At 38.7% G+C, this 144,179-nt stretch overlaps 5 protein-coding genes, 1 long non-coding RNA gene and 1 other non-coding gene across 8 annotated transcripts; 3 read left to right on the forward strand and 4 right to left on the reverse strand.

The window, feature by feature from the left end:
* Positions 1-28,570: 28,570 nt before the first annotated feature.
* Positions 28,571-28,782, reverse strand: LOC132616241 (small nucleolar RNA U3). Its single transcript, XR_009573058.1, has one exon. It is a non-coding gene; the product is annotated as a small nucleolar RNA U3 (small nucleolar RNA).
* A 10,951-nt stretch (positions 28,783-39,733) lies between these two features.
* On the forward strand, positions 39,734-44,263 carry LOC132614515 (transcription factor BHLH089-like). Its single transcript, XM_060328982.1, has 6 exons — positions 39,734-40,227; positions 41,326-41,514; positions 41,682-41,747; positions 42,824-42,892; positions 42,967-43,035; positions 43,806-44,263. The coding sequence occupies exons 1-6, from the start codon at positions 40,009-40,011 to the stop codon at positions 43,932-43,934; spliced, it is 741 nt and encodes a 246-aa protein (XP_060184965.1). The 5' UTR covers positions 39,734-40,008; the 3' UTR covers positions 43,935-44,263.
* An 800-nt stretch (positions 44,264-45,063) lies between these two features.
* LOC132614516 (protein SHORT HYPOCOTYL IN WHITE LIGHT 1) lies at positions 45,064-51,820 on the reverse strand. Its single transcript, XM_060328983.1, has 4 exons — positions 51,576-51,820; positions 50,805-51,029; positions 47,072-47,137; positions 45,064-45,540 (listed from the first exon to the last, which is right to left on the reverse strand). The coding sequence occupies exons 1-4, from the start codon at positions 51,717-51,719 to the stop codon at positions 45,397-45,399; spliced, it is 579 nt and encodes a 192-aa protein (XP_060184966.1). The 5' UTR covers positions 51,720-51,820; the 3' UTR covers positions 45,064-45,396.
* Positions 51,821-58,618: 6,798 nt separating this feature from the next.
* Positions 58,619-74,568, reverse strand: LOC132613151 (uncharacterized). The gene is made up of 8 exons (XM_060327197.1): positions 74,368-74,568; positions 74,038-74,283; positions 73,267-73,924; positions 60,063-60,244; positions 59,688-59,952; positions 59,515-59,604; positions 59,394-59,466; positions 58,619-59,063 (listed from the first exon to the last, which is right to left on the reverse strand). The coding sequence occupies exons 1-8, from the start codon at positions 74,566-74,568 to the stop codon at positions 58,619-58,621; spliced, it is 2,160 nt and encodes a 719-aa protein (XP_060183180.1).
* A 1,220-nt stretch (positions 74,569-75,788) lies between these two features.
* LOC132615476 ((-)-germacrene D synthase-like) lies at positions 75,789-79,022 on the forward strand. Of its 2 annotated transcripts, XR_009572706.1 has the most exons (5): positions 75,789-75,920; positions 76,244-76,496; positions 76,867-77,239; positions 77,336-77,790; positions 78,484-79,022. XR_009572706.1 is itself a non-coding variant. In XM_060330085.1 (4 exons), the coding sequence occupies exons 1-4, from the start codon at positions 75,819-75,821 to the stop codon at positions 77,571-77,573; spliced, it is 966 nt and encodes a 321-aa protein (XP_060186068.1). In that variant the 5' UTR covers positions 75,789-75,818; the 3' UTR covers positions 77,574-77,945. The 2 variants fall into 2 exon arrangements, 1 of the variants encoding a protein (XP_060186068.1); XM_060330085.1 differs by lacking the exon at positions 78,484-79,022 and having other exon boundaries at positions 77,336-77,945.
* LOC132613152 ((-)-germacrene D synthase-like) lies at positions 77,731-80,144 on the forward strand. Its single transcript, XM_060327200.1, has 3 exons — positions 77,731-77,790; positions 78,484-78,678; positions 79,857-80,144. Exons 1-3 carry the CDS (start codon positions 77,731-77,733, stop codon positions 80,142-80,144), a joined length of 543 nt encoding a protein of 180 aa, XP_060183183.1.
* A 39,836-nt stretch (positions 80,145-119,980) lies between these two features.
* On the reverse strand, positions 119,981-123,637 carry LOC132614084 (uncharacterized). Its single transcript, XR_009572168.1, has 2 exons — positions 122,986-123,637; positions 119,981-120,415 (listed from the first exon to the last, which is right to left on the reverse strand). It is a non-coding gene; the product is annotated as an uncharacterized LOC132614084 (long non-coding RNA).
* Positions 123,638-144,179: the final 20,542 nt, after the last annotated feature.

Here is a 144,179-nt window from a genome sequence, read left to right on the forward strand (position 1 = left end):
TGGAGAGTTTGCATGGATTATCACAAGCTCAATACAGCCACTTGCAAGGACCATTTTCCTATGCCCTTCATTGATCAGATGCTTGACAGGTTAGCAGGGCGATCCTACTATTGTTTCCTTGATGGTTATTCGGGCTACAACCAGATCAACATCGCTTTGGAGGATCAGGAGAAGACCACCTTTACTTGTCCTTATGGGACATTTGCATTCAGCCGGATGCCGTTTGGTTTGTGTAATGCACCAGCCACTTTTCAGAGGTGCATGATGTCAATCTTCTCTGACATGGTAGAGGACTTCTTGGAGGTATTCATGGATGATTTTTCGGTAGTGGGTGATTCATTTGAAGACTGTCTTGGCCATCTGGGTCAAGTGCTCAAAAGGTGTGAGGAGACCAATCTGGTGCTAACTGGGAGAAATGCCATTTTATGGTGAGGGAAGGAATCGTCCTCGGTCACAAAATCTCTGAAAAGGAAATCGAGGTCGATCAAGCAAAAATTGATGTGATCTCCAAACTTCCTCCACCTATCTCAGTCAAAGGTGTCCGAAGTTTCTTGGGGCATGATGGGTTCTACAGTCGATTCATCAAAGATTTCTCTAAAGTTGCCACTCCCTTGTGCAAGCTTCTTGAAAAAGAGGCTAAATTTGTGTTTGATGAGAAGTGCCAGAAGGTGTTTGAGGAATTAAAAGAGCGTCTCACTACTACTCCTATTATTGTTGCTCTCGACTGGTCCCTAGCATTTGAACTGATGTGTGATGCTAGTGGTTTCGCAATAGGTGTTGTGCTTGGGCAGAGGCACAATAAAATTATGCACCCGATCTATTATGCTAGCAGAACGCTGAATGCTGCACAGATGAATTACACAGTGACGGAGCAAGAGCTACTTGCCATTGTGTTTGCCTTCGAGAAATTTCGGGCCTACTTGTTGGGGTCCAAAGTTGTGGTTTATACTGATCATGCAGCCTTGAGATACCTCATGGCAAAGAAGGAAGCAAAGCCGTGACTGATTAGATGGGTACTATTGCTGCAAGAGTTTGATTTCGAGGTGAAAGACAGAAAGGGTACTGAAAACCAGGTAGCTGACCATCTCTCTCGGCTTGAAGAAGCTGGGAGACCTTCTGATGAGCTTGATATCGATGATGCTTTTTTAGATGAAAGGGTGTTGGCTGTGTCAATGGAGGTAGCACCGTGGTATGCTGACATTGCCAATTATTTGGTAACAGGTCTAGTTCCCGATGATGTCAAAACTTACCAAAAGAAGAAATTCTTGCGGGATGCTCGGCAGTACTATTGGGACGAGCCTTATTTGTCCCGAACATGCGCTGATAACATCATTTGGTGCTGTGTTCCGGAAAGTGAAGTGATGGCAATTCTAAAAGCATGCCATGACTCTCCTATTGGGGGTCATCATAGCGGAAACCGGACTGCAGCCAAAGTACTTGAGTGCGGCTATTACTGGCCGACTATTTTTCATGATGCTAATCTTTTGGTGCGGTCCTGTGATTAATGTCAAAGGCAAGGGAATATAGGCAGAAGGCAAGAGATGCCTATGAATTTTGTTATGAAGGTGGAAGTGTTTGATGTCTGGGGGATTGACTTTATGAGACCTTTTGTGAGTTCAGGTGGAATGAAATACATCTTGGTAGCTGTGGATTATGTGTCAAAATGGGTAGAAGCGGTGACTTTACCCAATAATGAGGCCAAGAGTGTTATGGGGTTCCTTAAGAAGAACATATTTACTTGTTTTGGTACTCCGAGGGTGATAATCAGCGATGGTGGATCCCACTTTTGCAATAAAGCGTTCGCGGGACTGATGGAGAAATATGGTGTAAAGCATAGGGTGGCAACGCCTTATCACCCTCATACAAGTGGACAAGTTGAAGTGTCCAATAGGGAGATCAAAAGTATTCTAGCAAAGACAGTGAATGCCAATAGAACTGATTGGGCCCGGAAGCTCGATGATGCTCTATGGGCATACCAGACTGCTTTCAAGACTCCAATTGGGACTTCACCCTTCAAGCTTGTATTTGGGAAAGCTTGTCACTTGCCGGTTGAACTTGAACACAAAGCTATGTGGGCGCTGAAGAAGCTGAACATGGATTGGGAGGAAGCAACCAAGCTGCGGTTGTTCCAATTAAATGAGATGGATGAATTTCGGTACCAGGCGTATGAGAGTGCAGCCCTCTATAAAGAAAGGATGAAGCAATACCATGACAAGAAGATTCTGAAGCGAGAGTTCTACAAGGGCGACTCTGTATTACTGTTTAAATCTCGGCTGAAGTTGCTACCGGGTAAGCTTAAATCCAGGTGGTCTGGTCTATTTGAGGTGGTAGGTGCCTCACCCCATGGCGCGGTTGAATTGAAGTCCGGAGATGGTACTCAGACATTTAAGGTGAATAGGCAGAGATTGAAGCACTACCACGGAATGGTTTCGGAGGAGAGGGTTGTTGATCGCTACAGATTGAAACACCTCGGAACGAACAATGATCTGGTGTACCAAGATAAGGAGTGATTGGTTACCACCGTCGTGTCGCGACGTTAAATAAAGCGCTTCTTGGGAGGCAACCCAAGTGTAATGTTTATTTTTCTTTGTTGTTCTTCGTACATATAGGGTAATGGTTGTTTTGGTGCAGAGAAGTATGACAGAAACATTCTGCTGAGATGCAGGTAAGTTCAGTTGTCAAACACTGTTCTGCAACATTGCAAAAGAAGCCTGAAGTTTACGGACCGTATTTCACAATACGGCTCGTAACACAGGGCGTATTTAACAATGCTGCAAAACAACGAGCACTGTAATGTAACATGCTGGTTTACGACCACGTAGGACGGACCGTGGTCCGTAAACCTGAACGTAAACTAACATGGGACAATACAGTGTACTGCCCGCTATAACATCTCTAAATACGGGTCATAAATCAATTTACGGACCGTATTTAGAACAAAAATAAATACATATAACGCAACAACTTAAATATAACGAGCGATTGAAACAAAAGGGCAGAGACCAGTCAAGATAATTCCCTCCATTAAAACAGCACCCCCACGATTTCCCTCCATTAATTCCCCCTCCATCTTCACGTTTTCCTCTTCACCTCTCTACACCCCACGATCTCCAATCCAAAACCCTTCATCTTCCATCGTCCTAAACCACCATAAATACTCAACTCACACCCACCAACTTACTCATCTCACCAAAAATCTCTGTCTTAGGGTTGAAATTGTTTGTGCTTCAAGCTGTGTTTCTCTTCAATTCCCTGTTGCCTGTGATCAGTTAGTTCTTCATCAAAAAGGTATGATTGGTTTTCCTTATTCTTCTACATCTGTGAGTTTAAATTTAGTGGTAAGTGTAATTAGGCTGGGTCTGTGAAATTAAGTGCTGATACCATGGTTAATGATCTTGTGGGGGATAAATATGTTTAATTCTTTCAAATTCTGGTGGGTCATTGTTAATTAAACCCAAATGGGTTGGAGGGCATTCCATACTTCAAAATTCAAAATTTGAAGTTTTGGTCTGCCCACCAATGGCTTGACTCTGCGGGAATTATGAAAATTGGTAGAAGATGGGTGAAGTCTGAGTAACCTAAGCCCCGAACACAATGTGAAACCACGATGTGCAATGAAATTTTGAAATCAAAAAAATGTGTCTGTCTGTGGTGCGTAACACGACTTCACTTTACGGACCGTATTTCAATTTGTGGTCCGTATTTAAGCATGTATGAGTGAACAGATTGTTATCCAAAAGGAATCCCAGTTTACGTGCTGAGTTTACGGACCGTATTTCAGTTTACGGTCAGTATTTAAGCTTATAGAATGGGACAGAATGTTATCCACTACAAGAGCTCAGTTTACGATCGTACTTTACGGATCGTAAACCAGTTTACGGTCCGTATTTTGTGTTTACAACCACACACAGGACATGTATTCTCTGCACAGCCATATATTCTTATCTTTGGTTGATTGTCCATGGTAACTAATATATGGTGTCTTTTGCAGGAATGAGTCAGAAAAGAAAAGCAACGAGAGCGGGGGCCCACAGCACGGGCAAGAAAAAGTGAGCGCGCTCGGATTCAAGGTTGATAGATGAACCTTCCACTTCGGAAGGGGAACAATCAGGATCCGAGTACGCTGAGGTTATACCGCCACCAAAAGTCCGGGAGGCCCCCACCCAAGACACAATGGCAACCACATCATCCCTGCACTCACCCATGACTCCATCAAAGTCTGCGTCGGAAGCCTCCCAGTATAAAGAGGGGGATTCTGACGCGGAAGCATCAAGCAGGGGGGATGCCACCAAGACTCCACCAGAGAGTGACTCAGCAGGGCCTAGTGAGGGTAGTGATCCGGTTGATGGTACGCCGCCTAAGGGTCGTAAGCTGGTCGTCAGGACCAAACAATTGGATGAAGAAAAGCTGCGGTTCTCGGTAAAGGGGTCAAAGGAATTGTATGACCAAGGGATGGCCGGGTCTGAGACTGGTGGGCAGCCGTCGAGGAAAATATTTGAAGAACGGCGGCTGATTTTCGATGGTATTTCAGCTCACCCACAGCTGAATGATACCATCAAAGGATACAAATTAGATGCATTCACTCATGAGACGGGAGAGTATGCTCCGCATATTGTGCGGGAGTTCTATGCATCCTATGGGGCCGTCTTGAGGTCGATGAAAAAGCCGAGTCTTGCCTGGCATCAGATCCCAATGCTGGAAAATGTGACGGTCCGGAACTCCCTGGTTGATATCTCCTCCAAAGCCATCAACAGGGTCCTGTTTGGTGATGATTTTATGGCTCCTACTGATCTGAGCCTATTCTTGGACAAACGAGACAGGAAGGACAACAAATCCGTCAGGTAATGGACTGCAGCACTTATCACATCTGAGCCACATGAGCAGAAATGGACTAACGATGGAAAGGTCAAGATCACTAAAAGTTGTTTGTCCACAGAGGCCAAATTTTGGTGGACCTTTCTGCGGTACAGGATCACTCCAACACAGGCAGATAATACCCTTTCCACCAATCAGGCAGTCACTATTGCCTCCTTCATGTCAAGGTACCCGATGGATATTGGGGAACTGATAGCTGAGGAGCTGCATGTCCGGGCACACAAGCCCAACCAGAACATGGTATTTCCGTACCTTATCACGGCATTGTGTCGACGGGCAAGGATAATTCCGCTTCCAGATTGGGACGGTACCATTACAGCTGCACATGTAGGGGATTGGAGGAAAAACAAGCCGGTAAACAAAAAGGACCGGGAGGCAGATCAGTCTGGTGATGACGACGACACTCAGCTAGAGTTGAGTCCGAGCCGTGCTTATGGGATTGATCCAGTAGGGTCCGAGTTTGCTGCTGCTACTACTGGGCCTGAGGTTCCCACGATAGGTGTTTCGGATACTGTCCATGCACAGGATGCCACAGCCACACTTGGTATTTCTGAGGCAAGACCTCCACCACCACTTCCGGCCACACAGGATCCTCCTTTGGGGTCCGCCACTGTTGCTGCGACAGCCGAGCCTGCTGATCCAGATCTGGGGTTGCTGCACTTCAGCCCGGCTAACTATAGCCAGATTGCAATCAAAGCGGTGCGGACCGAAAGGTAAGTCGCCAAAATCTTGCAAACATTCAGGCCGAAGGTGGTGAAAATAGTGCAGCAGCTGGTTACTGAGGCAACCACAGAGATCCGTGCAGATTTTGAGAAAACGCACGAGGTGTATCAAGTTAGACTTGACATCTTTGAGGCAAGATTGTTGACTCGCGAGCAGACCGCACCCGGTGGGGAGTTTGGTTCTCTGAGGAGTGAGTTGGAGAAGCTGAAAAAGGAGCTTGAAACACTCAAGGGGCACGGGATGATAGCCGCACCAGCCCCATCACCACGGCCCATTCTGCCTACTACGTTTAAGGTGCTAGATTTGCTTGATTCTGAGGAGGAGACGGAGGATGCCGAACCCTCTGTCCGCGGTACTGGAAAGAGGGTCCTTGAGTCATCTGAGGACCCGGATGAGTTGGCCATGAGATTAAGGAAGACTGAAAAGATGGACTTGCAGCAGGCAATTTTTCAGTCATTAGTTGAGCCGCAGCGCCAACCAGGAGAGTCCTCGAGTCACCCACCGGATGCGGCGAGTCAGCCATGCGATGTTCACAGCATCCAGGTACCATTTACTTGCTCCCTTGTTCTTATACTTGAAGCACTGAGACAGTGCTTGATTTTTTAGTTGGGGGTGGGACCAATTGATAGTATAGTAGTGTAAATATGTGTTTAGGAACCCCCTCGGATTTTCTTTGCCAGAGTTCTTTTCCTGAGGGGGGTTTTTATTATGTTGAAACTGGCATGTTTAGGATGTTGCTTAGGTTGAATAGAATAATTTTGACTTACTTGGTGTTACTTTGTAACTGATGGCATGTGTTGTGGTTTGTTGAGAATTTTTGGACCCCTCAGAAGTTTTGGAAAAATGCATACTTAGAACAGTTATTGTCTGACATGATTGATTCTTTATATGACATTGTGATTATTGGGGTGTTGTGTGTGATGAATGACTACTTAGGAGGTCACAAGTGTAAAAATGATTGTCCTTATGCCGATGTGTGTGTGAGTTGTTAGTTTAATTCTGTTTACGCATGTATAATCTAGAACTTGCCTGGTTGGTCTTGTTTGAAATCCGAAAGTTAGTTTGGTTGTGAAATGATCTTAGGCTTTCTTTGTGTTAATAAGTCACTTTACCTAAATAAGCCTCACCAAAAGCAGAAAATATCACTAGTTTTCCCTTTTTTGAGCCTTTTGACCTTTTTCTTGGCTAGCCAATTATGAAACCTTACCCTTTGTGCAAATAATCCATCTTCGCACCCGTTCCCTCCTTGATGCTACTAGTTAGAAGAGGCAAAATGCCTAAGTTGGGGGTGAATTAAATGTGGAGTAGATGTTAAAAACATGAGTTGGGGGTGGTGGAGTTTGCTAGTGGAGATTCGATGTGGTAATTGCATGTATATAAAAAAAAATGAAAAAAAAAGAGAGAGATTTGTAAGTTGGTTAGGAGTAAAACCACATCGAGGTCGAAAACTTTAAAGGAAATAAAGGGGTTGGTAAGAAAAGAGGCGAATAAAGGTGAAGAGATGTTGTAGTATCAAGGAGGGTGAGTCACTAATATCCGAAAAAGTATCCTACCCGCCCCTAAGACTACATTTCAAGCCGAAACAAGTCCTAATATGATCACAACCGAACGAGCCTAGGATGAGAACATAGAAAATAAGGGCAAGCCTATGGTATTTGCATGTGTAAATATGAATTCTTTGTGAGTGTTGAGTGTTTTTCTCTTCTCTTTCATCTTCGTCCCATTCTTGTCATATATATGTGTGTTGGGACATTCTTTGGTCTATGTGAGGGCATAAGGATGAGAATTAAACAAAATAACGTGACCGCCGAAAGTAGCGTTTGTGTGCATGATAATATGTTCGATAATATAATGTCATGTATTGAAGCTTCATGGTTAGTCATAACGTTCTTAAGTTGTGTAATATTGCTTTACAATAGACAGTTGGGGTGGTCATTTGAAGGGAAACATGTATGCCAGAAGTTCCGAGTCAAAACCGATGTAGACATTGTTATTCTGTGATATCTAGGTGTTAGATTGAGTCGTTGCGTGGTATGGCCTGCTTGAGGACAAGCAAATACTTTAAGTTGGGGGTATTGATGTGGCGTGATTTTACGCCACAATCGACGCTTTTTGACTCTAAGTTTTACTTGTTTATAAGCAAGCCTATGTGATTTTACGTGGTTTTTAGTGTTTTTTAGGTAAAGGAACAGATTCGGCACAATCACAGTTGAAGGCAGAACCAGGTCGTAAATTGAAGTTTACGGCCCGTATTCTACAATACGGGCCGTATTCCATGGTCGTGTTAAAGGATCCTAGAAACAGAAAGTCTAGCTTAGAAGATGGTGATTTACGAGCTGAGTTTACGGACCGTATTTCAGTTTACGGTCCGTATTCCATCTCGTATTTAGTCATTCAAGCATCTGGCAGGAAGTCTAAGATTAGCAAAGTGAAAGACGACCAAGCAGTTTACGGACCGTAAACCACTTTACGGTCCGTATTTTGGAAGGTTAAGTTGCACACAACTGAGAGAACGACGTGGTGCAAAATCTGTAACTTATGTATTTTCAAAACTTATAAATAGTCATTGTAGGGTTTTAATAGATATCATTCATTATATTTTTGTCTCTTGACTTAGAATATAAAATTCTCTCTAGTTTTTGAAGATTCAAACATCAATTCAAGTATTACCAATTCCTTTTTCATTCCAAAGTAAGCAATTATGAATTCTTCAACTTCTTATTGTTTGTTCTTTGTCATGAGTAGCTAAATTCCCTTACTAGGGTTGTGAACCCAATGATGGGTGTTTGGTGATTGGGTTTGTGATTGATATACAAATAATGGATTATTAGGGTTTAATTATTCTTCATTCATAATTAATGGTTGCAAACATTGGTTAAAGCCATAAACCCTAATTTATTTGGGAAAATAACTAGGGTTGGTAAGAATAATTAACAAGAACTCAAAGCTTTAAACTTTGTTTAATAAATTCACTTAGGAATAAGAAGAATTTACTTGGCATGATTAATCGTTCGTCATTATCACTTTCTTATATTTGGGAAAATCATAGAAAGATATAATCTTTATTTATTGGGAAATAGTAGAGATTCACATAGAGATTAAGTGCATTCAGATAATGATCCATTATAAGTATATCAAGACCAACACCCATGATCATACACCCTATCTAGCGGGGACACAACCTTAGTTTCTTTTACCATAAATTTCCACCAAAGCAATATTTTAGCAATTAGTCATAGAAACAACCAACTTTTACACAAATTATCGGATTAAGACATTAGACCTAGAACCTAGCATATACGATTTTAGTAACCTTTTCACACCATATTCCCTGTGGGATTCGACCCCGACCTCGTTGGGTTACTATATTTGACAACGTCCGCGTTATACCATTGATAGGTGTAATTTGAGCGTATCACTCAGGAGCAAGTTAATTGAATTTATTCGAGCTAACGCCTATTGCTTCGCATGGTCGCATATAGATATGACAGGTATATCACCGGAGGTAGCAACTCACAAGCTCAGCTTGGACGGGAAGTTTTCCCCGGTGAAGCAAAAAATAAGGCCCATGGCGGAAGCAAAACACACCATCGTAAAAGACGAGGTAACAAGCTTTTAAAAATAGGTTCTATCCGGGAGGTAAAATACCCGGATTGGCTAGCTAATGTGGTAGTGGTGCCCAAAAAAGGTAATAAATTTCGAATGTGTGTCGATTATAAGGATTTAAACAAAGCATGCCCGAATGACTCATTTTCGTTGCCTTACATTGATAGAATGATCGATGCGACGGCCGGACATGAGATGTTAAGTTTTCTCGATGCTTACTCCGGGTATAACCAAATTCGGATGCACCCGGGGGATCAAGAGAAAACGTCCTTCATCACCCGGCACGGGACTTATTGCTATAATGTGATGCCTTTTGGCCTGAAAAATGCCGGTGCAACTTACCAACGCCTAGTTAATGAGATGTTCGAAGAACAAATAGGAAAAACAATAGAAGTTTACATTGACGATATGGTTGTTAAGTCCCTGGAAACAGAGGACCATTTGAAGCATTTGCAGGAAACCTTCGACGTGCTCCGCAAGTATAACATGAAGCTTAACCCGGAAAAATGCGCCTTCGGTGTCCGATCCGGTAAATTTTTGGGTTTCATGGTGTCAAACCGGGGGATTGAAATCAACCCGGACAAAATCAAGGCCATCGAGGATATCGAGGTGGTGAATAACATCAAAGGAGTACAGAGGCTCCCCGAAAGGATAGCAGCATTGAGTCGCTTCATATCGAGGTCTTCGGACAAGAGTCATCGTTTCTTCTCCTTACGAAGGAAGAAGAATGACTTCGTTTGGACACCGGAGTGCCAAGAAGCTCTACAAGAATTAAAGAGGTACTTGTTTAGCCCCCCGTTGCTGCACACACCGAAGGCGGACGAGCCGCTTTTTCTCTACCTTGCCGTCTCCGAGATAGCAGTAAGTGGCGTTTTGGTCCGAGAAGAATCAAGTGCACAATTCTCTATCTATTACGTGAGTAGAACTTTGGGGGATGCGGAGACCCGTTATCCCCATTTGGAAAAATTGGCATTAGCATTGGTAAGCGCTTCTAGAAAGCTCAAGCCCTATTTTCAATGCCATCCAATATGTGTAGTAACTACTTATCCTCTGAAAAACATCATGCATAAGCCGGAATTATCAGGTAGGTTAACCAAATGGGCTGTAGAAATTAGCGGTTATGATATCAAGTACAAACCTCGAACGACCATCAAATCCCAGATCTTGGCCGACTTCGTGGCAGAATTTACCCCGGCAATGGTCCCCGAGGTCGAGAGAGAGCTTCTGCTGACCTCGGGAAAGGCCTCGGGCATTTGGTCTCTACACACGGACGGAGCCTCGAACCTTAGAGGTTCCGGGCTAGGGATCGTCCTTAGGACCCCGGCCAGGGATGCCATTCGACAGTCCATTAGAACTGCTAAATTGACTAACAATGAAGCCGAGTACGAGACTATGATTGCAGGTTTGGAATTGGCTCGAAGTATGGGGGCCGAAATAATCGAAGCAAAGTGCGATTCGCTTTTGGTCGTGAACCAGGTGAACGGCGTCTTCAAGGTCAAGGACGAACGGATGCAGAGGTACCTCGAAAATACCCAAGTGGTACTTCATTGATTTAAAGAATGGACCATGCAGCACATACCGAGGGAGTAGAACAGCGAGGCCGATGCATTGGCAAATTTGGGATCCTCGGTCGAAGGGGAGGAAATCAACCTCGGGGCGACGGTGCACTTGTCAAACACAGCCATAGAAAACGGACATGCTGAAATAAACACTATGGGTTTAACTTGGGATTGGCGCAACAAATACATCGACTACTTGTGTGATGGTAAGCTCCCAAACGACCCAAAGGAATCACGGTCACTAAGGACCAAGGCTGCCCGTTTTTGCTTGGTAGACGGCCAATTGTATCGGCGGTCTTTCTTTGGACCACTGGCCAAGTGTTTGGGCCCCGGGGAGACGGAGTGCGTGATGAGAGAGGTGCACGAAGGGACATGCGGCAATCACTCCGGTGCTGATGCTCTGGTCCGAAAGATTATCCGGACTAGTTACTATTGGAACCGAATGGACGAAGACTCAAAAAAATTTGTTTCGTAAATGCGATGGGTATCAAAGGCATGCTCTGATGATTCATCAGCCCGGAGAGCTGTTGCATTCGGTGGTGTCACCCTGTCCTTTCATGAAGTGGGGAATGAACATCGTCGGCCCGTTACCATGGGCACCAGGTAAAGCCCGTTTCATTTTGTTTATGACTGATTATTTCTCCAAATGGGTTGAAGCGCAGGCCTTTGAAAAAATCAGACAAAAGGAGGTCATCGACTTCATATGGGATCACATCATCTGTCGCTTTGGCATCCCCGCCGAGATAACTTGTGACAACGGGCCCCAGTTCGTAGGCGGCAAAGTCAACAAATTTCTCGAAGGGTTGAAGATCAAGAAAATTGTATCAACTCCGTATCACCCATGTGCAAACGGACAAGCGGAATCCACGAACAAGACAATAATCCAAAACCTGAGGAAAAGACTCGAAGCATCGAAACATCATTGGAGAGAAATATTACCGGAGATATTATGGGCTTACAGAACTACATCGAAATCGAGCACGGGGGAGACTCCCTTCTCGTTGGTTTACGGGGCAGAAACTCTTATCCCCGTAGAAGTTGGTGAACTGACCCTCCGGTTCCGATATGCAACCAAGGAATCAAACGAGGAGGCCATGGCCGTAAGACTCGACCTCACGGATGAGCTTCGCGAAAACGAGTTGGTCCGTATTGCCGCTCAAAAACAAAGGGTGGAAAGATACTACAATCGGAGAGCCAATTTTCGTCATTTCCAAGTTGGGGACTTGGTACTCCAAAAAGTTACCTTGAACACTAAGAATCCCAACGAAGGAAAACTGGGCCCGAACTGGGAAGGACCCTACAAGATAACCGAAGTAACGGGCAAAGGTTCATACCAGCTGGAGTTCATGGACGGGCAGCGGTTGCGCAATAACTAGAATGTGGCTCATCTAAAGAGATACTACTGCTAAGGTAAGAATACCCCATGTTTTCTCTATTTGTGACCTTTTCTTTTTTGCAGAAAGCCAAGTACCGGGCAGAGCAGAGAACCCAAATCTGAAAACACGTGTTGCACTCTTTTCCTTAGTACGGTTTTGTCCCAAAATGGGTTTTCCGACAAGGTTTTTAATGAGGCAACAAGTACAACGTGTTACTTGAAAAAAATAAAGGATGAACGCCCAGACCATCGAGGTCATGCCCTCCGAGTGGGGACTTAATAGCACTCACCCGACCTTGCAGCTCGGGTAAATGCTAGGGGAATACTATGCCCGCATCGAAGATTACCCCGGTTAAAGAAGACGGAGAAACTCAACACTTGCTACGGCAAAATTATCCCGGCCACCGGCCATAGCCTTCGATGTAAGGACCAAACGATCAAAATGAATCGTGTCCCATTTAGTATTTGCTACGGCAAAGGCAAAAGGAATGAAAATTCTCATGTGAACAAACATTTTGCAAGCACAAAACTATCGAAAGTTCGGATAACAATATCTCGGGTGTCTTTCTGATAAATGGACTTTACCCCGGTGATAACCGCTGTATTTCGACACTGCTTCATTCACACACCCTATACCGGGCACAATGGTCGAAATTCGACAAAGGTAACGAGGTCATAGCGAACCGAGCCAAAATAGTTAAAAAAAATTCGACTAAGGCAACGAGGTCACAATGATCCGAGCAAAAATTTGATAAACTTCCCTAAACGGGGACCGTTACGTCAAAACTTAGACAAGCCCGAAGAAATACCGACCCTAAAATATTGCCGAAACAATACCGGCCCTAAGGAAACGCCTATCGTGTTTCGGAGACATCTGAATTCACAACGCATCGGGTAAGTCCTATGGACAAGGTGAACTAACGACCACGAGCCAGCTCGCCCTCAAAACGGACCAACACTTCTGGCAAAAGTAATAGCAAACATTCAAACAAGGAAACCAGAAAGATGCATTTTTCATTTATACAAAGGGATGTTTTTTACATCGGAAAACTAAAGTCCTGCAGAGGCAAAAAATAAAATAAAGATAAAATCCAAGTACAGGCCCTAATCTACTCGGAATGGCTGGAACCGGACCGCTCAGACTCTGTCCGCTCAGAGTCATCGGAGTCGGAACCGAAAGCATCCTTAGCCTCTCCTTCGACCCTTTTAGCCTTGGCAATAAGGGCCGGAAGATCGGTAAAGCCATGCTCGGCTTGCTCGAGAGTAATCCTTCGGGACTTCCACTTCTCGTACTCAGCAACAATAGTAGCTTGAGCCTCGGCGGCCTCGACGCTCTTCAGAGCCTCGTCCAAATCAGCCTCGGCCTGGGCTAACTTCGCTGCTAGGGCATCCCGAGCCTCCCCAAGAACATTCTGCATCTAGATGGCCGATTGAAGCTCGGCCTGGAGGGTGTCATTTGCATCGGCCATTTCCTTAAGTTCATTCTTCAGATCATCGCACATCCGGGCCCTGCTCTCCGCTTTCTCTTCGAACACCCTAACATGCTCTTGATACCGGGCACTCTCAGATTCGAGCAGCCGGTTCCTCTCAGCCAAGCTCGTAGCATCCGACTTCACCAAATCTAGATCCTCCCGGAGTTGGGAGAAAGTGGTCTCAAGCTCACCGAGCCTCGAGAAAATTTGAGCGTTATCCCGGCTAAGGACGATATTCTCAGCTTCGAGGCTCCGATTGTATTCGGTCATGGCGACCAGTTCACACCTCAGCTGACTGTTCTCGGCCTTCGCTGCGTCAAGCTCGGGCTAAAGATTGGAAAGAGCGACCGCTCGGCTCAACTCCTCCTCCTTCTCCCGAAGAAGGTGCAGATACTTATCCGTTTCCCGACCCTGGGCATCCAATTGGCCCTTAAGATCATCCATCTCTTGCTGGGCGCGGACGAAGGCCTCGTTGACAAGCACCACACTCTGCAAAAGAAAGCAAGTTAAAAACTTGAACGGGACAGGGTTAAAATCCTCAGTAAAGGTGTGCAGAAACGGCTTAAAATCCTACCCGGTTGCCCGCATGCATACCCTCGTTGATGAGGCATTGCCAGGTGACCCCGCTCATCTTCCGCTTGTCCGAATCCGAGATAAGAGGCCTCAGATAGCTCGCTACGCCCACCGGGCGAGAAAGAAAGCTGCAGTCCTCGGGGACGGTGACCACGACCGATTTTGTTCTCCTCGGTTCTACGCTTGGCGCCGGGAAAATACGCACCAAGCTATCCCTGGCCCCAGATTCGGAGGATCGGCTGGCCGACCTCGTGGCCCGAGGGATAGGGAGATACCCGAATCTCGCAGCTTCGCCGGTAGCGGGAGGGGTGCCCAAGAACATATCGTCAAACTCGTCAGGCCTCGGAGCCTGAGTAGAGGAACTTGGAGCAGCCTCAATATCTTCGGCAAAGCTCGGGGGTTCCGTAGTTGCAGCAGGCTCATGCTCGGGCGTCAGATCAACGTCAACGGGGACTTCGATCTCCGGGACCGGCCCAGTCCTTTGACCGACTTCAGCAGCGGCCGCCTCCCCGGACCTCCTTATCCTTTGCAGGGGAGCTTCTTCAGAAGAAGTTTCACCTGTAATGTCGACAAAGTCAATCGACCTTAGAGGAGTCGGGGAAAGAATTTCTTCCGCACCTGTTTGTGAGACCGGAACCAGAAGTCCTTCAGCAGCAGAAGGAAGAGGTGAAACGGCAACAGCCTCCTCAGGGATCGGAGCCACGGGAGAATCGGCATCAACTCTACGAATAATGATATCGGGCTCTGCTTCATCCCGTGAGGACCGGGCGACGCTCCTCGCCCTCTTCTTCGACTTTTTCCATCTCTGAGGGCCTCTTTTTTTTAGCAGCGACAGCAACAGTAAGGGCACGAGACGCACCCGCTGAATCGAACTCAGGTGCCGACGCTGTGGGTTCGGCACCCGACTCCGGCCTTGGATCCACCGAGCCCTTGGGAAAACCTGAAAGCCGAAGAGACAATGAGTGCGGATAGTGAAAAATGCAGTGAACACGGGTAAAAGCAAAGTACTACCGTGGTTTTGGGCGACCCATCGGCCGCGTGACAGGTGGGCCCATGTCCGGTTGTCGTGGTCATACTGGCTGAGGAGTGCCGTGACCCATTCATTCAGGTTACGGACGACCGGAGGAATGTATCCGTTGGCTAATAAAAATAAGAAAAGCAGTGAGAAAATAAGACCGAAGAATGACAAAACATACAAAGGCAATAACTCGAAGTTCAGGCTTACGCTTGTTGTTCCACTCTTCCGGGAAGGGTATGAAATCATTCGGAATGATGTCCGAGGTCCGCACCCAGACGAACCGCTCCAACCAACCTCGGTCTCTGTCTTTATCTATCTTTGAGAAAAAGGGATTTCGGCTGCGTTTTGCTAGTTTTATTACGCCGCCCCGGAATAGCCTCGGAGAATATAGGCGTATCAAGTGGGCCAACGTGAGCTCTTTCTCGGCGTTATTGGCCAGTAGCCGGAGGCACGCCACGACCCTTCAAACAATCGAACCGATTTGGGCCAAGGTCACGCCGTAAGTCCGACACATGTCTAAGATGACCGGGTCGATCGGAGGGTCGAGTTTGAGAGTGAAGGGGTAAGTGTAAACGTACAAAAAGCCTTTCCGGTGGTCGGTGACTGATTCGTCCGGCCCGGGGGCGAAGACTTGAACCGAGTGCGTATGCCACCCACAGTCAGCCCGGACCAGGTCGAGCTTATCCTCGGTAATGGAGGAGGGGTATCGCCTCACATCGAATCCTCTGTCGGACACCGACGAAGGTTTTTCAACCTCGAGGTCTTTGTTGAAGTTGGGTTTGGCCGGTATAATATCCGAATGAGTTCTTTGCTTTAGCCGGAGATACGGCCTCGGTTCCTGGGGATGAAACCGAGGGAATGTCATGGGAAGTGGTTTCAGACATTGGGAAATATGAAAGGAAGAAGTTGAATGGATTCGAAAGAGGAGATAAAGAAGGCAAAAGAGCAAAGGGAACAGTCAAAAGGTTTAAAAAATGGCAAAAGCTACAGAAGGAAGCAACAGCAGGCGAGAATAACAAGTAGAAAAGGTGACGAAATCGATCATTTTCACGTAATGCAAGCAGCAGATCAACAAGAATCAAGTTTTTCAGATGATTATGAGCAAAGATATTGAATGTGTAAGAGGCGGAACGTTTGAAGCAGAAAGGATTAATCGAAGAACTAAATGTTCAAATGATGAAATGGAAGGGCCTTATATAGGCAAGGGACTGTGGCGGTTACGATTCCCCGGCCAATCCGGGAGCGCCACATGCCCCCATAATTAATGACAAGTGACTCGAAACGACATGCATGCGGCGGTTGTCAGAGCGGACCATCCGGGATAGGGCACGTGGCCGCTGAAAAGGGAGACGTGACGCAACCGTTCCCGCCAAAATGAGAAGATAACAACGAGCTAACGGAGTCACCAATTTCGTGATTCATCCACTTCCCGTTGCTCCGATAGATCGGTGATCCGGGAAGTGTGGGGACTATCTGTATACGGTAAAAACCGGATATGAGTCAAACCGGAGAGACGAGGGACCGAAGGAAGAAGGTTACAAGAACATGGGTGAAGACTTTCATTCTGAACCGGAGGATCGCTCGGACCGGAGCTGAGCAGGGGCACCGTTTGGTCCGGTTTCTTCATCATCGGGTCGGTCGGGGCCGTTAGTCCGAATATCCGTGGCTATTGGTCCGGTAGAGCCGTTGCGCGTGAGCCACGCGTCGGTAGCGTCCTGTCATGGTCAATCACCAACCATGTGTGTGTCAGACCGTACGATCAACCTAACCCGCTCAGAGTTGTCCTTCCTCTTATTTTTTAAGGATTTGTCTTGTATGAGGCCTATAGAGGCAACACTATAAATAGAGCTCATCCCTCTCCTTTGTGGGGTTGGTTTTTTCACACATCAAGAACACTCTGTATTAGCAATATATATATAAAATCTCTCTCTCAAGTACCCGATTTCGGTCACATTTGTTGTGTTTATTTCTTGCATTTCTTCAATCGAATAGCACTCATACATTAGTGTGCATACGAGTATATAGAAAAACCACAGATTATCATCGCTCTCGTCATACCATATCTATATTTATATCTTTCTTTCATCAAGTAGATTGAGACTTAACCACATATCTTATACCCACTCACAAATTTAATTGATTATCCAAATTCGGGGTAAACAAATAGGTTCTTTTACCGTATATGTTTCTAGCTTGATCCCATATTTTATTAACCCTTGAACCGTAACTTGGGAGTATATAATAACTAGATATGAAAAACATAAAGTAGTGGCAGATCCAGGATTTTCATTCAGGGAGTTCGAAAAATTAACAAAAGCTAAATATAAAAAATAATGTTTATGGAATCGAACCTAGGATGCTAGAGGCAAACACCCTGGACCGCTTGAGCTAACTTTTTACATATGTTCAATGTGTTCAAAAGTTAATATATGTACATAACCACAGAAAATATACCCTATATATACACTGTACTTTTTTGCCGAGGGTGTTCGGCACCTCCACTTAAATCCGCCCTAACATGAAGTATGAAGATGACAAGTCTTATCTCCTCATAATTAATCCCTGGTGGATGGGTCATGTAAATAATGGGTTCAACTGAACTTAATATTTTTAGATAGATTTTATATGTATATAATATATAACATTTCGGGAAAAAAAGTACACCGGAGCTGTTTTTCCTCACGTGACAAACGTCTGCGCTCTCATTTGATACGAAGGTATGGATCTTATAAAGGATGATTTATTAATGCCTTAACTAAAACTTAGATGATGGTCAAAAGGACAATTAGTTAGGGAGTCCGGAGCCTAAAGGGTATAAAAATACACGGTATTTACCAAAACGGAATGACCAAAAATTTATATACCAAAAGGGGTATATCGTGGGCTGATCCACGATATACCCCAATTTTTTTTTTCATCTGACAACCAAGTCAACGAAAAATAAAAAAAAAATAAAAAATTATTAGTATAACGTGGACTGATCCACGTTATACAATATAAATTGTATAACGTGGATCAGTCCACGTTATACAATTATAACTTGTATAACGTGGACTGATCCACGTTATACAATTTATATTGTATAACGTGGATCAGTCCACGTTATACAATTAAAATCTTTATCCCGTTTAACAAATACTTGGTAAGACGTTGCCTAAATTTAAATCATATTCGGTTATGTTTTTAATATTTTTTTTTTTAATTTTTTAAAGCATGATTAACTCAAATAAATATTTTAACACATGCAATAATTAAATGTGTTATATATGCGAACAGAAATAAAAAATAAAATATAAGTTAAATAAACGTCACACATTAACGGAGTAGTAAATGTTAAATTACATACTAACTATTAAATGGTACAAGACATGTTATATATTCTTGGAAGATTACATAAGGAAACAACGATCATACAACTTAAGAAAAAACATAAAAACCAACAAGCAACAACAAGTACTGATTTCTGTCGGGGCAACGATTCTTTTATGACCTGTTTGCTTGCACGTACTACACTTCATTCCTCCTTCTAGTTGTAGTCCGCGCTCCTGAAGCCGAAGTAAGTTTTGTTTGAAAAAACTTAGTGTCTGACTATAAGGTTATTTTAGTCAACTTTATATGTCGAGAAAATTAGTCAGCTTTATTTTAAAAAATTGAAACCACAGAAGTGAAATTGACATTCACAGCTACATTACCCCGGGATTTTTACGTTGAAATCTATTGCGTATCATCATCTTATAAGTACATAAATCTGAAAATTTCATGCCAATTTGGGGGAAAATTGAAATTGAATGGGATAAAAGGTGTTTTTTCAAAAATAGGCTCGGCCAAACCGCCTATCCGCGTAGATCTCGAAAAAATATGCAAGTTCAAAAAAAAAAACGCGTAAAAAGGACATCCGAGCGCAAAGTTATGACCATCTAAAGTTTGACCACTTTACAACTAGTTTTCAAACAAAACTTACTTCGGACACCTTTTCAACCCCTAAAATGACGATCCGAACGTCTACGTATCCTTGATGTATTGAGCCTACATTATTGTACGCAGAAAAAAATATCAGGTTCTATATAAAATATTGACATTTCGGAGTCTTGACACACGACTAATCGTTGGTCAAAGTATGGAAAAATCACTAAGTTTTTTCAAACAAAACTTACTTCGGGCACCTTTTCAACCCCTAAAATGACTATCCGAACGTCTACGTATCCTTGATGTATTGAGCCTACATTATTGTACGCAGAAAAAAATATCAGGTTCTATATAAAATATTGACATTTCGGAGTCTTGACACACGACTAATCGTTGGTCAAAGTATGGAAAAATCACTAAGTTTTTTCAAACAAAACTTACTTCGGGCACCTTTTCAACCCCTAAAATGACTATCCGAACGTCTACGTATCCTTGATGTATTGGGCCTACATTATTGTACGCAGAAAAATATATCAGGTTTTAGATAAAATATTGTCGTTTCGGAGTCTTGACAAACGACTAATCGTTAGTCAAATTAAGTATGGAAAAAACACTTCGGGCATTTTGGTTCCGGACTCCTATTTTGTAAAACGCTGGAATTTTTTTTTAATTGTATAACGTGGACTGATCCACGTTATACAATATAAATTGTATAACATGGATCAGTCCACGTTATACAATTATTTTTTTTTTAATTTTTCGTTGACTTGGTGTCAGATGAAAAAAAAAATTGGGGTATATCGTGGATCAGCCCACGATATACCCCTTTTGGTATATAAATTTTTGGTCATTCCGTTTTGATAAATACCGTGTATTTTTATACCCTTTAGGCTCCGGACTCATTAGTTAGGCATGAAAACGGTTTAAAGCAGCTCTCAACTCAACACTTTTGGTAAGACTTCTCTGGTATAAGTCATTAGCATAAAATTGGATTTGGCCATTTGCCATATAAAGTTTCTTCTAGTTATTCTCCAGTTAATTATTGGGACAATTAGAGAAATGAAACCATCAACATTTGTAGTTTCCACATGGACTGAGGTAAGCAAAACTGGGGGTGGGGGGGGGGGGGGGGGGGGGGGGGATGCGAATAATTTCATAATGATATTAACAGATGAGAAAAAGAAAAAGGAATCGATAAGATTATGATAAGCAAATTGTTTTTGGCCTATCTTTCCAAATTAGTAAAAGGGCAATAATCATGTTACGCATTACTATTAAGATTGTTTAAATAAAAAAAAATGTTTTAAATATTTATTATGAAAGCTTTTAAAGTTATGTGACAAAAATATTAACTTGTATTTATAGTTGATACAAGTTAATATTAATTCGCATTTTTCTAGCAATATGAGTTACTATTACTAACGTTTAAAGTATTGCTAGAAAAATATTAACTCGTATTGCTAGAAAAATATTAATTCGTATTTTTCTCAATTTAATATTTATTATAAATACAAATTATTTTTAAATATTTATTATGAAAGCTTTTAAAGTTATGTGACAAAAATATTAACTTGTATTTATAGAGAAGGGACGGTTGAAAAGAGAGAAGTAACTTGTATTTATAGTTGACGGGCTATTCTAAAGAGGAAAGGGAGAGAAAAAGAGAGATAGAAAAGAAAAAGAAAAAAAAAAAAAAAAGGAGAACACACCATGGAAATCATAAAAAAAAAAAAAGAGAGTTTGTATTTAATTGAAAGATATATACGTTAAATTAATGAGGGATAGTTTGACAACTATAAATTTATGGTACAGATATTTTTGTCTTGAAAAAAATTTAACTTTTTGCTGCTTCTTGTTTTGGGAAAAAGTAGAAATTCAAAGCTTTTTCTAAGCAAGAAAAAAAAATTGCTGCTCCTTAAAAACACGTTCTTTTATTTGTCAAACACCTGAAGCTTTTAGAGATTCTTTTTTTAAAAAATAAATAAATAGTTTTAGCCTACAAGAAACTTGGCCTAACAAGACTATTAATCTCCTGTTTTCGGGTTAGCTGGTGGGTTGTAACTTGCAAAGGGCATTCTTAGTAGAACATTGTGTTTGTTTAATTTCATGAATGTGTTACACTCTATCCACTTTGCTCTCCTTAAATTACAATTTTTCACAAAAATTAATCTCTTACTTCGACTGCGTGCCATTATTTTAAAAGGGGAAAATGTGCAAATATATTCTTTAACTTTGCGATTTAGAGCAGATATATCTCTCGTTAAAAAAAGGTGCATATATACCCCTGCCATTACACAAATGGTGCAAATATACCTTTTTCGCTGACAATTTTTTTTTAAAAAATCATTTAGTTTATTTTTTGATTAAAAAAATGTCACGTAGCTTTAAAAAAATAAGTCTACCCATCTTTTAGTAGAATTATTTTTATAAAGCCACGTGGTAATTTTTTTCTTGTAAGTTGGTTCTGATTTGTTTTAAAAATAGGTAGACTTATTTTTTTTAAGCCAAGGAGATATGTTTTCTAAATGAATCAGACAACCCACTAGAAAACAAAGTTTCTTCGTCTCTTTAAAAAAATGGGTAGATTTATTTTCTTAAAGTCTCATAACATTTTCTTAATTAAAAAATAAATTAAATTATTTTTTATGTCAGCAAAAAGGAAATATTTGTACCATTTGTGTAACGACAGAAATATATTTGTACCATTTGTGTAATAACAGGAATATATATACACCACTTTTTTAACGAGAAACATATCTACTCTAAATCACAAAAATGAGGGGTATATTTGCACCTTTGCCCTTCAAAAAATACTACTAGTTGAAAAATGAACTATTCAGTACTATATTTGTTAGGAATCTTTTAGATCACATGATTAAGGAAACATTGTATTGAGGAAAATAAGATATTTTTTGTCTTTTTCTTATTTTCTTCTCCGGTGGATGTTTAACTGTCCTGTCATGGAACTTTCTAACATGTGTGTGATTGGATTAGTGGAACTACTGTAGGTTCTCTGTTCAGTTAAAGAAAATTAAGGAAAAATTTCACTTATAAATAATTTATGGGTCAAAATTACATATTCATAGCTCATATTTTAAAGGACAATTCGCAGAAATTTCCCTTCTTTTGGGGTGGTCTTTAAATTTTGCCCTTTGGCTAAACCCCATGGGTTCCAGGTTCGAACCCCCACACAGTCAAAATTTTAAAAAGAAATCGCAAGGCAAAGTTTAAATTTCGCTATGCCCCCACCGGCATACACTTATAAAGGAATTACCAAAGTTATGCCGGACCCGACATACTTATGCCTTATGAGCAGACTTGGCATAAGTATGCCGGGTCCGGCATAACTTTGGTAATTCCTTCACAAGTTTATGCCGGGTCCGGCATAACTTTGTTAATTCCTTCACAAGTTTATGCCGGGTCCGGCATAAAAGTTTGTTCATTAAAAGTATGCCCCCACCGGCATAAACTTGTTAAGGAATTACCAAACTTATGCCGGACCCGACATACTTATGCCAAGTCTGCCCATAAGGCATAAGTATGTCGGGTCCGGCATAACTTTGGTAATTCCTTCACAAGTTTATGCCGGTGGGGGCATACTTTTAATGGGCAAACTTTTATAGTATGCCACATAAGGCGGAATATTTCCTTAAGGCATAACTAAAAGTTTGTCTTATAAGGCAAAGTCTATACCTTAATTAAAAGTCTGCCCCATAAGGCATAGCTCCTTAAGGAAAAGTTTTGCTCCATAAGGCATAACTAAACTATGCCTTGAGGAAAAGTTATGCCCCCTCCGGCATAACTTTAGTTTTTCCTTAAGGACTTTATGCCGGATCTCGCATACACTCCCCCCAGCCCTGCCTTGCGAAATTATTTTTTTATTTTATGCCTGAGCGGGGGTTCGAACCCAAAACCTCAGGTATCCAAGCGAAGGGCAAAATTTAAAGACCACAAATATGAGGGGCAAAATTTAAAGACCACCCCAAAAGAAGGGCAATCCGTGCAAAAAAATGTATTTTAAATTACAAACCTACAACCCAACATTTTATGGCCCAACATGAATATTCACCTTTATATAACAATATACAACTTTATAGACCTATTGTAGACAATGTATATACCTTGTATAAAAGTGTATAATAATGTATAAGACTGGTATACAATATTATACAACAATATATAACTGTATACATCTACTATAGACAATGTATAAACCTTGTATAAAAGTGTATAATAATGTATAAGACTAATAAAAAACTGAAGAGGAAAAGAATGGCTATGGAGGGTAATTAAAAAAAGATGGGCTAAAATGGGTAAATATTTTGTCATAATTGGCTTAAAGTGTAAAATTCCCAAAAAGTAACTTGTCCATACAAATAGTGTAATCTTTTTCTTATATCATCAGTGTATTTAATTATTATAACATAATCAAATCTTATACTAGTAACAGTAGTGAAATTCTTCCATGTAATAAGTGTAGTGTTTAATTATCACTTGGCCCTATTCTCCCTTTCCTTAATTCCTTTCTTAAATCTCCTCATGTAACTAAAAGAAATTAAGAAAAATATTATAATAGATAATGTATTTTATTTTGAATTATTAATTTCACTTTTATGGATAAGTATTATCTTTAATGTGACTAATGCTGCAAAAATTCCAATATTTATACAGAGAATATAAAAGTTAAACTCAAAAAATATTTATCAAAATAAAAATTTAAAATCTATTATTTGACAAAAGATAACTCTCTCCTAAATTGTAAATATTAACTATCATCCAGCTAATTCCGCCCGCCCCCATCCCACCCCCACACCCCTGGGGTCAAACCCACGAATCTATAATCTCATTTGTCAATAACCTTTCCACAAACATATACTATAAGCTTTCTAATCATGATTGTAACCATCATTATAATCATTAACCAATTATGTATCTTTAGTACAACGACATCTTCTTTTTAAGGCAAAGAAGAAAAGAAAAAGTTATTAGCGAGATATTCAACCTTTACAAACTTAAGCAGAATATAAAGTGATAATCATTAGACTTGCTAATTTGATTTATTTAGGGGTGGGCGTTCAGTTCTTCGGTTCAGTTTTGTCAAACTTCGATTCGGCTATTTCGGTTTCAGTGTTTTGAAGGTGGACACCGAACAAAACTAGTTCGGTTCTTTCGGTTTCGGTTTTTTTAAGTTTAGTTCGATTCGATTTCGATTTTTTCAATTCAATTTTTTTGATATGCATGATGGATCCTCAAGGTCTGCCCAGTCTTAGCTTAGTCCAATGGATGAACATGCAAAAAAACCAATTGTATAACTTGATCAACCATACATTTAATTAATTGAAAAAAGATGCCTTCAAACACACAAAAGTAGATAAAAAGAACATACATTGTATTCTAATTCTCTAAAGATTTAGATTACAAAATCAAATGGTGAAGCAGCAAAATGATTTTTTTTTCCACCTCATGAATCTTTCACAACCATTACATTCCATCATAAATAGATCTATTAAGAAAGATAAGAGAAATGAATAAGCATAACTACAAGGTACAGACTTTAAAAACCCATCTGCAAAATCAAGACATTTCATCACAAATATGTATCCCAAATAAAAAGATTGGACCATTTAATACTTTTTGGTTAATACATAAAATTTCAGTTTAAATCGAAAACTCGAAAAACCGAACACTAAACCCCGAACACCGGACCGAACCCCGAAAGTTCTGAAAACCGAACCTGAAAACCCGAAAAACCGAACACCGAAAAACTGAATTAATTCGGCTCGGTCTGATTTTTCGGTTTTCGGTATTTATGCCCAGCCCTAGATTTATTAGCTAGAACCAGTGGCGGAGCCAGGATTTCTGCCGAGGGGGTTCAAATTATAAAAAAGTAAACATACGAAGAAGCCTAAGGGGGTTCAACATCTACTATATATACATAAAAAATAATTTTAACATTGTAAAAACAATATTTTTTTTCCGCCGAGGGAGTTCGGATGAACACTCTCGGCAGAGTGTGACTCCGCCACTGGCTAGAACCCCTTAACAGTTAATCCACATTAATCTTTCTTCTTCTCCTTTTTTATTTAGTAGCGGAGCCACATGCAAAGCAATAAATTCAACTGAGGAAAGTAATATTATGTAAATAGGATAAATATTTATCCATATATAAATTTTTTGAATCTTTTTAACATAAGAGAAATAGCATATTCAAATATTACGTGTGACATATTTTATTTTTCTTAATTTAGTTATCGGAAATTTTGACTTCATCACTGTTTGTATTTATTTTCTTAAAACATTATTATACATAGGTTAGTTCAATAATTATAGAGTTACAAATCGAATCATAATAATACAATTCTAAATTTGACAATCTATTAATCTTTTCCATATTTTTAAATAATTATGTGGAAACAAGATTAATATCAATAAAGCAAGAAAACGACTCTTCTTTTATCTCCTCTCACTTTCAACCACTCAGTTTTTGTACCTCTTGTTTGTACTTGAACTTCTTCATAAAACGACACGTCAACTAGCCAACATATCACGAGTACATTTGGTTTATATTCCTAGTCGTAGATTGATGATACCTCCGAAGGTAGGATTCCCTTTAATCCTATCCAATCAAATTCCAAAGTCATATACCCAATCTTTAAAAAGGATGGTCGTTCCTACTCTAAAAATAAAACAAGAAATTTTAAAATATATCGAAAGAATATAGCAAGAAATGTGCCTAGTGTTGAAAATAACCTCGTGTAATGCAAATAATAAATAAATTATCCCCTATCATATTCAATTCTCATTTAAAGGCTGATTTAGTATTGACTTGAATAGCCATGTTAATGGCTCATTAAGGGGAAGCGCTCCTTATCAAAGGATGTGACGCAGTGAATGGACTGCTCCTCCCTTAACCAGAGGTCTCAGGTTCGAGCTCTGGGTATGGAAAAATCTTTGGTAAGGAGCGCTTCCCCTTATTTCATGACCACATTCTTAGAGAGGAAATAAAAGTATTTTACTTTTCATCACCGAAATATGTATAGAGTTATTTTACCCCTCCATATGCTACTGATCAATATTTTATAAAATAACAATCGCTTTCAACTTGCTTGATTGATTGCTTTGAACTTGTGCACTAATAATTTTTTAAGAAAAGCTATTGTATATGCTTGCTAAATACAAAATTGGAGCACCTTGTAAAAAATTGAGGAAATGTCATCAGCCCAACCTGAAATATTTGTAAGTGAGGGAATATCTTGCTAAGATTATGTTATCTGATCCTAGGAGGGGAAAAAATAGATTCTAAAATATATGATTGAATGTTTATTGGATACGCTGAAAATAGTGATGCATATAAATTTCATGTTGTTAGTAGTGACGTAATTGAGCACACCACTATAGTTGTAAGAGAGGATTAATGCTGGGGTTATCGAAAATATTTATCCTTTAAAGAGTGATAATTTGTTTAATGTCTCTTGTGAAGGATGTGTCATAATCGAAAATGTGAATTTCTCTACACTTTAAGAGATCATTAATGATGAAAGCACTCTCAAATCCGCCTATATTGTTGAGTCTATTGATCTGTGACAGAGTATGTTAGGCTATGCTAATGTTGCTTGTTAAAGGACTTAGAAATATGGGTTTAATCCTTGCGATGAATGCTGATGAATTTTTAAGTGCCCAATTTGTGTAGAAGCAAAACATGGCAAAAGGCCTTTTGAGACTATCACGAGTAGAAAAATAGTATTGATTGAACTTGTGCATTCGGACTTAGCTGCTTTCAAAAACACAATTTGTAGAGGTGGAAAGATATATTACATCTCTTTTGTGGATGTCGAGGTGATGAAAAGTTGAAAAATCAGCGAGTATCAAGGTAGAAGTTCTCTACAAGCTGTGTTGTGAGTTGAAAAGGTAAAACACTTTTCTACCTATCAAACTCAAGAAATGAAAAGGTAAAATTATATTTTTACCTAAATATTTTTCATTAATGTGTGCTATATTTTCATGATATAATATTTATTAAATTCTCAAAATAGTGGGGATTAATGAAATGGAAAAAAAAAATCATCATGAAAAATGTGATTTGCATAATTGAGAACGCTTTAAAAAGAGTGTTGCAAGTGCATATATTAGTCTTGAAATAATTCATATGTTATTATTTGTATATGATGATTTTTATCTCAAATATTGGCAGATGTGTCGTAGTGGGGGAACAAGCTACACTAGTTTCTTTGCATTGTCACCCCCAGGAGGCATTTGAGATTACTAAGAGTAGTGTGTACAAATTGGTCTATGCGCCTCTTTTATTACCTTTTTTGTATCTCCTGTTCTAGAAAAAGACACATTTGCATTAGACATGATGTTGTCAAGCAATTGTTGAAGCTTGGTGTTATTTCCCTGAAATTTGTGAGGTTCGCGAGAAATTAAAGTTTGGCGGATTCTTTAACCAAAATTTGGCAAAGAGAATAATCCTTAAAATGTCAAGGGGGATAGGGCTAAAGCCTATGGATTGAGGTAATATGGTGGATACCCGTTTGTGGTCAAACGAAGCTATATAGGCCGTCAATATACACTAAATTTCCTATCCCTATGGCGTGTGATAGTGTTTTGTAAGGTTGATTTTTACTCTTAATCCATAGCCAGTTGTGGGGGTGTGTTTGAGATGCACTTGATGGATTTACTAGAGCTTTACTCTTAATGTTTCCATAACCCGTTGTGGGGTGATATTGAGAAGCACTTAATGGATTCGCCGCTTGATATGAGAAAGGTTAAGCTTGCTCTTAATGGTTTTGTAGCCTTATGGTATTCTATGTTGAAGATAGACTTGATGGAATCACCTACGTGAGTGTAAAGGTTTGACCGCCTTTTATGAAAAACTTGAGCTGTTTTTCTAAAGCATTCATGAGACCCGGGGTTTGGTGTATGGCCATAAATGCACTTTGTTAGTATTGCGAAGTTTGCACGAAATTAAGGATATGGTATGTGTTGTGGGGGTCTCAACTTATGTCCATTCAGTTCAAGAGTACTTCACTTTGTGGATATTAGTTGTTGCCTCATTTCACTACATGTTAATTCAAATCAAAAGATATTGACACTTAAGTACATGTTCCTTTCTTTTGCCCAGAATTTGTTCTTACTCTTTATCTTTCCATTAGTGGGGGATTGTTGAAAATAACCTTGTGCAATGCAACGAATAAATAAATTATCCCCTCTCATACTCAATTCTCATTTAAAGGTTGAATTGATATTGATTTGAATAGCCATGTTAATGGCTCATTAAGGGGAAGTGCTCCTTAGCAAAGGATGTGGCACAGTGGATGGGTTGCTCATTAAGGGGAAGTGCTCCTTAGCAAAGGATGTGGCACAGTGGATGGGCTGCTCCTCCCTTAACCAGAGGTCTTAGGTTCAAGCTCTGGGTATGCAAAAATCTTTGGTAAGGAGTACTTCCCCTTACAAAGATATGAGGAGTCTGTCAGACAGCCACGAGACCATCTCAAGCCCGACGAACCAGGCTGAGAGCGATCGTCTACGGCTCCATCAACCAACGAGCAATGGTTGCTATTAATCACGCTATGATCTAATGGCCACAACTCATCCACCAAACTTGGTTTCATGTCTCCTTAGAACTCAAGGATAAGGTGGTACGAGCCTATAGAACAGATCCTGTTTAATGATTGATTTATTGGCTGGTTTAAATGGTCAGGTTAATAGCCATTAAGGTCTCTTAATGGTTGAGTTAATGGGTAATAAATCCTCTTTGAACCCTTCAGATTTTCAGCCTGTATAAATTCGCCTTCTTGGTGAATTACTTACACATAGAAAAGTCATCTCTTCTTTTCTTGGCAGTTCTTTCCTTCCAATTTCCGGGCAATTCAATTTGTGCAAACTCCAAACTTTCAGTCACTAGGACAAGTGTTTGGAAGTGTTGTGGAATCTTGGGGAGCAACCGGGCTACACAATTTGCACCGTAGTTGGTCCAAAATCTCTATCAAGGCAGTGGCTTGCCACGATGCAGCGGTGATCCGATAAGTTGATTTTATCCTTTTGTTCATTTTACTGATTAATATTGTTAACATTTCCAACACCTAGAAAATAGAACCTAACTCATAATTGTAATGTTTTTAACTACTAAGAGCCCCTTTGGGTTAACTTATTAAAAGTAGTTGGTACGGTATCAAGTGTTAAAAAATATTTTTAGATGTCAAAGTTGATTTTACGAAGAAACAGTTGCATGTTTTGATAAATAGAAACTAGTAATAGTAATGTATTTAGGTATAGTTTTAACACAGCTTATTAGCTCACAATCAATGGTGCACACCGAATTTTGCACGAGCCATATCGATTTAGAGGACTTGAATCGAAATGTGGTGATTCTAAAATTTTACTTTATGTCTCAAGTTGATATCACTTGTATTATTTTCATATGATATCGGGGACATTATATAGATATATAGTGTATGTATACCTACTAAAATCTAAAGAAACGCGAAAGCGGTACAGAGACTAGAATATTTAGGCAGAATTTTCTCTCTGCTTTTTAATTCACAATACGACCTCCTTATATACAAGTAAGTCATCGCCTAAAGTAACCCTGTTCTAATAGGACTACAATTCCTATATTACCATAATTATAAATTAACTCTATTCTAATAGGATTACAATTCTTATATTACCATAATTGTAAAGTAACCCTATTCTAATTGGACTACAATTCCTATAATACCCCTCAACTTGGAGCATGACGGTTCTGAATACCTAACTTGCCAAGTAAATGTTCATACTGCGATTTGTCCAACGCCTTCGTAAATACGTCAGCCAACTGCTCATCGGTTGGCATGTAGCTGGGGGATATATTACCGATTGAATCTCATCCCAGACATAATGACAGTCGACTTCAATATGTTTGGATCGTTCATGAAAGACTGGATTTCGGGCAATATACAATGCCGCTTCACAGTACACATTAACCGGATACTCATGTTCAACTCCTAAACTACACAAGATTCTTTTCGACCATTTCAATTCGCATACCATTATCGCCATTGACCGATATTTTGCCTCTGCGGAAGAACGGGAGACAATATGCTACTTCTTTGGCTTCCAAGACACTGACGAATTTCCAAGCTTGATAAACCACCGGGTAAGCAATCTTAGGGTAGTGGGCTTTTCTGCCTAGTCTGAGTCATACCATCCGTACACACGAAGGTCACAATCCTTCCTCATCACTATTCCTTGTCTCGGGTTCTTCTTCAAATAACACACCATCCAGAGAGCCGCGTTTAGTATGCTTCCTTCGGTTCCTGCATGAACTGAGATAGAACATGCATGCAATATGATAACTCCTGTCGGATGAAACAGAGATATATGAGTCTCCTGACTAATCGATGATATGGTTCCAGATCTAACAAATTGGCTCCACCAACCAGTGCCAAGTCGTGATTCTGTTCCATGAAAGTGCTGATGGCTTTAGTTCCCAACAATCCAGCCTCAGAGATTATGTCCAAGGCATACTTTAGTTGACACAGAAATATCCCGGCTGGACCCATGGCAACCTCAACTCCCATAAATATTTCATGGAACCCAATTCCTTATCGTGGAAACACTTGCGGAGGTAGTCTTTGAACTGGTCAATGACACTATGCTTGTTTCCAGAAATGATTAAGTCATCCACATAAACTAAAACAATGAGCTGCACACTATCCTGGTGTATAATGAAGAGAGATTAATCCGAATACGACTGTTTGAACTCATATTTAAGAAAAACGCTTGACAGCTTCACAAACCAACATTATGGAGCTTGTTTCAAATCGTAAAGATTGTATGTTCAAATGCAGGGTCAAATTAAGAAGTTTGACTCTCAAAAAGCAAAAAGTATCAAAAAAATTGGGACAGAGGGAGTAGAAAATAAGAGAAGATAAAAAAATAACAAATAGTTATTGAAAATTTTGAAAGGAATTTATTATATAAATGATGGAAGAGAATTTATTAATGTTAAGCTGGAGGTTTGGAGACAGACCCTGGAGTCTAAAGGGTTCAAGTTGCATAGAACCAAGAGAAAATACTTAGTTTAAGTTAAGTGGCATGATGCGTGAGGCTCACGTAGAAGTAAGGCTTGATACACATGTCATTCAAAAGAACGGAAGTTTAAAGTATTTTGGGTCTATTATTCAAGGTAATGGAGAGATTGACGATGATGTCACACATCATATTGATGCGGGTGGATGAAACGGAGGCTCGCATCCGGAGTCTTGTGTGATAAGAGGGTGACACCAAAACTCAAAGGCAAGTTCTACAAAGTGGTGGTTAGGCCAACTATGTTGTATATGGCAGAGTGTTGGCCAGCCAGCAACTCTCACTTTTAGAAGATGGAAATAGCGGAAATAAGGATGCAGCGGTGGATGTGTGGGCATACTAGAAGAGGTAAGATTAGAAATGAAGATATCCGGGACAAGGTGGGAGTGGCCTCGACGGAGGACAAGGTGTGAGAAGCGAGGCTGAGATGGTTCGAGCATGTAAATAGGAGATGCGTGGATGCCCTAGTGTGGAGGTGTGAGAGGTTTGGTATGGATGGCTTTAGGAGAGGTAGAGGTAGGCCTAAGAAATATTTCGGAGAGGTGATTAGACAGGACATGACGTAGTTGTAACTTACCTAGAACATAATCTTAGATAGAAGGTTGTGGAGGATACAAATTAGGGTAGAAGATTAGTAGGTAGTAGAACGTTGTCTCGGTTATCCTTCCTTACTTGTAGTCATAGTATTTCTTATGTTGTTCTTATCCTTCGATTTCTATTATTATTTACTGTCTCTTGTTCTTCACTTAGCATACCGTTTTGTTGTAGCTACTGCTCGTTTTTTCCCTATTTGACCTGCTTATTATTACTTTATCCTGAGCCTAATGTTTTAAAAGGCGTTTTTGAGGCGAGCCGTGCCAAAAATGCCTTGAGACGTACGTGCAGGGAGTAAATATCGTGAGGCGTACGCCCCAACCTTCCGGGCATAAGCCCAAATATTTTGGGCTTTCATTTGGGGTGGAAGCACTGAGAACGTTTTCAAATTTGAGCCAAAACAGCTTAATAAATCTTTTTTCAAAATGTTAAATATCCAAAAGTTAACTCATAGTAAATTCTCAAACTAAAAATATCAAAAAGTCAAAAACAAAAATCTAATTGTTTATCCTAATTTCATAATATTTTCTCTTTGTATTTTACGGAGTAACAAATACACGTTAGACCTTTTTATGCAAATTGCAAACTACAAAGCAAAGAGTTTTGTCCTCCAATTCTTACTATGCTTGCATTTTTTTTCTTTATGCTTTATTTCTTCAAAATCTTTTTAGCATTCTTCAATCTATCTTTTTCAAATTAGTTTTTAGTTTTAGAATTTATTTTGGTATCGCTCTAGTTTAGATAATGTTTTGAAGATTCTATTCTGGCTATTTGTATTATAATGAGTATTAATTTGTTATCTAGTTTAGATCTTAAATCAATAACTTTATATTATAGTCATTTTTATCTTTGAATTATTAGGATAGAGTATCATTTTTACAACTCTAATTGTTTGTCATAGTCATGTTATTGGTGTAATACATCTTTACGTTATTCACTTTTTCAAGATTTTTTAATGGTTCGTGCATATGTTATGTCATGGGTGGCTTTACCGCCATGCCCAATGACCCCTTGGTCGCACCCCATGGCCCCTGTGCCATGGACAACCTTGTGGTCTCGATCGCGCCAAGCGACAAGAACTCCTATGCTAATGTCGTCCCATCGTTTGCTCGTGACTGTGCCCACCAACCGGCAGTGCCCAAAGCGCCCGTCAGCAAGAAGCGCCCTCAACGATCGCCTACAGTCAACGCCCATGCGCCCATGCCAGGCAGCCTGCACGCAATGCCCGACCATTAGCGCCCCAGCGCTCCCGACAGCCAGCGCCCGCGCACGCACGACAGTGCCAGCGCCTCTGCGTGCACGGCAGTGCCATGATCCGAAGTGCTGCAATGGACCTGCTCTAGTTTAGGTCCCTTTTGATGTAAATATAGAGTAGTTTACTTCCTGTACTTGCATTATGATTCTCTAGCTTAGACACGTCAAGTCCTGTAACTTGGGTTTTTCTTTTTAAAGTATATATAGGGGGAATATAGTTGGTGAAATCAAAAAGCATTCAACTCTTCTGCAAAGGTTTTCTCTGCCCCTCGAACACCTCAGCTCTCTTGTAATTAAGTCTCTGTTAATACAAGCAAGCAATTTTTGTTTTCAATTCTTTCATTGTAATTTTTTTTGTCTCGGAACGGTTTTCCTACACGGCACTAATAATCTAGTCTAGCGTGTAGAGAGGACCTCAGGTTGGCGGATAATGATCACACGAAAGTCGGATTACTTAGCCTTACGTCGCCTTTCCAATCATCTCAGGAAGGCGCCGCGTAAAATTTGGTATCAGAGCCAAGTTTTGGATTGGCTAGCAAACGAGGGAAAAAGTTTTGATGGGTTTCATTGCCAGTTATGGTGAGGACTCAAGGGGAACACATTGCGGACCTCGAAGTAGCTGTCGATGGACTGATACAGTTGAATGATACTATGCCCGGTCTGAGGGCCAATATGGAGGAAAGAATAGGTGACTTGGACCGTAGGACGCAGACGACCAACACTAACATTGTACACATGAGTCGTGATTTTGAAGGAACACGACAAATTGTGGAGGTGTTGTGACAAGGAAGAGCTGAGGATGCAGCCAACATTGTTGCCATGCAACAAACTATTGATCAGTTGACAGGCCAGCTTAATATCTTTCAAGTGGCCTTAAATGGAGTGCTCCGTGGAGGAGGAAATCAAGGTGGGGGTGCTGGAAACCACGCACCTATGCCATAGAAAATCAAGATACCGAAGCTAAAGGCCTACTACGGTGCTCGGAATGCCAAAGAAGTTGAAAATTACATTTTTGACGGTGAACAGTACTTTGAGGTTGTGGGGGAGTTGGAGGAACCGAAGAAAGTAGCAATTGCTACCATGTATCTGCAAGGTGATGCTAAGCTTTGGTGGCGGGTAAAGTTTGAAGCCATCAGTGCTGGTGAAGAGAATTTAATGACATGGGAGTAACTGAAGGCGGCTATCCGTTTACGATTCGTTCCAGAAAATGTTCAGTACAATGCGCGCAGGGAGCTGCGCCAGACCAAGTCAGTTCGGGATTATGTACGTGAGTACTCCGCGCTCATGCTGAGTATTTGAGACATGAGTGAGAAATACAAGATTTTCACGTTCATGGAAGGACTAAAGCCTTATGCCCGCACAGAACTGCAAAGATAGCGAGTGGGCACTGTGACAAGGGCAATGCAAGCTGCTGAGTGTCTTGTTGACTACCAGGTGAAAGCTCGAAAGGACAAGCCACAACAACCTTCTCGAGGAGGAAACATAAGAGGGGGCCAACCCAACAACAGGGGTGGTCCTAATAGAAGTGGGGGAGATCGAGGATCAAACCATTCTAGGGCTTCTTCCTCTGGCAGCGTGAGTATTGCGTCTCTAAATAAAAATCATGGGAAAACGCCTTATGTTCCGAAGGGCGGATGCTACGAGTGCGGTGGGACACACATGAGGGTTGAGTGTCCTCAAGTTCGAAAGTTGAATGCTGCCCAACAGAGCCAGGCAGAGGAGGAGATTGAGGAATGAGAGGAAGAGGAACCTATGGGTGCCTTCACTCAGTTTCTTAATTCTATATACCAGGAAGAAGGCGATTTTAGTGCCAGCCTTCGAAAGAAGAAAGATCCTGTCTCGAGTACTGCAAAGAAACCACAAAAGGAGAAACTCAAACACTATGTTGGCAAAAACAAGACGTTAATGTTCGTTGATATGCGAGTAAATGGCAAGCTTGTTAAGGCCATGGTGGACACAGGTGTAACCCACAACTATCTAGCTTTCACTGAGGTGAGTATTTTGGTCTCGTCGTGGAGAAAGGCCGGGGTCGTGTTAAGGCAATCAAATCTCTACTTATACCGGTTGGAGGAGCGTTAAAGGGAGTGTCGTTTAAGTTGAGTTCTCTGGAAGGCAAGATGAATATGTCCATAGTCATCATGGATGGTTTCAAGCTTATACTGGGATTGGAATTTATGAAGGAAAATTATGTCATCCCACTGCTATTTGCGGATGCACTGTTGGTGTTGGAAATAAATGGGGCCAAGACTTGTCTCATCCCTGCACTACCAGGAAAAATAAAGGACATGAATATATCAGCATTTCAACTGGACAAGGGAGTTAAGAGACAAGAACACACTTTTTTGGCTACCTTGTGTATTGAGGATATTAAGTGTTCTTCTGGTCCTATGCCTACGGCTGTGAAGAAGCTCTTGAAGGTGTTTAAAGATGTGATGCCACAGAAGCTGACAAATTGCTTGGCGCCAAGGAGAAATGTGGATCATGAGCTCGACCTGGTGCCGGGTGCGAAGCCACCTGCTCGCGCACCTTAAAGAATGTCATAACCTGAGCTCACCGAGCTTCGGAGGCAAATGACGGAAATGTTGGACTCAGGGATTATAGTGCCATCGAAGTCTTCTTATGGTTCACCAGTTTTGTTCCAAAAGAAGAATGATGGTACCTTAAGGCTCTGTTTGATTATCGGGCCCTGTAGAAGATCACAGTGAAGAATAAGTACCCTATCCCGCTGATGGTGGATCTGTTCGACAAGTTGGGTTGTGCAATGGTGTTTAGTAAGATTGATCTTAAGACAGGGTATTGCCAAGTAAGGATTGCCGAGGGTGATGAACAGAAAATGACCTGGATGACACGATACGAGTCGTATGACTTCTTGGTCATGCCATTTGGCTTGACGAATGCTTCAGCCACGTTTTGCACTTTGATGAACCAGGTCTTCCGAGAATATATAGACGATTTTGTGGTGGTCTACCTGGATGACATTGTAATTTATAGCAAGACCCTGGCGGAACATCTTGGGCATCTGCGAAAGATGTTGGCTCGGCTAAGGGAGCACGAATTGTATGTGAAGCTGTCTAAGTGCTCCTTTGCTCAGAAACAGATTGACTTTCTTGGTCACGTCATCGAGGAGGGGCGGATCAAGATGGACCAACAGAAAATCGAGGTGATTGCAGACTGGCGACCGCCCAAGGATATTCACGACCTGAGTTCATTCATTGGTTTGTGCAACTTCTACCGCCGGTTCATGAAAGCTTACTCGCTGATTGATGTGTTGATGACAGAACTTTTGAAGAAGGTCACGCCGTGGGATTGGTCTCCCAGGCGCCAGAAAGCCTTTGATACGCTGAAAAAGGCTATGTCTAGTAGCCCAGTCCTGGCCCTTCCTGATTTGGCCAGGCCTTTTGAAGTACAGACTGATGCATCAGACTTCGCCTTGGGTGGGGTGCTATTATAGGATGGGCACCCTGTTGCTTATGAGAGACGGAAACTAAAGGGTGCAGAGTGTTGCTATGCTGTCCATGAGAAAGAATTATTGGCTGTCGTCCATTGTCTACGCCTTTGGAGGCACTACTTGTTGGGGACCCTGTTCGTTGTAAAGATGGACAACACGGCTGTCAGTCATTTCATGACCCAGCCAAAGCTGAACGGGCGACAGGCCAGATGGCAAGAACTTCTCGCAGAGTTAAACTTTAACTTGGAGTACAAAAGCGGAAAGACCAACCAGGTTGCTGATGCGCTGAGTCGAAGGGCTGACTTAGCGTCGGTGTGTTTACTCGCCGCCCTTAGGGGAAGCAAATTTTCCACCCCAATAAAGGATCAGATAAGGGAGTGGCTCCCTAAAGACCCTGCTGCTTAACATTTGATTAGCCTTGCGGAGCAGGGAAAAACTTGCCAGTTTTATATGGAAGATGGGTTTCTCAGAGTGAAAGGGAACCGTCTTTATGTTCCTAAGGGAGGCGACTTGCGGAGGTTCCTTCTGAAGGAATGCCACGATACTCTTTGGACGGGTCATCTGAGAGAGGAAAGGACCATGGCGCTGCTGCGTCATGCTTATTATTGGCCCCAGATGACAGACGATGTTGCTCAATATGTGAGGACTTTTTTGGTGTGTCAGAAAGACAAGTTCGATCGCTTAACTCGAGCGGGTTTGCTGCAGCCTCTACCTGTCCCAAAGAGGCCTTGGGAAAGTGTCTCGCTGGATTTTATCACCGGTTTGCCCAAGGTCGGAGATCTGACCACAATTCTTGTTGTGGTGGATCGGTTTTCTAAATATGTTGCAATCATTGCAGCCCCTAAATATGTTTCAGCTGAAGAGACGACTCGACTCTTCTTCGCTCACATTGTCAAATATTGGGGTCTGCCTAGGGATATTGTTAGTGATCGCGATTCTCGCTTCACTAGCAACTTTTGGACCCATCTCTTCAAGTGCATGGGCTCCAAGTTGAGTCACAGTTCGAGTTTTCATCCTCAATCTGATGGCCAGACGGAACGATTCAATGGCATGCTGGAGGAATATCTTCGTTACTTTGTGACTGGTTCTCAGAGGAATTGGGTGAAGCTCTTGGATGCTACTCAGTTGTGTTTCAATGCCCAAGAGAGCTCGAGTACTAACAAGGGCGCTTTTGAAATTGTTACTGGGCAGCAACCACTCCTCCCACATACTGTTGATGCCCCAAATGTGTCTAAATCTCCTAGAGCTGCTAGCTTATCTAAGGAATGGAAGCAGAATCTAGAGATAGTGCGCAGCTATCTTGAGAAAGCTCAGAAGCGGATGAAGAAACATGCTGATCAGAATCGCCATTTTGTGGAGTATCAAGTCGGTCACAAAGTGATAGTGAAAATCCCAAAGTGGTACCTATTTGAGGGGACTAATGACCCCCGCCTGTTGTAAAAATATATTGGACCTTTGTCCATTGGGAAACGCATTGGGGAAATGGCTTACTGTGTTAATGTCCCAGCTTGGCGGAAGATCCATCCTGTTTTCCATGTTAGTCTGTTGAAACCTTTTCAAGAAGACAAGGATGATCCCTCAAGGAGCCAGCTCACAATACCCGGTATTCGGGCAAACAAAATACTCGAAATAAGAGTTGTAGAAGCTATACTTGATGATCGGGTGATTCATGCATCACAGAAAAACCATCAAGAGTTCCTGGTGGAATGGATAGGATGCGATGCTGAGGAGAACACATGGGAAAGGGTGAAAGACTTGAAAGCCTTCCAGGATTTGATTGTTGATTACCTTGCAAGGAAGGCTCTGAGGACGTCGCCAAATCAGGTGGGGGAGAATTTCATGGGTGGCTTTACTGCCATGCCCAATGACCCCTTGGTCGTACCCCATGGCCCCTGTGCCATGGACAACTTCGTGGTCTCGGTCACGCCAAGCGACAAGAACGCCTATGCTAATGTCGCCCCATCGTTTGCTCGTGACCGTGCCCACCAGCCGGTAGTGCCCAAAGTGCCCGTCAGCAAGCAGCGCCCTCAATGCTCGCCTACAGTCAGTGCCCATGCTAGGCAGCACGCACCAGTGCCCGACCGTCAGCGCCCCAGCGCCCGCGTGCGCATGATAGTGCCAGCGCCCCTACGCGCACGACAGTGACATGATCCAAAGTGCTGCAATGGACCTGCTCTAGTTTAGGTCTCTTTTGATGTAAATATAGAGTAGTTTACTTCCTGTACTTGCATTATGATTCTCTAGCTTAGAGCCTGTTTGGATGGGCTTATGCCTATAAGCTGTTTGCAGTTTATAAGCTAAAAAAAAATAAGTTGGGGTAGTCTAACTTATTTTTTTTTTGGCTTATAAGCTGTTTTCAGCTTATAAGCTGCTTTAGATAAGCTAAGTCAAATAGGCCCAATTATTTTTTTGAGCTTATTTTAAGCACAAAATGACTTTAAGCTGGCCAGCCAAACACTCAAAAAAGCTGAAAACAGCTTATAAGCAACTTATAAGCCAATCCAAACGGGCTATTAGTCATGTCTAGTCATGTAACTTAGGTTTTTCTTTTTAAAGTATATATAGGGGGGATATAGTCGGTGAAATCAAAAAGCATTCAATTCTTCTGCAAAAGTGTTCTCTCCCCCTCGAACACCCCAGCTCTCTTGTAATCAAGTCTCTGTTAATACAAGCAAACAATTTCTGTTTTCAATTCTCTCATTGCAATTTGTTGTCTCGGAACGATTTTCCTACACGGCACTGACAATCTAGTCTAGCGTGTAGAGGGGACCCCAGGTTGGCGAATAGTGATCACACGAAAAGTCGGATTACTTAGTCTTACGTCGCCCTTCCAATCATCTCAGGAAGGCGTCGTGTAACAGTTAGCATGTTAATAATAGATATATACATTTTTCTATTAATTTTGTTATGTTAATATTTTTTTATATATAATTTTGATTGTTTATTTTATTAGTTTATAAAATATTAAAAATTAAATATTCATGAGGCTTACGCCTCGTGCCTTGGGACTTACGTCCTGTCAAGACATATGTAAAACGTCTCGCCTTACACACACATTTTTCAAAACACTGCCTGTGCCGAGGGTCAATCGGAAGTAGTCTCTCAACCTACCAAGATAAGGAAAAAAATCTTGCATTACACTTTACCAACTTGGGACCCCCTTATGGGATTTCAGTAGGTATGTGGTTGATGAAAGAGAATGGAGTGAGGTATGAGTAAACACGTGAGTTGGCAAACACTGGGGGATTAAGTACCTCCCATAATAAACCTCATTCGAAGTCACTTCTATTTCAACTCCCGAGACACTCTCTCTCTCTCTGTCAAACAGTGAATAGAATAGTGGTGGTGGTCAGTGTAGGTACACAGTACGCACCCAACAACCTCCACTCTCACTCTCTAAACAGATCTCGCTCAGACACACACTGCCCTTTAACTGTGTTCCTCTTGTTCCCCGCTCATTCATTAATATGTGATTGACACTACATTGCATTAGTATTAGCATTATTTCTCTGGATCCAACAGGGTACATTGCAATAATGAATGAAGCTAGAGCGTTTCAAACTAATACGCCATTTAATTTGGCGGAGATCTGGCCGTTTACGATCAATGCTGCACCGCCTTATGGTTTCAGTAATCAAGAGCATATTCCGATGAATGATGATCCGATGGTTGTCGACCTCAGAACAAATAGGAAGCGACGCGAGGATGACAATGAATCTGCTAAAGGAGTTTCTACTAGTGGCAATAATGCCTTGGTACATTCTTATCCATATTATTACCTAACCTTTTTTATTGCATACCTGTGGTAACTACAGTAGTTTTTATTTACTCTTTATTCATTCTTCAGTTACTTGATTTCTTCACCTTTCTTTTGAGTTGATTTGTCATACGTTTACTCAGAAAGAATCAACAAGAAATGTGACTTTCTGAAATACCCTCTCTATCCCAATTTATGTGATATAATTTGGATATCCAGAGTCAAACAAGATATCTTTTAACGGCAATTTATTCATTCGCCTTTTGAATATTATAAATTGTTAATTATTGTGACTTATACTACTTTTCTAAATATGTAATTTTTTTTTTTAAAACTTAAAGATATGTATGTATGAATTCACGGTCAAAATAAAAAAATTTGAGTCTCGAAATCTGGATAGTATCACATAAATTGAGACAGCCAGACCAATAGCTATTAGTTGAGTGATCATATGAGAAATCAACCTCCCTTCTTTTAGGTCATTAATTTGACTAAACAATAAATTTTGTAATATTGGAATGACATGGACCCGAATAGAGCGGAATGGAGAAAAGATTTGTACAGTCAATCCTAACTAATTTGGGATTGAGGTAATTGATTCATTTTAAAGATAATTCTGGTAAGTACATTTACTATCCAATTGGCTATGCAGTCTATCTATCGGAGCTTCTATTATTTATTTAGCTGATTGATCTGCTATGTGCAAAAAGCAGATGAAGACTGAATAGTAGGGGTTGATATTTAAGGTGGTCACTCAGCTAATAGTTATTATCTCATAAAGTCATTTTTCTTCTTGATTCCAATCTCCTTCAACAAAAAAAGTGACTTCCTGAGATAATAACTATTAGTTGAGTGATCATTTGAGAAATCAACATTTATTATTGATCTTTCCTGTTTTATGGTGCATTATTGTTTCGGCTTGTATTAGTTAGAGCGGACCTTGTTTGCAATTGATTTATGTTGATCATTCTATCTGATTCCTCTTTGTTATGGGATCATCAGATTCTGGATAAGAATTCTGGGGTGATGTTGGTATCTAAATCTTGTCATCTTTATTATTCTTACAACTGTTAATATTTTCTGATGACTCGAGCAGAGTGAATCTGATAGTAAGCGGCTGAAGGCCACGGGATCAAATGAGAATCGGGAATCAGGAGGTGATGGGGAAGGGAATTCAGGAAAATCTGCAGATCAACCTGGAAAGACAGCTGAGCCATCTAAGGATTACATTCATGTGCGAGCAAGGAGAGGTCAAGCTACCGATAGTCACAGCCTAGCAGAAAGAGTAATACTTTCTAATTATTTTCATCTACTCATCACCTTTACTCCTTAACTCAAAAATAAGTCTTCCAAATGCAATATGGGATTCTGTGGAAAAGCCAAAATTAGGTATTAGGTGATGGTTGTATATGAGCAATAAGGAATTGGCTGATTGGACTATTTGGTTTGCAGGCCAGGAGAGAAAAGATCAGTGAGAGGATGAAAATCCTACAAGACTTAGTTCCTGGCTGTAACAAGGTATACTATTTTTTCTATATCTTTCTACTGTTGAAAAATCTGAAGCAACCTCATTCTGATCAACTGCTTTTCCATTTGTTCTTTTGTTAGTTGTTAGATGAATCCGAGAATGAATAATAAAAAACATTGAATTTCTAATACCTCCATGATTGATACACCTTCTGGTGGTTTTGGACCGCACTACAGAGTTGTCCCTATTTTTTGGTTGAGATGATAGGATTGAGTTTCACTGGAAAATTGCACTAAAGTTCAAATTAGGTCGATGTTGGGCTCCTCAGTTGATGTCTCAGTGACATCAACTTCAATTTGTGTCCGCCATCCTTGTGCAAGGGTCATGCTCTGTATCTTTCCAACTTTATTGGATGTGTCTTTTGGGACCAGTGACATCAACTTTGATAAATAAGATAGTAGTTAGAAAATTTCATAGAGAGTTCCCCTGCAAGCAAAGCCTTGGAACTTGTCACTATGAAGTATGATCAGCTCTTTAATTTGTTGAAAATTGAGTTAAGTGGACGCAAAAGGCTATCTGTTTGAACTACTTGTTTAAGCAACATCATGTAGGTTTCATCATATTGTTCCATGCCGAAGGTCTTTACCTGGTCGCCTAATTGACCTCAGAACCGTATCATCCTTCTTGCCAGCAGATTGCTCTCCTGCATTTGTTGGTGTTTAAAGAAAACTCTAACTCTACATGCATTGTTCCATTGGTCAGGAACATATAGTGTAATGGACTTAATGTCTCTAAATTACCTGCATTCCAGCTACATCATTGGTGCTTGAGGGTGCTATTTTAACATCTAATTCCTTCAGGAACATATAGAGGAATGAATTAAAAATAAAATAATATATATATATATATATATATATATATATATATATATATATATAGAGGAATGAACCTAATGTCTCCAAAGCTACGTGCATTCTAGCCCCATCACTGGTCCTAGGATGGTGGAGATTTCAGACCTTAGTTCTCTTCACATAGATTAACATCAAAATGTGAATTCGATTCCATTATATGTAACATTTACGTCTGAATGCAATGGGAAAATCAGTTTGATGTTGTTTGGTTACAGGTTATTGGAAAAGCTCTCGTCCTTGATGAGATAATCAATTATGTCCAATCATTACAACGCCAAGTTGAGGTATGCTTTCCACCTATCTTGTTGCAGTGTTCTAGTTGAGACTTCTATACTAACTTTTTTTCTTGAAACCTCAGTTCCTATCAATGAAGCTCGAAGCAGTTAATACAAGATCCCCAAGCATCGAAGGAATCCCTACTAAAGACGTAAGTGTAGTATGAAAAAATCTTTCCAGTTGAATTCATTTCTTGGTTGTGCATGTTGACCAACTGGTAATTTGCATTCGTGACAATGTTAAACATGTCTTATATGGAAACTGCACATAAAATCTTGTTTGTCAAGCACTGTTAACTCCACTAGAACCTCATCTACCTTTTAGCTTACTGATATAACTGTATGCCCTTATTTGGTGTCTGGAGAAGTAGGAGGCATAGTGGCCTTGTGCTCACATCTAGCAAGTGGTCACCTCTGACTTCTTAGTCTGGCTTGGCAGTAGCTCCTTGAGATATAATTAGTGATTATTCTGAGACTTGGCTGAAATTTTATTGATGAATGATTTTAATGTTATGGATACTTATAGCAATTTGAACATAGAACTGTAGCGGTGAACAGTTTCGATAAACTATTGCAGTTGTTCAGGTCTCTCTGAGCTTATGTTTTAAACTTGGATGTCTCTCTTATTGGCATCTCGCTTTACAAATTATAGCTTACTTTGAAGATAAGCAAGAGTGCAGTGAGTGTGTATAAGAGGTACCCACAACATGACGTTGAAATTTAGCTCCTGATAAATTTAAGGTGTAAAAAACCAAAGTAAAAGCTGTAAAGAGAAAATAATATATATTCTAAGATGCCAAAGAGGAGAATACATTCCCTGATTTCAAAAAGTAAGAAGCACTAAGAATTGTATTGGGAAGTGTATTCCTCCTCAAATTTCATTCTTAGACGAATTCATAACGTAGTGCTTTGGTTTTTCCAGTTCGGGCAGCAAGCATACGAGACAAACGGTATGGCATATGGTTCACAAGGTACAAGGGAATATGCCGGGGGAACATCACCAGGTTGGTTGCATATGCAGATTGGTGGTGGATTTGAAAGAACAACATAAAGTAAATAATCGGCATCAAAGGCTAATAAATTCTTAGGAGGCTCATGCTTCCTCCAGGAACTGCCAAAATATATAACATTTCCTTGTTTAAAGATAGCTTGTTTCTGATCAGGCACAGAGTTGTTGTACGTCTTTAGGACACCAAGAACCTAATCACTATCCCCTTGTGCAATGAACACAAAAACTGTCTTTCTATAGTGTAACAGACAGAATATTCTCTTTCACGGCAACTGAGCAAAGTTGCTAAATGTACACTGGTGAGAATGCCTATTTGACATGGTTAGTAAGGTATATCAAGAAGCTGAAATCTGTGCCTGTTGTTCCAAAAAGCATTGATGTGTACTGCTTTTTTTTTTTTTTTTTGGCCAAAACTATCACAACTAGAATATATGAACCTTGGGCAGTGCAAAGAATATTTATTAGTGCTGCGACCACGAGTATAAATAGCTCAGATTATAAGTCGTGTGTCCAGGCTCATTACTCTTCATTATAGAAGATTTTCCAAGCACGGGAATAAGGCCATTGAAGTGCGATGAGCTCGATCCAGAAGGTGACAGCAGGGGGTTTCGAACTTGAGACCTCCATTATGAAAGTCCTATGCTCAACCAACTGAGCCACCCTTGCGGATTAGGGAGTTCCAAGTTTAAACCATATTCAAGTGAAATCATTTTTTGTGGTTCAAAGTCAATTTGTGTGCACTTCAATTAACATACTAGATAATTGTTATTTTCAACCAACATAAGTACCGGATAACTTTGTCCATCAAGACTTAGATCAAAAGAAATCACCAAACATTGTTTTTAGCTCTAGGGGGTTCTGAATCCTGATTTCCCGTGTTGACGTTTCTCTTGACAAGGTTTTTAACTCAAGTTGCTAAAGCAGTGTTAAATCTGCTGCTGCTATTTCCTTCTTGAAGAGAAAGATTGACATAACCGGTAAATAGATATGCTGCTTGACCATTTTAGCTAAGCATGTAATTCGCATATCAAAGTAAACTAAATCGCCTCATTTCTAGATCATGATATACACACAGGCGGATGTAGAGTACATCTTATGGGTTCAGGGGAACCAGTAGCTTTTGTCCATACCTTGTGTATATAATAAAAGATTCACTAAATATCTATAAATATTTGACCGTAAACCCATTTATCATTGTATATTAATTTGAGGTTGCCATAGTAACCCATACATTTCAAATCCTAAATCCGACTCTAGATATACAACTCAATAGGAAGCAAAACTACAGCTTCATCAGTCATTTCAAAAGATGTGCCAAACCCAAATTGAAGCTACTCCCTATAAAATCTGCCAAAATCTTCAAACATGTAAAATTTACATAGCCAAATTAAGTCACTATTACTTACAGAACATTTTTAATGCTAATAACAACTTTTGTTGTTTTTAAGGAATTAATGATATACCGTTAAAGATTAACCAGATGAAAGATATTGACTAGGCTTAATCATGCAACGGGTTGTGTTCTGCCATAGGAACTTCCACCGCTGTTAAAATCTGAACCAGTAGACTGAAAGTAGGAAACAGCCGACCAGAGCACACGTAATAACAGAATTGCTACAAAGACAGCACCACCAAGTGTGCAGACCACCTAGAAGGACAAAACCATAATCAACAGGCAGTAGTAGGGTTCACTTAAAGATCAATATTTCATCCACACAAGAGCCTAAGTTGATCTTTTTAACCGCTAATCACGCTCTAAATTAGAATAGAAGACATAAAAGTGCAAACCTTCAGAACTTGTGATGTGTAATCTTCTAAAGTGGCTGAAGATTTGGGCCATTAGTTAATGTGCATATGTTGGGTCAGAACCAATGAAACAAGTGCTTTTTCAGAAACCGTCGACATCAAATAGAACTACAACATGGTTGCATCCAGAGATAACCTTGATTAATCTACAAGTAACTATCTAGTGGAAGAGTAAATTACTTATCGCCTAATGCTTGGGGACAAGATATTAACTTTTTTTTTTTTTTTCATCTTCCCATCTACTTCTTTCTCCCTGTTAGTACACAAAGCAGCACCAAGAATGCTTTTTCATGTTTAAAGATAGAATATAACAAAGTGCAAAGTAGTGGCAGAATTTACATGTGCACACACACCCGAAACAACAGACTAGTTATCACAGTAGATCACAAATACTCTCTGTCCAAAATATTAGTCCAACTTAGTTATCTTGCACTGACATTTTCTTTATTCTATTTCTCGCTGATTGGAGATGAGAACTTTTTAATTTATACTCCCTCGATTCTATTTTTTATATGAGGGTACTTGACCGGAATGGCGTTTAAGAAGTTAAATTTTATTTCTTCCGTTTGCCAAATCCTTGGTGGGCAGAGTTACTCGTACCTATGCTGGTGGGAGGTGATAGGTACTCGGTGGAACCCGAACGCCACCGTTACAGAAATAGAAGACGTTAAGTTTGACTTAGATGTTGTATAAGTGGTGGAGCAGAAAATAATAATGCAGAGGTTGAAAGTTTGATAAAGAAAATATCAAAGTAAAAAAGTCGGAATAGCTTAACAAATTTGAATTCTTGAAAAGTCTCAAGATTGTATATAAATGGGATGGCATCAAATATTTGGGAAGTCCCAGATTGGAAATAGTATCATACAAATCGTGATGGAAGAGCAGTACTCTTCGCACAATTTTTGAACATGTATATTAAATTTACAAAATAAATCCAATCTAGTTGTGAAGTTGGTCCAATTGACCATCGACAAATGAAAAATGACAAACAAATAGGGCAGCAAAGAGTATCATAGCTTGTATATACATTAATTATATTTAGTACACATTCTAGATGCAAAGGACTTTCCATGACTCTGGAAATTGGAAAACACAAAACAAAAGACCTAGATTTACACTTTTAATTTATAAGGTTTATGTTTGACAAATTATAATGACCTCTTCTATATCCCATTCTTAGAATTGCATATCTGTTTCCTTTAATTAGTGGATTAAAGGCAGCTTGCATCCACAAAAGAAGCTTTAAAACAGATTTGGTTAACCGGGCAAACCCATAAAACAAGCAACAAGCCATTACAGAGAGGGAGAGTGTGTGTGTGTCTAAGGTCCATTCAGGTAAAACATTTAGAAAATGACACGGCGGAGGATTATACCTCAAGAAATGCCTTCAAGATGGAGAGTGAAGCCAAAATTAGAACGCCATCAACTGCAAAAGAGACCTGCATTCCTCCAACAATGAGAAGAGATGGAAGAGAGGATTCTGAACATAACTTATGTAAATAATCAACTAGAAGTTCCTTTATCAAAAAAAAAAAAAAAATCCACTAGAAGTTCGAAACTAAGCAAAACACTGCTAATCCAAAGATGGTTTTAAAAGAAAAGAAACATGGTATTATAGCTGGTGTGAACTGATTTGAAGTTTATGAAGGTGGATGGACTTATGTTGACATGAAAACAAAAATAAACTTAACTCAGAAAAGTAAGAAGAAGCATCATGCCAGCACATCAGGAGATGTGAGAACTACTACAGTGCAACTGGACAAGTAATTGAATTTGGTTAAACAATATTTTCCCTTTTAAGCAGGTGGTTAAAGAATGCATCTTAGTTGGGAAACCAAATAATATTCACGTGAGATTGTTGTTCATGCAAAGCTTCAAGTGAGAAAACATAAAAAGTGAGTTGCTGCGCCCAAAACCCTTTAACTAATTCACAGATGATGCAATACCCTGAGTACTAGTCTTAAAAGAATTTGCTACACGCATCTTTAATATAACAAACAGAAGCCCATTCCTTTTGGATAAAGGGTGTGTTCGGTATGACAGAAGTCATTCAGGAAAATGTTTTCAAAAAAATGACTTATTTTCTAGAAAATACTTTTCTACAAAATGTTTCTAGATGTTTGGTTGAAGGGTGAAAAAAAAGGAAATTTATTTTATGAAAGATATATAATAATATTAGCAAAGTGGATAGTGTTTTGGAGAAAATTTTGAGTAATGAAGAATGATAGTAATGTCTAATGTTGTTTAAAGTTGTGATATGGAGTTAAGAGTTATGATACTTGTCAATGAAATCGACTACCACCCATAAGTGAGGGAAGTCATTTTTTCTCTTTTGGTGAAATTTTTTTCTGGAGAATATTTCTGGAAACCAAACACCAGGAATGACTTATACTTTGAACAAATTTTTAGAATTTCTATCATACCAAACACACCAAAATCCACAAAGAGCATGTTGAGTTATGATTTTTCTCAAGTCCTCATTCAAGAGCTGCTAGTGAATGCCTCAAGATATGCTGCTTTTCACCAAAGGAAGAAGACCACAGTAGTGCCCCAGAATACCTAATAAACAGTTATCTCTCAACCGTCCATAATGTCAGAGAAGGCCTTACTACCTATTATACCAAGGGTGATCCCGACGGGGGTTAATTTCATGAATGATCACTCAACTTTCACTTCTAATTGCACCAAATTCCCTAAACTATTTTTTGCAATAAAAAAGGTCACTCAATTTTACCTAAGTATCATGAAAGCCACTAAATTATTTTTAGTAACAAAAAAGTCAATCAACCTTACCTAAATATTACGGAAAGTCACCAGGAGGAAACATTTTCTACGATATTTAAGCAAAGTTGAGTGACTTTTCGGTTAAAAGAGATAGATTAGTAACTTCTGTGATACTTACATGGAGTGTAGCAAGAGTACCAGTCACCGCGTTGAATTCAAGGGGAATGAAATCTAGAGATGAAGCTTGAAAGATGTTAAGGTGCAAGACTGCACACACTTAATTGGCATTGTTTCCAATTTAGTTAATACAAGTTTGACTTGCCATAAGTCTCGTCGCTGTTGTAATCATACGTAACTTTTGAAGGGCAATGACACTGTCCACAAGTATGAAAATGAATTGAAACTTGACAGGGGAAAGGGGATGTTGAAATGAGTCCATAGGAACTGAGCTGTCTGATTTGAAGTCTGTAGGGAGATAGGGTCCAATATGACATAGTGGCAAAAGCATGTCAACTCAATCATGTTAGGTTATTTATTCTATGACATATAAGAGGAGACATAATTATGACCGCCTACTAATCTTCTCTGTGAATGCCACCAGCAAGCTGCACAAAGTGAGCAATCTCGAGTGGCTTCCTCAAAACTTTGTCTAGCCTACTTGAAGGAGTGGTTAAGGTCACTAATGAGCTAGGTTGTACTTTTCTTGTACCTTTTTGGTACTGACTTATAATGAATTTTATCATTACCTTTCAAAATAAAAGGGTCACTACCAAGCTAGGAAAATCTATGGGCGATGCACAATATTGGTACTAAAATTGGGCGTTAGTATGTGTTTTGCAGGCTAAATTTTGTGAGTAAAAAGCTCTTCCATGTTTTAAACACTTGAGGCAACACTCTTATGATTCTCATGTGTTAATTTGTGAGCTTGGCCAGGGTTCAATCTTGAGAGAAGGATCAACTGGCTTAGAACTGTAGTTGAGGAGCACCATTATATTGTGTGAAAATGTTTTGTAATGCTACATGCTAAGTGCGGACAGTATATGACATGTGCACCAGAAGCAAGTCAAGGACTTAAAAATGACCTGCTATGGTGATGCATAAGTTGGTTCTGTTGACACAAGCACAAGGCCCAAGGCAATTGCACAAATTCAAGAATTGGAATACCCCTACTCGAGCAATGTTCAGTATCAAGAGGTGACCAGTGGCCTTACAGATGCACATACACAACTTATGAGTTGCTAGCCAAGAGTATTCTAAATAGTCACGGTCAAAGCCTCAAGCACAAAATGAGCGCAAACCCCCCACTGAAGACGAGCTCTACCATGAGGTTGTCATTTCCATAGTCCAAGATGGATGCAATTGTTTTTTAGTACAAGACTAAGATGATGACTTTGTAGAGACTATGCTTAAGGCGCTTGGAAGCATGAGAGTATGCAGCTAATTTACTTTGAGCACACGACAGAGCACCAGGTTCTGCTAAGAAGGCTTGAGATGAGGATAGACTGGCTACTGGCTAGTTGTTTATGTGGCCACAACCGCAGATGGCCAATTTGTGTAAAAGGTGAAGAAAGCCATGTGAAGGGGATCGGGTGGTCTGTGGAACTGAAACAGAGATGCACCTACAGTTGAGAAACAGAAGTCAAAAGAACGAGCTACTTGAGAATTGACACCATTGCCTGTTACATCCCTCCACACACAAAGAAAAGAAAGTTTCTCATTCAATCGGAACTAATGGCCGCCATACATATACCAATAAATAAACAAAAAATGATGCCAAGTTTTTTAGCATCCTAACACAGTCAATTACTTAGTCACCTCCCAATCCAAGAAATATAGTTCTAAGTCCAGTAGAATAAGCAGCACTATAGCATATAGCATTATACTCGTGCTTTAGAAAGGACACCGATTCCGCAACAAAGTCATTTAGAATGCAATTCTCATATGAAATATCCTACTCCCTCCGTCCCAATTTATGTGACACTCTTTTCTTTTTAGTCAGTTCGAAAAAATGACATCTTTCTATATTCAGTAACAATTTAACTTTAAACTTCCCATTTTACCCTTAGTAAGATAATTTCTAGCCAGAAAAGTTTCTATAGTTTGTTTTAGACCACAACTTTCAAAAGTCTTTCTTTTCTCTTAAATTCTGTGCCCATGCAAATACAACTCACATCAACCGGGACAAAGGGAGTATATGTTAGGGGCATAAACTCGAACTCTAATCTATATAGTTGAAATGCAGAATCGTTGTCACAAAAGATTATGTAGGACTCAACACCCTCTAACATAAAATCGTGGATCCACCAGTGCTATTTATATGCTCAATTATTCAGAACTATGAGTATACTACAAATAGATAAAGAAGAGACTTTGAAGATTTACAAGTTGTGGAGAAATGACGTCTGGCAGTATAGAACGAGTAGCTTTCCTAGCACGCTTGGAAACCTTCTTGAACATATTTTGCACAAACCTAATTAGCAAATCAATACTGCTCTCAGACTCCTCTTCCTCATCACTCTCTTCTTCATCATCTTCCTCCACCAACTCATCATCTTCAAAATTCATTCTGTACATCCTTTCTGCTGCTTCTCCAATCGACCCATCAAACTAAACACCAAGAAAAACAGAAACCATAAAAGGGTTAGAACAAGAAGTTAAAAATAAAAAGATTTAATGGTCAAAAACACATTTGAACTATTGCTTTTTCCCGAGTTTCATACCGCAACTATCAATTTCCTACCTGAACTATCACATTTTCGCGAGTTTCACACTCTAACTATCAGTTGTCCCTTTTTCCTATCTAAACTACGCGAGTTTCATACTCCAACTATCAATAGTTTCTTTTTCCTACTTGAACTATCATCATCTATGTATTAAAATATAGCTCGAGTTTAGGTATCTATTAAAACACACCTCGATATTTCCTACCTAAACTATCACCATGTGCATTTTGATACATAGATGGGGATAGTTCGGGTAGGACAAGGGTACGACCGATAGTTGGGGGTGAAAATCGCGAAAAAGTATCTCTAACATTGAACGAACTCTAACAAAATTAAAGGCACCCAAATAAAGCAAATGAGTAGAGAGTCCATCCACAACCCCAAGACACAGTTAATTAATTGGAAAAGAAAAGGAAAAAAGAAATGCTACCTTGGCATAGCAAATGGTGAGTATGGGGTTTCTTTGGTGAAGCAAAGAGAGAGATAATGAGTGAAATCTTGGAGAAAGAGAACATGCAATTGAGGATAATTTGAAGGGAGATGGCGATATTGGCAGTAAGGCAGCTCCCGCCATTCAATATCTGATGAGATTGGTCGTTGGTTATGATTCTTGAAAATTTGATAAAGAGTGAAAATTCCTAACAAAAAGAAAAAAGAAAAAAATGCTGGCCACAGGCAAGAAGTGCTGCCTTTAGAACAAACACTCAAAACTTGGAAAATGGAAAAACAGATTGGCTTTTTTTTTTTTTTTTTTCAGAAATTGCTGATTTTTTTTTTTTGTTGGGAAATTATCATTTTTTTTATAACAGAAATTTTCATTATTAATACTCCATCCATCTCAAATTATCTCTTGTGTTTCTCTAATTCGCTTGTTCGGACCAAATTTTGATATGCGGAAAATAAACTGCAACCGCAACAAAATATGAAGAAACAAGAATTATTTTTTTTCGATAGAAACATTGGGGTACAATTCTGTTTATTCCTTGATTCTTCTCTCCTAGTTATATCTGTGATTCGAGGGCTGTTAGTAGTACATTTCTTGAACATAGGATGATTTGACCCTCCTTGTGATGTATTTGATGGCCAAGAACGTTGAACAACGGTTTTAGGAAGGCATGATTAGCCTTGATCGCTTCGTGAATATCCCAGGAATTCATGGGATTTTCGAGATGTCTTCCCAAGAGAATATGTGTCCCTTTATATAGACATGAGCTAAGGTTTAGGGTAGATAAGCTTCCAAAAACCCTAACGGACCTTAGAGTTTGAAGATGTATTGAGCTCTTCTTATAGAATCCTATTTTAAATCCGATAAAATTTTCATGTCTACAAATGCCCCTACTTGAAGTTTTGTCAGGATGTAGTCTTGCTATAACTCAAAGACGAGACTTGAAGTATCCATAAAAATGAGGCTTCCATCTTTCACCGCGAATTTGATTTGTCGGAGAGGAGATGAAAAGACAGATTTGGTCCCACTGGGCGTGCCAATTTGTTTGCAACAAGTTTGGATATGCGGAAAATAAACTGCAACCACAAACAAAATATGAAGAAACGATACAAACAATACGGCAATTATATTCATTCCCTTGATTCTTCACTCCCGAATTATCTCCATAATTGGACGGTCATTAGTAGAATATTTCTCGAATGTAGGATGACCTTCTTGTGGTGTATTTGTTCTCCAAGAATGTCAGACATTATGATAAAAGCAGTATTTGATGTCTTGATCTCTTGTGAATACCGATGAGTTTATCGGATATTCCAGATTTTTTTAAAGGAAATATGTGTACCTTTATATAGATGTGAGCTAAGGTTTAGGGTAGAGTACCCTCCAAGAAACCCGAAAGGACCTTAGAGTTTGAAGATGAATTGGACTCTTCTTTTAGAGTTCTATTTTAAATCCGATAAAATTTTCATGTCTACGACGCCCTTAAGAAAATATTAATTAGGATAGAAGTGTTTGTAATCTTCAAGACAATTACTATTAAGGATAAAATGGGAAAAAATTTGATTTTATGTTGAACTTTAAAATGACAGGTATTATAAGACAAATATTTTTTGCAAGCACGACAAAGTTAACATGTATGTAATACACAACATCATGAATTAATAAAAGACGAGATTTTGTAAATATAGTCAACACAATTTGGATAAATTTTTCCATACATGTATACAATTAACAACAATAAGAACAACATACCAAGTGAAATTTTACAGGTGGGGTCTGGGGAGAGTAGAATGTATGCAGACCTTATCTCTACCTTGGGAGGGAGAAAGGTTGTTTCCGATAGACCCTCGGCTCAAAATAAAACAGTTCAAATAGGAAAAAGAAGCAGTAGCTACAACAAAACAGTATGCTAAGCGAAAAACAAGAACAGTAAATAATAACAAAAAATGAATGACAAGAAACTACAAGAGAAATACTACGACTACTAGTAAGAAATGATAAGGAAGATAACGCTCTACTACCTACTAACTTTCTTCCCTAATCGTGTCTCCACAACCTTTTATCTAAGGTCATGTCCTCGGTGAGCTGCAACTGCCATGTCCTATCTTATCATCTCTCCCCAATACTTCTTCGGCCTACCTCTACTTCTCCTAAAGCCATCCATAACTAACCTCTCACACATCCGCACTGGAGCATCCCTGCATCTCCTCTTCATATGCCCCAACCATCTCAACCTCGCTTTTCACATCTTGTCCTCTATCGAGGTCACTCTCACCTTGTCCCCGATAACTTTATTTCTAATCTTATCTCACTAATTGGAAGGAATTGAGGGCTCCTTATTTCCGTAACTTTCATCTTTTGAACGTAAGAGTTCTTGACTAGCCAACACTTCACCCCATACAACATAGTTGGTCTAACCACCAATCTATAGAACTTGCCTTTGAGTTTCCTTGGCACCTTCGTATCATACAAGACTCTGGATACGAGTATTCATTTCCTTCACCCCGCACCAATACGATATGTTACATCATCATCAATCTCTCCATTACCTTGGATAATGGACTCAAGATACTAAAATATTTCTTTCTTTTGGATGACATGAGTATCAAGTCTTACTTCCACGTCAGCCTCACACGTCATGCCACAGAACTTATACTCTAAGTATTCGGTCTTGGTCCTACTCAACCTGAACCATTTAGACTTTAGAGTATGTCTCTAGACCTCCAACTTAGCATTAACTCCCCTACTGGTCTCCTCAATCAGCACTATGTTATCCGAAAATAACATACACCAAGGTACCTCTCCTTGGATAGGCCGCGTCAAAATATTCGTTACAAAGGCAAATAAAAATGGGCTAATAGGTGATTGTTGGTGCAATTCCATCATGATTGGGAAGTGCTCCGAATCTCTTCCCACTGTCCTTACTTGGATCTTGAATCCCTCTTACATGTCCTTAATTGCCCTAGTGTATGCCACAGGGACACTTTTAACCTCCAAGAACCTCCATAGAACCTCTTTAGGGACTTTGTCGCAAGCCTTATCCAGGTCGATGAACACCATGTGAAGGTCATTATTCCTATCCCTATACTACTCTATTCCACCAACCCCCTCACAAGTTGAATGAATTCTGTTATTAAGCGCCCCGACATGAATCCAAATTGGTTCTCTGAAATAGTCACGCCCCTTCTCACCCTCATCTCCACCACTCTCTCCTAGACTTTCATAGTGTGTCTTAACAGCTTGATACCCCTATAGTTGCAAATCTGGATGTCCCCCTTGTTCTTGTACTATGGAACCATCGTACTCCACCTTTATTCTTCTGGCATTTTTGTCATCTTAAAGATGATATTAATCAAACATTCCAGACCTGGCATGCCTGCACTCTTCCAAAATTTCACCGGGATCTCGTCAGGCCCGATCGCTCTTCCCCTGTGCATCCTATGAATAGTACCTTAACCTCATCAAACTTAATACACCTACAATACTCTCTGAGTGCTCAAAATCTTTCAGTATAATGTCCATGCCCCCTTTTTCATTAAAGAGTTATGGAAGTAAGACTTTCATCTCCGTCTAATTAGTGTCTCCTCCACCAGTACTTTTCCATCCTCGTCCTTGATGCATTTCACTTTATCCAGGTCATGCCCTCCTCTCTCTCGCCTCAACAAGCTTGTACAACTTCTTAGCCCCACCTTTTCTTTATAAGTCTACATACATGCATTCAAAAGATGATGTTTTAGCCGCAATAACAGCTAACTTCGGCTCCTTCTTCGCCATCTTATATGTACCCTTCCCTATTGGTCCATTTTTCCTCCTCGTCCTTACTTTCCACCCACTTTGAATATGCCATCTTTTTCACCTCCACCTTTCCCTGGATTTCTCCATTCCACCGCCAGTCCCCAAGATGACCCCCAAATCTAACTCTCGAGACCCCTAGCACCTCTCTATAAAAGAAAAGAATAAACCAAAAAAGGTAGCATGATTGTTTTTTCTAGACCCTTTAGCGCCCACATTTATATTGGTATATACGTTTCACTTCCCTAATTAAGGATAAATTAGGTCAACATTTTTGAACTATTATTTCTTAAACTTTATTTAAAAGCCATCAAAAAAGGATCAGAATTTTTTTTTTCCTTTCAAATAAGGATGAAGCTAAAAATCCAAATTCTAGGATTTCTATCACGCAATTCACTATTAATATAAGAAGTTTAGAGTTTTCAGTGAATTTCACAAGCACTCGAAAGCATTATCTATCCATCTCTCGTCTTTAGGAATTTATATTTTCCACTTCGAAACTCATTTTCAGGTCCCTGAAAGTAATAAATACATGGAGAAAATAAGATTAGCGTTTGCAAGAAAAAAATAAAATTGCAACACAATTTCAACTGTTACTTTGACTTGCAGAGGTGGTAGAAAATATCCAGAGACTAGTATAATATTGTGTTCAACTTACTTCCCCTTTTTACCTTTTCTATATATATATATATATATATATAACAGTTGCAAGCTCTCTTTATGAAAATGATTAATTATAATGTTTCAAAGGATTAATATATATATATAACAGTTGCAAGCTCTCTTTATGAAAGTGATTAATTATAATGTTTCAAAGGATTAACAGAAATAAAGTTTAGTAAGATAAAGAGAAAGATTTTAACATGTGTTCTTCTTTTTATTTATTTCTTTCTCTTTCGACGCGACCTTCTTCAATTGGTGTAACAATAGAAAAACTGTATACTTAACACAAAACACATCTCCCAATTTACCATCCAAATGCAAAAAGATTTTAGAAAATTCAAACATTGCAAGTAAGAAAGATTGTATATAACAATACAAACTTGCCTAGAAAAAAATGTGTCCTTGTTTCTTATGTCGCTATTAAATTTTCTGCAATTAACAAAAGGCTAGAAAGATTAAAATCCGCATTCAGTTGGTAGAAAAAGAATACAGTCACCTCTTTGATAAATAATTCAATCAAATAGACTGTGATGTATATTGCACACAAATTAAAACAAATTTATTAATTTTATTTCCTCACTAATTAAAGATAAGGATTAGCATCTATAGTTTTTGTAATGACTTATCCACTCGTTTTGAGTATTACAACCCTTTTCTCTTAATGAGATTTTCTGTAGGTTCATTATGTGTTTTATGACTTGCGGGGATAGGTGACATGCTGGGTCCCGAGGGACTAGGATGCCTTTTGGAGAACATAATCAAAAAATAATTCTGATTATTTATGGCATCATTGTAAATGGTATTGGAGGGTTGTTAAGGATCTCAAATATGGAAGCATTAATGGAGATGAAATCTTAGAGAGGAAGAAAGGAGAGAAAATATCTCATTCTGTGTATTGATAAAATGAAACTGTACTGCTGTGTATCCTATCTGCCTTGTATATATATACACGCTTAACCGACTTATTCACTAAAATATCTATCCAACTAATCAAGTGTAACTAACTCAACTAACTCTGATTAATTACACTTAAGTTACATCACTGGTCCCACATTCTTCTTTACTCCCCCTCAAGCTAATGGATGAAAACAAGTTCTTCATCCCTAGCTTGCCAATCAAATAGTCATGTTGAGGCTTGCACAAACTCTTGGTTAGTACATCTTCCATCTGCTCTCTTGTGCCAATATGATGTGTTTGAATCAACTTCTCTTGTATCTTTTCTCTCACAAAATGACAATCAATGTTAATTTGTTTGGTTCTTTCATGGAAAATTGGATGATCAGCAATTTGAATTGCAGCTTTACTATCACAAAAAAAAAAAAAAAAACTGGTTTTTCAATGTCAACTCCCAGTTTTTTGAACATACCGGTCAACCATGTGATCTCAGCAATAGTTGTTGCCATACTCCTGAACTCAGCTTTAGCAGAACTCTTGGATATAGTCTGTTGTTTCTTAGACTTCTAAGATACTAATGTTTCACCAAAGTTCACTACATATCCTGTTACTGATTTTCTAGTTTGAACACAGGAACCCCAGTTTGAGTCACAATAAGCTATAAGCTTCTTGTTTCCATTTTTTGACATTAGAAAACATAATCCTGGAGTGCCTTTTATGTACTTAACCACCCTTAATGCTGCTTCCATATGAGATTTCTTGGGAGCATGCATATGCTAGCTTAATACTTGTACCACAAAGGCAAGATCAAGCCTTGTCATGGTCAAGTATAATAGCCTCCCAACAGTTCTCTGGTAAATTCCCTTATCTTCTAGCAAAGCATCTTTTGCAACTTGACCTGCAACACCTTCTTCCTTTATAATTCTATCAAATTCGACTGATATAAGCTTGTGATTGAATCCAAGAGGTGTCCCAACTGGTTTGGTGCCAGCAAGACCCATTTCTGCAACTAATTCTACAACATATTTTCTCTGACACATGTGAATTCCTTTGTCACTCCTGGAGAATTCTGTACCAAAGAAATATTTAAGCTCACCTAAGTCTTTCATCTTAAATCTGGACTGTAAATATTTTATTATTTTTTCAATGTGATACAAACTGCTTCCAGTCACCAGTAGGTCATCAACATATACTAGAATTATGATTAAGGCCCCATCCATCATCTGTGTGAATAAAGAGTAATCATAGCGTGATTGACTGAACCCCATATCTATCAGTGCTTCTGTAAGTTTCAGATTCTATTGCCTAGGGGCTTGTTTCAAGCCATACAGAGATTTATGCAGCTTGCAAACTCTTTGACACTCCCCCGGGACTGCAAAGCCCTCAGGCACAAGCATATAAACATCCTCAAGAAGATCACCTTGCAAAAAAGCATTGTGAACATCCATTTGAAATATCTACCAAGATGAACAAGCTGCTAAAACAACTATAGCTCTAACAGTCACCATTTTAGCAACAAGAGAAAAAGTTTCTTTGAAATCCAGTTCTTCTTGTTGTGGGTAACCCTTAGCAACTAACCTGGACTTATACCTCTCTACCTCACTAGATGCAAGGTATTTTATTTTGAACACCTACTTGCAGCCAATGGGAACTTTTCCAGGTGGCAAATCCACAATAGACTAAGTCTTGTTTTCTTCCAAAGCTGAGATTTCTGCTTTCATAGCAGCCACCCAAAGAGGATCCTTACTTGCTTCGGTGTAAGATCTAGGTTCAAAGATAGTAGAAAAAGCTGCCAAGGATAGCTTATATGTGGGACTGAGATTGTCATAGGACATATAGTTGCTCAAAGGATATGAGCAGGCTGAATCTCTGGAGGGGACAAAGTAGCCATGCATCCAAATTGGAGGTTTACTAGTTCTGGAGGATTGTCTGGGTTCAGGATCAGGAATAAGACATGCTATTTGAGAAATAGTAGGAGTAATAGGAGTAGAAGGATCCTGGGCAGGTGATGAGGTGATACATAGGGTTGGTGAAGACCCACACACATCAGGAGTTACTGTAGTAGGCTGAGTAGAAGGACAAGAAGAAGGAATCTCATAGTTAGGCAAATCAATTACAGGAAAACTGGAGAGGTTGCAACATGAACATGTTTAAATGGAAACACATCCTCTTGAAAAACAGTGTCTTTGTAAACAAAAAACACTTTGTTACACAAGTCATATAGAATGTAGCCTTTTTGAGTGGAGGAATAACCAAGATGGACAGTAGGAATTGCTCTAGATTGAATTTATCATGTTTTCTTAAGCAAGTTGCATAACACAAGCTACCAAACACCCTGAGATGATGAAGAGATGGAGATCTAGAAAATAATTTTTCAAATGGGGAAATACCCTTCAACAGAGGAGTAGATAACCTATTTAGAAGATAGACTGCAATACACATTCACCCTAAAACCTTGGAGGAACACCAGTCTGAAATCTTAGAGCCCTGGCTATATCTAGTATAGATCCATGTCTCCTCTCTACCACTTCATTTTATTAAGGAGTATATGCACATGAGCTTTGATGTAAAATACCTTTATCCTTGAGCAAACATCTAACATGCTCATTTAAAAGCTCAATGCCATTAGCAGTCCTTAGACACTTAACTTCAGTACCAACTAAATCTTAACAGACAGAAGGAATTCTTTCAAGACTACAATCATATCAGCTTTAGTATTGTGTAAAAAAATCCAGATGTATTTAGAACAGTCATTAACTGGTGTCAAGAAATATCTCCTTCCATTATGAGTAGGAACTCTATAGGGTCCCCATACATCAGCAAGAACTAGGTCAAATACACAAGGAGAAACAGTATGACTCAATAGGAAATGACTCCTAGTTTGCTTAGCAATAGGACACATAGTACAAACATGATCAGTAAACTTCGCATTCTTCAGATAAGGAATAAATCTTACAACTCTCAGAGAAGCATATCCTAACCTCTTATGCCATAACGAACTGGTATTACACAGCTGAGTAATGCCAGAACTAGTGCTAGTATGCACAGTATTAGAACTACCCTGTTGTGAAGTTTTATTCCTGGTTGCTTGTTGATGAACCTTATTCCTGATTATTTCAGTACAGGTAGAACCACATCTGCACTACTAGCTTTGAGGATGTAGAGACCATCTTCCTTTTTACCAATCCCTATCACCTTCCCACTTGAGAGTTCCGGAAACACACAAAAATAAGGAAAGAATAGCACTGCACAATCTAATTCCGTTGTGATTTTTGATACTAATGATAGCAGGTTGTACTTGAATCCTGGTATATAGAGTACATTCTAAACATATTTGTTTTGTAGTATTAGAGATTCTCCCTTATGACTAATTGACACTTGTTCCACTGTAAGAAACTGTACCTTATTTTTATTCAGAGCAGTCAATCCTTCTAACTTACTGAGAAGATTAACATTGTAAACCATATGATTTAATGCCCCAGTGTGAACTATCTAGTTATTTTCAACTAGATTAGACATAAGAGCAATGATAGTATTACACCTCTCGTTTTTATGGTAGGAAAAACTTATGGCTTTCTAGTCAAGTAAGCCTTGAAATGGAGATTTGTACCAGAGTATTAGGATGCTAAGTATTTTACCCCGTGTATGGAGCTACTAGCAGGTATTCCAGGTATATTACAAGATTAGAAGTTTAACGGATTGAACCGACGCAGGCTGAGCAGATTCAAGAAAATCTGAAGACACTAGACATTATCGACGGACCATCGACCATATTGACGAGCCGTTAATATGAACCGTCATTATGTTCTAAGAATTTTTATCTGCAGAAATCGATCGATGAGACATGTCGACGGGCCGTCGATCGCCACGTCAATATGGCTCTGCAACTTCTGATCTGCAGAAGCATGTCGACGGAGCAAGTTGATGTGACCGTCGAACCGCTTATCTGGAACATTCCAGTTCCGGCTATAAATAGACGAGTTGGACTCCAAATTTTCAGATTTGTGTCTCTCTCTAAGTCCTGAAAGTTCTAGAAAAACTCTCTCATTATACCATCATATACCCAAGAAAAATCAAGGAGAAAACACCAAGAAATTGTGGAATCAAGTGTGAGAGTACTCTCTAGGGTTTGTGGGCACCAAGAATCTTTTGGTGTGAAATAGGGTTTTCTCCAAGTGAAGTAATTCCATTCAAAGTCCATTCCTACATCATCAAAGGTAAGCTTTATGTTCAATTCATGTTATTAAGAGTATTGAGAGGTTGAAAGACTTGGATTATGGAAGGGGGAGAACATGGAGTGCAAATATGAAAATAGTAGTATTCTTGATTCATTGTCCTTGATATGTAATGAGTATAATATTGCTATAAATAGTATTAAAGATGTTGTAGAGGCATTGTATGAGGATGGATACGGTATGGTGCTATAGTTAGTGTTATAAAGGAGTTTGATAAGGAATGTTGAGCATTTAATAATGTCTAGCTTGATGAAGTTGTTGATTAAGATATTGTGGGTGTTGTTATTGATGTAGGGAGTTGTTTATTATGTGGGGGAAAGTTATCGAAATAAAGGAGATGTTACCCAATTTTCGTTAGCTTTAGCTTAAGCTTAAGTATGTTTTCGATTATCTAATTTTAGTACGAACTCTCTTGAATGTAGAAACGTGAATATTAGAGGGAAGCGTTCAAGTGATAAATTTAGCGAAACGTAAAAGGTATGTAAGGCTAGTCCCTTCTTTTTCTAAGGCTTGATTCCTATAACATGACCCCCTTTATTTTTCCATGACCTTCTTACATTCCGAAAAATATGAGTCAATGTTTGTAAATAGCTTCTTATGAGACAAAGATAAGAGTATGTCGAGTGTATGATAATGATGATGATGAGTCTGAGCCTAGAGATCCTAAAGCTTATGATATAATATTTCCATGAAGGTAATGATCCTTGTACGATTCTTTGATATTATTCATTATTGCTAGACCCACCTTATGATGCTAGTTCCTTCAAGGTGAGGTATGATAATTATGACGACTCCATAATGGAATCGGGGTTTCTCGACCTTACGTCACCTCGACATAGTTGTAGATTATCTTTGAGTTCTAATGCATGCTTTATGATAAGTATATGAGGATGAGATTACACCGTGCCTAGGTGGCCGGACATGTCACCGTGAAGGCGGGCTGGATACGATTACACCGTGCCTAGATGGCCGGACATGTCATCGCGAAGGCGGGCTGCATACGATTACACTGTGCCTAGATGGCTGGACATATCACCGTGAAGGCGGGATGTATATGATTACACCGTGCCTATATGGCCCGACATGACACCACTAGTGGGCGGTGTGCGATGGTTACCCGGACGTGGGTTAACTATGATGGTAGATGTGATATGTATAACATGTGTTTTCTTTAAAGGCTAAGCAGGTTGTATCTTCACCTCATGCTCCATTATTTCTCTATTATGTTAAAAATATTCATGCCTTACATACTCAGTACAATGTTCGTACTGACGTCCTTTCTTTTTGGACGCTGTGTTCATGCCCACAGGTAGACAGGGAGATGGTGCAGATCCGTAAGAGCTTATCAGCGGATTCACAAGAGCACTCCACTATTCCGGAGGTGCTACTCATGATCTTATTCTTTTGTGTATATGTTTGGGTACGATGGGGTCCTGTCCTGTCTTTATATCTAGTATTCTAGTAGAGGCTCGTAGATACGTACGTGTGGGTAGTAGATGTCCCATGATGATCACATTGTATATTTGTATCTTATTTTGATAGCCCGAGGGCCGTATGCATATGATTATAGATATGCTTTGGAAGTGATAAAGGTTTCCTTATGGCTAGTTATGTTGAGAATAGTAAATGCATTTAAGATGAGTATGATGATTAGCATGAGTGGTGCTCGGTAGTCAGCTCCGGGTACCCGTCATGGCCCCGAATTGGGTCGTGAAAAAAGTGGTATCAGAGCAGTTCCATCCTAGGGTATATTTACGAGCCGTGTCCAGTAGAGTCTTGTTTATGGTTGTGAAGCGCGCCACACTTATAAACAAGAGGCTGCGCGACATTTAGAAAAGATGACCATTCTTCTTCTTACTAGATCGTGCCTTAAAGCCATGTTATAAGATTTTTCCCCTCCCTAATTGTGTGTTATGATTTCAGCGATGCCGGTAAAGAGAAAAGCCACCGCCGCCTAGAAGGGCAAGGCTACTACAACACAGCGGGTGGAAAGGGAGCCATTAACAAGTATAGAAGAAGGTGAATCTCAGAATGAGGCTCCATCCAATACTTCTCACACTCCGCCTAGTTTAGAGGAACAAGAAAGGGCTTCTGCGCCGGCTCCTATACCTCTAGTTCCTCCACCGGCTGCTTCGGGTCAACAAATGACCGAAGTTATTCAGCTATTGACACAGTTAGTTGCCGCTCAGGTACAACAGCAGAGTACGGGTTCAGGTGATAGGGCGACTAGTGTTAGAGCCCGTGATTTCATGAGTTTAAATCCTTCAGAATTTTTCAGGTCAAAGCCGGATGAAGACCCGCAAGGTTTTATTGATGAGATGCTGAGAACATTGAGAATCATCCATGCCTCCGATATTGAATCCGTGGAATTAGCATCTTATAGACTCCGGGATGTGGCCGTTCTTTGGTAAAATAACTAGATATCTTTGAGAAAGGAGAATGCACCTGCCCCGGTTTGGCAAGAATTTGTGGTTGGTTTCCTTCGCCATTATTTTCCACCTGAGGTTCGAAGGGCCTGTGCAGATAGGTTTCTGAATCTAAAGCAAGGGAATATGAGTGCTCGGGAGTATATCCTTCACTTTAATTCATTATCCCGGTATGCTCCCACTATGGTGACCAATATGGGAGATAGAGTGCATAGATTTGTGAGTGACTTAGGGCTACATTTGTTTGAAGATTGCTTGACAGCTTCATTGTAGGAAGGGATGGATATTTCCCGTATTCAGGCTCACGCCCAGAATTTAGAAGAACAACAACAGTCGCAGAGGGGTGAGCGTGATATTGATAGAAGGTAGAGTAAGACGGCTAGATCTGTTGGTGCCGGCAGCGACTATAAAGGGGGATCGATGCAGTAGTATTCTAGATATTCAAGCCAGTCAGCGACTAGTGCATCTGCCGGTTTTGCAGGCAGGAGATTTGACCGCTCCATTCATTCAGGGTAAGGCCAGAGCTCGAGGGCTTCAGGTTCCCAATTTGGAGGTGATTATAGTCAGAGGGGATCACCGGTCCCACGATGTAGTCAGTGCAGAAAGTTACATTCGGGCCCGTGTCGCCAAGGTTCAGATGCTTGTTATGTTTGTGGACAGACTGGGAACTTGATGCGTGATTATCCCTCGAGGTACGGTAGAGGTGGGGTTCAGCCCACAGGATCAGCAGCCGGTTCTTCCTCATCTGTGCGCCCGATAGGGCAGATTCCCCAGATTCCAGAAGGCCGTGGTACGGGCAGAGAGGGAGCGTCCAGTTCAGGGGGCGCTCAGCTCCGGATCTATGCTTTAGCCAGATGTCAGGATCTTGAGTCCTCCCTAAATATGGTTACAGGTATATTGACTATATTCTCTCATGATGTTTATGCGTTGATTGATTCGGGTTCCACGTTGTCTTATATCACTCTGTATATTGCTGATCGTATTTGAGTGAAACCCGAGCCAATGAAACCTTTTGAGGTATCTACTTCTGTTGGTGACCCGGTAATAGCTAGACAAGTGTATAAAAACTGTGTGATTGTGGTATGTGATCATCAGACTAAAGTTGATTTAGTTGAGCTGGAAATGTTAGATTTTGATGTGATTATAGGTATGGATAGGTTGGCCTCTTGTTATGCCAATGTCGATTGCAGAATGAAAGTAGTTCGGTTCCAATTCCCGGGAGAGCCTGTGCTCGAATGGAAAGGTAATACAGCGTCTCCCAGAGGAAGGTTTATTTCCTACCTTAAGACAAGGAAGATGATAGCAAAGGCTACATTTATCACCTAGTCCAAGTTCATGACACCAAAGCAAAGCCACCGACTTTTCAATCCATCCCGGTAGTGAATGAATTTCTGGATGTATTTCCAGATGAACTTCCAGGCCTTCCTCCGGTAAGAGAGATTGATTTTGCTATTGATGTGTTACCAGATACTAAACCAATCTCTATTCCTCCTTACCAAATGGCTCCTGTAGAATTGAAAGAACTAAAGGCACAACTGAAAGATTTACTTGAGAAAGGATTCATTAGACCCAGTTCAATGCTGTGGGGAGCACCTGTCCTATTTGTGCGCAAGAAAGATGGTTCTTTACGAATGTGTATTGATTATAGGCAGTTGAATAAGGTGACGATAAAAAATAAATATCCGCTACCAAGAATTGATGACTTGTTTGATCAATTACAAGGTGCCAATTGGTTTTCCAAAATAGATCTGAGGTCAGGTTATCATCAAGTGAGAGTTAGAGAAGAATATATTCCTAAAATAGCTTTCAGAACGAGATATGACCACTATGAATTTCGGGTGATGTAATTTGGGTTGACTAATGCTCCGGCGGTGTTTATGAATTTGATGAATAATGTATTCAGGCCTCTTTTAGATCTATTCGTGATCGTGTTCATTGATGATATTCTGGTATACTCTCAGAGAGAATTCGAGCATGCAAACTATTTGCGTATTGTCCTTGGAGTTCTTCAGACTCGTGAACTGTATACTAAATTTTCAAAATGTGAATTCTGTAAATTTTCTGGGTCATATCATTTCAGCTGATGGCATTCGAGTTGATAATCAGAAAATAGAGGCTATGAAGACTTGGCCAAGGCCTACAACGCCTACAGAAGTCCGTAGCTTTCTGGGATTGGCAGGTTACTACAAAAGGTTTGTGGAAGGGTTTTCCTCTATTTCAGCACCATTGACGAAGCTAACTCCGAAATTAGCAAAATTTCAATGGACTGATGCTTGTGAACGCAGTTTTCAGGAATTGAAAGATAAATTAACTTCAGTCCCAGTCCTGACACTCCCAGAAGGGCCAGATGGCTATGTTGTGTATTATGATGCCTCCGGTGTTGGGTTAGGCTCTGTGTTGATGCAGTACGACAAAGCTATTGCCTATGCTTCCCGGCAGTTGCGAAAACATGAAAAGAGCTATCCGACCCATGATCTTGAATTGGCCGTGGTTATTCATGCACTAAAGATGTGGAGACACTATTTGTATGGTGTACATGTTGATATTTACACAGATCACAAGAGTCTCCAATATATTTTCAAGCAGAAGGAGTTGAGTCTTCAGCAGAGGCGGTAGTTAGAGTTACTGAAAGATTATGATGTGAGCATTTTATATCATCCTGGGAAGGCGAATGTAGTAGCTGATGCACTTAGCCATAAATCAATGGGAAGTCTATGTGAGGTTCCTTCGGAGAAGAAAGAATTGATTCGTGAGCTCCACCAACTAGCCAGCCTTGGAGTTCGCCTAATTGATTTAGGCAATGCAGGAATTGGTATTCACAACCCAATTGTTTCATCCTTAGATATGGAGGTGAGTTGAGCCACTATAGAGATACATTTTATGAGAAAGAGAAGTCGCCATTTGAAGTTTCTACAGATAGAGTTCTTAGATACCGAGACAGGCTATGTGTTCCAAATATTGCGGGACTATGTCGTCGGATTCTAGAAGAAGCTCATTATTCTCAGTATTCTATTCACCCAGGGGCGACAAAAGATGTATCACGATCTCAAGCTAATGTATTGGTGGGATGGAATGAAGAAGGACATAGCGGAATTTGTAGCTCAATGTCTAAATTGCCAACAAGTGAAAATGGAACATCAAAAGCCATGAGGATTATTGCAAGCTATGGAGATTCTAACTTGATAGGAAGTGATTAACATGGATTTCATTGTAGGGCTACCTCATTCCCGAAGTAAATATGACTCCATATGGGTGATCGTGGAAGACTCACGAAATCAGCTCATTTTCTTCCAGTTAGAACCACATATTTGGCGGAAGATTATGCAAGGTTATCTCTTAAGGAGATAGTACGAATCCATGGTGTACCGATATCTATTATCACGGCTAGAGGAGCACAATTTACAGCCAAATTCTGGAAGTCTTTCCAAGAAGGTTTGGGTACTCAGGTAAGACTTAGCACAAAGTTTTTCCGAGATCGACTATTGACAGCGCAAAGTCCTCAGAAATCTTATGCGGACAATCGTCGGCGAAACTTAGAATCCCAAGTTAATGATTGGGTATTCTTAAAGGTATCACCGATCAAAGGCGTGATGAGATTTGGTAAGAAGGGAAAGTTAAGTCCTCGATACATTGGAACTTAGATGATTGTTCGCAAGGTGGGTCAAGTAGCTTATGAATTGGACCTACCCTCAAAACTTGAATCAGTCCATCCAGTTTTCCACGTATCAATGCTCTGTAAGTGTTTCGGAGATCCTACTAGGATCGTGCTGGTAGATGATGTCCAAGTGACAGAAAGGTTGACTTATGAGGAGGTTCCTATTTCCATACTAGATAGGCAAGTACGGAAACTAAGAAATAAAGAGGTAGCCTCAGTTAAGGCCTTGTGGCGGAACAATAATCAAGTGGAAATGACTTGGGAAGCGGAAGAAAACATGAAGTCCAAGTACTCGCACTTATTCCAACCCCCTGGAGAGATCCAAGATGAGACATCAATATTATGAGGTATGTATGCTTTCTTTTTTATGCTTTTGGTCGCGTGTGGCCATAATTTCTTACTATTGTGTTGTAGCCTTGTGAGGCAATGTTATTATGGGCTGTTGTGACAGGATGGTAGCGCCATCTCTAGCGAAATTTTTGTAGGATTCCCGAGAACATAACATTCGAGGACGAATGTTTTAAAAGGGGGGAAGAATGTTACACCTCTCGTTGTTATGGTAGGAAAAACTTATGGTTTTCTAGTCAAGTATGCCTCGAAATGGAGATTTATACTCGAGTATTGGGATGCTAAGTATTTTATCCCGTGTATGGAGGTACTAGCAAGTATTCCAGGTATATTACAGGATTAGAAGTTGAACGGATTGAACCGACGCAAGCTGAGCAGCTTCAGGGGAATCTGCAGACACCAGACATTATCGACGGACCGTCGACCATGTCGACGGGCCGTCAATATGAACCGTCGTTATGTTCTGAGAATTTTAATCTACAGAAACCGATCGACGAGACACGTCGACGGACCGTCGACACATCGACGGGCCGTTGATCGCCACGACAATATGGCTCTGCAACTTTCGATCTGCAGAAGCAGATCGACGGGTCGTCGACAAGTCGACGTGACCGTCGAACCGCTTATTTGGAACATTCCAGTTCCAGCTATAAATAGACGAGTTGGACTCCAAATTTTCAGATTTGAGTCTCTCTCTAAGTCCTGAAAGTTCTAGAAAAACTCTCTCATTATACCATCATATACCCAAAAGAAATCAAGGAGAAAACACTAAGTAATTGTGGAATCAAGTGTGAGAGTACTCTCAAGGGTTTGTGGGCACCAAGAATCTTTTGGTGTGGAAATAGGGGTTTCTCCAAGTGAAGTAATTCCATTCAAAGTCCATTCCTACATCATCAAAGGTAAGCTTTATGTTCAATTCATGTTATTAAGAGTATTGAGAGGTTAAAAGACTTGGATTATGGAAGGGGGAGAATATGGAGTATAAATATGAAAATAGTAATATTCTTGAATCATAGTTCTTGATATGTAATGAGTATAATCTTGCTATAAATAGTATTAAAGATGTTGTAGAGGCATTATATGAGGATGGATATGGTGTGGTGCACGGATACGATATGGTGCTATAGTTAGGGTTATAAAGGAGTTTGATAGGGAATGTTGAGTATTTAATAATGTCTAGCTTGATGAAGTTGTTGATTAAGATATTGTGGGTGTTTTTATTGATGTTGAGAGTTGTTTATTATGTGGGGGAAAGTTATCGAAATAAAGGAGATGTTACCAATTTTTCGTTAGCTTTAGCTTAAGCTTAAGTATGTTTTCGATTATCTAATTTTAGTACGAACTCTCTTGAATGTAGAAACGTGAATATCGGAGGGAAGCGTTCAAGTGATAAAGTTAGCGAAACGTAAAGGTATGTCAGTGTTATATCCCGTATTTTTGAACCTCGGAGCATCTGCTGGGGTGGGGCCCACATATCGAGATTTTTTTTGGAACATCTGAAAAGTCATATGAATCACATATGTAAAGTTAAACACAACTCATGAAGTACCTTTGGACCAAATCAAAGTGGAAACCCTCCAAACGAATATTTTTTAAGAAAACGTTTTCGGGTGACCTGACTTTGGGGGGCAAAAACTGTATTGTAAGTTTGGAATTTCGAAAATACCTTGAAATAGAAGTTGTAGATAATTGAATTAGCTTTCCATCCATAGGTCGTGGGTTCCCAGGTGACGTCGGTACAAGGAGATATGAACGTTTTAAGGTCGAAAGGTCAGTGGGCTAGGCCCAACTCGGGACCAACCGAGTTGGCCCAAAAAAATGAAAAAAAAAATTCAGGCCCAAGTGAGGAGCCATTCGGCCATGGTCCATAAAAAGGATCCAAGCCCATGGAATTAAGTCATGTGGTCAATGAATAAAAGACCACTTAATCATCCAAATTCCATAGAACTTTCAAGAGAAAGAATAGGAGGAAAAACAAGAGAAAAACAAGAACAAAAAGAGTGCATTTCGGGTTTGGCCATAGAAAAATCACCCCTCAAAATCTTGCCTCTAAAATTATTTTCTTGTTGAATTCCTACTAAATTAAGTGTCCTCTACAACTTGGTGTAATTGTTTTGGAAGAAGGAGCACTTATTTATTCAAGTTGACAACTTGTTCAAGTGAAGAAGTTTGTAGAAAAAGGTAAGAATCAATTCCTTTTTCTTATGTTATGAAGGTTTGTTTATGTTGTGGTATGTGGAAATGAGTAGAAATTATGGAAATAAGGAAGTTTGCAAAGTGGGTATGTATATATATATGTAGCCATGGGTGTATATATGTTGTATACATATATGAGTTGAATTTTATGTTGCATTCTAGTTGTGGTTATGATGGAAATTATATTGGGAATGAAAGTTGAATGAATTTTGGTTGAAGTTGGAATGTAGATGATTATGTCACTTTAGAATAATTTTGTGATATTATGGAAATGAAGTTGTTAAGATGTGAATTATGATTATGGTTGATGAATTTGAAAGTTGGAAACTTGTTATGAAGTTGTATGCCAAAGATTTGATGTTTTGCATAAGTTATGATTTTGGCGGAAGATTGTATATCATGTATATCGAGTGTATATCTTAAGGAAAACGATATGAAATGTTTCTAGAACTATATGGTGATGATCATGATGGTTGTTGAATATGAAATTATTGATCTTAGTTGAAAGTTGGGTTGAATTGAAGATTATGTCAACTTGTGAGAAAAATGACTAGTTGAAGGATATTTGTGTTTTTAATGTTCATTGTTGATATTGTTGTTGTCGTTTGGGTTGTTGTTGATGATTTATAGCCGAGTTGAATTCTCGGGGTGTCATATGTATAGGGGAAGTGCTGCCGAAATTTCGGTAGCCAAATATGCTTAAAGTTGAAATAATGGCATTAATAATTCACAATTGGTAAACTTGACCAATTGCAGTTTTTCGACGAAACGGGAAGTGAGTTTGGAAAGGCTTAAGGAGCGCGAAAGGTATGTAAAGCAACCCCAATTCTTCCCTTGGCATGCCCCTAGTGTGTTAGGGTCGGATCCGGGCCTCGAAGGACCTCTTGGCCCTCGGAATCCGCAAGACAAAATTTCAGTTTTTCCTTCAGTAGAATTGAACCATTTTGATACGCTTTTTCTGAAATTATGCAATTTTGCTCTAAATTATTCAGAAAATCATAGAATGTTTGTATAACCTTTTTAGGTGATACTATATGCTTAGAGGGCACAATTCGAGCCCGCCGCCTTGTTTGTCCCAAGGCGGGCCCGCTATTTACGGTTTTGCCCCTAATGTGTTAAAGCTTCCTTTTTAAGCGATTTTTGAAAGAAATGTTTTAATTACCCTACTAATCGCTTAACGAATATTATTTTAAATATTCTGTTAAATATTATAAATTATTTTGACACTCGGAATGACTTCGGGAAAGTTATACTTCTGTAATTTATTATGATATCCGAAATACATTTATTATGATTCCGTCCGACCCCATTGGATTTGTTTGTCTTTGATACGCTTCATCGAGTCTTGAAAACATTTATTATATTTTTAAATTGCATTAGTCTCTCACTACTCCATTCGTGGATGTCCCAATGTTTCCCACACTGAGCCCGGGCCAGGATATGTTGTCAAGCGTAATTCTCTGCATTGTTCGCCGCGTCCCGATGTGAGGGGGCAGGTATACGCGTACATGGGTCTGTGGAGTATGATGTGCCATGTCCGCCTATTCTGATCTGATCTGTTATGGCCATTTTGATATGATATTATATGATACGGGGCCACGCCCCTTTTCTGATTCCTCTGTATTGTGGCACCAGTGTCGGGAGGGTGACCACGTTCTGTCTGCCGAGTCCCGTGGCAGGGATCGGATATGATATGACATATGTTTCTGTACACATTCTGTCTGATTTGGAAATATGCATTTGACACTCTGGATTTTGTACCCATTTTCTGTAATCATTATGATTTGACTTCTGTGATTCCGCTTTACATATTCAGTACATATTTCGTACTGACCCCCTTTCTTCGGGGGTTGCGTTTTCATGCCGCGCAGGTACATACGACAGGTTTGCTGATCCGCACGTTTAGGATCCCATTTCTGCTATTTTGGGGCGCTCTCTTCTACAGAGCCCATCTTTTGGTACAGTCTGTCACTGCTATCTGGATATGTACTTTGTTCAGGGTATGACGGGGCCCTGTCCCGTCTTATGATTATGATATGTTCTGTAGAGGTCTGTGGATACATCTGTGTGGGTTCTGTACATATGTTTGGGATGTTTTGTTTTATGATAGCCTTATCGGCTTCTGTGTGCCAAGTCTGCTCTTCGGCTAAATTCTGTAGCATCCACTAATGTTATTATTATATTATTATTCTGATAATATGCTAATTTGGGTATCGGGTACGTATAGGTGCCCAGCTAGGGCACTGGTCGCGGCCCACGGGGTTGGGTCGTGACAGTCAGGCTAGTCCCTTTTTTTACTAAGGCATGATTCCTATAACATGACCCCCTTTATCTTTCCATGACCTTCTTATATTCCGAAAAATATGAGTCAATGTTTGTAAAGAGCTTCTTATGAGACAAAGATAAGAGATATGTCGAGAGTATGATAATGATGATGATGAGTCTGAGCCTAGAGATCCTAAAGCTTATGATATGATATTTCCATGAAGCTAATGATCCTTGTACGATTCTTTGATGTTATTCATTATTGCTAGACCCACCTTGTGATGCTAGTTCCTTCAAGGCGAGGTATGATGATTATGATGACTCCATAATGGAATAGGGGGTTCTCGACCTTACGTCACCCTGACATAGTTATAGATTATCTTTGAGTTCTAATGCATGCTTTATGATAAGTATACGAGGATGAGATTACACCGTGCCTAGGTGGCTGGACATGTCACCGCGAAGGCGGGCTGTATACGATTACACCGTGCCTAGATGGACGGACATGTCACCGCGAAGGCGGGCTGCATATTATTACACCGTGCCTATATGGCCGGACATGACACCATTAGTGGGCGGCGTGCGATGGTTACCCGGACGCTGGTTAACGATGATGGTATATGTGATATGTATAACATGTGTTTTCTTTTAAAGGCTAAGCAGGTTATATCTTCACCTCATGCTCCATTATTTCTCTATTATGTTAATATTATTCATGCCTTACATACTCAGTACAATGTTCGTACTGACGGCTTTTCTTTTTGGATGCTATGTTCATGCCCACAGGTAGACAGGGAGACAGTGCAGATCTGTAGGAGCTTATCAGCAGATTCGCAAGAGCACTCCACTATTCCGGAGGTGCTACTTATGATCATATTCTTTTGTGCATATGTTTGGGCACGACGGGGTTCTGTCCCGTCTTTATGTTTAGTACTCTAGTAGAGGCTCGTAGATACGTACGTGTGGGTACTAGATGCCCCATGATGATCACATTGTATATTTGTAACTTATTTTGATAGCCCGAAGGTCGTATGCATATGATTGTAGATATGTTTTGGAAGTGATAAAGGTTTCCTTATGGCTAGTTGTGTTGAGAATAGTAAATGCATTTAAGATGAGTATGATGATTAGCATGAGTGGTGCTCGGTAGTCAGCTCCGGGTACCCGTCATGGCCCCCTAGGCGGGTCGTGACAGATAGTACCTGATGTACCAGATGTTTCTGCAGAATCAACCTTTGCTGTGTTTGCTACTGCATCAACCATCTTACCTTTTCCTTTGCCTAGCATGTTAAGGATTTGAGAGTATTGTTCTGATGTAAATGGTGGAACTGATAGAAGAGTTATGTTGAGGGTGTTGAAATGAGAAGGCAAAGGAACATTGTTGACCTGAGAAGAATACTGAGCTGCATATCCTTGATCATCTGGAGAAAGGTTGCCAGTGTTGGTAGCATTGTTAGCATAGGTGTTAGAGTACCCTCCTTTCTTTTTGTATTTGTAGTCTGATGGATAACCATGTAGCTTGTAACAATTATCCTTGGTGTGACCCCTAAACTTGCAATGGTCACAGTATATGGATGATTTTCCAGAGTTGTTTCTGGACCTGAAACCACCATTACCTCCTCCATTATTTGACATTCTATTACTCTGCATAGCAGACTTATTCAAACTCCCATGACTACCACTAAGATTGCTATAGCCTCCAATGTTTTGAATCCTATTACTCATCAAAGCAGACTCACTACTCTCACCTTGAGTGAACATGTTATTTCCCTGTAGATTCTTCCTTTGACTCTCAACAATTATGATCATGGCATAGGCTCGATTGATATTAGGTAAGGAGAAGTCATGAGAACTTGACTTCTAGCATAGTCATAAGAATCATTCAGTCCCATGAGGAACTGCCACAACTTATGCAGTTGAAAGTATTCATTGTATTGTTTGGACTCCGGACAAGGACATGAGGGAGGGGGAACCAATGCACCAAACTCATCCCATAACTCTTTAAGTCTAGTGAAGTATACTAATACAAAGGAAGTACCTTGAGTAAGAGGCGCATTCTCCCTATGCAAATAGAATGCTCTAGAAGCATTGACCTTATCAAATCTCTCTCTTAGATCTTCCCACACAGCATGCGTATCAGAACCGTAAATCACAGCACTAACCAAATACTTTGAAACAGTGTTCATAATCCACGCAAACACAATTGCATTACATCTATCCTAAAGTTCATGAAAACTGGCATCATAATTTTCTTTGTGACAGGTTTCCAAAATAAAACCCAGTTTATTTTTGCCTAACAGTACAATTTTCAGAGATTTACTCCATAACGAGTAATTTTTAGAACCTTGAAGCTTTATAGAGATGAGAACTGAACCTTGTGTATTCAAAGGATGAATGCAAAGAGGATGATTGTGGTGTTCTTCATCAGTTTGCTGTGAATTTTGATCATGAGTTTGACTTGTAGCTCCACTTGCGCCATTAATGGTTTCATCTACTAGTGCCATTGTTAGACTTTGATTTGAAACAATCTAACACAACAACACTCAAATCAACTGAAAATTGATGCAGAAACTTGAATTTAAATCGATCAAAGAGAGATTGCAAAATCGCCAATTTTCTTCGAATCAAAACCGCACAAAAAATTTCTTACGAGCTAAGAGTTCATCTCAACTTCAACTATACTAAGCTAATAGCAGGTTTAACTTGGATGCTCTGATTCCATGTTAAGGAGCTCAGATATGGAAGCATTAATGGAGATGAAATCTTAGAGAGGAAGAAAGAAGAGAAAATATCTCATTCTGTGTATTGATGAAATGAAACTGTACTGTTGTATATCCTAACTGCCTTGTATATATATACATACTTAACCGACCTACTTTCTAAAATAACGAGCCAACTAATCAAGTGTAACTAACTCAACTAACTCTAATTAATTACGTTTAGTGATTACACTTAAGTTACATCAGTGGTCCCACATTCTTCTACAAGGGTAAATAATTTAAATTCTATAGTTAGCTATGAATTTTTCCCTTCTTTAATTGTGATTTCGACATAGGGCTGTTTGGTATATACAATTTATTTGGGTAGTGATATAGTTATAGATACAATGTTGTTACATAGAGAAGTAAAATATAACATGCAAAATCGCATTATTCAAATAAATATATTCTGACATAGTGAAATGTTATTACACAGAATGACAGTTGCAGAGGGGGTGATTGTATTTGTATACACATTATTTACGCTATCTTATTTCACTTGCTTTGCTTATATTATATACCAAAAGTCAGCAACACAGGATTGTCCAAATCTTATACTAAGATATACTTTGTCGGAATTATGATAAGATATGTTCATAGTAAACTGAATTCGAGAGGATATGGTTTGCAACCCTCTAGCTTGTTAGTGGCCAAAGGACAACCAAAAATTGTGAAATTAGACTGTCCAGATTTTATCACACTCCAGAAGCTTACTGTTTTTATTACAAAGTACAAAACAACAAATAATGTTTCAACTTTGTTTAATTTGAAGAATATATTACAAATTAATTCTAACTTACACAAATTATATATTCCTTCTTCAAAAAAGAAGATTGTCATCTTACCTTACTTCCATTATATTAATGTCCACTTGCATGCTCACCATCGTGTGACATGCCAAAATGTGTAATATAAATGAAGCATGAAAGAGGAAGCAATATGTACAATTCAAATTAGTAGTCAAAACTTTCAAGTCTAGCCAAAAAATAGGGAAGATGGAGGTTAACAATAATGTTCCTAAATCAGCTCGTCGGTCTGTAGATTACCATCCAAGTGTTTGGGGAGACTATTTCCTCGCATATGATTCTTCATCTACGGTAATTAAATAACACATAATATATCAATCTTAATTTTTGCTTACTTAATCTTTCTATATTCATAAAGACGCAGAAAGTTATTATAATTAATGGTGCTACGTTTTATTTTTTTACTACACGATGTTATTTTTATAAAATCAATGCATATTTTTTTCGTATAAACTTTTCATAAGCTTGATTGTTTATTTTGTTTAGCACATCATTAATTCAGAAGTATACATATAGGGGTTAGGTAAACCTCCGCTTCATTAAAATTAGCTATATATATTAATATAATGACAGTGCACAAAACTTAAATTCTTATTCGAATACTACCATTGAAGGAGATTGATCGTCATGAGGAAGAAGAAGCTGAACGGCTTAGAAATGAGGTGAGGAAGATGCTACTAGCATCGACACGAAAATTAGAGCTCATTGATATGGTGCAACGATTAGGAATGTCATATCATTTTGAAACCGATATTGAGGAATCACTTAAAAACATCTACAACAACAGTTGCAGTCAATTTGATAAGCTTGAGACCGTTGCTCTTCAATTTCGATTATTAAGACAAGCTGGATATAATGTCTCATGCGGTTAGTAACTTCTTGCACTTTGGGTGTGTTTGGTATGGAGAAAATGTTTTTTGATTTGTGAAAAACATTTTCTCTAGGAAAACAAGTTCATTAAATAAGAAAAATGACTACTTGCCTAGTGAAAATAGAAAAATCAAGTTCTATGATTGCATTCCAAATTGATTGTCCCCTACCATACTACAACACATCACAACACCCCATGCCCACATTGATTGGGACAATACAACTTTCTCACTTATTTTCCAAAAAAATATTTTCCACGGATAAACATTTTCATTCGTACCAAACACACCCTAGATCTAGCATGTCGAAGTATGTAAATAACTTTAATTAAAAGTTTTTTATTTTTGAATTTTTAATTTTCAAATAGATGTCTTCGAAACATTTAAAGATGATGAAGGGAATTTTAAGGAAGCATTGGTTAGCGACGTTAAAGGAATTTTGAGCTTGTATGAAGCAGCACATCTCGGAGTTGGTGGAGAGAATATTTTAGAGGAAGCATTAACTTTCACTACCAAGTGCCTTAAATCCATGGTGCCTAACTTAAGTGGATATTTTGTTAAACAAGTAATTCATGCCTTAAAGATGCCAATTCGCAGAACCTTAGCAAGAGTAGCAACAAGGCAGTACATAAATATTTATCAAGACAATCCTGAACATAATAAAGTACTGTTACAATTTGCACGACTAGACTTCAACATGTTGCAGAAGGTACATCAGAAAGAGCTAAGTGGTATTACAAGGTACGTACATATGCAATGCAATTAAATGATATATGTTTAATATATACTTAACATGAGTGGGCAACCATATGATTTATTGAATTTTATTGTACTTAGGTGGTGGAAAGATTTGGACGTTGAAAGAAATTTCTCATTTGCTCGAAATCGTCTGGTAGAAGCCTATTTTTGGATATTAGGAGTGTACTTTGAGCCTCGATATTATATTGCGCGAAGATTCACAACCAAAGTAATCTCCCTTGCCTCCATATTAGACGATTTGTACGATGTGTATGGAACACTCGATGAACTTGAAATGTTCACGGATGCCATTCAAAGGAGAAGTTTTAACATATAAAATAATGAGTATATATATTTTAACAGATGATCCATATATGAGTAAACATTGACTTAGTTCGAAATTCTTATTGCACAGATGGGACATAAATGCACCACAGCAGCTACCTCCATGCCTTAAGCTCCTATACCATTATCTTTTTAATACTTATGCTGAAATGGAAGAGTTGTTGGCAAAGGAAAACAAATCCTACCGAATTCTCTATGCAAAAGCTGAGGTAAGGGCAATATACAAAGTTGACAGTTTGGAAACTAATAAATCATTTCATCTCCTAAAACACGAAAAATGTTGAAGAAAGGTTTCATCCCTAAAACACGGTTCAATAATTAGATCATAAGGAAGAAGTGTATTTCCTATGAACTATATAGCACAATGCATCTTCTTTGGCAGAAGAAGGAAATTCAAATTTATGATTACACAAGGTTACATCACAGCTTTATATGTAATTATATTCTTCGAAAGAAAATTAAAGAAAGTTGCTATAAAATTGTAAAGTATATGCTCTGTGCACACCTCTTTTTACTATATTAATAATGTTGAGTAAATTTCTCAAACGATCACTCACAATGTGAAATTATTTAGTAAAGACGTTTAACTTAGTTTTGTATCAATAGTGTCACTTAACTTTTAAGTTTTCTGTTACAAAGTCGCTCTAGTTGAATTTTTATCCTGCCACAGAAAAACCAAAACCTTTTTCGTAAGGTGACAAATTTTATTTGTAACATTCTACAAGAACAACAAAATAAAATCATACTTAGCACCTCAACGTCAATAAAACATATATGTTCCACAATGCCCATTTTCAGTTCTTTTCTTGTGACTAACATAGTAACATATATGATAGTTTTTTAGAATAAAAGAACTTTTCAATATATTAATCAAGTTATTGTTCCACTGATAATTATGCTAGCTTAAGAAAGTAGTGAAAGCATATTATCAAGAGTTCAAGTGGTATCATGCTGGATATGTTCCAACATTTGAGGAGTATCTGAAAGTTGCACTGGTAACTTCATGTCATATGATGCTTTCCACAACTTCTTTGGTTGGTATGGGAGAATTAGTCACTAAGGAGAACTTTGAGTGGGTTACAAGTGAACCTTCGATGGTAAAAGCTTCCTGTGTAGTTTGTCGATTGATGGATGACAGGATTACATAAGGTAAAAATATCCCCTCTGATTTTCATTTTCTTCTTCTTTATCTTATGGCACTTCCATGCTCGTGTTTTTAGCAATTTTTAAGATCACCTTAAATTTGTTAGAAACAAAATTAATGTAAAACATTTCTTCCTTTGCTTCTTTTTGGTTTGATAGAAGCCATTTCGAGAGTATGATTTATAGAACCTACCCGTCCCTCCTTCATCCCACATCTTACTTTAGACCTTTTGTCTTTCTATTCGGAGGTGTTACTGTTTGAGGGTCAAACAATTTTTCTTTCACGATAATTTTCTCAAACATTTTACATGTATTTTGAATCATTTTTTATTTTGACTCGTAGTACTTTCCGTATAGTTTTCAAATATATAAATTTTATTTCGTATATCCAATTCATAACTAAAATGAAGTGTTTTGACCCTCCACTACAAAAAAAAGGATAATTTGCGGAGGTTGAAAGTTACAATTCACGGGGACTTTAGCCTCCGCTAATTGCTTAAGGAGGCTAAAACTCCCGCGAATTGCAACTTTCAACCTTCACAAATTACCTATTCTTTTGTAGTGCTCGTATCCCGAACCGCTTCACATAAATTGGGACGGAGGGAGTAACTTTTTCCTACTTTACATATAAGAACTCATTGCGCTCTTAAATAATGGCTCAACAGCTCCTATCCATGGGTTTTGAGTTTGATATCATTTGGTCCAATTTGATAGTGAAAGACTAATGAACTTCTTCCATAAACTTAAAGGGAAAATTTCATAAATATACAAGTTAGTCACTTACATTGCAAAAAAATAGCCCAAAATATACAAACATATAGATACTTATACCAACATATATAAACATATAAGAAGGCAGAGAGAGAGAGAGAGTGAGAGAGTGAGAGAGAGAGAGAAACAAAAAAGTTTGGGTCATTTTTTGTAAGAATTAAAAAAAGGGGTGAATTTTGGTAGCTTTGTTGCCCCAATTAATATACAGTGTAATTTTCTCTAAACTTTTAAAGGTTAAATTTGTAAACGTAAAACCCATAAAGAAAGCTTTCTGAAAATAAGGCTATGTGGGTGTAAATGTAATATATTATGTTGGGCTGTATATTCTTGAATCTTAACTTGGTAAAATTTTTGTGTTTAGTTTGAACAAGAGAGAGGGCATGTAGCATCAGCAGTTGAAAGCTATACAAAGGAGTTTGGTTGTTCAAATCAAGAGGCTTATGTGAATTTGGAGAAACTTGTAGCCAATGCGTGGAAAGACATAAATGAAAATTGCCTTTATCCGATGCCTGCACCCACGCCTATCCTTGTGCGAGTACTCAATTTAACCCGTGCCATTAATCTCCTCTACAAGGATGAAGATATATATACAAACTCCAAAACCAAGCTAAAGGATATCATTCATAAAGTATTAGTCCAACCATTATAAATATAATTTTCCATTATGCATGTCTGTAGTTTCGTCGTGTATCATTAAAAAGTACAATGATGTTTTAATAATTATGTACGGATATTACATTTCAGTTTTTATTTCTAGTCGACATAAATTTGAAAGTTTTAAACTTTTTTCGGGAGAATAACAATTTTAGTCCCTGAGTTAATGTGTATTAACAGTTTTGATCCCTATATTATCTTACTCAGCATATTAAACCTTCAATTAAACCAAACGTGTGATTTTGATCCCTGGGACTAACTGATGTTAAAAGTCTAACATGAGTTCGTATTTATAAATAAATAATAAAAGGAAAATCAAAAGTAATGGAAGCTCCACTAATTCATCGGCGAGGTCATTGTAGCTGCTATCTTGGTATGCAAAACTGTTACAGTCAAACCTCTCTATAATGGTCATTCGTTATAATCGCATTTCACTATAACGACTTGTCACACCCCAAAACCACCATGGACACAACAGACATCCGATGCTATGAACAACACAGGAAGCACCTTATAAAATCAATAGACGTCTAATCTCTTTCAATAGTTTTTTAATATTTAGTTACAGTCATTTATGGCTAAATGAAAACATACTCATACTTATAAAAAGAAAAGAAAAAAAATCAGCGGAAGTCTAATAGGAATAGTAAATCATTAATATGGAATATGCCTCAATAAGTCATACAAGACTTTCAACACCTACCCACAATCTGACAACTATCTGTGGAGCTTTTAAGATTAAAAAAAAAAAAGAGTATCTAACTTCGGGATGCAGCCCGAAAACTGAAATAAATGAACAAAGATAGAGTGGTGTCCCCACGAACAAGGGTGTGGGTTCACCAATAAGTCTGGAAAGCAGCAAGTTATCCTCCGTACACGTATCATGAACCTGCTCTTCTTCATTACCTAACATACCATCACAAACAACAATGATAAGCTTGAGTATTGGATACTCAATGAGTGTCTCCGGGACAATAGTTAATATCAAAATATATAAGTAATAAGTGTAATTAAAAACACTATTGAGAAACAGTTCAAAACAATTGATAACATCTCATGAACATCCAGTACAAGTCAATGATGAAGACATAATCACTTTCAATCCTTAAGTCGTTCTCGTTACCTTCAGTTATTTCAAAAACCATTTGAAATCCAAATATAGAGTAAGTCAGTAACCTTAGTATAATCACCACTAAAAGCCAATAACATATAAATATAGCAATTCAACTTATTACACCGTTCATCACGTTAAGTCTTCTCAATCATGAACCCAAGATCATCAACAAGCCACTCACAGACAACCAAATTAATGTATATGCCAATACAGGACCAAATCAATATAACGAAGGAGTGGCCATTTAAGGTTACCTAAACTACATAGAAGCACCACATCGAGACTATCAACCCACGATGGCTACCCTTCCTCCCAAATAGCTAGGCAGAGACCACATCAGGGCTACCAACCCTCAATGACCACTATTCCTCCCGAATGGCTAGGCATGAACCACACCGGGGCTATTGACCCTCGATGGCCACTCTTCCTCCCGAATGGCTAGGCAAACCCCACTAGGATCCATAGTGACTATCCTTTCTCCCGGTAGCTAGGCCAAACACAAATAATACAAATCATGGCAAAATAGCCGAATCACAATCATAGCATAGAAGCCAAATCACTCATTATGAATTATGTTTATAATCCAGTTAGTAGGGGTACCTCGAATCATTAATGGGTTTGGAAACCAAATTCAAATCATTAAATGAGTTTCAAATTCCAACACAATCCGTTCATAGAGCAAACACATGAAATATCCAAGCTTTCCAAAATCAAGTTTAAGCATCCCTTATAGGGTAATTCATGTTCAAAGATCAAATCTTTATATTTCAATTTCAATCATCCTTTGATAACGGAAAATCATGTATACATATATATATATATATATAGTATAATACACACAAAGGTTTAATGCAGGCTTGTCCCTCACGCTCACAAACCTTGCCAAAGGACCACTTAGAACATTGGAAAAGTGTATTCGAAAAAGAGACATACATATCACTTTTATAGTCAAAAAGGGTTATTAAAAGAGACATACCTCAATTCCCGCTAAAACGCTACCAAATGGATTTTTTGAGATTTAACAATCACTCTACAATTTAGATGATAAAGTTCAGAACTTTAACCAAATTCTAAGAGTTCCCACCCTTATCGCAAAACTAGGGCTTTTTGTGCCCAACAACGTGTTCTTGAATCCCCCATGGATTCTAATTGTTTCTAATGCCCTACCCTAATCTAAATCCTCTCAATAACATCAGTAAAGATAAAATACCATACCTTTAAGAAGTGTCCCAAAGTCTCCTTCAATTTCTCTTTCTTCGGTTTTGAAAGAATCTATGGTTTTGAAGGATAAACTAGCATTAATTTGATGTTAGATTGAGGTAGTAATGATGGGAGTTGATCAAGAACTTATCTTAGATGTTTTGGGGGGAGCTTTAGGGTTGTTTCCTCTCAATAAGTCGGCCAAAACGAAGTGGGAGGGAATATAACGAAGTGGGAAACTTATAAATTTGGAACCAGAAAAATAAAGGGCTGCGCCTCCCTTGCATTGCGTCCCCATAGAAGGTCTATACACCTACGGCACCCCTGTGACGTAGTGTTGCCACAAAAGGCAAAATATTGGTCAGAACGACGTTCCGATCGTGACACCCTTGCGACGCAACTGCCGACCGTTTCTTAGTAAAACAGTCATAACTTTTCGTACGTAGCTCTGTTTGAGCTTTACCATATATGGTTGGAAAGATAATTAAAAAACCCTACAACTTTCATGTTTTAAGGTTTCTCATATTCCCAACTTAACTACTCGACAAATAGGCATAAGTGCAAAAGTACCTCAGACTTAGACGAATTTAAAAGCTCTTATGAACTTAAAAATTTGGTTTGACTCCCAAACAACTATTTTTCACCCGAATTCGTCTCAAAAGGATTCATATAGCTAAATTGTCATCTTAATACTAATTTTACAAATTCACACCAAATCCGTATTTTCGAGATGTTACAAGCCTGATTTTCTCCGGAATCGATTTTTCATGTTATATTTTACTTCTGTATAACAACATTCTACCTATAACAGCAATGACATTAATTATAGTGGTATATTCTTTGTAAAATTACCTCTCTATAACAGTCATACTCAAATATTATGTAATAATATTTTGTAAGAAATATATTATGTATAAGAATAAAAAGCTATTGACAAGAGTCAATTGTTACTTGGGGTGAAATAGAAGAGTCAATCGTTAAGCTCTTAGATAGGCTTCAAGGTATAGCTTATTGAATTCCCTTTTGATGAAAGTTTGGACAAGATTCTTCGTCAACTCAAACGTTATATTATCACTAAGAGACTGAATTTACGAAACAACCTACAATTGTAGAATACATAAGACTTCAAAGTATTTAAATTCTCAATTAATTTTAATGATCCCTCTATACAAGAACAAGGGCGATATCCAGAGTTGCAACAACTATAGAGGTATCAAGCTGCTAAGCCATACTATGAAAGTGTAGGAAAGGGTGGTGGAAATGAGGGTGAGGAGAGGCGTATCTATTTCAGAGAACTAGTTCTGATTCATGCCGGAACGCTCAACTACAGAAGTCATCCATCTTGTAAGGAGACTGGTGGAGCAGTATAGGGAGAGGAAGAGGGACTTACATATGGTATTCATCGACCTAGAAAGGCTTACGACAAAGTTCCACGGGAGATCCTATGGAGATATTTGGAGGCTAAAGGTGTACCTGTGGCGTACATTAGGGTGATCAAGGACATGTATGAGGGAGCCAAGACCAGGGTAAGGACAGTAGGAGGAGACTCAGAGCACTTCCCAGTTGTGATGCGGTTGCATTAAGGATCAGCTCTTAGTCCATTTTTATTTGCCTTGGTGATGGATGAATTGACGCAAAAAATTCAAGGTGAGGTGCCATAGTGTATGCTTTTCGTGGATGACATAGTCCTGATCGACGAGACTCGTAGCGGAGTTAACGCTAAGTTAGAGGGTTGGAGACAGACTCTAGAGTCTAAAGGGTTCAAGCTGAGTAGGACCAAGACAGAGTACTTGGAGTGCAAGTACAGTGAAACACCTCAAGAGGCTGGCGTGGAAGTGAGGTTTGGTACCCAGGTCATCCAGAAGAAAAGTAGTTTCAACTATCTTGGGTCTATTATACAAGGCAGTGGGGAGATTGACGATGATATCACACATCGTATTGGGGCAGGGTGGATGAAATTGAGGCTCGCTTCCGGAGTGCTATATGATAAGAAGGTGCCACCACAACTTAAGGGAAAGTTCTACAAAGTGGTGGTTAGACCGACTATGTTGTATGGGGTGGAGTGTTGGCCAGTTAAGATCTCTCACGTTCAAAAGATGAAAGTTACCGAGATGAGAATGTTGAGATAGATGTGTGGGCACACCAAGAGTGATAGGATTAGGAATGAGGCTATCCGGGATAAGGTGGGAGTGGCCTCGGTGGACGACAAGATGCGGGAAGTGAGACTGAGATGGTTTGGACATATAAAGAGGAGAAACACAGATGCCCTAGTGCGGAGGTGTGAGAGGTTGGCCATATATGGTTTCAGAAGAGGTAGGGGTAGGCCGAAGAAGTATTGGGAAGAGGTGATTAGACAGGACATGGCGCAGTTACAACTTACCGAGAAAATGACCTTGGATAGGAGGGTATGGAGGACTCAGATTAGGGTAGAAGGCTAGTAGATTGTATCGTTTATCCTTTCATATTAGTAGTCGCACTATCGCGATATAAGTTCTTGTGCTTTGATTTCTGCTACTATCTGTTATTTTCTATAATTTGATAGTCTTATTTTATCTGTGATAGCTACTGCCTATTTGCAAACTGCTTCATCATGGCTTAGTCACTTTTGTTATTCTTATTTCCATATCGCTTTGAATTTTTTGGCCTTATCTGACCTCGTTTTATGCTTTCTATTGAACCGACGGTCTTTCAGAAACAGTCGTCCTACCTTGGTAGGAGTAAGGTCTGCGTACACTCTACCCTCTCCAGACCCCACGTTATGGGATTTCACTTGGTTGTTGTTGTTGTTGTATGTTCTATTGAGACGGAATGTGACTGGACCAGTTACATGAAATCTCGGTGGCAATTTCATACAAACTTCGTCTATAAGGTATCGTGCAAGAAGGCATTATAAACACCCATCTGATATAACTCCCAATTACGCGATGCCGCAACTGCCAGGAAGGTCCGAACGGTTACTACCTTAGCAACCGGAGCAAATGTTTCATTGTAGTCAATTCCTTCCTCCTATTTATTTCCCAAAATAACTAACCGAGCTTTATATCGCTTGATTATGCTGTCAGAGTTGTACTTGATCTTGTACACCCATCAATATCTAAGTGTTTTCTTATTCGGTGACAATGTTTCTAATATCCACGTTCCATTATCCTCTAATTCTTGGATCTCTTGGTGCATGGCCTTTCTCCAATGTTCCTTTTTATGGCCTTCGAGAAGGTTTTTGGCTCGGTTCCTATGGTGATTGCTGCCAAAAGCTTTGGTGTTGCAAGGAAAATTATCACAAGATATATAGTGAGCTAAACGATAAGGCGCACCTGAGGGTTGCTGAGGATCGAGCGGACTCGTTGATAGACTTTCTTTTCGGAATGTTTCAGTGATGTAGTCGTGCAACCAAATCGATTCATGCTTCTGACGTTTATCCTGACCCAATTGTTCCACTGGTGGCATATCATTGGCCCCGGTATCATCTGTTTGTACTTCCTCCACATTTTCTCTATTTGGACCGTCATCAATCCAGTCTAATTCTGGTTGTTCTGTGGGTTCATTATTCGGTGTTAGTACTTCATCCATCCGTGTTTGGTTCATTCCTACATTATCAGTATGATCTTCTTTGAGGTCGTGTTGGTTTCTTTCCTCCTCCGTTTCGTCCGGGTTCACTTATGTGCTGTCGACTAACTTATTTGCTCCTAAAGCAAAGGGAAACTGAGTCACGTAGAAGTCCACATCTCTTGAGACTAAATATTCATCCTTCTTTAAGTCATACAATCTCCAACCCTTTTGTCTGTAGGGGTATCCCAAGAACACAAACCTATGACTCCGACTCTCAAACTTATCCCTCGATCTTCCCTTTGTGTGTGCATAGCATAGTGACCTTAGCTCTCTTAAGTAGTCATAATGAGGTGCTTCCCTATACAAAAGTCCATAAGGGGTTTTCCAATTCAAAATCGAAGATGCTGTTCTATTGATCAAATACCCCGCAGTCAAAACACATTCTCCCCAAAATCTGATTGGAAGATGACCCTAAAATCTTATGCTCACGTCGCATTTAGAATGTGATGGTGTTTTCTTTCGACTCTTCCATTATGTTTTGGTGTCCCAATGTAATATGTTTTGAAAAGAATTCCATGTTGAAGAAGTAAGTCTTCATATATGTGAACTTAGTTCCATTATCACTTCTAACAATCTTCACCTGCTTACCAAACTGCCTATCTACCAAGGCGAAGAAATTTTTCAAGGTTTGGGATACTTCTTTCTTATCGATTAGAAGAAAAATCCACACGGCTTTCGAACAATCATCCACAATAGTAAAAAAAATACGAAGAATCACAAGATGAAGGGGTTCTATATGATCCCCATAAATCATATAAAAAATATCCGAAGCTATATTATCACTTAAAGAAACAAAAAACACTTCGTGTTTGCTTTGCCCTTTGGCATACATCACATTCTTTATCTAATCTAGTACTACTCTCTTTTAGTCCTAATGCCATAATATCTTTCGTTACTTGTGTTGAAGGATGACCTAACCGTTTGTGCCAAAGATCGGACCAATCAACTGTCTCCGCCTTCATAGCTCGTATCCGCTGCACATTCCAGAAATAGTGAAGTCTTCCTCGATGCTCACCCGTTCCAAGCAGCGTTCTCATGGTGGGGTCCTGTATAGCGCGCATAATTTAGTTAAATTTTACATCACAATCTAAATGAACAACAAGTTGTGACATATAAATTAAATTGCATGTTAGATCCGGAACGCAAAGGACGTCCTTCAACCAAATCTTATTATTCATCTTGGTCGTTCCTTCTCTCCTGGCCACCGAGCTACTTCTATCCATAAGCCCAATTGGACACTCAGGAATGTCTCGTTGATCACTCAATTACTCCAAATTACCTGTCACATGATTGGTAGCTCCGGAGTCAATGATCCAGGATGCGTTTTCGATCTTACCGTCCATCTAGCCATTTGGGTTTATTTCTTGAGAATTTAGGTGAATCATAGTCTTCTGGATCTCCTCGCTTAAATTGTGAGGTCCTGTTCAGCCTGTGTTCACCAGACCTATCTCCGCCTGAGCTTCTTCCTTGGCAACCACGATTTTAGCCTGGTAGTTACCTCTTCCATGATCGGATCCCGGTCCATCCCTCTATTGCTGTTGTTGTCCTCTTCCTCCGATTTCATCTCCTTTTTTATTTCCTGGCTACCAATCCGGATACCCATGAGTCGAAAACATCCGTTTACAACATGTCTGGATCTCTTGCAATGTATGCAGAATGCACCATCATTTTTCCCTTCACCTTGGTCTCAGTGAGATTTTTCCCTTGAATAGTAAAAGCCATGGTTTCACTCCATTTTTCGTGTGATTCCTCTCACACACTCTTCTTAAACCAACTTCGAATACACCTTATTTAATGATGACAACAGTTCATGAGCTAGTATGTTCGACCTCACCGTTCCATACGTTGCTTCATCCAATCCCATGAGGAAAAATGCACTTTTTCTTCTTCTCTTTTGGTTTCTAGGGTTGGCCCTAGATTTCACGTGCGCTTTCCGCATTTGCAAGTCGAAATTTGTTCATAATTTTCCAATTCCCCTACATCTTAGTGAGTTTTCCATAGAAATCCACTATGGTCCTTCCCTTCTGCTTGCACTCCGCGAGTTCTGCCTTTAGTTATTGCATTCGAGGGTCGTTGATAACAGCGAACCGCTCTTGATAGTAGGTCCATAATTCTTCCGCTTCCTCTTTATGTGAAATCGTTGAGCGGAGCATTGGTTCTATGGTGTTGCGAATCCATGACACCAACTGTGAATTTATAGTCCACCAATCTTCCAAGTCTGCCGACTCTTCATCCGACTTCTTGATTGTACCGTCCACGAAGCTGAATTTCTTTGTTGCTCTTAGGGCTGTCCTCATGGATCTAGCCCACTATTCGTAATTTTCATCCTTCAATTGGACATGTGTAACCACAATTCCAGGGTTATCATTCGACGTAATGTCACAAGGAGAGATTGTTTTTCTTTGGGTTTTGTTTTCTTCACTGGCGATTCCTTTGCTTTTATCGACAGTTTTTCCATCACCTGCCATTGTTTTAGGATTTTTGTGTTCTTTCTAACGTGGATCTGATACCATGTTAAAATCAAGACAGGGTTGAGAATTTAGAGAGACAAGTCTTATATATAAGTAAGATTCTCCTTGCCCTAGTCTAATAAGGTAACCATATTCTAAAAGAACTAAAATCCTATTTTACCATAATTACAAATTCACCATAAATACCTATTGCAATTATACTAGGATAGGGTTCCTACCGGCTTAGAATTTTACCGACACACCGACGTGACCAGAAAAACTAGTCCCAATTCATGCAGCAACCGAAGGAAGCACACTGGAACGTAGCTCTCCGGGTGGTGTGCTACTTGAAGAAAAACCCAAGACAAGGCATTGTAATGAGAAGAGATTGTGATATCCAATTGTAAGGATGGTGTGATTCGGACTGGACTGGATGTCCGTTGACTCGAAAATCACTTACCGATTGGTTTATCTCCCTCGGGAATTCACCAATATCATGGAAAACCAAAAAGTAATACATTTTACTCGCTCGTCAGCGGAGGCGGAATATATATCAATGGCAATAACGGTCTATGAGTTGAAATGGCTAAAGGGAATTTTGCACAGTTTAGGTGTTGAACATAAATCTCCAGTGAAAATGTACTGTGATAATCAAGCGGCATTGTATATTACATGAAATTCGGTGTTTCATGAACGGACTAAATACATTGAAGTCAACTATTACTATGTCCGGGACGCGCTGCAGTCTAGAAACATACTTTCTAATCATGTATCTACCAATAAGCAATTGGCCGATGTGTTTACAAAGGCTTTGGGCAAATCGCAGCATCAGTATTTACTTGGCAAGTTGGGCATTCGAGATCGTCATGCTCCAACTTGAGGGGCGGGGGGGGGGGGGGGGGGGGGGGGGATATTGAGACCGAATGTGACCGAACCAGTTTGTCTGGTCACGTTAGTGTGTCTGTAAAACCCTAAGTTGGTAAAAACCCTAACCTAGTATAATTATAATAGGTATTTATGGTGAATTTGTAATTATGATAAAATAGCATTTTAGTTCTTTTAGAATAGGGTTACCTTATTAGAATAGGGCAAGGAGAACCTTACTTGTATAGAAGGAGATCATTATGATGAATGAAAGACAGAAAGAATTTTTCCTTTCTAAAAAAAAGAATTCTTCCATTATTCTTGTCTCTCTAAATTCTTGTCCCTGTCGCGACTTTAACATGTTCCTTAGATTTTAATTCTTTAGCGGTATGGTACAACTAGTTATGAATTTATTAGTAATTTATTAGTCTTTTTTATTTTTAATTAATGAGATATGAAAATCAATTGAGATTTTTAAATTGACAAGTATATTGTTTTCGTTTATACGTAACATATAAGTATAGAAAATAATTGTTTGCGTACTTTTGTTTATAACAACTAAATGAGATATAAACATCAAATGTCAGTATACATACATAACAGCACCTCACTATAGCAGCCATAAAATTTTCGGACAAACGCTGCCATTATAGAGAGGTTTGACTGTATGTGTGACTTTGTTATGTTTTATTGCAATGCAAAACTCCATTTGAGAGTAAAATTGAGCTTGAGCCATTAAAGTATCTCAAGCATCGCAGCTAGAGAATAAAGAAGCAGGTGTTGATTAAAGATGTGTTTTATCTTTTCTACCTAATAAGTTCTTAGTGGTGTATTTCAGAAACCCCGCTCTATCTCTTAATTCCTCCAACATTATTAGAAGAGTTTTCAAGACTTATCAAAAGCATTTTCTCTTCTTCTTTATCGGTGGTAACAACTCCTAAGGTGAGCCATCTCATGGGATACCACTAATAGGCCATCGGCTGTGGTGAACTAGCCGATAAAGGAGGAGACTCTCTTAGTTTTCGTTTTTAATTTGTTTAAAGTATTAGTTCTGTTAAATTTTTGACATATGTTAGTTTAAAGGATCAAAATCACACGTTTGATTTAATTAAAGGTTAAACTGCTGCATGAGATAATATAGGGATCAAAGCTACAATTACACATTAACTCAAGGACTAAAAATCGTCGTTTGCCCTTCTTTTTTCACCTTGAGATTTCTCTCTTTAGGAAAAATATTTTAAGTTACATAAACGGGTAATATAAATGATGTTCACGCAATAAATATAATTTAACATGTTAGTCACACACACACACGCATACCAAAGAGGGTGTTTTGTTTACTTGAAAGATACTTCGACTCTTAGGCCTAAAATCTATCAAAAAATTCCTTTAGAATTAATTTACTGGGAGTACCGATCTGACACGATGAAATATACCATGTGTATACCAAGACAGACAAGTCAACCTCTTGTTCACCAAGGTTGTCTTACCGTAATATGGTACAGTTTTCACAAACAAGGGGAGAAAAAAGTCAGTAAGCTGATTAAATCACTGTATGGCTTGAAACAAGCCTCAAGACAGTGGAACATTAAACTTACAAGTGCATTGACTACTACAGGATACTCATAAAATTCCTATGATCACTCTTTGTTTACAAAGAAACAACGATCAACAGTTGTCATTATCTTGATCGATATGGATGATTATCTAGTTACAAGTAGTGATCCACTGCTGATTGAGGAGGCCAAAAACATCCTGCATAGAAACTTTAAGGTCAAAGATTTGGATGACTTGAGGTATTTCCTTTGCATTGAAGTTTTGAGATCAGGAAAGGCATATTCCTTAACTAGAGGAAGTATTGCTTAGATTTAATCTAAGTTTTGTCTTAGTGGAGCTAAGCCAGCTCTCACACCTTTGGAATCAAATCACAAGCTTACCACAATTGAATATGATGATCATGTGGGGAGGACAGGTGATGCAGAACTGGAGGATGTTTATAGTTATCAGATATTAATTGACAAGCTCATCTACCTTACCATTACTAGACCTGACATGTGTTCATGTTGAGGCCTAAACATTCACACATGGATGCTACATTGAGAGTCCTTAGATATATCTAGGGGTAACCATGTCATGATTTGTCTTTTCCACATGGAACAACATCTGGGCTCACTATTATTTGTGGCTCTAATTGGACAGCGTGTCCAAACACAAGAAGATTAGTGACTTGTTATGTTGTGAAGCTAGAAAGCTCACTGATTCCAGGAAATCAAAGAAGCGGCAGACTGTCAACAGAACTGAGTACAGAAGCATGGTAATTGCAGTTGCTGAAAATACATGGATCACAGGATTATTGAATGAGTTAGAGTTCCATGTCTCTACTCCAATCGCTCTATTCTGTGATAACAAAGCAAATTCAAATTGCCTCTAATTTAATTTATTATGAAATAACTAAACACATTGATATAGATTGTTGCTTTATTAGGATAAAAATCAGACTTTAGTTCATTAATCCTCGGTTTGTTGATGGAGCAATGGACTCAGGATTTCATACCGGATGAAGATGCTCCATTCGCTCCTGTTTGGGTATTGTTATCGGGCCTTCCTTTTCATTATCATTACTAGGAATATATCAGACAAATTCTTAGTCCAGCCGGAATCCCTCAAACTCTAGACATTGCTACTAGTGCTAAAAACAGACCCGGGCTAGCCAAAGTAAAGGTTATTATGGATCTTACTAAACCTTTACTTGATAAAGTATGGGTTGTATTAAAGGATGAAAACTCCCATTTGAAAGGCTTTTACCAAAAGACTATGAATAGATGCCTAAATATTGCACACATTATAAAATGATTGGTCATTCTCTCGATTTAAGTAAATGGGGGAAAAGAAGAAATTAGAGCAATGAAGGTTGGAAAACTAAAGAAAAGAAGAGAAAGACGGGGATAAAGAAAACAACAATAAGAATGATCAATCAAAAGGTAATACTTTCACCAAGGATAAGAACTAGAATCCACAGGACAAAAGAGTTCAAGGAGATAAAAACAAAGGAAATTGTTCTGAGCAAAAGAAGATATCCTCAAGCAATGAGGAAGAAAGGATCATGAACAATGAGAGTACTAAGGTCACTAAACAAGACAGGGTGGACCCAAAAAAGGAAGAAAGCAAGGGCATAATAATATACAACTGGAGAAAGATGGGGATGATGTTATTGGAATAATCAACTCCAGAGATGCTGAAGATCCCAAGAACAAGGCTGTTAACAATGCAACTCATGACATTGATCATAGCAATTAAAAAAGCTCATTACCTGTGGACGATATTGACTTGAAAGTTGAAGCTAGCAGTAGCAAATAGGAAGAAGCTATTTGTTATGAGGAACATAGTGGTCATAATAATCAGAAGGAGGAAGAGGAAGTTATTTGCACAGATTCTTCTAACTCCAAAGTTGGTAATGGCTCTAAGGGCACCTCAAATGGTAAGACTAAAGACCGTAGGGTGGAAGAAGTCAGCAGCAAACAGAATGCTCCTCTTAAACAAACTGATGGGAGCATTAATCCCAGTAAATTGGTCTACACCAAGGACGAAAAAGAAAAGCCCAAGGAGATGGTTAGAAAAATGAAGAGAAATTAGAAACGAAGAGAAGCTAGAAGGTTGAGAACCATCAGGAAAAAAAATTCAGTATATTGAAAAAGTTAGAGTGATGAACCAACAAAGTAAGTCGGTAGACTTACAAAAAACCAGAGGAAAGTTAGTGTTGAGCATTGAAGGAGCTGAATTTAGTGTGAGAATTGAAGGAGCTTAATTTAATTTGAAGGATGGAGAAAATGCCAATGACACTGAAATAATACAGAAGTCTCCTGATCACACCAAGGACAAATCTCCAGAAAAATCTAATGATAAGGGTGAAAAGATATAACCATTTTCGTCCACCTTAACTTTCCTAGAAGAGATACAAAAGAGATTGAACATAATCTAATGGAAGAATCATGTAATGAATCAGACAGTGTTAACAAACTTATTGAGGAATTTTCCCCTGTTACAAGAGTTGATGTCCAAGCAACAGGCAAGGTGTTGGATGTTATAACTCAGAAACACAGCTTGTCCCCAAGAGGAAGATCAAGAACCAAAAAACTCAGAAATACTAATAGACACAAATTCAAAAATAGGATAAGGCAGAGAAGCAGTGTTTCGACCACCAACCCCCCCCCCCCCCCTATTCAATATTTTTATGATAAATACAATCTCATGGAACATAAGGGGATTTAAATCAAAGAAATCTTTTATAAGATTTATCAAAACTGTGAGAACGCACAGGGTTCAATTTTGCTATGGTCAGCAGGAATGGCAAGATTTGGTGTTTTTGGGATGACTCTTTAGATTTCACAGTGATCTCCAACAACAGCTAGCAACTTACATGAAAATCAAGCATTTGGATACTAATAAAATCTTCTGGTACACTATTGTCTATGCCAAGACAACTGCTAGAAAGAAAGAAAAGTTATGGTACAAACTAAGGCACAACATTAATAGAATAGATGGTCCTTCCGTTGTTTTAGGGCATGTAAATGTGATTCTTTCTCCTAGTGAGAAGTGATGTGGTAGGCCCACTAAAATTAGTCAGAGCATAGACTTCATATCCTATTTGAATGATTGTGATTTGGTAGATGTTGGTTATAGTGGCAATACTTTCACATGGTCTAATGAAAGAAAAAGAGGAACAAAATTTGCAAATGACTTGATAAAGGCTTATACAATGAGGAGTGGAATAACAGTATGGGTGATAACTATGGTGAAACATAAGCCAGAACAGGATCAGATCACAGTCTAATATACTTAGTTGTAAGGAATTTCTAACAATTTTGTTAAATATTTCAGGTTTTTAAATTTTTAGACTTTGGAGCCAAGTTTTCTACAGGTGGTCCAGAACTCTTGGGAGAAAGAAGTACAAGGCAACTCAATGTTGATCTCACAAGAAAAACTTAAGAAACTAGCCAAAACCTTCAGTGAATGTCCAAGGACACTATAGGAGATGTGTTTGAACATGTCAAGAAACATGAGGAACTAATCCCGAGCATGGAACATAAGATTGACAGTGATGATTCTGATGAGAACAAGTAGGAGCTCAATAAAGTAAATGTTGAATATATCAAGTGGACTGGCATCCAAGATAATCTACTGCAACAAAAGGCAAACATCCAATGGACTAAAGAGGGTGACTCTTGCACTGATATATTTCTTTAGTTCCATTAAGCACAGGAGAAGAAAAGACGCACTTCATAGAATTAAGAACTCTGAAGGTAATTGAATTGAAGGCAAAGCTACTGGAAATGTTGTTGTGCAACATTTTCAAGATCTCTTCACTGAATCTGAACAAATTCCTGACTTTGGAGTGCTGAAACATATTAAGAATCTCATCACTGAGGAAGAAAACATGAAGCTGAATGTGTTCCCTGAAGAAGAGGAGATCAAACAGGCTAATATGGACCTAAGCCCAAACAGTGCTGCTGGACCAAATGGTTTTAATGGTTTCTTCTCACGCAAATATTGGCACATCATCAAAGCTGATTTGGTAAATTTTGTGTATAGCTCTATTGTGGTAAAAGATTGAATAATTATTTTACTAATATTTGTTTAGTCTTGATCTCTAAGGTGGATGAAGCTTCTACATTTTCACAACTTAGACCTATCAGTTTAACTAATTTTTCTTAATAAGATTATTTCTAAAATAATGACTGTTACGGTTCACTTTTACGCAGGTGCATAAAAAGCTATTAAGAGGTTGTTAGTGCTCTAGTTGGATTTTAGTATTTTTAGAGTCGCCACCTAATTTATTAAGGGAAATTAGGAAAAACCGGGTAAAAGGGTTTATTCAAACAAGATAAAAAAAAATTGGACCGGAATTCGAGGTAAGAGTTCTGGTGATCCCCTAAGGAAGGTTTTAAGCACCCTAGTATTAAGGATCCATAGAATACGGTTGACCGACGAGTTTCAATGTGTGATTATTTGCTAAATATGTTTTCTTTCTTGCAAAACTGTCATGCTAATATCATAAACTCCATTTTTTTGACAAAATATCCCTTTAGGAAAAGGGGATTTGGTTTTAAAAAACAATCCGTATAAGTGTTCAACTCACTCCATTTCCTAACTAAGACACACTCGGGATTTCTCCCAAATAGAGTCGCTACTATTTTGATCCTAATGGGATGAGTTTAGTTCTTATAGGTTTTATTACATACATATAGAAAAATAAGTGGAGTATATCTCCATTTTATAATATAAATATATATAAAGAGATTTTACTAAGTCCACCTTTTACTCCATTGAAACTCTATTAGGCCAAACCGTATCCATACCAAAGCTGTCTTATCTCAAAATAGTCCCAAGTGTAATTCCTCTTGTATTTGTCCCTTAAGTTTTGGGCTTTAGGCCCCAACAACCTGAAAATATTCCAAGTTTTTTTTTTAGCAAAAATAAAGTCCAATCCAATTTCATAAAAGGCCCATTTAAAGCTTGGAAGAAATCTGATTTTTCCTAAGTTTGCACAAAATGGTCCAAGTTAAAAGATATGCCCATATTATTTCAAGTCCAAATTTGTCCAAAATTTTAAGAAAAAAACAGTCCATTTTTTGGGCTTTAAAAGGGTCTCACACGGGCTTAGGCCCAAAACTATCTCACGTGGGCTTAGGCCCAAAACTAACTTTACATTTTTCATCCGTTCCATTTCCCGTTTTCTGAAAGGGGCATAAGTGCCAAAATTAATACTTAGCCCATCCTCAAAACCCATTTGAAAACTATCCATATTATCGCAACCGTTTATACTTGAAAAGTTTTGCAATAACATTGTATATACCGATTTCATGTTTGTGTTAAGGATTAAGTGAGTTTGAAAATCATTTAAGGCAACTTCCTAAGCATACTAAGCATTTTCCTAAGTCCTAACATCCATAGGGTTTCAATATTTTACATGTTTGTTTACATTTACAATATATATATATATATATATATATATATATATATATATATATATATATATATATATATATATATATATATATATATATATATATATATATATATATATATATATAATAAAAGGAGAGAGGGGAAGAATTGAACTGGTGGGCTTACCCAAGCCCACCAGTGATCATTTTTACCGATGCATGGGCCTTCAATACAAATACTAGCTTCCTTTCCTCAGACTCGATCAAAAAGAAGGGTTGGGCCTCAGGTCCAACAGGCTTCCAAAGGGAATTTTGGCCTAAGTAGCCCGCGGTATTTTCACATGCAAACACAAAGGGTGGAAAAGGAAATTTGAGGTTAGAAAGTATCTAGGCCTTAACTACTTGCTTAACATAAACAAATTATACACATATACAAACTATTCAAATTAATACGTAGGAAAAGACGACACATATATTGAGGCAGTGAATCATGCGCAAAAAGTATTCAGCCCACATCATAATCATAAGGAAAAGGATCACATAAGAAGAACAAGTGAACCCAATTGCAGTAAAGAAAAAGTAACAAACAAACATGGCCCAACCAAAGACATTGTCGTAATATAGAAAGTAGGCCCAAACAGAGAGAATGAGGAAAACAAAGGCCAAGCCCAAATTCAGATTATAAAGCATGAAACTAACAATTCTACACCCATACCGGTGATATACCATGTTGATACTGAGTATACGAATTCTATATACCCAAGGTATGCAGACAAACTGTATATATTTGGTATACTCTGGTATATTCCTTGTATACTTAACACAGGAACCAATAATTAAACTCAGAAAAATGTGCCTTGTTCTACTTAGTATTTTTTTAAAACTTCATTTAAAGGACATAGAGGCAGAATTCAAGAGAAGCAAGAAGGATATATAGTAAATATGACAAGTACAGTATCAGGAATTCAGAAGATCAATAAATGCAGTGATGTTATTTAAAAAATAAAATGAAAACATTTTTTTGTGCCATCTTATGAACTTCATAGATGTTTTAGCATGGATTCTACACATGATCCTACTTGTTTTAACCCCCAAGGGGTCCCATAAAGTGTGATTTTACATAGGGGAACCCCAGTAGCCTGAAATGAAGAAGACTAGGCTGAGTTTGACTAGAAACTCCAAGCCTTATCAACTTTCTTTTTGGCCCTGGGTAATCACACCTGTGGGCCAATCACACCCTAAGTGACAACATTTTCATTTAAATAACACATATATCTACACAAGGTCTTAAGCTAGTCAAGTTCAATATGATCAAAGTGTTTAAAAGAAGGCATTTAAGCACTAGCACAATATCAAGTTGTCAAAGAAAATTAGCACAATATGAGCAGCTTTACATGGAGACATAAAAATCTGAGTGCACACAAGCAGAAAACAGGAATGCATCTCTGGTCATCTTCTAATAGGTGAATACTTGAATCAAGTGGCTTAACCTCAATGACAGTCTTGACATAATTATGAAAAATAAGGGTATACATGAATTTCACATAATGATCTAACAAACAGACTGAGTATTGTTATGGTTTCCTATAACTAATCAGTTCTTCATAACTCTATCAACAAGCTAAACAGTGTTATACTAACAGATTTTGAACCTAGTCTCAAAACAGGTTGGCTAATCGGGCCTTATAATGGATATAAAGGACTTATAGTTCACTTGATTATCCTCAATAAAATAGAACATGTTGATATGAATATACTAATCAACTGATGCATTAATGTGTTTAAAACCTAAACCTATATCTAAGACTATAAAAACTTGTTCAGAGCATGACAAAGCTAAAACAGGACAACCAGTGTTTAAACATGATTCTGAGCTGGATTAACAACAAGGCAAAGCTAATTTAACATGGTTAAGATTAAACTAACCACTAAACAGCAATCAAAGCTAAATCAGGAACTGAAACAAGCAACTAACACCTATAGACATGGTTAGGCAGGAATTAAAAAATACCTAAATATACCTAAACTAGCAACTAATAAACATAACTAAACAGAAATAACAATTAACACACATAAACATGACTAAACTAGCAATTTAACCAACATAAGCAGTAAATAAAAATACCTAAAAAAGGGAAAAGAAATTACCTCTTGTGAGTGCAACTGATTGTCGTGATTGAACTTGGAAGATTCTTGCTTCCTTAACTCCAATGTTCAAGCTGCACAAGAACGAAGAAAAATATTTAAATTTTTTAACTTAACTCGAAAATTAAACTTTCAAAGCAAAATATGCCAAAACTTAAGAAATTCGAGTTTTTGTGAGATTGTATGATATTTCGTATCCAGGTCTGTCTAGAAATAAAAATTGGATAGAACCCCAAATCTGAGAAATCCTAATCTCAAAATCGAAGTGGGACAAACACAAAGTTGCCTCCTCACATCACACTCAAGGGTTGGGATTCAAGCATGCAAACATGTCAAGGGTCAGATCTTTCTCACAATGGCTCAATCCAGCTGGTTTTCATATGAACCAGTGGGGATTGAGGGTTGGGAAGGGTTGAGACAAATCTCATTAAGAGATTCGTACTCTATTGACCGTAAAATTAAAAAAAAAAAAAAAAAAAAGTGGTATTTTACCGTATTGAGTAGCGTTTGGTGAGATTGGAGCGAATTTGGGTCGGAGCATTAATTACTTTGCCCAGCTTGGCTTTGCAAGGACTGTCAAAGGCCTGTCCTCTCTGCAATTTTGCCATTTTCAGGCATGATAACGAAGAGAGAGAAGCGGGAAAACCCTGGCGACGCTAGGGTTCGCTATTCCCTTGAGAGAAAAGGGAGATGGGTTGTTTGGTTGAGAGGAAAAATGAAAATGAAAAGGGGGTTTCACCTCTTTATGGTTCAACTGGGCCGGGTCAGGTCCTTGTGGACCGGGCCTAGCCGACTTGGAAATAAGAAGGGAAGGTGGGGGGGCGGGGGGAATATATACCCTTGCGTATACATGATACACATGTATACACATGTATATCTATGTATATGCGGGTGTATAAGATGAGAAAGGCACTAATACATGTTTAACTAAATAACCACAATTAAGGAAACTAATTAATTTAGAACTCCTTAACCATGTTAATCATAATTGATTAATCAATTGACCAGGATAAAGGCCTGGCTAATTATGCGACAAGTTTAAGTTTGCAATTATGACCTTTGTTGATTTTAATCCATGGAATTGGCCATTTCAACTATGGCCACATTTGGCCCAATTAGGCAGTTGAAGCCAATTTTGCAATAATGACCTTAATTGATTTAAACCAATGAATTTGGCTATTTCAATTAAGGCCGGAATTAGACTAATCATACAATTAAAGGCTAGTTTTGCAATAATGACCTCAATTGATTTATATCAATGAATTTGGCTATTTCAATTAAGGCCAGCATTAAACTAACAATTGATTATTTCAATTGTAGCCACCATTAGCCATATAGCAAACAATTTATGGGATTTAACCACAATTAAACACTTAATTAATTATGATTAATCTTAATAAATTGGGTTATGCCAAATTTAGGATTGAGGGGTAACAATGATTGATTCATTCAATTAATCGAATTCTTTGAATTAAACGGAGTAAAATGCTTGCTAATTGATCTTCTGATATTGTCCTCTTGCTTAAATTTAGCAAATATTCTATGTTAACTATAAAAATATGTAAATTAATTTCTAAATGATTCATAATATTACTAAAGTCATTTTGCCAAATGAAATGGCAAAATATTATCGGAATAATTAAAAAAAATCATTTTGACTTGTAAAAAAATACACATTTTGCTCTGTTTGATATCCAAGGACTCTGGGTAATTAAAATAAATCATGGTAGGTCAAAAATTAGGTGTCAAGAATGACTTCCAGGCTTAATTTGTTATTGTCAAAGTTAGTATCAGAAAACCAATCTGGATTTATAAGTGGAAGACTTATTATATAAATTATACTACTTACTCGAGAAATTGTTCACGATAATAATAGGGGCAATAATTCAAAGCTTGTTTTCAAATTCGATACGGAAAAAACTTATGACAGAGTTTCTTGGTTATGTATCATTTTCATTATAAGAAGGTTTGGTTTCTCTAAATTTTTTATTGATCTAATTTGGAGGCTGGTGCAGATGTTTGGTACTTCCTCATTATCAATGGGCATAGGAAGGGTTTCTTTCACTCAACAAGGGGTCTTAAACAAGCAAACCCCTTTTCTCACTCTTTTTATTTTAACTGCTGAGTTGCTTTCTGAACTTCTTAACAAGCTTCATGAAAAGAAAAAGTACATAGGCTACCACAGAAACTCTATTGGTTCAAGAATTGGTCACTTGGTAAATGCAGATGATGTCATCCTTTTCACTTCTTGGGACAATTATTCACTTAAGACCTTGCTAAGGAAACTAAGGAAATATGAAGAGGTATCAGGACAAAATATCAACAATGGTAAGAGTATGTTTTTAACTACATCTCATTCATCTAGAAGTACTCACATAAGAATATCCATAATGACAGGTTTTAATACAGGTAGTTTTTCTTTCGCTTACCTTGGCTGTCCTACTTATACTAGAAGGAAAAGAATTGGGCGTTGGCAAGGTAACTTCTATCTCATAGAGGGAAAGCTATTATTATTCAGCAAGTACTTCAATCCCATATGTTACATTTACTGGCTGTTATATCTCCATCAAAAAATATTTTGAGACAAATTGAGAAATACCTAGCAAACTTCTTCTAAGTCAAAATAAGGGAAAAACAAATACCATTAGAGTGATTGGCATAACCTTTGTTACCCTAAATATGAAGCGGGACTGAGGTTCAAAGCTTTAAGTAATTTGTTATTCTTAAAAGATGATGGAGATTTGGGACCTAAAGAAGTCTATCGGCTTATTATTTGAGATCTAAACATTGTATTAGAACTAACTCTGTTGCTAGATGGAGCTTTGGTCAATCTCAAAGCTGGAAAGAGCTTCTTGACTGTAGGAATACTGTCGAACCTCATTTGTTCTGGAAAATCAACTTTGGCACCTCTTTGTTCTGGTGAGACAATTGGACTGGCCTGGGTCCTCTTGCTAAGCTTCTAGAACCTGGTCCTAAGCCAGGAAACACTCTGGTAAAGAAGTTCATTACTGATAAGAGGTGTGATATTAGTAAGCTTGACCTATTTTCCCTCCAAACCTGGAGTCTCATTAGTAAAATCCAAATTGCTGATCAAAACTCCCCAGACACTTGTATTTCGACCATCAACAATGATGGAAACTTCATAACTGCCTCTGAAAGAGAGTTCACAAGGTGAAGAAGAAACAAGAATGATACTTATAGGAACCTTTGGCATAAAGGCATTCATTTCAAGGTTGCTTTCCTCAATTGGAGAATGCTTAAAAGGAAGCCGCCCCTTGATGAAATGTTGGCAAGGTTTGAACATCAGGTAGTATCAAGATGCAATTGTTGTACTAACCCTCAGTTTGAGACAATTTACCATGTTTTTACGGAGGGTGAAATAGCTAAAAGAGTTTGGAGCTTCTTTGCTAATTTTCTAGCTATAAAGATGTAAAATTGCTTAATTAAGCAGTTAATTTTTAATTTGAAGCTGGTGGGAAATTGATAAATCCAATGTTTTACACAAAACTCTTTGAAACATTGTTTCTATGTACATTAACTGTGAATTGTTGAAGAGAAAAGGGGAAAGTAGGTGTGGACAACAGTCTTGCTCAATCAATAGAATTTTCAATCAAGTGAATTTTAAAGTTAAAGTTTTGTTGTATAAACACTTTACACAGATTAACCTTCACTTGCCGTGGAAAGATATTTGTGTTCTTGCAGCTGATTACACAACACCCATCATCAGTATTCCAGTCTACTGGAGAAGGCCACAACAAGAGCAACTCAAAATCAACACTGATGGAAGCTCTAAGAGTGAAATGAAGAAGGCTGAAGCAGGAGGCATAATCAGAGATCACGATGGAGAATTGATTCTAGCTTATTCAAAATCTCTTGAGTACTACAATAACAATGTCAAAGAAATCAAGGCTGCTCTACTTAGGCTTTACTATTGCTCAAGTATAGGCTTGAAGAACATCATACTAGAGATGGACTCTAAGCTTATGGTGGAAAGGCAGTAACAAGCCATCCGGGAGATTTCAACAGATGATAGAAGAGATTCAAGAAAGGCTATACAAACTAGAAGGATCTGTACATCACTGCTATGGAGAAGCAAACTCTGTAGCAGATATTCTATCAAAGCAAGGATATGTACACTCAATACTTACCTAAGACTGATGTTAGTGCTTATAGATTGGATAAATATGGCATGGCCAATTTCAGGACTAGGGAAAAGAAAGTAGGCATTGGCTAATGTGTATAGAACAAATGGTGAATCTCTTAAAGTAGCAGATTCAGCATTTGTTCTAAATTTCTTTTGAGAGCTTAGAGGATAGGGAGGAAACCCTTCTGTTTGTGCAAGAATGTCTTGTCATTCTTAGTAGGATGGTTACATTGTAAATGTCCCTTTTTTGGGAACTTCTGATATCAATAAAATGAAAATTTGAGTTAAAAAAAATGGACTTGGGACTGCTCAACACCAGCTATTAATTTCAAATCTTGGAGTGCTTGGTCCTTTTCACAGTACTCCAGCTTGAGGGGGAGTATTGTTAGATAGCAGTTAGATTAGAGGGTAATTTTGGCATTCACACTGGAGGACATTTCTGGAATTCTAACCAGGGGCGAATTTACATGTAAATTACGGGGCATGTGAATACATGGTCTTCCCATAAAACTAGATATTTTTTGTATATTTCTTCGAAAATTGATATAATATAAACTGATGGCACCCATGTTCCAAAAAGGCTAAATGGTGCACTTGATTGAATGCTCAGTTATTTACCTAGAGGATTAGGGATCAATTCCCACTTGTTACTTTTTTTCCTTCTTTTTTAACTGGTGCACTTATGTTCTACAAATCTTATATTCGCCTCTGATTCTAACTACCTAGAGTCGGTTTTTGTTTGGTATAAAGCAACACACAATGTAACAGTGCACAGTTAGTTGGAAATAATATCTCAATTCTCTTCTTGTAAATCTAGCTTTTGAATGTAAGAAGATTGTGTAAAATCATCTCAATTGAGCTGATATAGCTCAATTTAGCTGATATAGCTCAATTTCTCAAGTTTTATTAGGTTAGAACTTAAACTCTTACCTTATTATGTAGTCTCGTCTTGTAAATATTTTTTACACCGTCAATGCATCAAACAAAAACTGAATTGTGACTGATCATGCTCGAGATTAATTAGGAATCTTAATATTTGGTTTCGTATTGTAATGACTCATTTGGTCGTTATTGTGTTTTTGACCATTTTGCCCTCGTCGACCCATCCCAGAGCCTTATTAGTACCATTTTGACCTGCGAGGACAGGTGGCATGGTTCCCTAGGCATCAGTTTGAGTTTTGACGTGATTTTTGGGAAATTTGACTTTTTAGTGAAAATCGTTTGACTCATAGTTGACTTTTGGGTAAACGAACTTTTTTTGAAAATCCGTTGATTCCGAGAGGTCTGGATGATCGTTTGTGACAGATTGGTGGGTTTGGTTTGGTTCCCAATGCGCTCGGTTGCGTTTTGGGACTTGGGTTAGAAAGTTGCTTTTAGGTCATTGGGGGGTTGGTCAACGAGATCTTCGTTGGGCATTTTGAGGCCATGATCACGTTCGTAGCGCAGTTTTATGTATATCTGCATATTTGGTTTGTGTTCGGGAGGTTCTGGGGTGCTTTCGGGTGCCGATTTCAAGTTTGGAAGACACTAGAAAGTTCTGGTGTCAGGTGGTCCGCTAGGGCGGCCCCTTGACCGCTATAGAGGTGCGGCCCCTTGACCGCCATAGAGGTGCGACACCAAGGGCCCTCTTGACCACCATAATGGTGCCGCACCAGCGGCCCTATTGACCGCAAAGGCGGACGACGAGCAGTTTTCTGATTTAAATGCCTTTGGAAACCCTTATTTCCTCCCATTCCTTATATTACTTTTCCTTAGCATCTTGGAGGCGATGTGAAGAGGTTTCGTTCATATTTCTCTTGAGGGTAAGTTCTCTAATGTCAATCTCTTTCATTACCTTTCCTAATTAAGAATTCATACTAGTAACACCATAGAACTTGGAGAATAAGACAGGGTTTTTGGGGATCTTTCTTGAATAAGTTGTTAATCATAAAACCTTGATTTGTTGGTGGATTAAGCTTTATTAAGCATGGATTTGTTGAGTAGTAACTATATAAACATGATTCCTTCATTATTAGTGACAAATTTGTGAGATTTAAAGTTAGGGTTTACACTCAAAATTGGGGGTTTCACCTAGAATCCGAATTTGAGTATTTCATGAGTTAATATAGTTTCTAATTGATGGGAATTGATCACCAAGAGTATGAATTTCATAATTAAGCTCAGAATCCCTAATTTCTCCTTTTTAGTTCATAAACCCCATTCCATGGGTTGGGATTTAGGACTTGAATAGAAATAAGGTTTGAATGATGTTCTTCTTGATTCTAATTTCATGATTCGAATATGTTTAGACTTCCATTATCTCGAGGCTCAAAGGAAGGAAAAGACTACGGTTTGATTATTGGAGACTTTGTTTTTCGGCTCTCCAGATAGGTTATGGTTTACCTTATGGTGAGACTTCGATTAGCGAAGTGTATGTTTAGATGATATTGTCGAAGAATGCATGTAAACCTTTGGGTATGAAGTTGGGCTGGATATTGTCTTAGGTTGGGCCTTGTTGTATGATTTGGGGGCTAGCCACCCTGTTGTATTGATTTACTTATCTTATTCGATCTACTTATTGGCTCATTGTCACGTTGAGACATTGGGTAATTGTGACTAGTGATATATCATGACTATGATACTGTGGTACTTTGCTTGATTGGTATTGAGATGAGATTGTGGTTTCATTGTGGCTTATTATGTAGCCTTATTATTGATATTACTTGTGTGCCCTGTGTGGTACTGTTTGGGATTGAATTGGTTGTTGTTATTACATTGTATCGTATCCATGCTCATTTCCATGATTCATTGATATTGCATGGTTATGCTACTGATGATGATAAGTGAGAGAGTGTAGCCTTCGAGGTTTCTGCCGGAGACCGTAAAAGAAAGATGAGAGTCCTTGATCTGAGGTCATTTATCGGAGCGGACTGAGTTTTCGTTGCCTAAGATTTCTTGCTGGGAACGACTGAGTGTACGTTGCCCAAGGTTTCTTGCCGAGAACGAATGAGTTTACGATGCCCGAGATTTCTTGCGGGATCGAGAGAGTGCTCGTGATCCGAGGTCACTTTCCGGAGCGAATGGTACATGGAATTCGCGGGTCCCCATGGATTGTGCTGCCAAGATGTGATGTTCCATCGTTGGAGTACATGTGTACGGTGCATATGCATTGCATTCATCATACATACATTATTGCATTGCATTGTACCTTTTGGTTTCCTGTGATATGTTGTGATACGGCTGTGATATATTGGTTCAGAATGATTATACTGAGACTTGACACAGTTGGGCTTAGATGCTATAACATAAGTGATGAGTGTTGTGATATGACTGTGATGTACTGGTTCGGATTGATTATACTGAGACTTTCCACAGTTGGGTTTATATGCTATAACATAGGTGATGACTTGTACTGTGGATATGGATTCGTGTTGACTTGTACTTTGTTGGTTTACGTGTTTATCTTGCTTTGTTGTCTTTATATACGTTAGCTAGTCTTAGTCGGCTTATGATACCTACCAGTACTTGTTGTTTGTACTGACCTGCACTTGCTGCATTCTTTTATGAATGTACAGTACCAGGTGGGATCCACTTCTACTCCTCGTGGCTGATATTCAAGGATTGCTGACTCGAGTCTCTTCAGGGTGAGCATGAGGACGTTCGCTGCCCGAAGACTCTTCCTTTTATTATGTCTTTATTTCCAACCCGAGACATGATTTTTGAGACTATTTATGTACTACTATTATTCAGACCTGGAGTATTTAGTTAGAAGCTTTTGTATGACCAAACCAGATACTGGGGTGGATTTCATTTACTTCCGCATTTTCTTTATATTATTATCGGGAGACTTACGTTATTCTATCTTCTTCTGCTTTATTTATGTTTTGTTGGGATAAGGGTTCGCTTACCGCGGTGGAAAAGATAGGTGCCCGCACGACTTAGTGAAAATGGATCGTGACACGTATAAACATTGAATGGATCAAATTAAGACAAAAACAGTTTCACATCCACCACCAAATATAAAGAATCAAATGAAAAGGACTAACACAAAGATGTTAACCCTACCTTTTTCTTTTCCCTCAGCTTTTGCAACCTTTAACTGGAAGATTTGCATTAGTTCTGGAATTCATGTTGCTACTTAATCAAATCAGTCAATCCATAAAGCAGAAAACTTCTTATAAAAGCAAAAGCTACTTTCAAGTTTCTGAATTTAAGCTGTGTAACCTTTATTTCCAACAAAACCAACTTCAATAGGCGCCTTTTGACCAAATCTTTTTTTTTCAACTTCGTTTAACCAATCCAAGAATACGTATTTACTTAATAACCACTAAATTAATGATAAAGTGGTTTCAACTGTAACAGAATGAACATATTCAACCTGTTAAAATAAGCTCACCATATTCTACATGAACTAGAAAATTAAATAGAGTGAAATAAAGGACATTTTAGTTGTGTCTCCTTATATCCTAATTAGCTACTTAAGCTCTTAACAAAAATATTATTAATAGAAATAGACACTAAAATGTAATATCCGTACATAATTAAAACATTATTGTACCTTTAATATAATACACGACGAAAATACATACATGCATAATAGAAAATTACATTTTTAATGGTAGTTGAACTAATATTTTATTAATGATATCCTTTAGCTTGGTTTTGCAGTTTGTATATATATCTTCATCCTGGTATATGAGATTGATGGCACGAACAAAATTGAGTACTGGCATAAGGATAGGCATGGATGCAGGCATTGGATAAAGGCAACTTTTGATGAGTTATGACATTTCATAGTTTTAATGATTTGACAAACATGCCAAGGATCAGATCCTTGTTCAGGTCCCTTGGGCACTGTACGTTACATGACAGCTGTAAAGCTATGACTTTGGTCCGACATGCAGTACCACAGCAGCACAGCTGCAAGTATGCTAAAAGCAAAAGACCAGTGTATTATCTCTATCCAGGTCACATGCCTCTCACATGATCCACACATGCTCTCATTCGAGTTCCTATTTAAAGAACATGTTGGCATTGTTTAACCTATCACTTGAAAACCTAGAAATCCAGATCTATACAAGTGCAGCCGCCATAGTTCTCTTGGTGCTGTCAAGAACAAAACTAAGACAAGTTCAAGGACCAGATCTCAACAACAGAAGATTTTTTGAGTCCTAGAGTTGTCTGGTCTTTGTTTGTGATCTCTACATAGTAAACCTACACTTCTTCAAGAAGGGTTTTGTAGGTGTTTTGTTTGTATCAAGCTTTTGTTGTAAACACTTGGTTAGAGTTAGTCATAGTGGTGTTAAGGTTCATCTGGAGTTAGTTGAATCGGTTTTGTGCTTGACTAGAGTTAGTCAAGAGTGTGCTTGCAATAGAGTTATTGTAAGGGGAAGGATTAGTGGTCTAATTCCTAGGTTGCAAAAGCTTGTGATCTGAAACATTGCTCAGTTTAGTGAAGTTGGAAATCCTACTGGGGTAGGTCCTGGTTTTTAATCCCTTGAGTAAGAAGTTTTCCACGTAAATATCCTACCTTATTTACTTTCTGTCTTTATCTATGAAAACAGTTCAGGGACCAGATCCCTTAGACTGTTTTGGTGGACTCATAGGTTCTATCAACTTTGATTTATGTCTTTCCATGCATTGGCTACAAGTTTCTCCAAATTCACATAAGCCTCTTGCTTTGAACAACCAAACTCCTTTGTATAGCTTTCAACTGCTGATGCTACATGCCCTCTCTCGTTCAAACTAAACACAAAAATTACACCAAGTTAAGATTAAGAGAAAGGGAGTGTTTTTTAAAATTTACGGCCGAACATAGCAATCCGCAACTTAATTGACTCACAAAGTGGGCGTTTTATCCAAAATACCCACTTAAAAAAAGTTACAATACTACCTTTTGCGTAGGAAATTTCTGCGCAATAGGGATTAATTATTTAGCAGCCCACATTTGACAACACTATGCTCGCTTTTGACCGCTTTTATATAACTCATTCGGTTAAAAAAACTCATATTTTTAAAAATTCCTAATTCAAGATGCTTCATTAAAGAAAATACATCATTCATTACAATAACAAAATACTTAAAATTCATAATTCAAGACAATTCGAATACATCAAGAAGAATTAAAATACATTCATAAAATCATGAGGTTCTTCAACCACGAGAGGCTCTTTCACTGCGAGAGGTTCTTCCACTATAAGAGGTACTAGCACCACCACGGCCCATAGGTTACACAAACGCTTATCATGGCCAAACTCCTTACACGTCGAGCACCTTCGAGAATATGTCCTATCCGGAACATCCATTGGATTGGGAATCTGAGTTCGTGCATTAACACGTATTTTACGTATATACTGCTTGTTAGCAATCATTGAAAATGGCTCGTTTGGCCAATAAGACTGATCACCAAGTGGGTAGAAACTACCGGCATATGCTTTAAGATAACTTTTGACGATGTATTTTGATGTCACATAATTTGATACTGTTTTTCCCATTGCCTCGAAACACTTGATGGCATGAGAACAAGGCATGTGGTATGATTGCCACTTACCACAACTACACGTTCTCGTGCTCTCATAAACGGTATGAATGTTTTCTCACTGACCTTGGTAATAACCTATCCTGACTTCATACATACGTTCATCATGGTTATACTCTACCATCTTGTGTAGCTCACATTTTTTCTTATGATGCTGAAACATTTTTGCAGGATTTGGCATCTATTTCCCACTATCTGCTAATATGGCTTTGGCATGTCTTGTTCTAGTCACAAATCGCTCCACAACTTGTTTGTAAGTCATTCTCACAATTGTAGTAACGGGCAGTCCCCAATCAGATTTTAGCAAACCATTGAATGACTCCGAGCTGTTTGTCGTTAGCATCCTCCATCTCCTGCCTTTATCCGCATGTAATGTCCATTAGTCAACATCGATTTCCTTCAACCAATCATATGCTTCTGGCTTCACTGCCTTGATCATCTCCATCCGTACAAGAAACTATTTTTCTTGATGCTCTATTGCAGCCGCCCACATCAATTTGTTTAGTGTGCTGTTTCCAAATTTTGTTTGAAAATTTGCCTTTATGTGCCTCAAACAAAAGCGATGGTAAGCAAAGGGAGGCTGCCACCCCGCCAAATGAAACATATTGTTCAATATGTCGTGATGTCGATCAGATAGCATGCATATGACCGTACGATCCTTAGTAATATATCACCTCAAATGTGTCAAAAACATCCCCCATGTCTCGTTGCTCTCGTTAGCGGCAGTCGCGAAAGCAAGAGGGAATATCGACCCATTGACATCCATTCCTACTGCAATTAGTAGCTTAATGTTGTATATCCAGTACACATGCGTGCCATCTATGACTATGATTGGCCGACAATGAGCAAAACCATCAATGCATGGTTTTAATGTCCAAAACATAAAATTGAAAGTATTACGGACCGCACAAGGTTGGGTGTCGACCTTCCACTCTACAACGGTACCAGGATTGAATTTTTGTAGAGCTGCCATATACCTCAACAATTGCTGGAAAGAGCCCTCCCATGTACCATAAATCATCTCAAAAGCGCGCCTACGCCTGAGATATCCCTTTTTCTTGCTTATTGTTTTACGATATACTCTCTCAAAGTTTCTAATGCAATCTTTGATGGGGATCCTGGACAAGTTTAAACAAACAACATTTAACAATAATAATTTAATTGATGTCAAAATTATAATGAACTTAGTCGAATAGGTTACCTTGGGATTTCGGCAACATCAACAAGTAATAATTGAGCAATCATATTTGTATCTAAATTAAAATGATCTGCTTGATTCTCTTCCGTATCACAAGTGTGATATGGGTGGAATTTTGTGATAATCCACATACTATCATGCCTAACAATACTCCGAAGCATCCATTGACAACCTTGATACTGCTCCAAATCTTTCGGGTTGAATCATCAACCCGAAACTCCCTTATTTCCTTGTAGCTTTAAATCTTGATGGCCCTTTGCAATGTCTTTTCGGATTCGAACATCATTCCTTTTGCAAGGTGAACTTCATCCCTTACAAGATCGACCGGTTCTTTCCACAATTTTTGGAGAATTGGATCATCTTCTCTGGTGGAAATAAAGGCATCAGCACGACCTTGAAGATTGTTAAGATATGGAATCACGTCAGAATGCCACTAAATTGGCTTTTCGGCCATTGGTACGTGCTGGTGAATTGGGCTTCCTGCCAACGGTTCTTGCTGGTTTGGCCGACTTTGCATCATTTCTACTAAATGTTGTTCCTGCATATGAGAATGAACATCAACCTCATCTTCATCATTGGATACCTCTGCATTTGATATATCAACGCTATCACTCAATGATACGTTTTGGATAATCATCACCATCTAGAAAAGACCTCTTCCTACACGAAAAATAGGTAACACATTTTAAATACCAACATCAAAATATATATGGATTATTTAATATCATGGTGATAAACCTACCGATAATGATCAATATTGTCAGGGTTTGAAGAAAGATCAACTGCACCGAAATTAACATTTGGTACCACTGGTGAGTTTTGTGAATAATTTTCACTACAGAGACAGTTCAAGTATTGTAAATACTAAATATCAAAACACTTATATTATTTAATTAATAAAAAGTATACCTACCAATAATAATTAGCTGCACCAAATTGAGAGGATTGCCCAATATTACTCATATCAGGTGTATAAACCCCAAACAGATACAAAAAAATTTACTATTAACATACGTATAATAAAATAAACATGTGCTACTATACAAAATAATAATTTAAAAGTCTTTTTGAACTCCAGCTATTTTTTGTTTTTGCTATATTAGTTATAAAATATCATCCACTAAGGTCACCTTAGTGGTTTCCCAAAGAAAATAATAATAATAATAATAATAATAATAATAATAATAATAATAATAATAATAATTTAAAAATGGATATTTACCATTTTTCAGTGTAATTGCTTAGAGTTTGCAGTGGCACTTGACCACTCAAAATGTCTCCATAAGAACTCAAGTGCGTATAAGTGTTACCATGAGTAGGCTGGACTCGAGGGACTTCCTAACGAGTCCTAGGCAAGACTTCACTACGACTGTGAGGTATCTTTTCAACATACATTTCAAGAACATTGAGGGTGATTAACCACCTTTATTCTTTCGGCGCCCTCAAATATTTCCTCAAAGACTCATCATCAATGATATTTCACACACCATAAAGCACTAAACCTTGCGGTACAATGGATATTGGATATCTGCCTATTACAGATAATGCAAACTCACGATTACTTTTCATTCTTTTGTTTACGGCATTGAGTAATGTTTCGTTATCCAAGGTAGTTGGAAACTTGTTATCGTTAGGTTTAAGTGTTTTATTTTATAAGGTTTTGATTTAAGCGTTTTATTATTTAGTCAAGACATTACTTTATTTCAAATATGTCGATATTTTTTTCATATTTAATTTAGGACGTCACACAAGTTATTAATAAACAATAATAAAGACTAAGATAACTACTTATCATTAAGAAAATAATAGCAAAAAAATATAATATTAACATAAAATGTACAATTTATTTACATATACACAATCTGTAATGGGTCTCACATGTGGGAGCCTTTAGAGTAACCTTAGGCCTAAGGCGATCCCCACCACCCCCACCATCATCTTCATCCCCCTTCTTCCTCTTAATAATAAGATGATCTATGTCATGATCATCATTTCTTCCCTTCCTGGCACCTTTGAGTATAATATGCTTCTTCTGGGGCAGGAGTGCGCTATGTACGGTCGAAATCTCATCAGCATCAGGAGACGGGTCCACAAGAGCATAAGGATGAACCTGAAATAACATATAAAACAATTAGTATTAATTTAAATTTAGATTTAATTAATACTTTGTCCTTTGGTAAAAAATCAAACTTGTGTGTCGACGGGCTCCTGAGATGGCTGATGAGAGAGCTCCTGAGCTAACTCCTCAGCAGTCTCTCGAGTGACCCGGAGCCGGAGTTGGAGCTGGATCTTAAGAAATGGAAAATTATATAATAATCAGTATAATTATTTTAAGTTGTTAAAATAATTATTTTAGACACTTACATCTTGGCTGTGAAACATGTCAAAGTCCATGAATTATAGTCGTACTCCACTGCCACCACCTCGGCCACCAGCCCTTCTGGCCCCACCCCTTTTATCACCATCCCCTCTATCCCTACCCCCTCCGCCACAGGCCCTCTGGCCTCACCCCCTCTGACACCCCCTCCCCCTTCTGCCACCACCACCTCTATCACCACCACCTCCACGAGCACGAGCACGACCACCTGCTGCCTGATATGGGATCTCTGAAACATGCTCATGGATATGTCTGAGCTCTTGTGATTGTCTCATACCACTATCGACTAGCTCAACGATCCGGGCTGCAAATCCTGCTGTTTCGGGGGAACCCATATGGTCCATGCTCAACGCATCGTCTGTACGGTCCGTAGCTGGGTTTGTTTGCAATATTAATGATTGAATAAATTTGTAACGTAATACATAAAACGATTAATTAAGTTTAAGTGGGGTATGTGGACACCTAATTGTTGACCTCCCATAATTTATTTTAATCACTCAGAGTCCTTGGATAACAAATAAAATAAGTTGTGCATCTTAAAGGGTCTAAATATTTTTTATAAAATTATTCAGGACAATATTTTACCTATTTAAATTGATAAAGATATTTTCAGGGCATTATAAATTATGTGAAAATTAATTGATATTTTATGACATTTATGGAATATTTTATTGGAATTAATCAAAAGCAAAACAATTTTGAATAATTATTTACTTAATTGTTGAATCAAGGAAAAATCAGATTACTAAATAATTTATTCTATTTTTATCCGAGATAATTTGAGTGATTAAAGGAATTGACCATTTTACCCCTCAACCTTTGATTCTGTGTGTTTGCATTTAATTAATAATTTTTTTTGGTAATTAATTTGGTTAATTAGAGGGGTCATTTTGCAAATTGGTTTTGATTAATTAATTATTTTTAAATAAATGACCACATTTGAATTAACCAATTCATGGTTTAAAGTGATTGGGATCATTTTTGAAAATTTAGCCTCCTAGTGGTTTTAATTGAGATGACCAAATCCATGGGCAAATCAATTGAGGTCATTAATGCAAATTAGCTTTAATTGGTTAATTAGTACCAAAATAAGGCTATATTTAAAATAATTAATCAGATTAAGATTAGTCAAGGATATTTTTTCAATTAGCTAGATAAAAGGTTATAATTGCAAAAATCATTTAGTTTTAAAGCCAATTGAGGCCATATCTGCAAAATGGTTTTAATATTCGTGTTTTAAATTAATTGCGTCCTAATTTGATCATGCTTAAAATATCATGGTTAATAATTGATATTTTTAGCTTGGACCATTTATTGGATTGCATCTTTGGCCCCTCATACATATATATACACTATGTATACGTATATATACATTGTGTGTGTATATATATATATATATATATATGCCAAAAGGGGCCTCTTTTTTTCATATAGGACCGAGTCCAGTCCATAATGCACCAGACTCGGCCCACGTAGCGTTTACAGGGGGGATATACGTATACCCTCCCCTCATTTCCCACTTCACAGGGGTCTCAATGTAAAAGAAAAAAGGGTGAGGCGGCTAGGACAAAACCCTAGCGCCACCTTCACCACTGCCCCACCCCCCTTTTGCTCATCGCGTCCCATCGTGGGATGGAGGGTTTAGGGTTTAGGGTTTATGTAGAACATGGAAATCAGAGGAGAGGACGAAGCATTAATGGCTTCGCTCTTTTCCATACGTTTTCTCCACAAAATCTATCCAAACGCTCCCTTAAGGTACAATCCTTGCTATTTCTTTTATTTTGTCGTCGATTTACAGTGGTTTTAAGAGGAAAATAAGTCGTTGATTGTTGTTTCCTTTTGATCTGGACAGTATACGGTTGAATTCAAGGGAGGACTTGTGGAAAACCCACAAGTCCCACATCACTATTGTGGGATTTGAGAAAGGTTTTGGGGTTCTATTTATAGAACCCTATCCCTCACCATTAAACCAAGTTTGACAACCTTAAGAGGCTTGAACTTTGAGTTTTACTTGAAATTTGGGTTTCATTAGTGTTATTTAGACTTTAACTAAAAGGGTTTGAGTCTTTTTCTAGTTATAAACTTTATCTGTTTTCGTGTCCAGTATTTGGTGTGGCTGAGTTCGATTTTGGAAGCACAAAGGAGGCTCCAAGTCCATTCTTGCTCCGGTTGCACTACAAAAGGTAATAATTTACTATTTTATTACTTTTTATTTAAGTTCCTGCCTATGTTAATGATAGTTTGGTATGGTTGAATGATACATGTGTAGTTAAATATAGTTTTGTATTAGTAAGCCAAATAGTTTGATGTTTATTGCTTAAGCAATGATTTTTTTTTGGCTTGAGTTATTCTAAAGGTTTATCAATCCCATACTTGTTTGATTGCTTCTGATTATGACAATTTGGCTTAGATAGTGACTGTTATGACCTGTTTGAATTGATCTTTGATGATGTTGTTTGAATGAGAGTGCATTTGCGTAGTTTGAAAGGGCTTTTGACACTGTTAATGAAAGGTGGACCTGGGACAGCCTTAAGAGGATCATTGCTTTGTCTAAAATGGTTAACCAACTACTAAAACAGGTTTGTTAAGTGTGGTGTCACGACCCAACCCCGTAGGCCGTGACTAGTGCCCGGGCTGGACACTCGTATATACCTGTTAACTATAATCATCTACAGCTAGCATAACAAAGAACTTATATATTTATAAAGGCAAGACGTTGCTTTAAAGTTGTCGCATATATGCATATCATAGCCACCTGTCCCCTAAGGAGTTACAACTTTCAACAGATTATATTGCACATAAGCCGGCAAGGCTGTCATTATATAGGGGGACGTCCCAGCTATACACAAGCCAACAAGGCTACCATAATATACGGCCTTCACAACAAATATATATATATATATATATATATATATATATATATATATATATATATATATATATATATATATATATATATATATATATATATATATATATATCTACGCAAGCCGACAAGGCTGCCACTACACACAACACCCCAAAACATATATATACGCAAGCCGACAAGGCTGCCACTACGAGTGGGTACGCCCCAAAACATAAGTCATGTATACACAACAAAACAACAACTATATACAGACCCACACATATATCTACAGACCTCTAAGAGTAACGACAATATCATATGACGGGACAGGGCCCCGCTGTACCCTGAACAAACACATATATACAACAAAGAGGATCTGTACCACAAAGCTAGGCTCCGGAATAAAGGAGCACTCCAAAATAGCTGAGTAGATATCCTATGCTAGCGGATCTCCAAAACGAGCGTCTGTACCTGCGGGCATGAAACGCAGCCCCCCGAAGAAAGGGGGTCAGTACGGAATATGTACTGAGTATGTAAAGCATAAATTCGATAAATGGAATCATACTAAAGTAAGGAGTACAAATAACCAGTACAATAACCAGAAAACCACAAGGCTTACCTTTGACTCACCAATCACGGTACCAATATCAGACTTAACTCATTATGAAACTTAATGCCAATATTAGATAATCATTTTGTTCACATACATATGTATAACGTGTCCCGGCCCTCTAGTGAGGGACTCGGTAAGTAAAATCATATCATCATCCTGTATATATATATATATATATATATATATATATATATATATATATATATATATATATATAACGTGTCCCGGCCCTCTAGTGAGGGACTCGGTGAATAAGATCATCATATGCCATCCTGGCCGCCATCCCCGTATCATCATATCATCATGTCATCACATCATCATATACATATACAGATAACGTGTCCCGGCCCTCTAGAGAGTGACTCGGTGAATAATGCAAAGGATCTATGCACGATAACATGTCCTGGCCCGGGACTCAGCGAAAGGTGTAACGGTAAGCACGAGCAGAGTAATAAGTAACCATATACATACAAACCATCTTTTGAGACTCAATAGATAAGTAGACTAATCAGCTCTCAAGTATCAGGATAATAGTCATATTAAGTTCTTTCTAAATATCATTACGAACTATATAAAGGAACGTCCCTAAACTAAGGATGTTCAATTTCTAATTAGCACATTAACACATCAAATTAGATAACTAAATAGCATATAAAATTAGATAACTAATTAGGAAATAAAATTAGGTTAACACATACAATTAGATAACTAATTAGCGCATTAATAATTAACATGGATTAAACAATTTTACAAATAAATAAATTAACAATTAGATAATTAACAAATAAAAATATTATTAGGAGATTAGTATATTTTCCTATAATCAAACAATTAACAAATCATTAACAAATAATTAAAAATTAACATATCATTAATAAATAATTAACAATTAACTAATCAGATAATTAACAAATAATTTGTTTTTAAAAAAACATGAAAAAAGGGGTTGGGCGGTGCGCGGACAGCCCTTATTGTGTACAAAATAATTGCACAATTTTTTTTTCCGGAATCGGCAACTATTAAACATTAATATGCTTAGGATAATAATATATTTAACAATGTAATTAGAAAATTCATAGTAAAATACCTAGATTAAAGGTTGTTTTTATGTTTTTGAAATCGAGTTCTACGACGCTTTATTCCGAAATCCAAGTTTCGAAACTTGTTCCTTGACTTGAATATACTGAGAATATTGACTTTCGAGTTAAAAAATAACACGAAAACACACTTTTGGAACGTGTGACCTCGGGTTTTGGGTGTTAGTGGCGCAAATAATTTTAAAAGGGGGGGGGGGGGGGGGGGGGGAGGGGGGACCGATGGTGGGAAAGACGGTCGTGCATTTTATTACCCCTAATGCGCACAAAATTAGTGCGCAATAGGACTTAACAGTGACCATCACAGTTAAGTCCTATTGCGCACTAATTTTGTGCACAAAAGGTACTTTTGTAAAAAAAAAAATTGTGGGTTATTTTGGATCGAAATCCCACTTTTGGAATTATTTAAGTTGCGGACTCCATATATTGCGCCCACGTAGCCGTATTTTTAGTTTACAACCGTATAATTAACTTTTTTTCTATAACAGTATTTATACACCGTCTATACAAGATTATACAATATTATACACTTACTGTAAACAACTTATCAATGTTGTATAAAATTGTATAGTTATGTATAAAAGGTGTTATACACACTCTTTTACGGTTAGCCAATGTTACAAACTTACACAAAAACTGGTTCAACCTACTAAACCATCACCAAACAACCCAAATCTTCCTCGGATAGCTTTAAATTTTACTCACAAGTTAAAGATGACATCCTTCATTTATTTATTTTTGGTTATCGTTAATTTATCAAAATTTTCAACAAGTCACAAAATTCTATTTGTGAGTTTTCAAACTTTTAAATATCCCAACAATGAATTATTTAATTTCACTTTAATTCATCCAACAATATTTACATTTGTGGGATAAACATAAATATCACTGCCAATCAGTTTTCAAGCATCAACAAATGGAAATTATAATGCTAAATTAAAGAATTATTGTCTTTTGTTAAGTATTTCAAAGTATATATACAAAATGGGCCAAAAATATGGTAAAATCTGATAATATAGGCTAATTTTGATTATAAGCTTGGACCAAGTGATATAAAGAGTAAAAATTTAAAAGAAACTAGTGAATATGTCGTGCTTCGCGTGGTTATAGAAAATTCAAATGAAAAATTAAAATGAACTTTTTTATATGATTTAATAAAGACAGAAGACATAAATTTCATGTATATAAATAAAATTGATAAATATGAAGAAAAATGAGAAACAGTTAAAAAAAAAATCCTTTTATTTGTTTTTTTCTCTCCTTTAATAATCTTTAATTAACTTCCCTCTTAATTCTCCTATTCCATAAGAGCCATAATGAAAAAGCAAATAGTGGAATTGAGGGTAGGGGTGGGCATAAATACCGAAAACCAAAAAACTGAACCGAACTCAATGGATTCGGTTTTCCGGTTTTCGATGTTTCGGTTCGGGTCCGATTTTTTAAAATAACAAATTCGGTGTTCGGTTTCGGATCACTGGTTTTTCGGTTAAACTGAAAATTTACTATGCTGATTGTTTACTTTTGTCGCATTCTTTTGTTGAATCTGGCACTTTGGATTTAGGAATTGTACTCGCCGTCACCTCTTGCGTTTGTTATTCACTATGGATAGTATTATTGGTAAGTAAGTAGTATAGATACCTCACTTTTCACTTTTCTTTTTCTATTCTATTTATATTCGGAATCTTCTTCTTGTGGCATTTGCTAGCTTTATTGCATACATCGTTACTTCTGTTAATTAGAACATTTATCGAGAAATAGATAAAAAATGGAGAATAGAAACAGGAAAAAAGATGATGTATCATCCTCTATGATGAATACACATCAATGTATTACCGATGAAATGAACATGAAACCTAGCAATGAACTTATAAGCGAAAACGTCTATGTGCTGATTTGTCTACAAGAATTTCATGTGATTAATTGGTAACTTCATCATAACTACTGATTTTGTTTAAGTTTAAGGCTGCTGGCCTGCTGCTACTGCCTGCTGCTGCTGCTATTGCTACTGCTTACTGCTGCTGCTACTCTTTAAGTTTCAGGCGTTAAAGCTACTGATTTTGTTTAAGGCTTGTTTAGATCTTTTATAAGTTCACGTGAAAATTGAATTCCGATGAATTGAAATAGCCCATTTTGAATTAAAAAACATAAAATAGCCCACTTTTAATTAAAAAGAAAGTTCATTTTACAAGCAGAATAACCGAAACCGAACCGAACCGAATTCAAAAAACCGAACCAAACCGAACTAATTCGGTGTGATGTTCGGTGTCCACTTTCAAAAAATCGAAACTGAAAAACCGAACAAAAGTTTGAAAAACCGAACAAAAAAACCGAACGCCCACCCCTAATTGAGGGGGCGAAAGGGTAGAACACAGTCACACTAAAAGAATAGGATGAGCAATCCATAAATACTTCTTACAACACTAAAAGAACCACTTCATAAGCTACTGAAACTCAATTCCCATTTCATTTTCTTCCAAAATGTCAAGAGAGATGAAAAAGATAAAAAAAACTAAGAAAGTAGAAACCCAAAATAAATAATTGCAACCAACTGAAACATTAGAATACTTACAGAAGTTTGTTTCTTTACAAAGTTGAAGTCTAACATATTAGTTGAAATTCACTAAAATTAAAACGAAAAAGTATTTTGTAAAAGAATATCATTTCCATTTTCTCCCCAAACACAAGGAAAACAAAACAAAATTAATTCAAACAAACTGAATCAAGAAGAGTGAAATCTTATACTTAGAAACAAATCACCCTATTATTCTTTCTAGGATTCAACATCATTAATTTCCTTCTCAGTTGTTTATTCGTCCAGATATATTAGATAGCTAATGAATTCAGGATACAGATCTTTGATTATCTTTTCTTCCAAGTACTCCAACTGCAGGTTAGTGTCATCTATACAAGTTACTTAACAAATACATATAAATAGAAAAAAATGGAGGATGATTAGTCGGGAAAAATAAAAAACATACGAAATTGAACAACGCAGGAGTATGTCATTTCCCCTAAATTTGTACAAAACGTTAATGCAGTTGGATCTTCCCATTATCTCTGCGTGATTGAGATGAATCCATACTACGAGTCTTCATTTTTTCCTCTTTGATTCTCCTCCGGGTAGTGAAAGAATTGTGTCTACCTTTTGAGAACTGGTAACGGGAATAATAGACATGAATATATTCTTCCTCTAATAATGAGTATAGTTGGAGAGGAATAACCCAAAATAAGATTATATTAAAGTATGAGTAGTTGGGAAGAAACGTGGGTATGGTGTTACATTTGATGAAATAATGGGATTTAATAGGGGAAGGAAAGTAATTGAAAGAATTAATATTCTTAAATATCTTTTTCTTTTAATTGAGCAATGAATGTGGATAATTAAAGATTTATTGATAGAGTAATTTTAATTTTCAGCTATTATTTTGAGGGAAATATAAAAGAAAAATGTCAAAAAAAAAAGATAAATAGAAATGGGAGTCATGGAAACGTCACACATCATCGTGTCTATGCTTATCTTTATATTATATATAGATACATAGATTATGAGGAAGTGACTCTTTTAATTTAGAAAGCTTTCATCATGATTGTTTACGTTTTCAAATTTAAGAAGTCTAAGCCTTTTGCTTATGGAAGAGATTGATTAGTCTTTACTATCAAAGTGAACCAAATGAGATAAAACCTAAAACCCATGAATAAGAGCCGTTAAGCCATATATTATTTTAAGAGCGCAATAACTTAGATGTAAAGTAGGAAAAATATTCTAGCAAAATATTTCAGCGGGTGCTAGGTATAAGTTTAGTGTTAAAGGTAATATATCGATAACATTTTAAATTTGTCGGTAAATTTCATTTAGACATTTGAACAAAGATCTGCCCTAATTAAACACCTAAACACAGATAAATTGTTCTTATTAGACACTTCCAGCTCAAATGTTGAAAAAGTTTTTAAGTGTGTTCTGAAGCGCCTATTACGTAGATAAGTTAACCACATAATATATATTTTCTCCTTTAATGATACACAATCATCAGCCTCAATTAGAATAAGGCTGAGATTTACGACCTTTTAAGGTTGAGACATATAACTAAAGGAGGTGACATATTTTAAGTGGTTAACTTATCTATGTAATAAGAACTTGAGAACACGCGCCGAAAGTGTCTATTAAGAATAATTTATCATGTGTTCAAGTGTTCAACCGAAATAAACTGTAATCTGATTTTTTAAATTAAATTAATGAAATTTACTAACAAATTTAAAAACAAAGAGAGATAAAGATTATCATACAACCCAACTAATTCAAATAATCAGGATAGGATGAATAGAAAATAGACTTCAACAGAAAGAAAGAATCATTTTCAAAGGCTACCGATAGAGACACTCAAAAGGGACCAGCAACTCATGCTAAGCTTGAATTCTCTAGTTGAGCTTTTAAACAACCTTTTTCAAGTAATGCTACAAACTACTTTTGAACATCAACATAATTTTTAGAAGATACGAGTAAGAGGCTTGAGGTTTCTGTTTAGAAAAAAATTTGACGAGGAAGGTACTTGATCAAACATATATGCTATACTACACTCTTATTTTTAGGGAAAAGTGAAACCAATGCAAATACATTAAGGTGAGATTACTCATCAAAGCTCAACATTTAAAAATAAGACATATTTCCAAAAGAAAAAGAAAGATAATTTACTCTATCATTCAGGCTGTTAGTTCTAAAACAAAAACAAGAAGGCATATACTCATCCAAAACATGACTCTTGATCGAATTCAGCATTTTATCAATCAATCCATGGCATCTCTGGAAATTTGCAATATAAAATCCTACCTTAGCAGCAACTCTATGAATTTGTTCTCTAAATCAGTTCTCGCACCAAATGGTAAAGCAAGTCACTCATTATCTAGTTTAACATGAGAGGGACGGAACCATTTTATAGCGAAGGCAGTTTTGAAATTTGAGACATTTAACATCCTTTTCAAGGAAGGTAGCCACGGAACCAACAGGGCATAGATTACCTTTCTCTAAGCTAACATAGGAACTCATTATCTGGGCCAAATTTAACTACCAAAATTTACCTATAATGATGTCTATTTCTTAATACTTAATAAAAGACATGGCAAACCTCGTTACACATAAAAGAAACTAGGGAAAACAGATTTCAGACCAAACGAGAGGGCTGTTGTTGTCAAACAGCAGCTCAAACCATGTTTCTCGTCAGACATAAGATACCTACTTCAATTAAAACATGTTCCTAACAGCCGGACTAAGCAGAGGAATAACTGAATGTGGCAAAAAAAAGGGCTGGAAAATAAGGGGAAACAATAACTACTAAAAAAAAAAAGACAGGGCATATACTGTTAAACCGCTGCATAACATACTATATGGGAAACAATTATATGACAGCATCTATTCCAGGTAAAGTTGCATCTAACCAAAACAGGTTAAAAAGAAAACTATTAAGATTAAGCATAAACAAGATTTAAACCCAACAGGCATGCTACGAGTATAAAGCAAATTAAACATTAATCAAGAGCATCGAAACATGTCTTAAACTAAACTAAAACAGAACGAAAGTAAACTAACAATCAAACAACCAAATGAAACAACAAACTACGTCATATAAGCATTTGAGCACATCCTAACGACAGTTGAACTAAACAGCTAATTAAGCACAGAAAACACACTAGACACAAAAAAAACTAGAAAAAAGGGTATGAAGTTTACCTTTTTTGAGTGCAATGAATGGGGTGCAGGGTCGCGGATCTACGCTCGACTATTAATATCTCCGAGCTTGCGTATGCTCGGATTCCAAAACAGTAATAGAGTGAAAGAGAGTAAAAATGTTTTGTATCTTAAAGTTGATGTCAAGTAACAAAATGAGACTATTTTTTGGTATTTTCAGAGAATTCCAGTTGCTAAAAAAAGAACCTCCTTTCGGCTATGGACTTAAGATCATATTTATAGGTAAAAGGCTAGGGTTTTTCGGGCGGGATAATGAAATTGATTCAAAGTTGAATCCAATGGACCATCCAAAGCAGATGGTCACGTGATTCCATTCGGGTTACCGAAAAGGTTCGACCATTTATGGTCTGTGAGGATCGACTCGTGTTTGAAGCTAGAAGAGGGATTTCTTTCTCTGTCAACGACAGAGCTCGGGGAAAGGAGACGTTTGGATGTTTTCTTGTGTGGAAATGGGTGGACATGGACTGCTTTGGCTAAAGGGATCTGTGCTTTTGCTAAAAATGGAGGAAGAGGCGTGAAGAGGAAAGAGAGAGGACAGAGGAATGAGAGAGAGAACGTTGCACGAAAATGGATAGGCAAAATCTGCCATTGCTAAAGGGAGAGTAGGGTTTTGTGGAAAGAGGAAAGAAGTGAGGGTGATGAGAGAGGAGCGACTAGGTCTGTTTTGATTTAGAAGATGACGATTGGGCTGGATCGGGTCGTGGCCCGGGTAGGCGGGTAAGGTGTTGGTAATGTTGGTGGGCTGATTTGTTTCAATAGATAATGGGCTGGTGAATTAACATGTGGGCTGATTATTTTGGCTGAAAAATATGGATCTTTCTTCCTCTATTTAATCATTTTGGGCTTCTAATTTAATAACTATTACCATATATACTATATGAAGACAAATAATAATTAGTATGTAGAAAGTAGAGGATTTATAAAGTAAAATTAATTTAACGAGTACAAATCCTAAAAAAAAAAAAATGAAACAACGACGAACCCTTTAAAATTTGTGAAAAAGTAATATTAGTAATGTTGATAGTAGAATAGTGAAAATTAATAATAGTGAAAATAAAGTGTTTAGCTCGTCAATAAATTTAGAAGCTCCAGGAAATAAATTGAAATAAAGGAGGGACAAAATTGGGTGTCAACAGATGCCCCTCTTCGACCGGAGACAATGTAGGAGTTTTCGGGCGAAGAAGTTGACGTAGTAGCTAGTTTTGTTCGGACCCACGAATGTGAACTTGGAAGAATTTGAGAAAGTATGGGTTAGGAGAATTGGTGGAAAATATTATAGGGTGGAAGGAATTATGGCCGAACCAATCTCGGGTTGCCTACATGTCTCGGGTTTCGTAAGAATCAAGTTGTACGTAGTTCGAAAGAAGTGGATCAATACCGACGCTACGCTTTGCCCCAGTGTTGAATTATGGTGAGACTGGGATATAGAAAAGGCTTACATGATTATGAGAGAAGTTGATTGAGTAGAGTTTTAGCGGTGGATATGAAAGAGAAATTAACCTACGTATCACGTGTTTGTGGACGTAGGCGGAATTGAATTCGAGAGTAGATCCGTGACCCTTGCTTGTAAGTTTGATATTCCTCTTCAGCATGTTTGCCCCAGTTCACTGCGTAAGATAAAGTTCCGCGTTGTGCTGTGTCTCTGTATGTGGGTCGTACTTTCTGTCAAAAACTGAAATTTATGTCAAAATCAGTAATAAAGTCTGGGGTAAAGTTGAAAATGTAAATCTTATAAAGAATGTAAAATGATGATAAATATAAGTGTGAGAATGAAGATGAAGCCGTGTGGCTTATAGTGAGGTCCTGTGTCCAAATGTTGTCTCTGGTTGTTTTCAGGGACTTGAATGAATGCGTGATGTTTATGCTGAAGATGTAATAATATCTCCAGTTGTATTTGCATATTTTAATGATAGTAATAAGGCCTCCGGCTGTCTTCCGGGACTCGATGATAAATGATGTCTGTGGAATTTAAGGTAAAGTCATTAAAGTAGGTAAAGTGGATGATAAAGTAAAGTAATAAAATAGAGAGTAAAGTAAAAGTGTAGCCGTTTGGCTTGTGCAGATGAGCCTGTATAGCCATATAATGTCTCTGGTTGTCTTCGGGGACTTGATGGTAAATGATATGCCGATGAGCCGTACAGCCAAACGATGTCTCCGGTTGTTTCGGGGACTCGATGATATCTGTGAAATTAAGGTAAAGTTATTAAAGTGGATGATAAGGTAATTGATGAAGTAGAAAATGAAGTAAGAGTGCAGCCGTCTGGCTTATGACAATGAGGCTGTATAGCCATATGATATCTCCGGTTGTTTTCGGAGACTTGATAAAGATTCCCGTAAAGTACGGGGTAAAGTCGTTAAAATAGGTAAAGTGAATGATGTCTCCAATTGTCTTCGGAGACTTGATGAAGATTCCCGTAAAGTCCGGGGCAAAGTTGTTAAAGTATGTAAAGTGACTGATGTCTCCGGTTGTCTTCGGAGACTCGATGCAAATTCCCGTAAAGTTCGGGTAAAGTGGTTAAAGTAGGTAAAGTGAATGATGTCTCCGGTTGTCTTCGGAGACTTGATGCAAATTCCCGTAAAGTTTGGGTAAAGTGGTTAAAGTAGGTAAAGTGAATGATGTCTCCGGTTGTCTTCAGAGACTTAATGCAAATTCCCGTAAAGTCTGGGGTAAAGTGGTTAAAGTAGGTAAAGTAAATGATGCCTCCGGTTGTCTTCGGAGACTTGATAAAAATTCCCGTAAAGTTCGGGTAAAATGGTTAAAGTAGGTAAAGTAAATGATGCCTCCGGTTGTCTTCGGAGACTTGATGAAAATTCCCGTAAAGTCCGGGTAAAGTGGTTAAAGTAGGTAAAGTGAATGATGTCTCCGGTTGTCTTCGGAGACTTGATGAAAATTCCCGTAAGGTCTGGGTTAGAGTAGGTAAAGTAGGTAAAGTAAATTATGTCTCCGGTTGTCTTCGGAGACTTGATGAAAATTTCCCGTAAAGTCCGGGGTAAAGTTGTTAAAATAGATAAAGTGAATGATGTCTCTGGTTGTCTTCGGAGACTTGATGCAAATTCCCGTAAAGTTCGGGTGAAGTTGTTAAAGTAGGTAAAGTAACTGATAAAGTAATTGGTAAAGTAAAGTGATGGTGTAGCCGTTCGGCTAATGCAGAAGAGGCTGAATAACCAAATGATGCCTCCGGTTGTCTTCAGAGACTTAATGATAATTCCTGTAAAGTTCAGGATAAAGTCGTTTAAGTTGGCAAAGTAGATGATAAAGTGATTGGTAAAATATAGAGTAAAGTAATAGTGTAGCCGTTTGGCTGATAACGTTGATGATATCGCGACAAGCCAAATTAATAGCACGTAATCCTGATTTAATTCGCCTTCGATCTCGACAACCTACAAAACAGGTGTATCTGTTAATAAAGTCATAAAGTTGTTATGATAAAAATAAAATTAAACATAAAGTTGGAAATAAAGCTGTTTGGCTTTTGAGGCGAGGCCATAATGAGCCAAACGATGCTTTTCGGCCATGATTGATAGACTTGACTGTTAGTCTCGCGGTCTTTTGTTCCTGCACTCAAAGAAAAATTCTTAGTTTGGAAGGGGGAAGTTGATTCGTGTTGACTCGACGCTTGACGTTGTTGGCGCTCCATTCGTCTCGTTTGTTTGGACCTTGTGATCTCCGTTCAAGCCTCGGTAGATGAATAGTAGTGAAACAATTGAAAGAGAATGTTTCATTTGAAAATATATATGTAAGTATGTGTATACGGAAAGATATATGTGTGAGTATATGTATATAAGGAAAGATATATATGTAAGTATATGTATATAAGGAAAGATGTATATGGAAATATATGTATATAAGGAAAGATATATATGTAAATATATGTATGTAAGTTGTAAAATATTTCTGCCAACTTTAGATTGTGACACTTCTAAAACAATTGAAAGTCATTTGCCTATAATACTTCCTATCTGGTAGCCTTAATCTTGTCATGTCTAACACTGCTCTTGTCTAATCTTTCAAAATATGCCCCAGTTTTAGGCTCAGAAGGGTATACTAGACTTATGTTGTGGTGTGACCGAACCTTATATAGGTTGCCTACGTATCCCACCAAAGGAATCAGGTCAGAACGTAGTTCGTAGGTATATGAAAATGTGGTTTGAAATTTTCTAATAAAGGGACACAACCCAATGTGGATTGCCTACGTATCCCACCAAGGGAATCAGGTCAGCGTAGTTCTGTTGTGTAAATGGCTAAAGGTTTGTTGGATCTCTATCTAAATATGATTGTCTTGTATGTTGATAGTCTATGAATCCCGCCGAGGGAATCAGGTCAGCGTAGTTCGTATGCGTATTAAAGGAAAGGTTGCAAACTAGGTTGTCTAACCTAATGTCGTACGAGACGTATGTTGTCTATTCGTTCATTTTATGTCACAATCATAGAGTTGGCAGATTTGATAAATAAAGTGGAAAATAACAATAATAGATGATTAAGGAAAATTAGAAATGCATTCATAGTTTTTGCAATTTAGGCTTCCAAAAGATGAGGCAAAGCAACAAAAGTTTTGGGGCACTATTTAAGCCTCAATTTTAAAATCGTGCTATCTCAAAAAGTTCACTACATGTTCAAATCTACCAAGACTCCCGGCGAACCAGGGAAGGAGTACAAGTCAATCCTTCAAAGTTTCTCCTGGTTCGGCATCCCAGATGGTCGGTGTCTCGGTGTTGTGAGTAGTTGTAGTGTCAATCTCTATTGGTGTTTGTCTTTGGATTGTTCCCACGGGAGCAACAAGAGTTGATGACATGCCCTTTTCAATTGGCATAATGGCTCTTTTCGAATCCCTAACCTCTTCAACAGTTATCATGTTCACGTTAGTGTTTTCGTGAGCAGGTAAAGGATTGTTGTCCACATTGGGCCGAGCTCCAGTAAGTTGGATCACTCCTTCCTTAATCAAGGCTTCGATTTTATTTTTAAGCCCATAGCAATCCTCAGTGTCGTGCCCAGCAACTCCAGAATGGTATGCACAACGTTTGAAGCCATCAAACCATCTTGGAATAGGATCGGGAATTTTCCCTTCAATCGGTTGTATCACGCCTGCAGCTTTCAGTCTTTCGAACAATTGAGACAAGGGTTCAGCGAACCGAGTGTAATTATGGGTATTTTTGATGTCAGGGTTTGGACGGGCTTTATGTGTGGTATGTGGTCGATTTTGGTAAGTGGGAGCTTGGACAGATTGGTACGGACGTGGGTTTCGATAGTGAGGTGCTCGGGGTTGGTAGTAATTTTCTTGGGTATTGTAGATAGGGTAAGGAGATAGTGGAGCTTGGTAGGGCTCGGTGTAGTGGTAAGGGTAGAAAGGTTGTTGTGGATGGTTAAAGTATGTAATGGCTTGGCTTGGCTTTTGTCCTTCGACATTCATGACTGCAGCGACATCTTCTTTCTTCTTTTTGGTCCCACTGATAGAACCAGATTGAATAGCTTTGTTTACTGCTTGCAAAGCAGTAAGATCCTGAATTTTCCCTGATTTGATTCCCTCTTCTAAGGCTTCTCCCATTCTGACAACTTCTGTGAATTTCTGCCCCATCATGCCTATCATTATCTCATAAAATATGCCAGCTTGGCATTCAATGAAGGTGGCAGTCATTTCTCTATCACTCATCGGGGGTTGAACCCTGGCTGCTTCTGACCTCTAGCGTAACGCATATTCGCGAAACGACTCAGTTGACTTCTTGGTTAACTTGGTCATGTAGACCCTGTCTGGTGTGATGTCGGTGTTGAAACTGAATCGATCCATAAAGTCTTGTTCCATATCGCTCCAACCACGCCATTTACGGACGTCCTGTTGTGTATACCAAGTGAGAGCTTCACCAGATACGCTTCTTATGAATAGCTTCATCCTGATATTCTGGTCTCTACCTACTCTAACCAGTTTGTCGCAATAAGCCCTTAAGTGTGTATGGGGATCGCCTGTTCCATTAAATGTATCAAATTTTGGCGGCTTGTAGCCCACGGGTAAATCAACGTCAGGCTAGACACACAGATCCTCATATTCTACACTTTTGCTCCCCCTAGCAACTTGGAGGTTTCTCATTGCTTCTTTGAGACTGTAAATTTCTTTTAACAACATTTCATCTGTCTTTGCTTTTGCCTCCTTTTCCATTTCCTCATATTGATATACCTCGGGCTGGAACCTGACCGTTACTGGGTTGGTAAAGGCTTGTGTTTCCGCTGCATATACCGAAGGAACATATTGCGCATTAGGAGTGACAAAATGTGCCCCTTGTATATGCCGGGTTGGATAAGTTTGGACGGTGGGAGTGTTTTGGACTGGAGGTGGTGTGTTATAAGTGGTATTTGTAGGTAGTTGGTTTGGTGGGTTTAGAGGAGTAGTTTTCGGTGATGGATTAATGTTGGTGGATAGAGGAATATAAGGAGTGTGAGCTAGCGGTTGATTTGGTGGATTGACGGGTGGTGGATTTGGAGTAGCATAGGTAGTGTAGGTGGGTGGTTGACTTTGTGGAGGAGTATAGACGGATGACAAATTTGGTGGATTTGCGAGGGTGCTTGGAGGGAAGTTGTTGTTGGTAGGTGCATTGTTTTGTGGAGAAAAATGTTCAGGAACTGGAAATTCGAGTGATGGAAAACGAAGTGGGTTTGGTGCGACAGTTCTGGGTTCAGGAGGTGGACTTGGAAGTGTAACAGATAGGTTGGTCAGGTCCCTAACCCGATTTAGTTCTCCACGCAGATCCTCAATCTCTTGAGTCAGGCGGGCGATATGTTCATCATGTTGAATAGTAGTCCTATGTTCGGAAGTTTCAGGAGGATCACTAGAGATCACGATATTTTCCAAACTGGTTGAAATAGATGCAGCTGGATCAGACATAATAATTTCCTTTTCTTGAACAACCCAACTGTGCCGAGGTAACGATGACGTCTTTGACATTGTAAGGTAAGGGTGATCGGCCAGCTCGAATGTCAACATGAATCAACTCTTTTGGGAATAAAAATAAAATAAAAATAAAAAAGGCAAATGATATTAGTTTCATTAGCACATCTAGGCAAAGTCATGATCACATAAAGTCAAGTAAGTCATGTAGCAAATAAGTCATCAAGTAAAGTCAAACAAGTTGTCAAACGAATATATCAAACAATAACGTATCCTAATATGCATGTGACCTCTTTGTGCCAGAGGTGGGCCTAACGTTTGTTTGAAGGGTAAAGTGTGCCAGAATATGTCATCCCATTGCTTTTGGTTAATTAAACAAAGTCTATTTCCCCAAAATAAAGTACAAAAGTAATGTAATTTTATTACATACCAAATGAATACAACGTGAAGTATTTCCTAATCTAAGTAAAGTAAATACAATTTCCTATGTCTAAATGTACAGCTCCATTTTGTGGTGTCCTGGATCTTCGTCATTTATTGTACTCCAATGCAAATCCATACCTGTCATAGAAACGTTAGTTATTCCCTCCCTCCTAAAGTTTAATTAGTTAAAGCAAATGGTCCATATTTAGGCACAGTTATCCTTCAAACATGCACATAAAGTATGCTTAGTGTCACTTGGGGTCGTGAACCCACTTGGACGTTTGGGTAAAGTCATCTAATGGGTTTAATACACCAAGGGTATTAAACCTCCTAGGTCATGAAATGTATGCTCCTTATATCATGGCTCTATCACACGATCTTATGAAGAAAGAAGGTCATTCATTCCTAGAATGCCCGCAGCCACCTGTTCATAAGTGTGGCGCACAACACACCCATAAACAAGACTCTACTGGACATGGCTCGTAGACACACCCTAGGACGGAACAGCTCTAATACTACTTTTGTCACGACCCAACCGGAGGGCCATGACGGGCACCCGGAACTAACCCACCCGGGTACCTCTCATCACACTTTCCCAATCATAACTAGGTGAGCCACTTGGCTAACTCGCGATCTTATGAATCAATAATACACTTTTATATCAACATCATCAACTATGCCCATTTACATATACGCAAGCCAACGAGGCTACTCAAACGATACACAAAATATGGGCCGACAAGGCTAAAAGACATCTAACTATACACAATTGTCTGCGAGCCTCTAGAGAGAGTATGTAACATCATATAGACGGGACAGGGCCTCGCCATGCCCTATATACACAAAATAATAGTACCAACAGCTGCAGCTCCGAATCAAGTGGAGCTCCTCTAAGCAGTCTCTGAACGAGCAGCCTAAGGACCAAGTCTATCTCCTTGTCCACCTGCGGGCATGACGCAGCGTCCACAAAAAAAAGGACATTAGTATAAACAATGTACTAAGTATGTAAGGTATAATCAATAGCATAAATCGAAGAATGAAAAATTACATAAGATAGAAGTGTCATGGAAGGATAGAGCCATTTATACCTCTAGGGACGTTCATCATATTCACTTACCCTTTTTCTAATTGGAACCTTCCATTACATACACTTATATGTATAGTAGTATCATACCCGACCATAGAGGTTCGGTGTCTCACATACCCGACCATGATAAGGCTCGGTGTTATACCTCCATGGCCCTACCAAGGCTCAATGTTATCCGCCAACTGCAGTGGTGCACGCGCAATATATTTCATACCCGGCCATATAAGCTCGGTGTTACTTAATAGCCATACATAGATATATACATATATATAGGAGTACATAAGTATCGTCAACATCATCATCATCATCACTATCACTATATCTTTCCTTAGAGGATCAACTATCAAAGGATGGAACCAATAGTATCATGAGAATATCAAGAACTATAAGCTTTAGTGATTCTAGGAATTGAAGTCATCATGGAATTCACGTGAAGTTATACGACAAATGGGAACATGCCTTAAGAAGAAGGGTTAGCCTTACATACCTTTACGTCTTCTTAACTACTTAACGTTCACCTCCAAAGCTAGAGAAATCTACATTTAAAAAAGATTCATACCATGGTTAATCATTAAAAACACTCTTAAGTTCAATCTAGAATAATTCATGAGCTAACGAAAATTGGTCAGCATTTCCCCTATTTCATCGTCTTCCACCATATTGCAAAACAACTCCCAAACAACTGTAATAACATCCACCATATCATAATCAAGTAGTCATATTCCATTAAGTCTCAAAATTCATTCTCATATTCAACTTATATCAACAACTTCACCCCAACCCTTTGCACAATTGTATACAACACTTCCTTGTCATCATTAAAACCCTTCATAACAATATTATATCCATAGCACACTAAGAATCATGACTCAAGTTAGTTTACTACTCAAAATATCATTAAATCTATATTTGAACTCCATCTTTTATTTTCTTCCCCCATCCAAGTTATTCAACAACCAAGCATGCTTAAAAACATGCAATAGACATGAAAACTAACCTTTTATCTCATAGGAATGAGCTTTGGATCAAGTTACCAACTTGTATGAAAACCCTAGCTTCAATACCAAAGAAATTCTGGAAGTCTACCAACCCCAGTGAGTCTCTCAACACATGGATATCATGATTCTTGCTATATGATATTTTATTTGTCTTGGGTTTGAGTGTAATATGCTTTAGAGAAGGTTCTAGAGCTTTTAAGAGTTTGGAAGAAGTGGGAAATGAAAAATAGAAACACGGGTCGTCCATAAATAAAAAGAGAAAAAATTGACCCGACCCGATTATACTGCCACTTATACAGTCCATATAAATGGATCGCATTATCCCACCATGGTTTCACCCATCTCTGGAATGGTTATACGGACCACTTATATGGGCCGTATAACTTATACGGTCTGTATAAGTGGTCGTACAACTAAAAAATTTCTGAAAATTTCTCTCGTCAATTCGATCAACCTCCAATCCTTATGGACCCTTATTGACACTTATAAATCACTTCACTAACCATATAAGAGGCCCTATAGCTCCTCCTAAAGAAATTACTAAATAAATATTAGCTCAATTGTTACGAACCCTTCTCAAACATGACTTACACTTCACTTCTTTCAACGAACTTAGTTTCACTCATTCATATGGCTTCAAAATCTTATGGTGCACAATTTAAAGTTATCAAATTCTTCCCTTAATCTCATAAGGACTTCATGTTCGCGCCAAGCTCGTGTTAGTCAACTCATAACACAACAATCCGAAATCTCTGAGGGGTAACACCATTTCGTCCAAGTTTTCACTGTTTTCCAGCTGGGATATGAGCTTCTTCCAACACCTTCTTAGAGCCAGGCGGTGTTGAGGTGAACTTTGCAGCAATTCTAGTACCGAGATTTGGGCCGGCGTTTTCTTTAAGTGCTCAACAATGGATTATTCTTTCGGTTGCATTCGACGCTAGAAATCTTCGGCTTCGGCTTCACCTTCAGTCATAGTCCTTTTCTGATTTACCTCCCTTCGGGGTGCCTCTTGGGCCAGGTCCTCAGAAGTGTAGCATCTTTCTGATCTTTTGATTCCATGTGCGGCAGCAACTTGGACTACGAACTCTTTATGGGGTAGTGCTGGAGTTACTTGAGCAATGTGTGATGTCACCGGTGCAGGGATTAATACTTTAAATTGTGCGCATTTTTGAAAAGACAATGACGCCACTGTGCGTTCATTTTCTTTCACAGAATCATGGATTGTGGGCCTTTTTGTGACCCAGTCTTCTTCTCTCTCAATCATGTGAATCACATTGTTGCCATGATTTGGCAAAAGGTTAGTGTTCACATTTGTAGGGGCCGTTTGGTGTACGATTTCCTTCCGGTCGATCAAGCCCTGTATATTGTACTTGAGGTTAATGTAATGCTCAGTACTGGGTCTTATGCCATTGGAATGATAGGCACATGTTTGGTCAGCTCGGTAAAATTGATTTTTTAGATCGACAACCTTTGGGGGAAGCACTTGGATCATCCCGACTACACTTAATCTTTTGAATAAATCAGTCCAAGATTCCATCAGCGGAGTGAATACTCGAGGGGGTTTCTTCTCAAAATTCGGACGTGGCACATTATAAGCATTTAGTGGTGGTTGATTCCGGTAGGTATTGTGTTGGTCATTTTGTGGGGTACGGTAAACGGGTTGGGGAGTTTGGTAATTTGCATGTGGAGCTTGGTAATTTGGGGGAGGTGATTGGAAGGCATTTGGTGGAGCTTGGTAATTTTGGGGTGGTGATTGGAAAGTTGGTTGCACGTAATATACTGGCACCGAGTTGTAAGGGGTGGGTATGTAGGTATTTGGGGGAGGTTAAGCATATGCTTTCATCGAGAAATCTTCTCTTCTTTTGGGTTTGAGATTAAAAGTGTGGGATATGCTAGCCATGTCTTCCTTCTTCTTGCACACGAACCCGTTTGAGCTTGAACCAACGGATTTTCCAGTCATGCTTATTATTCGGCCAGTCTTGAGACCATCTTCTATGGCCTCGCCCATTTTGACCAATTCATAGAAAGGTCTTCCTACCATTGAAAGCATTCTATCATAGAAATTTGTTTCTTGTGAACGAATGAAAACCGACACCAGTTCTTCTTCGCCCATAGGAGGTTGTACTCGGGCGGCCTCTGTTCTCCACCTACTTGCATATTCGCGGAAGTTCTCGGTGGACTTCTTTTTTACTTTCTCCAAATAGTATCTATCTGGTACCGTCTCCATATTAAAGCAAAATCTTTCCATGAAAGGCGCAACCCTATCTTCCCATGTGATCTAACGGCGTATCTCTTGCACCGTGAACCATTCTAAGGCTTCTCCAATCAAACTTCGACCGAACAGCCTCATGATGAGCGCTTGGTTGTCTCGGCCACCGACTAATTGGTCGCTGTAGGCCCGCAGATGAGCTTTAAGAATGCCCGTCCCGTTAAACAACTCAAAACGGGTACTTTGAAGCCCTCGGGTAAATCCAAGTTGGGATGTATACACAAATCATCATTGTTCAGACCTATGCTAGTGAGGGTAGTCCTCATGGATTGCTCCAACATTGCGGTCATCTTTCGCTCAAGCCTTTCTTCTTGTTTTTCCTGCTCAGCCTTCCATGCCTTTTCCATCTCCTCATAATGGTCAATTTCTTGATCGGGCAAAAAGGTGCCTGGTGTGACATGTGTGTGGAAAGAAACAGCAGGGCGAGTTCAGGAAATAGGGGTGTTTTTGTCAGTTGGTAGCGGGATGAGGCTTGGTTGTATAGTGATGCCAGGATGGGTGTTTTGTGGTGTTAGGTAGGAGGGGATAGAGTGAGCGGTCCCAGGAATTTAATTGTTGTTAAGTGGTGGTGGGGTGTGGTTCGAGGCACCAATGTGTCCATCGATTAAGGTAAATGGCATGGTGGTCATAGCAGACCTAGTGGGGAAGTGATCAAGTAATGACGAATTCAGAGATGGAAAAAATGGCAGAGGCCTTCTTTCTTCAGCAGGGGCCTCTCGGGCAGCATTAGTAGCTTTGTTTCGCGCCACTTCCTCTTTAAGATGGGCGATTTTTTCAAACATCATTTTTATGACGTCTTCAGTAGGTGACGACTCAGGCAGTTCGCGCAGAGGCGATTCTCTGAGAGCAATGTCAGTAGGGGTAGTTTCATTCTCTGAAGTACCAGTCATCTTTTATTTTCCTCTATCTTGTAGGGATAAGGATGCTTTTGCAGCTTTGGATCTTGTGAAGTATGCCAGTGTGAACACGAATTAACTTCTATTTTTATAAGAAAAGAATAACTCAAAGGCAAACAGAGTTAGTTTGTTAGATAACGGAAAGATAATCAAGATATCACACACAGATGGCAGTTTAAATACTTAGCACACAAATAATCATATATGATTGATCTCTTGTACCATGTTTTTGTTTGAGTGAGGGGGAATATAATATTTATAATATATAGGGACCGAGTCTTACATAGACTACCTACGTATCCCTCCACAGGAAGTCAGGCCCTTCCATAGTTCGGTTTACATAAGATAAAATTTAAAACCTACCCGTGACCAATCTTGATAAAGGCTTCCTGCGTTTCCCTTCTTGGGACATTAGGTCGGCGCAATTCCGTTTACACAAAATGGGGGGGGGGGGGGGGGGGGGACAAATCCGTATTAAATACAAAAAATGGGATCCCTTAAAACTATCCAAAAAAGCGACCTTTCTTTTAAGGTCAATATAGGTTGTTTGTCCATTCAACCTATTCTGGCCCTAAGGGCCCCAAATCCTAATATTGAGAAGGGAGCACTAGCCAAATGGCGCCTTTATGGACCAAATTCTCTAACTAAACTTGAATGCATCGCACTCTTCTATGTCATGTCCTAAAGCTCCAGAATGGTACAGTCACATTTTGCGGTGGCCAACTCCTTCAGTTTGAGCCCTTCTAGTTCTGATAGGGCTAATCTTACCAATGCTGACCAACTTCTGGAAGATGCTGGCGTAAGAGTCCCTGAATACTATAAAGTCGTAACGCCAAATATGAGTGTTCAGAGTGATTCCTTAAGTCGGTATAATGTTGTCATGGACCAAAAGCAAAAGCGGTCTCCACATCTTGGTGATGCTTTTCTCATCTATTAGCCTGATGAGTCTCTTTTTGAAGGCTAAGCATTCATTAATGGTGTGTCCCGCCTGATCCTGGTGACAAGGGCATCTCTTATGTGCGAAGACCAGAGGACAGCGTGGTAACCTGTCGAAGCAAACGTTGACTATTCCTTTGCTTCGAAACTTGATCATCATTTCCTCCCTCGTAACATACTTAGGCGAGACGCGGTAGGGACAATCCAATGCCTTGATCACAATAGCCCACCATTCGGGCGAAGCTGGTCGGGCATACTCTATCCGCTCCACGGGCTCCTCCCTAGGGCTTGATAGCGCAGCAGAAGATCCTTCCCTTTTTAGGCTCGAAGGTGCAGCAGAGGTTTCTTCCCTTTTTAGGCTTGACAATGCAGCGGAGGCGGCCCTCTTTGATGGCCATGTGGGCTCCTGCGGGTCCGACTCCATTTATGCTTCCTCGAACTCCTTTACTATCGGGATGTACTCGGGAAGAATCCTTTTTCCCTTGTCCAAGACATTCTCCCCTTGAGCTTCGACAGGTTTTTCGGGCGAACTCTCCGCCGAGTCCATTAATTCGTCTACCTCTTTAATCTTGGGTTTGACTACTCGGATCTGCTTTTCGAGATCTTGAATATTTCGGCGCAGTGAAACCTCATTCCTTCTCATGACCTCGAGCTCAGGCGCAGTCTTGTTGTTCATCTTCAGATTTTGAGGAAGTCGTTAGGCTTAGTACGGGTAATTTTGTTCATTGTTTTTCTTTGGGTGAGTGGACAGTATTCGAGGTCAATTAAGCATTTAAATGAAACATAGGAAAGCAAATAAAGTCACACAAAGCAGTTTATAAGATTATACTATGCGAGCTCCTAAATATACTTAATCGTTTGAAACATAAATGTGTCATTTGAATTAAACCATTGCCTCATAATCATTAATAATAATTTTCTTCCCCGAAGGGGTACAAAAGATAAAGTAAAGATAGTGCATAAAATAAATTAGTAGAAAAGTCCTCAAGTGGTGGATGATAAAGCCCGACCTCTATCAGTCTTGGCTTTCTTTGCTTTCCGGAGGGTAGTCTGAATATGAAGATGGGCCGAGGTCAAAGTTGCCTCCATAAAAAACCCTTTCTATGTGAAGGTCACTGGAGCGACATCATCTAAAGTCTTCTTCATTCGGTCATCTAGCTCAACCAAACAATCATTAGTAAGCTCCAACTCATGTCTCAGAATTTCTATGACGGCTTTGTCATGCTCAATCTTTTCCAAATACTTAGCATCTCTGTCGTTAGCTCTCCTTTGAACCAAACAAGCTCGGATCTCAGCTTGCGAATCCTTGTCTTGTATACAACTATGGAGAATAGGTCTAGGAGGAAGTGTGCCTTACAAGTTGGCCCTCAACCAATCCTTATACTCCACAAGACAACCCGGACGAGACCTATCTTCGGATAAGGTATCGGAACCCCAAATCATACGACCCTTCCATTTTCATACACAATCCAAAGATCTTGGAGGTCTATCAATGTCGTAGTCAATGATGGAATCCTCCATACCTCCAATCTGAGGTATGACTTGGATTCTCCCAAATTGTCTCAAGACCCTGGTAGGGGCATAAGGGTGAATCCCTCGTATTCCCATAAGTGGCAAGAATGGACACTTTCTTCCTTTAACTATAACTTTAGTGGACACGACCTCGGGGAACATCCATTGAATTCTTTCTTCCTTTAGTCTTGAGAAAGTGAATGTCTAACTTCGTTTGTTTTGTTCTCCGAAGCTCGGGCGAAAATCCCGAAGATTATCACTTTCGGCCGGCTTACTCAGGTGTTGCTTACCCCTAACCTTGACCATATGCTTGAGGATCCACCATTGTAGGAGTAAGTTAAAGCCTTGGAAATATTTGTAATGATTCCGGCAGAGACTCAGGGCTCGATACAAATCGGCTAATATGATTGGGGTTATGTCGAAGTATTTGGTTTCTTCTTTTTAGGTTATGCCGTAAAAGATGGCATGGGTGACTGAAATGACTCGGGTATCTATGGCTAAGGACCAATCCTAGGGAAAGACCATGGTTCCCAGAAAGCAAATGGCGAAAGCCAAAGGTTTGGTGGCCGTCCATTCGGCATAAGTCTTGAATTCCCCGGAATGCTCCACAAATCCATCTGGCTTCCAAACCTTCTGTACAACTCTCGAAAGGGTATGGTGGGGCCATGGGCCCAATTGGCGTGATTTAAAGAAAGCATTCTATAAATTTGAGAGTAGGTGGGTTTTTCTGAGATTAAAGCATTTTGGTAGGGGTTCTTTCTTTTTTTCAACCCCGAGCCTGCGCTAGTCAATACTTCTCTAAACTCCTCCAGAGTTGGTGTCATTTCGATGTAATCCCCAAATCATAAAACCATCTTATCTTTATCCCAGAATCCGGTAATTACTTTTATCAGTTCCTTGCAACCGATCATAGTCATGATGGATGCCAAATTCCCTAAATGACATGAAATTCCTCTTTTCTCCTCCGGGGACAATTGGCCCCACCAAATCCACAGCAACTCAGGCGTAGTCAGGACCATATCGAAACTCAGATTGATTGACATCTACAAAACAGGAACCAAAGTTAATTCCCCCCCCCCCCCCTCCCCCCGCCGCTAGGCAATGGTTTCATTCATAGGCACATATAAACGTTTCCAAATAGCACAGAGTATGATATGCGGTGTTTTTCGGGTCATAGACCGTACTTGGCACGAGGTAGTCTCCCTATCGGGTTTTGATACGTCTAAAATATCCAAATCACCCAGTCTATTTCTCATTTGGATTTGGCTTAGTTCTAACCTGGGGGTATACAAGAGTGGGTTTTTCGAATTGAACTTGGAACCGAGCGGACTACTCGGGGTGAACCATTGTCGGTCGTTGGGTGACCGCACACCAACTTAACGTGTTCCAAAGAAAGGGTGTTTCTATGTCACGACCCATTTTGGCCTAGGTCATGCGGGAACCTACCATTCCCACCTCGGTAGGTGAACCCTTAAGTCAACGTTCACAATAAATAAATATAATAAAATAGTAGAAGAAGTAAATGACGTAAGTCTCACAATGTAATATTATATAGATAAGTACAAAAATAAATGAATCCACCCCAGTATCTGGTCTGGTCATACAAGAGCATCTAAATACGAATGACTCTGGTCTGAATAATAATACATAAATTGTCTCAAATCATGTCTTGAAGGAAAAGTAAGACATAAACAATAGAAGAGTCTTCGAGGTCAGCGGACGCCATGCTCACCCTAGAAAACTCAAGTAGAAGTTGAGGAGTCAATCAACCACGAGTCGGAGAAGTAGATCAGGCCTGATACTCTGCATTCATAAAAGAATGCAGCAAGTGCAGGTCAGTACAAACAACAGTACTGGTAGGCATCATAGGCCGACTAAGCATAGTTAACACAATTCAATAAATAATGCAGATAAACAAGTAAACCAATCACGTATGAGACAATATAATCGTAACCGAGTATCCGTCAACCCCTATGTAAGTATCTAACCCCAATATAACAAGTCTGAGTATATCTAATCCTTTAACAATCAACACTATAGAATCAACAACACAATCGTCACAATACAGTCATCACGACATCTCACTCAAGTCATAATGCAATGTGATGCAATAAAGGAATGAATGTGATACCATGCCATGCCGTGCTATGCAAATGAGATGTACACATGTCTTCGAGGTCAACGATTCCGGAATTGAACCTCGGACATCGGCCTCCTCACAATCACTCAAAAAAGTTGTCAAATATCAGTTTCATAAATCAACGATTCCAGAATTGAACCTCGGACATCGGTCTCCTCACAATCACTCAAGTAAAAGAGTTTATCAAGTATCAGTTTCATATAAACAATGATTCCGGAATGGATCTTTAGACATCGGCCTTTTTCACAATCACTCAAGTTAAAGAGTTTATCAAATATCAGTTTCGCTCAATCAACGATACCGGATCATCACCGGATATCGGCCATGCATGATAATATGAGAGAATGCTTGCAATGCATATGTCAATCATCAACAAGTAAGCTCAATATCACAAGTACCTCAATGGGGTACGCCAACAATATATCACATCACAATACCAACAGTGGGTATGGCAACATATATCAATAACTCAAGTACGAACAACGAGTACGCCAATATATATATATATATATATATATATATATCAATAACTCAAGTACCAACAATGGGTACACCTATAATGTATCATAGTACAAATACCAACAATGGGTATATCAATCTTATCCCAAATCAGGACAACGAGCGACATTCGCTATCTACCAACTACATATGGCATCAAGCCAACACATTTAAATAATCAAACGCATATAACGGGGTGGCTAGTCCCAACACACATCAAGGACCAACCTAAGGCAATATCCATCCCAACTTCACACCCGAAGGTTCACATGTTTTCTCCGACATCATAATCTAAATTTTTGATTCACTATACTAAGTCTCACCAAAGGTAAACCATAACCTACCTAGACTGTCGAACTGCAACACCAATAAGTCACTTTATCGCTTTGCCCTTGTTCTGAAGCTCATAACCAAAGTAGTCTAAGCACAATCGAATTCTAAATTAGAAATCATGAATATTGATAATAATATTGCTATGATATCAATTAGGTCAATTTTAACCCTAGAGATTGGGAAAATGGGCCCACAAGGGCGAACCGAGAAATTCACGGGCAAAAAAACAAATTGAATCCTAGGTAATCATAACCCCATCATTAATTGTTGATTTAGCTAAAGAATTATCCCCAAATCTGATTTCTAGTAAAACCCCCAAATTAGGTATGAACCCTAATTCTCCAAATCTGAAATTAAACCTTAAAAGTAAAAGATATATGATTAGTAAGCTTAGATTCATCACATTTTAACATTAACATGATCAATTTATCAAGTATACTCTTAGAGAAAAATCTCCCAAAACCCTCCTTCAAATTCCATTTCTAAGGGATTGAAAAGGGAAGGGGAAAGTCTAAGATGATTGTGATTAAAGAGAAGTAAAGGATTAGACAAGGTTTTACCTCAAATATTTCCTTCAATCTGTCTCCAAGAACAGCCTTCCCAAGCCCCAATATCGATATATGAAATAATGAAGGTCTAAGACTCATTAAATGCACAGTCACTGCATGTCACCTCTTCAGCGGTAACTGGACCGTCCTAGCAGCCACCTGACCACTTCAGCGGTCAAGCTAAAATGGCTGGGACCGCTTCAGCGGCAGGGTTATCGCCCCAGCGGTGCCGCTGCTGCGCTGCTGGTGCCGCTGAAGCAGACACCAGACACCAGAATCTTGGTCTAAGTTTTTCGTTTCGATCCGATTTTTCGACTAACTCCTGAGGCCAACTACTTATATACCAGATACCTAGTCTCACATAAAAATGCGCTACGAACGCTCATGTGGCCTCGGAATTCCCAACGGAGGTCTCGTTGACCAAGTCAACCATCGATGCCTTAATTCCTATTTCCCATTCAATGTCCCAAAATGCATCCAAATGCATTGCGAACCGAATCAAATGCACACACAAGTTCTAAACGACTATCCGGACCTCTCGGAATTGACGGAATTCAAAAAAAGGTTCGTTTGTCCTAAAGTCAACTTTGGGTCTACCCTTTTCACTTTTAAGACTATATTTTCACCAAAGTCACCTGGATCCAGTCTAGACACCTCGGGAAGCATGTCAACGGTCCGTTTGGGTAAAATGTGAGTCAATCAATGCTCGAAAGTGGAAAAGTGCCAAAAGCGCTATAACGACCAAACAGGTCGTTACATCAAATACCAATTGAACCGTTGCTCGTCCTCGAGCAAAGAAAAGAAGGAAATTAGGGAAATACCTGAATCAGTGAACAACTGGGATATCGTCTATGCATATCCGACTCAGTCTCCCAAGTAGCCTCTTCCACAGGGCGGTGCTTCCATTGCACCTTCACAGATGCAATCTCCTTGGACCTCAACTTTCAAACCTGCCTATCTAAGATCGCGATAGGCTCCTCCTCGTAAGTCAAATTCTTATCAAGCAATATAGAATCCCAACGAATAATGTAAGTACCGTCGGCATAGTATCTCTTCAGCATCGAACCATAGAAAACTGGGTGAACTCCTGCCAAGCTTGGTGGCAATGCTAACTCATAAGCTACATCACCTACACAATCCACGATCTCAAACGGGCCAATGTATCTAGGGCTCAACTTTCCCCTCTTACCAAACCTCATAACACCCTTCATGGGTGAAACCTTCAACAGAACCTGATCGCCATTAGCAAACTTCAAATCTCGAACCTTCAGGTCCGCATATATCTCCTGCCAGCTCTGAGCCGCCATGAGTCTGGCCTGAATAACTCTCACTCTATCAAGGGACTCTTTCAATAGATCCATCCTCCCAGGTCGAGCCTCGAAACCATCGAACGAACCAATCGAAGATCTACACCTCCTACCATATAAGGCCTCAAAAGGCGCCATACCAATACTCGAATGATAACGGTTATTGTATGCAAACTCCACCAAGCGCAAGTGTTGATCCCAATGACCACCAAAGTCAATAACACACGCTCTCAACAAGTCCTCGAGCACCTAAATGGTCCGCTCGGACTGGCCGTCGGTCTGGGGATGGAAAGTTGTACTAAAGTCCAATCGGGTACCCAACTCGTCAAGAAATGCTCTCCAAAATCGGGAAGTGAAGATAGTACCCCGATCAGATACAATAGAAATAGCGATCCCATGTGATCTTACTATATCCCGAATATACATCTTGGCTAACTTCTCCGCGGTATAAGAAACCTGAACCGGGACAAAGTGGACGGACTTAGTCAATCGATCCATGACCACCTAAATAGAATCAAACTTGCCAAAGGTCTTCGGAGGACCCATGACAAAATCCATGGTAATCCTCTTCCCACTTCCACTCGGGAATGGGCATCCTCTGAAACACCCCATCGGTTCATTGGTGCTCATACTTTACCTGTTGACAATTTCCACACTTAGCCATAAAATCAACTATATCCCTCTTCATACGGCGCCACCAATAGTGTTGTCTCAAGTCACGGTATATCTTAGTCACTCCCGGATGAATGGAATAGCGAGAGCTGTGGGCTTCAGATAAGATCAACTGAATTAGATCACCAACACGAGGAACGCATACGCGTCCTCTAATCCTCAGAAAGCCCTCAAAATCAATCACGGCCTCCTTGGCCTCACCTTTCGACACCCTATGTCGGATCTTGCTCAACTGAGAATCCTCAAACTGATGAGCCTTGAATCGATCCAATAACGATGATCTCGCCTCTATACAAGCCAAAATCCTGCCCCGGGGTCGAGATGTCGAGACAGACGAAGCTGTTGGCCAGAGTCTGAACCTCCATGGCCAACGGACCCTCGGAAACAACCAATCGAGCTAAACTCCCCATACTCACTGTCTTGCGACTCAAGGCATAAGCCACCATATTGGCCTTACCAGGGTGATACAGAATAGAGATGTCATTATCTTTCTGGAGTTCCATCCATCGACGCTGCCTGGAATTAAGATCTCTCTGGGTAAACACATGCTGAAGGCTACGGTGATCGGTAAAAACCTCACAATGGACACCGTACAAGTAGTGCCTCCAAAGCTTCAAAGCAAAGACTACGACCAACAACTCCAAATCATGGGTAAGGTAATTTTTCTCGTGAACGTTCAACT

This window comes from Lycium barbarum, chromosome 10, assembly GCF_019175385.1.
Source record: "Lycium barbarum isolate Lr01 chromosome 10, ASM1917538v2, whole genome shotgun sequence".
Taxonomy (NCBI): Eukaryota; Viridiplantae; Streptophyta; class Magnoliopsida; order Solanales; family Solanaceae; genus Lycium; species Lycium barbarum.

Coding starts and splice junctions, on each gene's coding strand:
- LOC132614516 (XM_060328983.1), bottom strand. CDS start 51,719: ATGGCGGGAGCTGCCTTACTGCCAATATCGCCATCTCCCTTCAAATTA. Junction 51,030..51,575: donor TCACCATTTGCTATGCCAAG/GTAGCATTTCTT, acceptor CTTGGTGTTTAG/TTTGATGGGTCGATTGGAGA. Junction 45,541..47,071: donor TCTTGAAGGCATTTCTTGAG/GTATAATCCTCC, acceptor TTGTCCTTCTAG/GTGGTCTGCACACTTGGTGG.
- LOC132614515 (XM_060328982.1), top strand. CDS start 40,009: ATGAATGAAGCTAGAGCGTTTCAAACTAATACGCCATTTAATTTGGCG. Junction 41,515..41,681: donor GTCACAGCCTAGCAGAAAGA/GTAATACTTTCT, acceptor TTTGGTTTGCAG/GCCAGGAGAGAAAAGATCAG. Junction 43,036..43,805: donor AAGGAATCCCTACTAAAGAC/GTAAGTGTAGTA, acceptor TGGTTTTTCCAG/TTCGGGCAGCAAGCATACGA.
- LOC132615476 (XM_060330085.1), top strand. CDS start 75,819: ATGGAGGTTAACAATAATGTTCCTAAATCAGCTCGTCGGTCTGTAGAT. Junction 75,921..76,243: donor CATATGATTCTTCATCTACG/GTAATTAAATAA, acceptor CTACCATTGAAG/GAGATTGATCGTCATGAGGA. Junction 77,240..77,335: donor GAGCTAAGTGGTATTACAAG/GTACGTACATAT, acceptor TATTGTACTTAG/GTGGTGGAAAGATTTGGACG.
- LOC132613152 (XM_060327200.1), top strand. CDS start 77,731: ATGGAAGAGTTGTTGGCAAAGGAAAACAAATCCTACCGAATTCTCTAT. Junction 77,791..78,483: donor TTCTCTATGCAAAAGCTGAG/GTAAGGGCAATA, acceptor TAATTATGCTAG/CTTAAGAAAGTAGTGAAAGC. Junction 78,679..79,856: donor TTACAAGTGAACCTTCGATG/GTAAAAGCTTCC, acceptor TTTTGTGTTTAG/TTTGAACAAGAGAGAGGGCA.
- LOC132613151 (XM_060327197.1), bottom strand. CDS start 74,568: ATGGCACTAGTAGATGAAACCATTAATGGCGCAAGTGGAGCTACAAGT. Junction 60,245..73,266: donor AGAAACATCTGGTACATCAG/GTACTATCTGTC, acceptor TCTATATACCAG/GATTCAAGTACAACCTGCTA. Junction 59,467..59,514: donor ATGTTTGCTCAAGGATAAAG/GTATTTTACATC, acceptor AATAAAATGAAG/TGGTAGAGAGGAGACATGGA.